Source organism: Eschrichtius robustus, chromosome 2 (assembly GCF_028021215.1).
Source record: "Eschrichtius robustus isolate mEscRob2 chromosome 2, mEscRob2.pri, whole genome shotgun sequence".
Lineage (NCBI taxonomy): Eukaryota > Metazoa > Chordata > Mammalia > Artiodactyla > Eschrichtiidae > Eschrichtius > Eschrichtius robustus.
In genome coordinates, this window is record NC_090825.1 from 170,531,835 (window position 1) to 170,639,273 (window position 107,439).

A 107,439-nucleotide genomic window follows, 5' to 3' on the forward strand; every position below is an offset into this window, starting at 1 on the left:
GCACGCACAAGGCTCCTCGCTGTGTAGGACAGTTGGGGATGGGAAGCAAAAGGGGCCAGACTGAGGGCTGGGGTTTTCCTGTGTCCCACATTCAAGTACAAAACTCCTAGGGATTCAAAATATTTTCAATTGAACCTGGCCTTCTAGGTCATTCTACAAGTATATTTGCCATGATAGGAAGAGGGAAATATATATATATATATGCAGCGCCACACAGCTTGCAGGATCTATTTCCCGACCAGGGATTGAACCTGAGCCTTGGCAGTGAAAGGGCCGAGTCCTAACTACTGGACCGCCAGGAAATTCCCCTGAGAGAACATATTTTTAAAAATTAGTTTTTGGTTTTTTTTTTTTTAAAGATTGATTGATTGATTGATTGATTGCTATGTTGGGTCTTCGTTTCTGTTGGAGGGCTTTCTCTAGTTGCGGCAAGCGGGGGCCACTCTTCATCGCGGTGCGCGGGCCTCTCACTATCGCGGCCTCTCCTGTTGCGGAGCACAAGCTCCAGACGCGCAGGCTCAGTAGTTGTGGCTCACGGGCCTAGTTGCTCCGCGGCATGTGGGATCTTCCCAGACCAGGGCTCGAACCCGTGTCCCCTGCATTAGCAGGCAGATTCTCAACCACTGCGCCACCAGGGAAGCCCTAAAAATTAGTTTTTAATTGCGGTAAAATACACGCAACAAAATTTACCATTGGTGGCATTCGGTACATTCACAGTGTTGCGCAACTTTTGCCACTATCTTGTTCCAGAACCTTTTCATCACCCCAGAAGGAAATCCTGTACCCATTAAGCAGTCACTCCCCATCCCCCCATCCCCCCCTCCCCCCAGCCCCTGGCAACCACCTATCTGCATCTGTCTCTATAGATTTACCTATTTTGGACATTTTCTATCAATGGGATCATACAGTATGTAGCCTTTTGTGTCTGGCTTCTTTCACTGAGCATAATGTTTTTAAGGTTCATCAATATTGTAGCATGTGTCAGTGCTTCATTCCTTTCTATGGTTGAATAATATTCCATTGTATGGATGTATCATATTTTGTTTATCTATTCATCTGTTGATGGACATTTAGGTTGTTCCCACCTTTTGGAGGAGAGAATATATTTTATGTAATTGCTTGTAGTTTGATTTTATAACTGTTAACTATTTGGATGTATAATATATAGGCTTCCCTTTGTACCCTTGTCCTGTGTTCCACGTTGAGGCAAGATTGTTCTGTTTATAATTGTGTCTGTCTCCCAAGCTCAACTGCAACTTCCAAGTCTGGTTTATCTCTTTGTTCCCAGCATTGGGAACATTCTTAAACAAGGGTTATGTGTCAGGCACTGTTTTAGGCATGGGGGAGTTGGGTGAGCATGACAAACAGAAAATGCTGTAATGCAGCTCACTTTCCAGCCTGGGGTGGGGGGAGACAGATAATATACAAATAAAGGAAGAAACAAAGGTAATTGATTATAACTGCAGTATTGGGTGAGTTACAGAAAATAACAGGGATAGGGTTAAAGAAGAGCTGTGTTTGATGTAGGCTGGGTGATCAGAGACCACTTCTCTGAAGAACCAAGACCTGAATAGCAGAAGCCAACCATGTGATGAGTCATTCCAAACAGAGGGAAAGGCAAGTGCAAAGGCCCTGGGGGTGGGAATGCAGCCGGGGGTTTGAGGAAAGCATGAAGGCTGGGATGGAGGAGTGATCAAGGGAGATGTCAGGAGATGAGATCTGAGAAGTGGGAAGGGCCTTCTGAGCCAGGGTAGGGAATTTGGATTTTTCTTCTAAGTTTGGTGGGGAGTCACTGGAGGACAGTGAATGTCTGGGACAAGGGTGGCGAGAAGTGGATGAATTCAGAATATATTTTGGAGGCAGAGCAAACAGCAATCCAATATATGAATGGATTGGGGCAGGGGCTGAGGGAAAAAGAGAAATTGAGGCTGACTTCTACATTTTGGGCATGAAAAACAGAATGAGTGAGTTGCTATACATAGTAGAGAGGAGTAGAGTTGGGGGAAACCAAGAGTTCAGTTTCTAAAGTGTTCATTTTGGCATATCTATTAGACTAGGGACTGTTGGATATGAGTCCAAAACCCAGGGGAGAAGTCAGAGCTAGAGATATAAATTTGGGAGACATCAGCATAGAGATGGTATTTAAAGCATGAGATTGGAGTTTGTCAAGGTCTGAGTGTTGGCAGGAAAGAGATTGTATACTTAAACCAAGTAATTGATGAGAACTCAATAGAAGGAAATAATCAAGGCATAGTGCATACCCTGGGTTCGCCACAGCCAGGAGCTGTTACCACCCCATGGCCCTGGAGGGAGAGAGCTGTGTGGAGCTGCTGCCTGCTGTGGAGGGACACAGCCAACAAAGCTTGGAGGAAGGGGGCATGGGATAAACATCCTGACCTCACTCACGTCTCTCCCATCAGCCAAACCCAATGGAAGCCAGAGGGGAAGGAAGCCCATTGATGCAGGTGAACCAGAAGTCTGAGAAGGGATGCCTGGGAGGTAGGAGGGAAATCAGGAGAGGATGGTGTCCTCCAAGACCAAGGAGCTAATGGAGAGGGAATCAGGGAGGAGCCAGTGATCAGGTCTGGCAAATGGAGGTCACGGAAGTCCTTGGACAGAGAAGGTTCAGTGGCATGGTGGAACCAAGAGCCCAGTAAGCATGGCTAGAAGAGGGACAGGAGGTAATAAAGTAAAGAGTCCACTGTAGAGACAACTCATTCCAGAAGTATAGTTTTCATCCTCATCACCTCCCGAAGGAGTAGGCACTATTATCCCCATTTTACAGACAAGGAAACTGAGCCTTGGAGAAGGCTGACACTTAGGTTCTGAGTGGGCGGGAACCCAGGTGGGCCTGATTCCAATTGGGTCAATAGAGTCAGAGGGAGGAAGGAGGTCAGATGGTCAGAGGGAGGAGGGTAGCAGCTTGAGATTGGGATCAAGGAGAAAGTAGAGTGGGAGGGTGGACAGAAAGGGGAGTCACCAGGGTAGGCAGAGAGTTGGGGGATTATTGGGGCTCCTGAGGCTGTGTAGCCCCGCCCCACTTTCTTTAGGTAACTATATCTTTCTTACTGGTCACCCCAAAATGGTGGGGGGTGGAGGCAGGTTTTGGAGAGAGCCCAGGGGAAGAGAGTGGAAAATGTCCCTGGGGGTAGGTCGCCTGCTCCCGGCATCGATCCTGGCCTTGAACGCTACAATCTGGCCCCAGCTGCAGGGAGCTACTTCCTCCCGCAAGCCTGGATACCTCTCTGAGCCTTCCCAGTCGCCTGGGCTCAAGGTGACCGCCTTTCGAACCTCAGCCGCTCTGCTGAGCCCTGGGCGTTCTGTGTGTGCGTCCCTCCCTCGTCCCTCAATCTGGGAGTGCACTTGGCGGTGGACGCCTCGCGGACTTTTCCTGGAGGGGGTGAGGGGAAGTGCCTTCTGGGCTTGGCGCGGGCGCTGGCTCACCGCTCGGAACCTTGCTGAACCCAGGCACTGGGAGGGAGACTGGGGCGGGCGGTGAGGCGGTTCCTGGCGCCCCCTCCAGCCCGAGCTGTGCGCTGCAGGGGTGGAAGGTGGAAGGACAGCCCAGAGGCCGTGGGCGTTGCTGCTGCGCGGGACAGGCAAGGCCCCGGAAAGATGGCTTCGGGGGACACCCCACCAGAGGACAGTTGTTCAGAGGCCCAGCCAGGCGTGCAGCTAGGGCCAAGCCTCCTGGCAATGCCGGGGACGTGAGGCCGAAAAGGTTCCAGGGTGGCGCCCCCTGAGTGAACACTGCACCCAGACTGGCGTCCCAGGTAGCGGGCTAGGTCTAGGGAAGTCCTCTTCTAAAAGGGCCAATGCCCTGAGCTGACTTGAGGCGTGCTAGTGGAAGAAATCCAGCGCCCAGCTGAGGCGCCCCCATCTCGAGGGCGGGGCCAGGGCGGAGCCCGGAGTCCTGCCTGCAGGTGCAGGGGGCGTTGCCCGGCCCTGCCCACGGGGACAGTTCTTGGAGGCCAGGGGCGGGTCAGAGAAGCGGCCGGTGCAGGCTACGCCTTGGAACTCGCGGACGGCGACTGCAGCCACAGGTGCCGCGCAGGGCAGTGTGTCCCAGCTCTGGGCATCAAAACTCCAGCGCTGGGAGCTAAGGCTTCCGAGCTGCTCCCAACCCTGGACACCGAGGCCCCCGGGCCGGAGAGCGGAGCCCTGGGGTCGTCCGAAGCTCGGGGCCCTGAGCCCCCCGGGTTAGACAGAGAAATTCCCGGGCCTGCCGCAGAGCAGGATACCGAGGTCCCCAGGCCAGGCGGCGAGGTCCCCGTGCCCTCCCCAGACCAGGGCACGGAGACCCCCGAGCAAGAGAGCGAAGTCCTCGGGCCATCAGCGGGGCAGGAGGCAGAGCGCCCTGGACCGACCGCAGCTGAGAGCTTTGAGAGTCCTGGGCGAGGCAGCGACGACGCTGAACCGTGTGAAGCGCGAGGCGCGGGGCTCTTGGAGCAGTGTTCCTCTCAAGGTCCGGAAACTTCCTCTGAGTCAAACTCGGAATCCCCCCAGCTGCGTTTTCTACTGCGCTCCGAGACCCCACAACAGCCCCCAGAGGAGCCGCTCATGGAGACGCCCATCGAGCGCGAAATCCGCCGCAGCTGCGAACGCGAGGAGAGCCTGCGCCGGAGCCGGGGCCTGAGCCCAGGTCGCGCGGGCCGCGAACTCGTCGAACTGCGTGTGCGGCCGGTGCTCACCCTGCCGGGCCCCGGCTCCGCGCTCCCGCGCGCCTTGGAGCGCGCTCGGGCGGGCGCGCAGATGCAGCGAGACATCGAGCGGGAGGCCCATCGGCAGGCGGCGCTAGCGCGCCCCGAGGTCCCAAAGCAGCGCGCCCGGCAGCCGCCTCAGCCGCTGGGCGAGCTCAAGCGCTTCTTCGAGGCTGCTGGCGGGTGCGGCTCCTCGCCGGCGGCGGAGGGCAGCGCGGACCCGCAGCGGCTGCCTGAGCCCGGAGGCCGGCCACGTTCAGTCGTGCAGAGCCGGTGCCCGGTGCTGGCCCGCGCCCCGCCGCCCATCGCACCATCGCTGCTGGAGCAGGAGGTGCGCGAGGTGAATGAGCGCGAGCGGGAACTGCAGCGCCAGCGCCTCAGCGTCTACGGCACCGCCGAGTTCAAGGAGCCCGCGCCCAGCCTAACTGGTAAGCCACTGGCGCCCCTACGCTGGGAATTCCCAGGGCTCCAGCCTCTCTCACCGACTGCCCAACTCCAGTGGCCCTCTGATCCTCAGGGTCCCCCTTCCTGGCTCCCAGACTCCTCGGGCCCCTCTCAACTTACCCCTTCTGGGCTGCCCATCCCTATGCTCCACACCCCCGCCCCCCGTCGGACTCCCAGATCCACCCCCCCTAGGTTCGTGGTGGGGGAAGGGAGGAGGATTCCAGATGTCTTTGTCGGGTTCCAGGGAACCCTCCCTGGGTTCTGGCACACCTGGATCCTCCCTCTGAATTTTCGGGTTCCTACCTCCCCACCCTGGGTTTGTTTGCCTCCCTCCTCCCTCGGGTTCCTCCCTCCTCCCTCATGATGGAGGCCTCCATGGGGAGGAGGGGGGTGAACGCCTGTGTGTGTTTAAGGGGCGCGGCCGCTCTCCTTCGTCCTGGCCGCCTCCAGCTGGTGAGAGGAGGGGCAATCTCGGCTGAGCGCCCCTTCTCCCGCAGCGAGCAGGGGCGACGGAAAGCTGGCGGTGACCTGGCCTCCCCGCAGAAAGGCTTCGGAGAACGGTCTGGAGCAGGTGGGAACCCCTTTCCCCTCCTGCCTCAGGCGTTTGTCGCTGCCCCCCACCCCAACCCTCTGCGTGCGAGAACGCTGGGCTGCGGAAAGGACCCCCTGGGAAGTCACTCTGCGCTAGGACCCAAAGTCCCGAACGTGGCCCAGGGGTGTCGAGGAGGCGGTGGTCCTGGGGCCCAAACTGCCCCACCCGGCGCCTGGGTGTCCCCACTCGCGGTGCGCGGGCCCCCGAGGCATGCCTTCGGTCTGGCCCCTCTCTCCAGGAGGAGCGGAAGCCTTGAGGTTCGAGCCGGCTGGGGTCCCCGGACGAAGGTAACATGCCCGTCAGAGGACCCAGGCAGGGGCGCCCAGGAGTGCCCTCCGGATCGGCGGAAGGCCTGGAGAGGGGCTACAGGTCTGAGACAGGAAAGATGCAATCGATCAGCCCCTCCTCGAACCTGACTTTGTGAAATTGACCAGAATCTTCTGTAAAACTGTTAGTCCCAATTGGGAAACACCACCATCAACCGCCCCGCCAGTAAAACTGCCCCGCTCTTCTCCACCTAACTGCAAACGGAACTATCCTCTCCTTCCGGCCTTGACTGTTAGATAGGGGTCACCTCCTCGGCTGTCCCCACTCCCCAATAAAGCCCCTTCTTTCTGGGCAGTGCAGGCTGTTTTCTTCTGGGTCCTCTTCGTCTGCGGTGGGGTGGGGCGGGAGCGCGGCGAGAGGAGCTAGGCTTGAGAAAGTCGCCGGAGGCGCCGGCTGGAATGCAGAATGTCCCCTGTCTCCCTGTTCCAGGGCCGCATATCTCCCCCTGCCCGGCCGGGGTCCTAGTGCCCCCTGGCGACGCGGGCGCGAACTGCGGCGTTGGGACAAACGAACTCATGCCCACCCTTTCCAGATTTCGTCAACATTTATTGGTGCCAAACGACATGCCCGCGCAGGGTGCTGGCTAGACAGAGGTGATAAGAGGTTGTTCCCGCCCTGGGGACATAAACAATGGCTACAAAAAAAAAAAGGAGTGGTATTGGTTCAAGCTCCTTAGTAGGGCATGCAAGGCCATTTATAATCTGCCTAGCAATTGCAAACCTCACATGCCTACAGACCTTAGGCAGATATTAAGAGAGAGACAGGGTGTGCTGTAAAACAAATGCCTCATTTCAACAGGCAGGTAGGTGTTCTTCCATATCACCAGTGCTATGAGTGAGCTCAGTGGTGTCAAGCTTCTGCTTTCCAAAAGCAACTGGAGGGAATTCCCTGGTGGTCCAGTGGTTAAGATCCTGTGCTTTCACTGCCCAAGGCCTGCGTTCAGTCCCTGGTCTGGGAACCAAGATCCCACAAGCCCCATGGTGCAGCCAAAAAAATAAAAAACAAAAAACAAACAAACAAAAACACCCCCAAAGCAACTGGAAACCCAGCCTTTAAAAGAGAAATCTACCAAACTTTAATTGTGACTATTTAGAAAACTTTAATTGGTGGGGGGCAGGAGGGGACAGCAAGGAACACCTGTTTGCAGTAGGGCTTATGGCTGTCAGTTGGCAAGCCCTCCTTAATTTCCCTCTGTCCCAAGACAAGGGGTCCAAGGCTCCCCTGGATGGGATTCAAGATAAGCTGTAAGACTGCATCTGTGCAGTATATCCTGCGGTTTTAGTGTATCAGCTTCTTAGAGGTGCGCTGAGACCCAGAAAAGACTTTTAGAATCATTGTTTAAACTCCTGGATTTGTCCAATTCTGTATGCCCTGGGTCTAGGTCACACAGCATTGCACCCCAACAGTAGCTCAGCCCAAGGACCCACCCCTGACCCCATCATCAGCACACTGAACACATGGTTGACCGTGACTCTGGGAGGTACGGAGAGAAAAGCAGGAAAGAGCCAGCACTGCCAAAGTGGAAAATGGAAACGCCAAGAACCTGTTCTTAATCCCTAGCAGGGGAGCTAAGAATTAAGTATGTAGAGTTGACAGAACTGCTTAAGGGTAGACCTGGGTTCTCGAACTTTCTTGCATATTAAAATTACCTGAGGCACCCTTATGCCAAATAAATCAGAATCCGATAGAGGCCTTGGCATCAGTAAAGCTCCCCAGGTGCTTCTAACATGGAGCCAAGTTTGAGAGCCATGAGGTCGATGTAGGCTAGCATTTCTCAAAGTGTGGTATCTGGACGAGCAACGTCAGCATCACTTGGGAACTTGTAAGAAACACACATTCTTGGCCTCCATCCCAGACTTAATGACCAAACCCTCCACATGATTCTAAAGTTAGAGAATCATGGGCGTAGACAGGACCCAAGAAATTAAACCTGTTTCCTTCCTCTCCCAGTGTTGTCACCACCCACCAGAAATCTAGTTTTAAGTGGCTTGTGGATTTGTCTTAAGGGAGATAGATTAAATCTGCATGTCGCTAGTCCAAATTGAGATGTGCTTTAAGTGTAAAGTACACAAAAGATTTTAAAAACCTAGTACAAAAAAAGAGGGATATCTCATTAATAATTTCTTACATTGATTATACGCTGGAATAATATCTTGGATATATGAAGTTAAATAAAAATATCACTAAAATTCTGACCTCTTTATTTTTCTAATGTGGCTACTAGAAAATTTGAAATTACATATGTGACTCGCATTTGTGGCTCATTTTAAATTTCTACTGGACTGGGCTAAACAGTGGTGGTGGGGGCGCCTCGAATCCGTGTCAGGGAACTTCAGAACCCCTTTGGACCCGTTCAGACCTGGGTCGTGGACTAAAAAATCCTTAATGCAGTCAGAAACTGTCACCAGAAGCCTCCAATCCCACCCCGAATGAACAAGGGTTTTGGTCCAATCCTGATTTATTTCACCTCTCACGTTCATTTTTGTCATTTGTAAACTGGGATAATCATAATACTTATGATAATACTATGTACCAGGGACTATTAGGTAAGCGAGTGTTTTGCTCCATGAAGCAGGGCTCCAAGTCTCTCCCCCCACTCTGAAAATGCTAGGGGGAACCAAAAGGTGTCCCTTAGTTTAAAGGGGGGTAGCTCGCAGCTGAGTGACAGCCGGGTCAGCAAGGACACCCCTCCCCTCGCAAGTGACCAGTTGCTATCAGAAGAACCCAGCTCAGGTCCAGGCTCCGCCCCTTGGTCGCCGTAGCTCTTGGCAGGAGAGTTCACCTCTCAACCCGTGTCTTCTCTCCAGTCCAAGGTTGGGGTGAGGCTTAGCGACCCTAAGTTGGATTGCCTCCCGGCTCTCCCACCCAGCCCGCGCCCCGGACACCCAGGGGATACAGCGACCTGCACAAGACAAGACCCAAAAGCTGGAAGTAAAGATCTAACCTCGGCTCTTAGGAAACTGATGGCTGGCCCTTTCCCGGGGCACGTTGGGAAATATAGTCTTTTTCGGTACAGGGAAATAATTTCCGGGTCAAAACACAGGAGTGGGCGTGGCTCTGCGTCCCTTCCCACAGTGGGCGTTGAATTTCCCGGCTACCCGAAACTTGCGGTTTTCTGGGTTCCGGTTGTTGACAGGAGCAGCTACTTCCCTTTTTGCTTCATGCGCGCCTCTGCGCATGCTCTGAGCTTCCGTCCGCCAGTCGGTGGACTATGGTTTTGTTTCCAGAGACTACATTTCCCAGAAGGCCGCGCGAGTGGGCGGGGTCCCCCTCTCTCCAAGGGGAGGGGAGCGGCGATCCGAGCGGACGCTGAGCCTGTGACCTCTTTCTTTCTTTTATTTAACATAAAACCGGTGTGTCCACCCACAGGGCCTCGCGGCCGGGCCGGACCCAGTGCGGACGGGCTAGCTCGGCCTGGCCCCTTGGAAGGCGAGGCGGAGCTGCACTAGGAGAACGAGTGAGCCCCTCCACTACTCCCTCTCCTGGAGTTTGGAACTGTCAAGCTCCAACTCCCACCCTCTCTCCAGGTTCAAGACTCCTGCGCGGCCCACGCCGCGGGCCCGGCGGCGCTCGGGGGCCGGGCCGTGCCTGCCTGGCCCGTGAGGATCTGCACCAGCAGGTCGGTGGCCAGCATGTGCGACGGCTCCTCGAAGCCGATGGTCAGCAGCTGCTCGTAGTCCCCAGGAGGCTGCGGGGACAAAATCCTGGGGGCCGGGGAGAGACAGGCCTGGATGTGAGCGCCCCCTGCTACTCGGGAGCCCCTCCCCTTGAGTGAGAGGCTGTGGCTGAGAGAGGCTTTGTTTCAGCTAGGGGTGGGAAAAACCCTGGGGGAAAGTGATTTTCTTGTTGATGAGAAACACAGAGGGTAATGGCTCTGGGAGGCTGAACAACTGTAGCCCTGACCTGGCCAATTACTCAGCTAGCTGTGTGTCCTTGGGCAGGTAATTTATCCTCTCTGAGCACCTGTTTCCTTCTTTGTAACATGGGGCTAGTAGTATAGACCTCAGTGGGTTGTTACACGAGTCTGCATAAAGCGCTTTTCAGGGCACAATAAAATGCTATCATTATTACCAATGGAAACAGTGTTGGAGGAGGTAGATGGTCTTTGTTTGGGTTCTGCCCCTCCCTCCAGACCCCACACCCACCTTGCCATCGCCCTAGCTCCTACCATGAATAAAGGTCATCCTCAGCTGGTCCTAGGGGCACCCATCGGCCGATGGACCACAGCTTCTGAATCTGGGGGCATGAGTTGGTTGGACTCTTGCCTGTGTCTTCCCATGTATCTCTATAGCACAGGAAGTAGCTGGGAGGGGAAGGGGCAGCAATTAAATGCGAGTAGTTTCCTAACTTCTGTTGGAGGGTTTTAATTTTGGAGGTATGGTGGAAACTCATCAGAAGTTGCCTTCAAGTTTTCAGGTAGGGATATGATTCAGTACTGAGGCCTTTTCTCACTGTCAGCCTACTTTTAAGATGAGGGCTTTTATTTTGATGGGGGCATATATATATTTTTAAAGGTGGGGATGACCTTTCAAATGTCCTTGATTTCCTGCTTGGCTTTCCATACTTTGATGGTGGTGGTTCAGTGGCCCAAACTGGCATTCTCCATAGAGAGGGGAGGACTTTGATTCTGATAAGGGGACTCACTAATCCACACGGGAATCTTGCCCCTGGCTGCTGGACTCTGGGGTGGTTTCCAGGTTCCAGCGCATCTTCTTATAGAGGTATCGGGGGAAGCGGCTGGCGGTGTAGGCGGCAGGGGCACAGTATCTAAAGATGGACACCTCGTGGGAAGGACTGATGGAGAACCTCCCGCAGAAGAAACAGGAGATGCTGGCAGGAGATGGGAGAGTGGGGAATGAGGGTATGCCCTGGACCCCTCCACCCCTGACCCCAATCCCAGTCTCCTAACCTTTTACCTGAGGGGGTCAGTCTCCTCCAGGGTCACAAACCCAAATGATGCATACATAAGGACCAGCTGTTCCAGGCGCAGAGTCAGCTGTTGGGAGATCTCCAACAGCTGCATGGAAGAGGGGGCATAATGTGATTAGCTGGCCTGCCAGGAGCGTCCTCCTCATCCCCCAGGCCTGAGGGATGAAGAAAGGGGCAGAGGGTCTAGGAAACCTGCTCCACACACCCCCTTTCGGATCAGCTCCTGCAGGGCTCCATAGATGGGGGGCACACTCCGCGCAGCTGCCTCCAGGTACAGGAAGTAGGGCTCACACATCTGCAAGAAGGTGGGCATGGCCTTCGCCAGCTGTTCCTTCTGCACTCGGTCCCTGTTGAAGGGAGAAGGGGGCCTTTGCCTGAGGTCCCTGGCTCCCCCACCAATTTCTCCCATTCCACTCACTGCCCACCTGTATCCCTGACCTGGACCCCCACTACGAACAAAATCCCCCAGTGTCAGCCCTTTCTCAGAGCATCTTCCAGGACCACCAGCATCAAAAACATTTGAAACACTTGTTAAAATGCAGACACCTGAGTCCCAAGACTGACTTTGACTTACTATTCCCTGGGTGAAGCCCGGAAATCTAGGGTTTAAACAACCTCCCAGGGGATTCCCATGGACATTGATATATGAGAATCACAGCCCCCTTTCCCTTGGCCTGGGAATCATATTATCCTTTGAGGTCTCAAACTGGTAGCCAGTAGGCCAAATCTTGCTCAGATAGGTTTTGTTTTGCCTGCCCAGGGTTCAAAACCTAAGCCAACGGTTAAAAAGTGGGAGAAGAGTTCTAGCGATCTGGCAACCCCAAGGGCCCACATAATAGCCCGCACTCCCTAACCCCAAATTTCTACACAGTCCTCACAACTCTTCGAAATTGGATTGCTAATCACTAGCTTCATTTACCTCCTCTGGCTCCTAATGCTTTTGAGTTTGCAAACCTAGTGTATGTCACCTATTTTGTTATCCCCTCCTCCGTCTCCTTATCCATGGGTAGAACCTAGGACCCCGTCCAACATCACCTGTAGAACAAGTAGCTCTGGAAATCATCTGCCTTCTTGAGCAGGTAACGGAGCTGTTCGCTGATGGGGCTGAACATGGTGTCCAAGGGTAGGCGAGGAGGGGCAGGCCCGGGGCCTGGGGCCAGAGGCTCAGGGAAAGGCGTAGAGGTGGAGGCCTCGGGCAGCTGCCCCTGGATATCCTCGGGCTCCGCCTGGGGTGAGTCCCCAGGTCGGCCAGTGGGAGGCGACCATGAGGGGTCTTCGCAGGGCTGTACCCCAGGTTCCAAGTCGTCCGGGAGCGGCGTTTCCCCAGGGCCCGCGGGGAGCGGCCCCAAGAACCACCGCCTGGTTGCCATCGTGCGGCGGGAGGCGGGGACCAGAGCTCTTTAAGCCTCCGCTGCTCACATTGGCCGCAGGTTCGACCCCGCCCAGGGTACCTCGGACTTGGCTGGGAGCGCGTCCCCCTCTATCTCACCCGGGCCTCGACCTCTCTGCCGGCGCGGCGTGGAGGGAGTTCAGTTCATTTGAATTTCAACACGCAGGAGGGGCGAGCCGCTTCGGCTCGCGCTGCGCGGCCCGGCCGCGGCGCCCCGCGCACACGCGCGCTCCCGGAACCTGGCCGTGGGGTACGCGCCGGGGGAGGAGACCTGGGCCGCTGCTGGAGCGGCAGTGTCCTGGGGCCAGTGCGGCCCGGGGCCAGCGCATTTGACTCTCTGAGGCGGTTTCCTAGGGAGGAGGGGTCTCTACCGAGCGTCCAAACCCCGGGGTTGCAGGTATAGAAAACGAGGATGGCCCCGCCCCACTCGCTGAGTCTCTGACTCCCAGGACACGGAATCTGTATATTTTTTTAAAAAAACTAATGGAGTTGAGAAACCTCATTAGAACTTAGTAGCGCTTGTGATGTAGTGGTTGTTACTAACAATAATAAAAATTTTCACTTGGAAAAATTTTCCCATCCCATGACCTCATCTGATGGCCCAGTCCTTTCTGCCCCTTTTATGGAGAGGACCAGGAGGCCTGGAGACCCTACCATGGGCCCCAAACAGACCCCTGCCCGCAACAATTGTAGGCTGGATTCTTTGCAACATGCAAAGGTTGTCAGATAATAGAGCTATGAAGCCAAACACATTAATTATACTTAAAGGCTCTGGGTAAAGAACTCAGACAGGTGTCGAGCTGCACCCTGCGTGACCCTGAGCAAGCATCTTTGCTGTGATGAGCCAGCTGCCACGTCTGTAAAGTGGATTTTTCACGAGCCCTGCCTCATGGGGCTGTGGTGAGAACTCAGAGAATGCCCGTAAAGCCCAGAGTTAACTGCTAGTCACTTAACAAACATTTGAGCACCTACTGTGTGCCCAGGCGCTGTTCTGGGAATGGGGAGATGGCAGAAGAAGCAAATATTCCTGTCCTCCTGGAGCAGTTAGCTGGCTGTGGGGCAGCCCCATTTACTACCTGTCTCCCTCCTCAAACAATTCTGTCCTAACCCAAGACTCCCAGGAGGCTGGTGTGAATCTTCACCTCCCCGACTACGTTCATAAAGTGGACGCTGTGGCATGTTTTTCTTCTCTCTTTTTTTAAAATTTTATTTAAAAAACCTTCGGTGCAATATTAAAAAGCAATACAGCCAGCTGGAGCGACAATGAACAGAAAGAAATGGGAGGGGTAGGGAAGATCCAGGGACCCCCCTCCCAGCTGCTCCCAGGGGCTGGAGGCCAGGGACAGACTGGGAAGGGGCCTGGGTGGTGGGGGAGGGAGGAACGGCCACCCACCAAAATGAACAGACAGAATAAAACATTTATATAGGAAACATCTGGCTGAACTGAAGAGGATCTAGGGAAGATGGGAAGCCCCCATTTTATTTTTCCAAAAATGTCCTAGACTGGGTGAGGGGGAGGATTGGCCTCCTGGGGTGAAATGAGTCGGCCCTGTCCCACCCCACACTCCTCTATCATGGAGTACAGGATGTGCTGGGGGCCAGAGGTGTGTGTGTTGGGGAGACACAGGGAAAAGATGAGTAGGAATGCCCCCTCACTGGAATCTGTTATGAGGGATGAGGGTGTCCCCGACCAGCTCCCGGACTCTGGGGGTCTTGGGTAAGATGGGACTGGAATGGGTTGGGGCAGGGGTGAGGCTTGGAGCTCAGCCTAGAAAGCCATCGGGGTCGTCATCCTCAAAGTGGCCTTGCTGCAGCACCTTGATGTGGTGCTCGTAGATTTTCAGGGCTGGGCCGAGGCGGATGGACAGGCCGGTCAGCACATCTGTGCGCTGCATGAGCAGCAAAGACTTGCCATCGATTTCCTGGGTGGGACAGAGAGAGAGAGAGAGAGAGAGAGAGAAAGAGAGAGCGAGCGAGCAGGGTCAGAGGACACCCCCCACTAAGGCCTTGGAACGCTGGGGCTAAGCTGAGGGTCAGGAACTCACCTGCTCTTGGAAAGCTGTTGCCTGCTCGGGGAAGCCGGCCTCGGTGAAGTACTCTACCACATCTGTCACCGTCCACTCCACAGGATCAGCCGGCTTCTCCTTGCGCCCAGAACTGTGTTGGAACAGAGGGAACCAGTGAGCAGTGATGCTCCTCTGGTTCTGTTATACACACCTGGGCGGCACCCCTGTGTCTCAAACACCCCAACTTACGGACAGCCAAAGGGGGTCCCATCAGCCCCAGGTAGGGCTGGTTTTCCTGGGGGCAAAGGCACGGGGGATGGGGAGTCTGGCCCAGTGGCAGCAGAGGCTGGGAAATAAAAAGCATATGCCTGTGGTTTTGTCTTGGGGCTCGGTTCCTTCCCACCAGGCACCCTCCCCCACCCAAAGGGGTCCTTACCTGATCCCCCTTCCTTATTCATGGCGGCCATGGAGAACACCTGTCGGGTGCCACTGCCTGGTGCTGGCCCCCGCCCTTCATCCTGGCCCTGGTGGGGTCCACAGGGTGTCCACTCCTTGACCCTCTCCTTGGCACTCTGAGGGCCCCGCTCGCCATTGAGCTGCTGGTGCTGGGCACCTGCAGGACGGTCACCCTCGGGCACCTCGGAGCCCTCAGACACTTCGTCTTCATCATCTTCATCTTCATCATCTTCATCCTCCTCTTCCTTCTCAAGCACTCGCTCTTCTCCACCTCTCTGGTGCAAGGGAGAGAGGCACGCAAGTTTAGTAGCTGTTCTGGCCCTGGGCCCAATTCCTGGGATCCAGGACCAAGTGGTGTGCCTCACTACCACCTTTAATATCAACACGGACTAACTTTTACACATTCACTCCATGCCAAGCTCTGTGTTAATAAAGCCCTCAGTAGCCAAATCTCACTAAACTCGCTCAACAACCCCAAGGAGTCGCTACTGTTATTAAGTCGCGTTTTACAGCAGAGGAAACTGAGGCTGGGGAAGATCAAGTCACTTGCCAAGGTCACCACCCGCCGAGCCCGCAGGGAAGAAGCGCAAAGCCCCGGCCGCCTGCGGCCCGGTTCCTCCCGGGATTCGCGCCCCGCTACCAACTTCGCCCGCACCTGCCCACCGCGCGGCGCCCCCCTCCGCGGCGCGCTCACCTTGCTCCGCGACGCGCGGGCGCTGGCAGCCGATGGTGCCCGCCCGGGCCTGTCCCCGCGGGGCAGCGCGAGCGCTCCGAGGCGGGTGCGCTCCAGGCGGCCCCGCGCCGCCGCCTCCTCCTCTAGCAGCCCCTGCACGCGGCCGCGGGTTAAGCGGCCGCCGGCGCCGCCGCTGCCCCCGAGGTAGCGCACGACTTCCCGCAGGCTCACGGGCCGCGCCGGGCCGCCGGCCCGCGCCGCGCCCCCCTCCGGCGGCTGCTGTGGCTGCGGCGGCGGCGGCTGCTGCTGCTGTGGCGGCGCCGGCGGCTGTGGCGGCGGCGGCAGCGGCGGCTCCCGGGCGGCGACGGCGGGCGGGGGGACGCGGCGCGGGCCGGCCGGGGGCGCCACTGCCGGAGGAGCAGCGGGCGCGGGTGGCGGCGCGGCCAGGGGCGCGGCCCGCTGCGCGCGGGGGCCCGGCTGCGCGGGGCCGGGCGAGGGGGGCGCTGTGGCGGCGGCAGCGGCGGCCGCGCGGGGCGCCCGGGCCGGGGCGGCGGCGGCGACGGGCGCGGGCGGTGGCGGCGGGGCGGGCGTGGGCGGCGGCGCGGCGGCGGCGGCAGCGGGGCCCCCGCGGGGGGCGCGCGGCGGGGCCGGCGGGGTGGCTCCGCGCCGGGGCGGCTGGACGCGCGCCGCGTTGCGGTACGAGATGCTCCCCTTGTAGCTGACCCGGAGCACGGCGCGCTGCTGGATCAGTTTCTCGAGCTCGGCGCGCGTGCGCTCCGGCTCCGGGCCGTGCCGCCGCCGCACCATCCGGCAGATGCGCTCCAGGTCCGGCCGCGCCTTGCGCGAGCGCAGCGAGTCGATGGTGTCCAGGATCCACTCTTGGTAGTGCGGGGAAGCGGCGGACGAGGCAGCGGCCGCCGTGGTGGCGGCCGCCGCCGTCTCCGGCGGGGGTAGGGCCGGGGGCCCCGCCATGCCTCCCGCCCGGCCCGGCTGCACCGTGCGCGCTGCCTCCCTCCCAGCGCGGCGCCCCCCTCCCCGGCTCCCCTCCCTCCGCCGCTGCCCGCCTCCTCCGCCTCCCCCCCCGGGGGGCGCAGCGCCTCGGCGGAGCGGCGGCGGCGCTGCTGTTTCTTTGCAAAAAAAAAAAAAAAAGAACGAGAGAGAGGGAGCGAGAGAGAGAGAAAGAAAAAACAGTGAGAGAGAAAGAAAAGAGAGAAAAATATATGCACACACTCACTCACTCGCACGCACGCACACACAGACCCGCTTCTGCTGGGCGCGCGCGGGGCCGGGGATGCGAGGAGGGAGGAGGGGAGCGCGGCGCGGCCGGCCCCTCCCCGCCGCCGCCGCCGCCGCACGCGCGCCCTGCGCCCGGGACACTCCGGCCCCCCTTCCTTCCCTCCCTCCCTCCTCCCCGCCGCCCGCCTTCCTCCCTCCCACCCCCACGCGCCCGCTTTTAAGGTGGAGCCCGGGCCCCCCGCCCGCCCCCTTTACCCTGCGCTCTCGCTCACTCCGGCTCGCTCCGGCCCCCCCTTACAACTCCCGCGCGCTTTTTAAGGAGGCGCCGCGGAGTTGGCGCCGGGGCGGGGGCGGGGGAAAGCGGCGGGCGGGGGAGGGGGAGGGGAGCGCCTGGGGGAGGGGAGAGGGGGCGGGCGGGGCGGGCGGGCGGTGCTCGGCCGCCCTCCAGCCATTGGGCGCGGGACCCAGACGTCCCCGGCGCCCAGCCCCCCTCTCCACGCCTCCCCGGCGCGCTCCGCTCTCGGGACCGCACTTACCGGGAACTCGCCGCCCGTGGGTCGGGCCACCGCGCTCTGCCGGCGCTGCGGGAATCCTCGGACCACCGACGCCTCCGCGCCCCTTGGGCGCGCTTGGCTCCGCGGGGAGGATGCGGGAAGGGGGGCGCGCACCGTCACCCCCACCCCATACCCCCCTACCAGGGCCGCCCCCGCCGCCGCTCGGCCTCCCGGCGCGCCGGCCCCAGCTTCTCCCTAGAGCGCCCGCCCTTTCGGCCTCTGGTTGGACGCAGAGGGGGCGCGCCTCAGAATGCGGGGACCCCTAATCTGGGGTCAGAGGGCAGTTTGGCGCCCCCTTCTCCTGCGGGGCGGGGAGAGTGGCAGAATTCCAGCTAAACCCGGTCTTACAAGGACTCCAGGCCAGGTGCTGATCAGCCTGGACGCTGGGGTCCGAAATTCCCTTTCCAACCCCCTGGGGGTGTGTGGGTGGGTGACCGAAGTCAGGAACACCAGCGACACTTTTTTTTTAAACAAAACTTTATTGATAATAGTTTTCAAATATGTTTACAACAGCACACTGTTCAAGAGGAAGTTGCGTCCTTCGCAGCACACAGGTTGAATCGCCCCCGCGCCCACCCGGGGCCCCACCCCAGGCCTGAGAGCTCCTCCTGGGATGGGGAGAAATTATGAGAGGGACAAATATGGGGATGAATGGGGTGACTCCCGACTTTTCTATTGAGAGAAAAAAACCACAATGGGGGGGCGGGGAGAACGGGTGATTGACAGCGGACAGCTAAGCAGAGGAGGAGCGCCCAGGATGGGGGGGTGGGGGCGGAGGCTCCTGGGTGAATAAAACAAGCAGCCCCTCCCCAGCAACCTTGGCCTTGAACTCTGGGCCGTCTGGGGGAGGGGGTGGGGGCTTTGCCTCCTTTTGCATGGGTGGCCTTCCCGACTGAGAGGAGGCTGGACATTAAAATCTAGTTGAGAATAAAATTAAGAAGTTTGGGGAGAGTGTTACTGGGAGGAAAGACCCTGGGCTCAGGGCTCCCCCTCTATCTTTTCAGGGGACAACTCCTCTTTGGCAGGGAGAGGGGCAGCTGCTTTGTCTGGGTCCCGAAGCCCAAGGGTGAAGACAGGTCTATTGGGGCAGAAGGGAGTGGGGGCTTCCTAAAGGGGCTGAGACCCTTCCAGGCTTGGCAGGGACCCCGACGGGGCAGGGGGGCGGGGGAGATTAGCAGCTTGGGGGAGAGGTTTGAACCCCAGCTCCTTCCTTTACAGTCTGCTTCCCAGCCTTGTTAAAATGGATTTGGGGAGGAGGGGCATGGGAAGGGGTGGGAGAGGAAGGAGGGAGGGAGGCATTGGTGGAACTTAAATAAGATTGTAAATTGTTTTTTTAAAAAATTCTATTAAGTAGCCCGCTGAACATGTCACTAAAATCTTTCCTTCCCTGGCAAGATTGCTCTGAAGGGAAGGTTAGCCTTTCATTCATTCGCCCTTAGAGAGTGGTGCCTGTGGTTTTTTTTTTTTGGGGGGGGGGCAGGTGGCTGGAGTTAAGTTTGGGCCCCTCTTTCCACACCCTGTCCCTAACACACCCGCAAGACCTGGTCTGACCTGAAGAAGGGAAGAACTGAGAAACTCGTTTAAAACAGGCAGAAGTGGGCTAGGGTTGGGGGCTGTGGGGGAGGAGGGAGGCAAAAGCGGTAGGGGGGGCGGGGGGGGGCAGGAGGGAGAAGGGGGTGAGGGGGAGCAGCTGGTGTTTCCCTCCAAATATCTGGGCTTCCTGCTCCCCCTACCCTGGAGGGTGGGGCGGGGGCGGGTGAAATTAGATGCAAGGAACTCTGGGGCCCTCTGGCTGTTCAATCCAACCCTCCCACCCACCACAAAAAAAAAAAAAAAAAGAAACAAAGAAAGAAAACCCATGGGGGCACAGGCACACCCCTAAAACTCAGAAAACTCCTTGCCACACTTCTCATTGATGGAGACTCGGATCTCTTCCTCCTCATAGTCATCAAAGTTACTCGTGTCCCCAGGGCCTTTAAACTTTGGTATGAAGGGAGCTTCCACCTGGAGAGGGGTCAAGAACCATTCAGACCTCAGCAGTCAACATAATCATCGTTACAACAATAAATGCGAATGGGCTAACATTCGTGAGATCACTTACTCTGACCCAGGTCTGATCTTAGCATTAGGGTGTGGACTCATCTGAACAACCCAAGAATCTTATTATAGCCAACTCACCGATGGGGAAATTACTTTCCAGAGAGGGAAGTCTCCGGTTCAAGGTCACAGAGTGGCCAAATGACCCCACAATTCTGTTTCTATACCCCCAATGCTCTAAGTTGCCTCATCTAAATTGACCCAGAGCCTGCAGCCTATTTTCAAATTCCCCTTCCCTTTTCATCTCTCCATTGGCAATACTCCCTGGCTCTTGCCCACCCCCCTCCAAAACCCTCAGAGCACAAGGGGAAGGGGGGGCCTACCTTCCTCTGGTAGATGGCGATCCAGTCAGTCGTGGCAAACCACTTGTGGTTCTTGATATCATTGACCCCGTTCTTGAGGTTCCCAAAGCGTTTGGTGAGGTCCACCTGCAGGAGGTTCCGCAGCAGGTCCTTCAGGTCGGAGCTGAAGTGGGACGGGAACCGCACCTGGAGAGGGGGTAACACAGACAGATTGGGAAGCTGATCTGGAGCCTGGGGAGCCCAGAACACTGCCTTCACCATCCAATTGTCTTATTGGGTGGAGGACCCCAAACCAGAGTGTGCATCGGAATTCCATTGAAACAGCTTGCTGGGCCCACTAGAGTTTCTGATTCAGGATATCTGATTCAGGTGGGGCCTGAAAGTCTTTATTTCTAGCCAGTTCCTGGGCCATGCTGATGCTGCTGGAGAGGTAAGAGCTATGAGGTTCCCATTTTATTCTTCTGTCTGCACCATGCGGCTTGTGGGATCTTAGTTTCCCAACCAGGGATTGAACCCAGGCCCTCGGCAGTGAATGTCCAGAGTCCTAACCACTGGACTGCCGGGGAATTCCCGAGGTTCCCATTTCTGTTTCCTGAGAAGAGGAAACTGAGGCTCGGAAGGATTAAACAGCTTGCCCAAGATCCCAGAGAGGAGCAGGGCAAGTTGGTTCTATCTGGGGTCTGTTGGGCTCCAGAACTTGCATTCTTAGCCACTGCTTCCTAAGGCAGCTCTGCTGGGGTCTGGGGACTTCAGAAATATTCATGCTTCTGAGAGAAATAATTGTTTGTCTATTTCTCTCTCTCTCTCTGCATAGCTAAGGCTCTTCCATTCTTTAAGACTCAGTTCAACTCTTCCAGAAACTTTCCCCAAATGCTTTGAGTCCACAGCTTTGTATGCAGTCACTGGATTTAGAGTTGCAAGAACCGACTTCCAGCACTGCTCTGCCTCTTCCATGCTGTGTGACCTTGGCCACGGCCCTTAACCTCTCTGGGCCTGTGCCTGCCTCTCTGGCACGGGGCAGATATCCCAGGGTTGCATGAGGGAGATAATCCCGCTAAGGGTGCGTGAGAACTGTGAAATGCTACAAAGAAGGGAGTCGTGCTCATCTTCTCTCCCCTCTCGAAAACGTCTATGGCTTTTTCTTTTTTTTCCCCCCACTCTGGGCCATTTTCTTGGCAATTTCTATTCTGCCTGGTGGCAGACACCTCATCTTTCCCTCTTTTAGTGACCCCACTTTGCAGGTGGTGATTCTCTCAACCTCTCTGAGAGGCAAGTGGCTAGTTCCCCAGTTCTGAGATGGATAAGACTCAGAGAAGCGAAGACATTGGCCTGAGGTTTCAAAGCCGATGGGTGGCAGAGCTGGGACTTAGAGCCAGGTCAGCCCACCTAGGCTGAGCTGGGAGCCACTCCCACCATTTCCTGGGTCAGATGGAGGGATGGTTGGTCCTCCTGGTGAGGTGGGTGAGCTGCAGTCAGAGGTGGGGTCCCCAACCTCTTCTGAGATGCTGCTGCCGTGTGATCTTGAACCAGACATGTCCAATCTCTGCACCTCAGCTTCCTCACTCCCTCAGAGTGCTGGGGTACGACCGAGGGGGTGCATGGGGCAGTGGGTACTCAGTGCACTCCGGGGCTCTAACGGTTCCGCCACCCCTTACCCGCACCCTCCAAGTTAGAAAGTCTGCATTTGGGAAAGGAGGCAGGGCCTTACGTCCACAGTGACTCCCCGGAGGGGTCTGGGGTAGCGCCTGGGAACTGAACATGCTCGCTTTTTTGCTGTGAAACTTGTGAAAATTCACGCTAAGGGGGCCGACTAGAGACGAGATGAGCCTCCTGGCAGGCAGGGCAGGAGTTTGGGTGAGACCTGGGGTGTTGAAAACCCTTAGGATCTCGGCACTGTGGTCCAGAATCAGACAGCGAGGTTGTGTGAAGTGGTGGCCTCAGTTAGCGTAGTGGGTGTGTCTGGCTTCACCACCTGGCCTGACTTGATGAACTTCTTGATTGTTCTTTTTCTGTTTTTCTTTGGCCGCCCCACACAGCACTCGGGATCTTAGTTCCCCAGCTAGGGATCGAACCTGTGCCCCCTGCAGTGGAAGCAAGCTCAGAGTCCGAACCACTGGACTGCCAGGGAATTCCCTAGACTGTTCTGACAATGACGACCAGGGCTCCAGAGTGAGCAGGACAGGCAGGGGAGGGTCAGTCTTAGGGCTGAGCCCCCATATCCGGGCCTCACCTTCCCAGAGACAATCTTCTCATAGATCTGGATGGGCTGGTCAGCGAAGAAGGGCGGGTAGCCAGCGGCCATCTCATAGATGAGAACCCCCAGGGCCCACCAGTCCACAGCTTTGTTGTAGCCCTGGAGCGAGAGGAGGGGCGCAGGTGAGGGGAGAAGGGTGAGGAGGGGGCCGCCGGCAGTGGAGCAGGCCTCAGAGCGGTGGGAGGGGTAGGGAAGTGCCTACTTTACTCAGGATGATCTCGGGGGCCAGGTACTCGGGGGTGCCGCACAAGGTCCAGGTGCGGCCTTTCACACGCTTGGCGAAACCGAAGTCTGTCACCTGTGGGCACAAGAATGGGCAGTTGGCCGGGAGGGTGGGAGGGTTCAGGCTGTGGCCACCTGGGGCTGCCCCTCGCCCAGCCCAGTGGGCACCTGAATGTAGCCCTGCTGGTCGATGAGGAGGTTCTCCGGCTTCAGGTCCCGGTAGATGAGATCGAGCGAGTGCAGGTACTCGAAGGTCAGGACAATCTGGGCTGCGTAGAAGCGGGCATGGGGCTCACTGATGGGGACAAGCAGGGAGAGGATGGGTGAGAGTGGGTGGCCACGCCAGCAGGACCTGCCCACCCCCAAATGGTCCAGCAGGTGGGCCTATCGAGCTGCCTCCAGCCTAGCGATCAAAATGCATCAGCAGAGCAGCCTTATTCATACACAGCCCCAAACTGGAAACAGCCCAAATGTCCATCAACAGAGGAATGGAATCACAGATTGTGATAGATTCCTACAATGGGATCCTACCCAACACCACCACCAGGACAAATGATGAATATACCCAACAATGTGGCTGGATCACAAAACGATTATGTGAAGCAAGAGAAGAAAGGGACAAAAGAATATGAACTGTGTGATTCCATTTATATCAAGTCCAGACCCAGACCAAACACATTTATGGTGTTTGAAGCCAGAAAGGACGTTTGCCTTTGTTGGGGTGGTGATTTGCCAAGAAAGGCATTTGAGGGAATTTTCTGGGGTGGTGGTTACACACGTGAATGCAGCTGTCAAAACTCATGGGACAGGGTATTGAAAACCTGTGCATTTTATTGTATGTAAAGTGAATATCTATATAAATAAGATGGCACAAATTTAAAAACCACATGAAATTGCCCACTTACATGGTGACGCCTAAGTCACCGTGTTTGTTTTGTTTCGTGGTGGCTAAGCCATTGTAGATTCCTCAGCTCAGGGGAACAAGAACCCACAGGGACCTGGAGGGGCCACTTCCACGGACGACACCCGTGCACACCCCTGGGGCTCAGGGCTCACCTGAACCTCCCGATCCGCCGCAGGTGTGAGAACATCTCCCCACCGGGCACGTACTCCATGATCATGTATAAATTTGAGTTGTCCTGTGGGAAGCAGCAGCTGATCAGGGCCCCACTCCCCAAGCCCCAGGCCCCATCTGAAGGCAGGTGTCAGACATAAAGCGACAACAACCATTTTGGTTCCCACGTGAAGCACGTTCCAAGCGCCAGGCACTGTGCTCATTGATTACCTGTCTCATTTCATTCTGCCCATGAGAAGGAAGGGGCAGCCATGATCCTGCTTACGGGGGCCAAAAGTGAGGTACATCAGGGACCTGGCTGGCATGCCTGGGCTGCAGAGAGAACTCTGTGGTGGCTCCTGTCTGTGACTGTCTTGAGCAAGGCTCTTGGGGCCACAGTTTTGTCATCTGTCAAATGGGACCAGGACGGGCTACAGATTTTGTGAGTCCCCTCTCGAAATAAAAGTGAGGCCCCTTGTTAAAAAAATGATTATGAATTTCAAGATGGTGGCAGCAGAGCCTTAAACAAAGCGTGGGGTACCTTGTGACTGCTAGGGTCACAGGCCCTGAGGGGCCCTTCCCAACTCTCACAGTCATGGCTTAGGACGGCACCCAAAATAGCTCACGCAGGGTGCTCGTGATGCGGTTGGAACTGTCATGGCCGGCCCCACCAGGTGGGGCTGGCCATGATCCCCATTTTACAGATGAAGAAACTAAGGCTCATGGGAGTGAAGTTTCTTGCCAGGGTCACACAGCCAGGAAGTGCAAGGCTGGGATTTGAACCCAGGCTGAGCGGCAGTTTGTGGCTGTGTGTCAGGTTCTTGCTATCAGTGGAACAATGATTTTGAGGGATGTTATCCAGGTTGGGGGACTTGCCCAAGTTTATCAAGCTATAAGTTGGCAGAGCCCCAGTTGAACTTGGGGTCTATCAGAGCCCCAGGCTGCCTACCCCCGGGGGTCTTCTTCACAGCTCCCCCATCGGTGGGTCTGCCTTTTCGGGCAACCACTGGTTGTGGTTGGCCGAGCCCCAGCTCTGGGAACCCAGAGGCTGCACCACCCGGCAGTGGCCCTGGTCTGCGGCCGCTGGGACCCCACCTTGAAGGAGAACTCGAGTTTGACAAGGAACGGAAAGTTGACCGCTTGCAGGATGCGCTTTTCGTTCAGGGTGTGCTCAATCTGTTTCAGCTTTACCACCTGCAGGGGTGGGAGGGGAGAGGAGAGAGGAGGGGGTGTGAGACAGCTCTTTTCTTCCCTGCCACCCAAAAGTAGATGTGCCAGGGCCGGGCCGGGTCCTCCATCCAGAATCGTTTGCGTGCCTGGGGCCTGTCAAGCCCTGGGCTGGGTGCCTGTCCCCACATGGCATGCAGTTCAGGGCAATAACACATGAGTCACCAGGCCACAGGGGTCAGAGCTGTGATGGGGAAGCTTGGGGCCTGTGGATGCCCAGATAAGGCATCTGGTGAAACCTGAGGAGTCAGAGAAGGCTTCCTGGAGGAAGGGGCAGCTGAGTTGAAACCAAACAGACAGGTGGGAGTAGCACCCAAGGGATAGGGGATTTAGAAATACCTTCCCTGCATCTAGAGGACACCACGCCCCCCACATCCACTTGAACCCAGGGCTAATTCCTCCTCAGCCCTCAGCTGTCTCCAGCAGCCGTCTCACACTCTCTGACAGGAGCCCTGAGGGGTATGCAATGGGAGCATGCAAGTTTGGAAGCCCAGATGCAGAGAGGGGAAGTGCCGTGCCCAAGTTCACATGCAGCTAGTCAACATCAGACCAGCTTGTCACATGCAGGCAGCCTGGCCCCTTGGTCAGCTCTAAGCCCCACTGCACTGGGGCTTTTTCTGCTTTGCTCACAGCTACATCGTTTGGGTCTATACCTGCACTGTCCAGTAGATTCCACACTAGCCACGTACGGCTGCTGAGTACTTGAAATGTGGTTCGTTGACTGGGGAACCAAGTTTAAAATCTGAAGTATCTAAAATGAAAATTTAGGGCTTCCCTGGTGGCGGAGTGGTTAAGAATCCACCTGCCAACGTAGGGGACACGGGTTTGAGCCCTGGTCTGGGAAGATCCCACATGCCGAGGAGCAACTAAGCCCGTGCACCACAACTACTGAGCCTGCGCTCTAGAGCCCGCGAGCCACAGCTACTGAGCCCACACGCCACAACTACTGAAGCCCTTGTGCCTAGAGCCTGTGCTCCGCAACAAAGAGAAGCCACTGCACTGAGAAGCCTGCGCACCGCAACGAAGAGTAGCCCTTGCTCTCTGCAACTAGAGAAAGCCCGCGCTCAGCAACGAAGACCCAAGGCAGCCAAAAAGAAAAAAATATATATATATAAAATGAAAATTTAGGGACTTCCCTGGCAGCACAGTGGTTAAGAATCCACCTGCCAATGCAGGGGACACAGGTTTGAGCCCTGGTCTGGGAAGATCCCACATGCTGTGGAGCAACTAAGCCCGTGCGCCACAACTACTGAGCCTGCACTATAGAGCCTGCGAGCCACAACTACTGAGCCCATGTGTCACAACTACTGAAGCCCTCGCGCCTAGAGCCCGTGCACCGCAAAGAAGAGTACCCCCCGCTCGCTGCAACTAGAGAAAGTCCATGCACAGCAACAAAGACCCAACTCAGCCAAAAATAAATAAAGAAATAAAGAAATTTGAAAAAAAGAAAATTTAAAAACTGATACCTGACACAGTTACCAGACAACTTTCAAGCCTGTTTGGAACAACCTGGGCTACATGAATCTGCTTTTTCTATTTCTCTACTTTTTCTTGTCTTTCCAGTGAAAATTAACATCTGAATGGAGATGTGTTATATGTGTAAAATACACGCTGGATTTCTAAGACTTAGTATGGAAAAAAATGAATGTAAAATGTCTCATTAAGGATATTTCTACACTGGATACATACGTTGAAATGATAATATTGTAGATATACTGGCTTAATTACAACATATTGTTAAAATGAATTCTGCCTTTTTTAAACTTTTAAAACGAGGATTCTAGGGAATTCCCTGGTGGTTCAGTGGTTAGGACTCCGTGCTCTCACTGCCGAGGGCCCGGGGTTTGATCCCTGGTTGGGGAATTAAGATCCTGCAAGCCACACAGTGCTACCAAATTAAACAAATAAAATAAAATGAGGATTCTAGAAAATTTAAAACCCTATGTGGCTTGTGTGATATGTCTCCTGGATGGTGCTGCTCTAGAGCATTGCCTGCCAAAAAGTAGGGTTTCAAAAATATTTACAAAGGGCGGGGGGCGGTGTGATGAATTGGGAGATTGGGGTTGACATGTATATACTAATATGTATAAAATGGATAACTAATAAGAACCTGCTGTATAAAAAAATAAATTAAATAAAATTCAAAACCAAAATATTTACAGAAAGAAGGTCTGTGTAAACATCACTTCCCCCAGGAAGACTTCTGGCTCCCTCGATACAGGCTAGGTGTCTGAGCCCGTGTGGGCTTTACGTCTTCGGGTACTTTTCCTCCTGCGGAAAGCTTCCTGAAGGCAGCATGGTACCCTTCCCACCTTTGGGTCTGGCACATTATGGAGGCTCAGGAAATAGCTGGTGAGTGGATAGGTGGGAAGTCCACTCCAGGTGGTGGGAACAGCCCAGGCAAAGCCCTGGTGGCTGGGACCAGGGCCTTGTGGCAGGGCTGCGCTCACCTTCTGTTTGTCGAGGATCTTCATGGCAAAGTGGTTCCCGGATTCCTTGTGCTTCACCAGCATCACCCGCCCGAAGGAGCCTGTGCCGAGGGTCTTGATTCGTTCAAACTGATCCAAATGGGCTGTATTCTGTGGGCAGAAGGGTCTGGAGGGTCAGGGACCACCCCCACCCCCCCCCAACCCCGTCTAGCCTGCTAGGCCAAAGTTTGGGGTGTTCCCTCTGCCACCAGCAGAGGGGGCCCTGGGGACCAGGTGGAGCTAGGGGGGTGAGGACAGGGGGTGGAAAAACAAGATGGCGGAGGGTACATTCCTCAAGGCTGGTGGCAGGGGCCAGATCCGGCCCTGGCCTGGGGCCCAGGAGCTGCTGGCAGCTGCCTGGGGGGCAGGGGCCGCCACTTGGACGGGGTTGGTGGGGTGCGGGAGCCTGGCAGTGAGTGATCAGGTGCCCCCATGGGCATCTAGGGAGCAAATGAGGGCAGGTCTGGAGCCCTTCACAGGGCCATAAAATCCTAGCCATGGCACAGGGATGCAGTTGAGGGGCAGGGGGCTGTCAGCTATCCCTCCCAGGGCTCTGTACCCAGCGTGCTTACCTGAGCAGGATTTTCCCATTTTTTAAGAAAATCTTCTTTGGCTTTGGCTAAGAACTCTTTCACTGAAAGGAAAAGAGGAGAGAGTGAGATGGAGACCCCATCTTGTTGGCGTGCGCCTGGGCTATTCCTGGGGAGATGCTGATTTGTGGAAAGCGGGGTGCAGTCATCTCAATCCAGAGCCTGACCTTCTCCCAGTGCCTTCGGGTGTCCTGGCTGAGTCTGAGGGTAGCCTGGCGGCGGGGGGGGGGGGGCCCTGATCTGGGCTGGGGTCTGGGGTCTCCTTTACTACAGAGAGGTGGGGTCCAGCCTCAATTCTGTCCAAAACGGGGGACAGGGCAACTCGGGGGTCACTCTCAGGGGGACAGAGAGCGGTGCCCAGGCCAGCCCACCCCCACTCGCCCCAGTTCTGACCGACATTCCAGGGCCAGGGACGACGCCAGCCGAGGTATTTATAGCCTCGGGATTTGGCTGCTCCTCTGGCCCCTTCTCTGGGGAGGCTGGCCCGGGGTGGAGGCCTCTGGGGCTCGGGTAGCAGGCGCCCTTGGGGGGTTCAGCTGTTGCCTTGGCCCCCAGCTGGCTCCATTCCCACCTTTGCCAATGGAGGGGCCCTCGTTCCAGAGCTCGTTCAAGGGAAGCCTCGCCTGATGCCTGCCCCCTACAGGCCCTTCAGCACCCCAAGGCGAACATCACCATCTGGCTAACATTGAAGACTTCCTGGCGGACCCTGGGCTTGCTGCTTTACGTCCACTATCTCGTTTGGTTCACTTGTCAACTTTCCTTTTATCCATTCTCCCTGTTTACCACCCTAGGAAACTGAGGCCTGAAAACACGCATTCCCGCCCATGTGGAGAGGCAGCCCGGCAAAACAGTTAAGGGCCAGGACTCTGGGATAAGATCAAGTTCAGATCCCAGCCTGGTCCCTGATGAGCTGTGTGACCTTAGGCAACTGATTGCACCTCTGGGCCTTGGTTTTCCTCATCTGTAAAATGGGGATAATAATAGTAATGACCTGGTGGGGTGGCTGTGAAGACTGAATGAGTTAATCTTGGCAAAGGGGGTTTGGATGGTGGCCGGTACAGGGGTTAGTGCCATATAAATGTCAGCTATTAATTTTGCTTTTAAGTAGTTTTTAAAATGGAGGTATAAAATACAGGAGGAGCACTGAGTGCTCAAATCTTAAATGCTCAACCTGATGGATTTTTACCGTATGTCCTTGTAACCGCCCCCTGGGGTCAGGGGCGCTGTTGTTCAGGGACCCTCCCTGTGTGCCAGCTCTGTGCTGAGTGCTTTCCATGCTTAATTCCTACACTGATGGCTCAGAGCTGCTATTACTCTCATTGTACAGATGAGAAGACTGGTCTCAGATCACTTCCCGGACCCCACTGCCCACGAGGTTTAACTGCTTTGCTTCTGACTGGTTGCAGGGCACCAGGATGGCCCATGGACAGAGCTGTCCTCAACCCTGATGTTCCTGGGACGTTGCCACCCTGAGGGGTCCCGCACACTTGCACTTTGGCCTTGCCTGTCATCTGCCTATCTCACCCATGTGCAGTGCCAGGAACCCCCACAGCCTTGTGGGTAGCCATCCCCCTGCCCCCCATCACCCGCAAGGCTCTCCCTCAGCATTTGCAGAGAAGAGCCTTCCATGGAGCTGCAAGCACGGCAGATGGAGGAGAGACTGTGGGCTAGAAAAGCCCTACAAAGAATGACCAGGCAGAGAAGGGGTGGTCAAGGAATGGCCAAGAGTCCTAGGCTGGTGCCTGGCTGAGCCACCAACTGTCTGAGACCTCTCTGAGCCTGGGGGCTGCACCACATCCAGTGCTTTCACTGGCAGACTCTTTTTTGACACACAACACCTTCCTTGGAAACCTCCAAACGTACACACTGAATTCTGGATGAAGGTGGGGGTGAAGGCACCCTCTTGGGATTCTACTGTCACCCACTCAAGAAGGCAGAGAGGAGCGAGTTTAAGAGGAATCCAGGAGAAAGCCTGGTCCTGCTTCCTCTTTTGCTCTCAGCAATCCCTGAGAACTGCCATGTCCCGTTTTTCCCAACTTGGTGGGTCTGTGCCTCTGTCTGTCTGCTGGTACCCCACTAAGAGGCTCCACACGGTGCCTTGATTCTGACACAGCCCTGTTCTGGCCTTTCAAAGTGTTGAAGGGCCCAGGCTGTGTGCTCTCTGGTGCCATCAGCTTGCCAGATTTGGGGATGGGGCACAGGGTGTGGCAGAACCAGGAAGAGTGGGCAGATAAAGAGAGATAATGATGGGGGGAACCCCAGCCAGGAGCCCCCATACTCACCTCTGCTTCCTGCCTCTTCCAGCAGAGGGTAAAATGGGGGGTAGAGTGGGATGGGGTGATCTGGGGCCCATCTACCCCTGGCCAGCGAGGCTCAGGGTGCTGGCTGCGGCTTAGGTGCCCAGAGGGTGCGGCGCAGGTAGCCCAGGAAACGGACAGTCAGATGGCCCCAGAGAAGCAGCTGCAGCCACAGCTGGAAGGTGGTCTCTGAGTCCCCATCCCAGCCTCTACCTGACCCCAGATCCATCCCAGGCCTCCCTGAGCTCTCCCTAGAACCTTCCCTTTGCAGGGAAACCAGGAATACGCAGAGCCTCTGAGCTGGCTTCCCCGGGAGGGCCTCGGGGGACAGGGGAGGAGGAGCTGGTTGCCAGGGAAGCATTTAAAGGTACCTGCTCCCGCTGGCCAAGGTTTGTAAAGGCCCTCCTTGGCAGGAGGTGGTGCGAAGATTCTCCTGAGGGTGTCCCTCCTCTGGCTGGCCTGCCTGCCCTGGGGGCGGGGTGCTAAAGCTAACTTCCCGTTCCAGGGACTCCACTGCTCCCGGGCTGCCAGGCCCTGCCTTTCTCAGTGGGTGCTGGACTACCCTGAGGATGACACCCCATGTGCCCAGGGCAGTGCCCACTGGGCAGAGGGGAAGGAGTTAAGGCTCAGGCCCAGGCAGCAGCTGGGGCCTCCCTGGGGGCCAAAGAGGCCCCAGAGCTCCATTAATTAGCCGAAAGAGCAGCTGGAGAGAAAGGCGGGAGTGGGGGGGGCGCGCAGTGAGAGCTACCCTATCTCCTCCCCCAAGTGCTCTTTGAACCTGGAGCCCCCAAATTCTGCTACTTTGAGAAAGAAATGGGTACATTTGACTTTGTCTTGCTTCTATGCAGGGGCGGAGAGGGGAATGGCATCCTGGGATGTCCTTGGCCTCTATCAAACCTTGCCCTGTGCTTGGCTCTGCTCTCAGCCATGAAAGTCCAAACCGGAAACGAAACGCTAAACCCCGGGGTGGGGGAGGGGGAGGCAGCCTTGACCATCTTCCTCCTTCTTTCCAGATCCCAAAAGAAGTGGAGGGTCAGCTTCTCCTGAGAGTGCCTGGCACCCATGGCCCCTGCTGACAACAGGAAGTGGCAGAGAAGGGAAACCCAGCTGGCTGCTGTCTTTAGAGCCTGTCAGCCGGCCCATGTCTCCCACAGGAGGGGTGCCAGCCTCCACCTTGGTCCGGATTCAATTGGAGCTCACAGAGAGAGCATCCCTCAAAAAGCCAGGGCCCCATCAGGAGGCAGGAGCCCAGCCTCAGACCCCCCCAAGACAACAATCTCAGGACCTGCTGCTCCCCAAAACCTGGTTGTCCTGGAAATTCTGGGGGCAGGAATGCCAAGCCCTGGACTGGACCATCCCCCAGCCTGAGCTGGACCCCAACGCTGGACTGGACCAACCCGCAGTCTGATGGACCCTCATTCTATACTGGACCACTGTCCATTTTGACGTGGAGTCCATCACTGAGCTGGACCAACCCCCAATCTGAGCTGAACCTCAACACTGAGCTGGACTACCCCATTGCCTGGCTCTGAGCTGGACCCCCGCTCTGGGTGGACCATCCTCCCTTGTCTGAACTGAACCACCCATCTCACCCGCTCTTCCCCAGGCCCCCCAGCTCAGGGTTGTTAGTAAGGGAGGGTTTCTAGGGCCAGCCAGGGGACCACAGACTTTTCCTCTTCACCTGTTCCCTAAACTCTACTGCAATCTTTCCCTGACTTGAGTGTCAGAGTGTGCCTGGTAAGTTGCTATAGCAACAGGGCTCAGCCTCACCATCGCTGGGGTTGGAAGCCATCACTCAGTCTTCCTCTCAGGGCACCAGACTATGGTGGCTGGGAAGGCTCATGAGACCTGCTGCAGCAGCTTGGCTGCCCATCCCCAGAGCCCTGCCTATAGGGGGAGCCAGGGAGTTGTGGGGTGGTGTCAGGAAAAGAAACCCAACCTGCGGCCAGTGGGTGCAGGGAAGGGGCAGAGAGGACCCTCAAGCTTCTGTAAGCCTGGTTGGGCTAAAGGAAAAGCTGCCTTGGCAGGACCCTCTTGGGCACCCATACAACTGCCAACGCGCAGACGGTGTTTGGCCCTCTCAGACTTCTGCAGTACGTTAGAGGGCCACAATTCTTCCCATTTAGGGACCTCTTGGGGGCAGTTCTCACTCTCAGAGCCTGGATCTGCTTGTCCCTGGGACCTGGGGGGGGGGGTGGTGGTATCTGGAGGGCTCCTTCTCATCAGACCTGTCCCTTCTCCCATGGACCAGCTCTCAGGGGTGCCTTTGGCCAGGGCAGCCAAGGCCTGAGCCCCACTTGGCCGTCTGTCCCCAGGGCCTCTTGAGGCCACTGCCCTCTCTCAATTCCTCCAGCTTGCTCTGGGCCCAGGGCTTGGTCTTGTTTTTCTCTGCCCTCTTAGCATCTTACCCAGGCCCCTGCCAATGGCTCTGGCAACTTTGGGTACAGATTTCCCCCACCCCAACCCAGGGTTCATTCTGGATCCCTACCCTCTTGGGAAGAGACCAATGCTGTCCTGCCCCGGCATGGAGCCAGTAGTATAGGGGGCTGCAGGATGCTGAACTGGTGCCTACTAAGGTTTGGTCATTTTCCTTACTCCAGTAGGGCTGACATCTGGCAGATGAAATTCAGGTGCCCCCTGCAGGCTGGCCTGGCTACTACTACCCCACCCCCACCCGACCCTAGTTACGAGAAGGCAAATTTTGTCTTAACTCCATCCTCTCAGAATCGGAGATTTGAAGCAAAGAAGGGCTTCTTTCCTCATCCTATTTCCTTCTCTGAGAGCCCCTGCAAGCCTCTGGAAGGAAGTACAGCTTAGGGCATTTCCCAAAGTGTGACATAGGTCCCACTGGCAGGGCATGAAATGATTTTAGGGATGTCTCACTTTTCTAGTTACATTGTATTTTAATGCATATCAGAGAGAATATAACTGGCACAGCAATCCCATGATTTCATTTATAATGTTGCTTAGGACGGATCAAAATTTACATCTGAACAAAAGTGAGTCAAAATTTTTATTTAAGTTAACAAAATAGAAGTGAATATAGTAAAAATCAGGGAGGCGGCTTGAGAATGTTTGAGTTGGGAAATCCTGGGGTCCAGGAAGTTGTCTGGTAGGTGGATCTGGATGTGAATCCTGCCTCTGTGGCATCATCTATGTCAAACTCAGAGAGCTCGTTTGGAAAATTCAGATAACAGCCCATTATGAAAAATCACTCGAGCAGATAGATCTGTGGAGACCATTTAGCCTGGCACATCCTAGATGCCCAATAAACAGTGGCTCTATTTCATCATGACAGTCCATTCCTGGGTGTCCGGCCTGTGCTCTGAATTAGCGGTTCCTTCCGAAGCCTCTGATCTTTTTCTTAGGGCTCCTTTTCCTTGTGTGGCTTTCCACCCCCACTCCCCACTGCATGTGTTTGATACGCCTTGAAAGTTTTCCAGGACTATGTCATCTCCCCAACTTTCAACTGAGCCACTGAAATGTACAGCTGCCTGCCTCCACCTTCCACCTCTCAGCCGGTCTCACCTGCTGGGGGCCTGGCCCCTCCCCCTCTGCCTAGTCCCCTCCAAGCTCATGCCCAGACCTTTTTTGGTCACTACCCACCTGCTCCTCTGTCATCAAGCGCTCAGCTACAGGCACTTGCCTTCCCGTCCCCCACCCATCGGTGACATGTCAGGCCTCTCCATGGTTGCTCGGTGACTCTGAGTTCTGCCATTTGAGTCTGGGTGGGAATAAAGTTCCCTGGCTTTCATGCCTGGGTCTTTCTGGGAGGGAGCATTCAGGGAACTCAGACACTGGGGTTTGAGACCAGTAACTGGGAAGAGCATATTTGGATGTGGCCATTCCTTTTCAACTCTATTTCTGGGTAACTGGAAGGGGATCCTAGCTGAGGTCCAGCCTTAGGCCTGGAGTGATGACAATTTAAGAGCTGGAGGACTTGAGGAAGGGGCTGGAGACCATTTCTGAAGGCATTTCCTGATGAAGACTCTCTTTCCCCGGCTGGCTGGAAAAGGCCAATATATTTGGCAGCTGACGGGGAAATAGTCCCCTCTCTGGCTGAACGCTGGGAATGGTCAGAATCTATTTGTCTCTTGGCAAAGCAAGTCATTAGATGTCAACCACTACTCTTCCCAACTGCCATCCCTTGAGTCCTCCTTCTCACCATCCCAGCTCAAGCTGAATGAACCTTGCTAAACCCAGACCCTCTTCATCCCCTACTTTTCATCCCAAGCCAGGAGCGGGTGAAGAAGCCTGGGGGACTGGGTGAATGACAGAGCCTCAGTTGTGAAACAACCATTTATTGAAGGGCCCTCCAAGGAGCCTAGAGCTCACGGCACAGCAGGAGATGGGAAGGGGCTCTCTGCTGACACCGCCCCCCACCCCGCCGCAACCCCAGAAAGAGGACGCAATGAATTCCAGCAAGATCGGCTCAAACTTGGCTTTTGAAGCACAGAAGTAGTTCTCTAGGTTCATAAACAGTCTGCTACCCCAGCCAGAGACAGACGCTTGCTTGGAGGAGGAAGCACAAGCAGAGAAGCAAAGTGACAGAGAGTGACAGAGTGAGAGAGGGGCAGAGGGACCCAGAAAGATCCTGTCCCCCATGCCAAGTGACACAGAAGAGAAAAACAATGCTGGAGGTGGCTCTGGGAAGTGCTCAAAGGGGACAGAGTGGGTTTGGAGGGGGGCTGTGATAAGGTGAAGAGGGGAAGGGCAGGAGAAAGATGGCGGGGGCTGGAGGGGGGAGGGGTGTGGTCACCAAGTGGCCAAGGTCCCTGCGGGGTGGAGGCATACCCCATAGCACTCCCAGACTGGCAGAGGCCTGGGTCGGGGTTTGGCAGTGGGTCACATCTGTGTAAGAGGTGAGTGAGGAAGTGGAGGAATTAGAATCTGGGGAGAGGGACCAAGAAAGGAGGCAGTGGGGTGGTGACAGGGCCCCATGTGGGGCCCCAGCGGTCATACGTGCCATGGTTGGCAGTGACAGCTGGGGGGGAGCACAGTCTTTGCAGTGGGGGGCGGTCTTTGGCAAGGGGGCTCCTACGGGGCTATTTGCGGGCCTTGGGCCCCAACCTTGGACAGGCAGGGGAAGGGGCGCTGGGGGGCAAGCAGAGAGAAATGGGGGGGGGGGCGCGTGGGGGGAGGGGCCAGGCAGTGATGGATAGGGAGGGGGCTGGCAGCGCGGGGCCGGGATCGGGGTCACGGCCCGGGCACTCACCGCTCTCCTGCTCGCTGCCCTTCTTGGCCGCGGCGGCGTTGCCCATCGCGGCGGCGGCGGCCGGGGCCGGTCCCGGAGCTGCGGCGCGGCGGGTGCTGGAGGCGGCCCGCGGCCCCGGAGCGCGCTGGGCGGCGGCGGCGGCGGCCCCTCGGGTTGGCTGCGCTGGCTGCGGCGCCGCGACCCCCGCCCAGCCCCTGCTTCCCGCGTCTCTCCGCGCCCGCCCGCCCGGGAACCTCAGCCCAAGTCCGCTGCTGCTGTCCGTGACGCCCCCGCAGCCCGCAGCTCATTGGCCTAGGTCGCCCTGACTGACGGTGCTGCGCCGCCGCCCATTGGTCCTCCGTGACCCTCCCGTGCTGCCATAGGCTCTCGGCCCCATGACTCGCCCCTAGGACGCCTGGCCACTCGCGCGCTTGCGAGGCCCCAGCTGGGCGGGCCGACGCGTCTGATTGGCCGAGGCTCGCGACAGGGCCTGGGGTCCGCCCAGCGAGGCCGCCAATTGGCGGAGGCGCGCTGTCCGGCAAGCCCCCGGCAGAACGTTCAGTGTCAATCCGGGGGTGAGAGGGCGAGGCGGAGGTGCAGTCTACTGCCCGGGCCCGCCCGGCGGGGCGGCGGAGGCTGGCGGGCGGCGGCGCAGCGCTCCGAGGCCCAGGAGGCGGTCCAGGCGGGCGCTCGCCCGGGCCCGTGCGCGCCGCAGTCCCCCGCCCCCGCTCAGTGCTGCAGCGGCTGCCGGCCAGCCAAGGTTGGCGCCGCGGCCCCCCCACCCCAACCCCGGCGCAGCCGCTGTCCACCTGCCAGCGGGGGAGGGGCGCGGCAAGCCCCGCGGGTCATAGGTCTCCGGGCCGCCAGCCGTCGTCATTCATAAGGCCTGGCGCAGGACAGCAGCAGCAGGCCCAGGGTCCATGCCGGGGTCCTCCTGGGTCTCCCTCAGCTACAGCCCGAGCTTCAGGAGGATGCTGAGCTCTGGGAGGGGGGCGCTCAGTAGCCATCCCTTTGCTGGGTGCCCACGCTGGGCTCATGCCAGTAGTAAGAGCTGGCACTTGCTAAATACATTACTTCGTACCACACTCCTATCACGTAGGTACTAGTCTCATCACTCCCATTTTACAGATGAGGAATCTAGGGCACAGCCAGACTGAGGATTCCCTCTGTCTGGGCAATGCAAAAGGAACCTCTTCTGGAGCAGAGGAGTGCAAGATGCCCCTTTTTTCAGGGTGCCCTTTAAATACAGCCTGAGGACGGTCAGTTTCCCACTGCCACATGTCTGACATTCAGGGCCAGATCATCCTAGCTGGGGTGGAGGTGGGGGGCTGTCTTGTGCACTATAGGGTGTTTAGCAGTATCTCCAGTCCCTCTACCAACGGCACGCCAGTAGAACTTCCCTCTCTTCCGGCAGCTGTGACAACTAAAACCATCTCTAGACATTGTTAAATGTGCCCTGGGGGGCAAAACTGCCCCCAGTTGAGAACCACTGAAGTAGAGGAAGGCCCAAACAGGAAGTGACACGATGGGCAGGAGACTGGATGAGCCAGCTCTCCTTGGCTTGGGGAGGCTAGCTCGTCTCAGGTCTACAAGCCAATTCACTGCTTTGCCTCTGGACTTGTATACAACCTGCACCCCACCCAGCAGCTGTCTGGACCCATGTTCCTAAGTCCACCATAGTCTCAGGGAGGGAAGAGTCTATGATTTTCTGTGAATTGTGGGGAAATGGCTCATCAGCCAAACCACTCCACCTGGGGCTGTGGAGTTACAAAGTAAGGCTAAGTAAAATTTACTAAAAGTGTTGCCGTGTGTATCCTTGGAGTACAATGTTAACTAATTTCTGTGGGTCAAGGTCAAAGTCTGAACAATCACTGGTTATGCTCTATCTACAGAACAGCTGGGCTGCTTAAGTTTTGACAAAGAAAAACCCCTCCCTGGACCTCAGTCTGGAATACAACTATAACAAGCAAGACTAGAGTAAGAAGCTGAGCAAGGGCACAAGGAGCCGTCATCCTGCTGGCTGGGGACGGAGGCTGCCCAGTCATGAGGAGAGATGGACGAACTGCCTCAGTCTACCCAAGACAAAAGCCGAAACAGTCTAGATGAAGTGCCTTTTATTTTTAGACCAACCAAACATATTTAATATAAAAACACTTTAACAGACAAACTGCAAACACAACAGCATCCATGTAGCAGCGAGGGGATGCGGGCAAGGGTGGGGAGCGTGGTGGAGGGGGGAAGGTTTTCAGGGTCCCTACTGCTTCTCTTGTCTGCACTGTGGCCTCTGAGAGCATGAGGTCTTAGCAGAGGGCAGATCAAGGCAGCCAGAAGCAGAGGGGCCCTGATACCGATACTGAGACAGAGCACAAAAGGCCCCTCCAGCATACCATCTTCTCACAAGGGCAGCCTCCAGGGAAAGCCAGATCCAGTTGGGAGGCAGCAGGAAGGTGGTTGTGACTGAGAGGAGCATCAACCATCTTTTCTCAGCATCCTGCTCATCACCCTTTTGGGAACACAGTTTTCCAGAGGGCTACTGGACTGAAAAGACCTAAAAATCATCCTAGGAGAAGGACAGAAATTGTGTCCGGGTCCACCCGCTACCAAGACTCCTGGCCTGTGACTCCAGAAAGCTGGGTGGATCTGCTCAGATGTTTGGGAAGGAAAATGAATGACAGAGCCTTTGGCCCAACAGGGCTGAAGCCTTGCCAGGCATAGACCAAGAAAGCCTCAAGGCAGGCCAGGGAGGTCTGTGGGAAGAGCTTTGGGTCAACGGTACTATTGGAGTGCGGTGGCACAATGGCCCGCAGGTGGAGTTTATAATGTGTGTGGAAGCGAGAAAGGACACAAGAGAGAAAGAATTAAGAACTGAAGTACCTGCTTCTTTCAGGCCTGGGCAGTAGAGGTGAGATGATCCTCTGGGCTGGGGCTGGGAGAGAGAGACCTGAAGCCCCTTCCTTCCTTGGTGTCAAGTTTGACTGGCCTGGATATAGTTGATGGCCCCAAAGTCCTCCATGTGGCCTCCCTGAGACTCTCTTGTAGGCCCGGCTGCCCCCTCCAGATGTGCCAGGAGACTGGCCGCAGTCCCAGCTGGGCCCAGGTAGGGCGTAGAGTCCCACAGTTAGATGCAGTCCATGGAGTTCTCAGGGAGGAGCCCAGGGATGCAGCCAGGGAGACCTAAGCCCTTGATGGGAGTGCAGCTGAGGGGGAAGCCGCAGCCCAGGGCGGGGTCGTGGTTCTCTATGGCCTCCAGCCTGTCCGTGTTGTTGTCCCAGTTGATGTGGAAGCGGGTCACCCGGGGGTTTGAGGCCAAGATGTTCCGCTGGAGCTGGGGCAGGAAAAGGAACGTCAACCCTCGTTAGCATGCCCTCGCATTACTCCCACAGAGCAGGGCACTCTCAGATCCCGCCCCAAGCCCAGGAAGAGCAGACCTTGTTTATTCCATCACCACCAACAATATGTGTAGAACTCTAAGGAATGCCTGTGCACCATGATTTAGGGCCGGGGCCTATCTAATCTTGATTCTGCGAGGCAAAATTCTGAGAAACAAAGACCTCTCTCTTTCCTGTTTCTAGCCCGGCGCTGCAAGAGCTGAGCACTACTTGAAATCCTTAAGAAGTGACCTTGGCTCCCAATTCCAACGACTCAACTACCCCCAGGTGCAAAGGAGCCAGCCTGTCTGAAGCAGGAAGTGTGGAGAAAGGACCCACCTGAGAGAAGTCTGGCTTTGGGGGTGGGTTCTCCCGCAGCTCAGGGTTAGGGTACTCATTGTTGACGTAGTAGCCCACTCGGATGAACTCCTGTCCGTGGTAGGTGCAGGTGATGAGGACCACAGTCACACCCACGGCGTCAGTCTCAGGGATGAGGGATGGGTTGGGGGCATCGGCCTAGGGGAAACACAGGCTGGGCCTTAGCACTGATTGCCAGTCACACCTTGACCGGTAATACGATTCTCAAGCAACGTATATTTACTGAGCCAAAAGTATGGGTCTCTGCCCTCAGGGGTTTTCAGTCCAGTGGTGAAGACAGAATCAATCACACAAATGTCTGTAAAGTGCCGAATGTGACAGGTGCCATCAAGGAGGAGTATATGGTGTTGAGGAGGAGTGTAGTAAGCAAGGGGGAGAGCGGTATAAAATGAGGCTGAACAGGTGAGCAGGTAGGTACCAGTCAGTTAAGGGCTTGGGAAAGATCGAGAATGTTTAGCAGGAGGTAAGTGTGGCATCACTCCTGCTGTCTGAAAAGACGACCCTGGAGGCCAGTGGAGCTGCGATAGGAAGAGGGCTAAGCGGGAGCACGGAGACTAGGCAGGAGGCTACAGAGGTCATCCTGGAGAGAGGACAGTAGCTTAGATCAGGCAGTAGAGAAGAAGAGAGAGCGGACAGATGTGGGGTGTGTTGTTAGGGACAGGATCGGCTATACGATTGGTGCAAAGTGAGACCAACACAGATGAAAACACGAGGGACTTCCCTGGTGGTTAAGAATCCGCCTGCCAATGCCGGGGACATGGGTTTGAGCCCTGGTCCGGGAAGACCCCACGTGCCGCGGAGCAACTAAGCCCGTGCGCCACAACTACTGAGCCTGCGCTTCGCAACAAGAGAAGCCACTGCAATGAGAAGCCCGTGTGCCGCAAGGAAGAGTAGCACCGCCGCAACTAGAGAAAGCCTGCACACAGCAACAAAGACCCGACACAGCCAAAAAAAAAAAAAAAAAAAAAAGCAACAAACAAATGAAAACACAAGGCCTCATGTTCAAAAATTAGTAAGTTTCAGCCAGTGACAGCAGAACATCATACCAAGAGTGGGGCCCAGTGTGACTGCATGGGTCGCATGCCTAGGAAGCCGGTCCTGGCTGTGGGGTAGGTTAGGTGGATTGGATATGGGTGGGTGAGGGCTTAGGTGATGGGATGAGGTTGCTTAGATTGGGGCGGGAATAGCCAAGATCAGGTAAATGAATGGATTTGAGCAGAGGCTCTCAAACTTTAGTGTGCCTAAGAATCACATGAAGCCTGCATTTCTGACAACAACCCCTGTGATGCTGGATTAGAGCTATTTAGCAGCTACAGTGGGTCCTCATTATTCATGCATTCCGTATTTGCCAATTCGACTACTTGCTACAATGTATTTGTAACCCCCAAATCAATATTCAGGGGCTTTCACGGTCATTTAAGGACATGCACAGAGAGGGGGTGGGATTTGAGTAGTTCAGTGTGCACGTTCCCAGCTGAGGTAGAACAAGGCAGTCTCAGGCTGTAAACACGTGTCTTTTTTGCGGTCTCAGGGCCACGGTTTCTGCATTTTTGTTGGTAATTTTGCTGTTTACAAGGGCCCCAAAGCGTAGTGCTGAGTGCTGCCCTGTTTCTAAAAGCAAGAAGGGATGTACCTCATAGAGAAAACATGTGTGTTAAATAAGCTTTGTTCAGGCATGAGTTCTAGTGATGTGGGCCATGCGGTCAATGTGAATAAATCAACAATACAAAATAAGTTGTCTTTAAACAGAAAAACATAAAACAAGATTATGTATTGACTGGTTGTTAAAAATGTGACTCGCAGGAAAATAACGCTGTATTTCCTCTAGGGGCAATGATGTAGTATTCACTAATTCACTAATTCAGTGTCTGCAGCAACTTTACAGAACATAACTCCCATGATAATGAGAATCAACTGTAAATCAGTGGCTCATGGTAACAGTTATGACATAGCGGTGGAGGAGAGGGAGGTGTCTGAAGTACCTTTGAGAGGTCAGACAGTGCTTGAGAGCAGAGCCAGGATTTGAACCTGAACTTTGACCAATGAACCATTCTGTGTGCTTTTGGGTAGAAGAGGATGTTTCTAGGTGTCAAGGCCTAAAGCCTAGCCTTTCTTACCTGAAAGACGAACATGTGTCTCCCTGCTGGGACAGGGCCGACCAGCACTGAGTCTAGGATTTGATCAAACTCTTCACTCTCGGCTGAGCCTACGTATATGATCTTCCACTCCAGATCTGCAAGGATACAGGGTGTTAAGAACTGAAACAGCTTGACAGCAAGAAGGCTGGGAAAGGGCCTTCTCATGGTAGTTTTGGATAGGTCCTTAATATACTGATAGATTTTTTTAAAAAATTAATTAATTAATTTATTTTTGGCTGTGTTGGGTCTTCGTTTCTGTGCGAGGGCTTTCTCTAGTTGCGGCAAGCGGGGGCCACTCTTCATCGCGGTGCGCGGGCCTCTCACTATCGCGGCCTCTCTTGTGGCGGAGCACAGGCTCCAGACGCGCAGCCTCAGTAGTTGTGGCTCACGGGCCTAGTCGCTCCGCGGCATGTGGGATCTTCCCAGACCAGGGCTCGAACCCGTGTCCCCTGCATTGGCAGGCAGATTCTCAACCGCTGCGCCACCAGGGAAGCCCTATTGATAGATTTTCATTCTCAAGGACACCTGACACCCACTGGGCACTAAGTGCCAGGCACTGCGGTCCCGATCACTGGGGCAGGCGCGAAGCTCTGTTTCCGGTGGGGAAATTTCTCCTGTGGGCCTAGCTTTGCCAGGCGACCTCGACTCTGCACCTCCGGGGAAACTTGGGCCTCTCAGAGCCTGAGGGTGAACCGTATGGCAGAGGTTGAATTAAGAGCCACGTGACAGAGGCATGGAGGCGTGCTGAGGAGGGAAGAGCAGGGAGTTGGGCCATTTGAGGGCCCTGCCCACTGGGTGCTGGGATAGGAAGCAGCAACCTCTTTCACACACAGGGACCGGTGCCACCGAACTGAGTAGATCCCTCGACAACTGGGGCAGGGCAGCAGATTGCAATCCAGTAGGACAGCCAGCCGGCAGGAGGGGAAGATAAGGTCGCTGGGGGAGCCAGCCAGTCCCCGGGTCCTCCAGATCCGGCACCAAGTCATGCCTGCTCTCAGACATAAGGGCAACAGCGACTCAGTCAACAAATATGGCATCATAAGGCCATCCTCTGAACCCCAATTTTCTTGCATCCCATCCAGTAGGGGACTCACATTCCTGGGCATGTTCCGGCAAGATAAAAGGGAAAGTGCTCAATGAGACCCTGCCCGTCAATCACAGGAAATTCCCAGTGACTGCGGCCTCTTGCAGGAGGTCCAAGTGTATCAGGGGCAAGGTCATGCTACTACACGGAAATTTGGCAGGAGACCTGAAACTTATTTTAGGTTCTTTGAAATTACACAACCTGTGGCTCCAGCAGCCAGGGAAAGTTTCACAAGCTGTGATTTTCACAGGAAGCAAACTGTCTTAGAAGCTGCCCTGTTCCTTGGTCTAGTGTCCCACAAGAGCACTCAACTTTGGAAGCACAGCAATGCCGGGCCATGACTATGGAGGTTTGTCACCTGGGCTCCATCCCCTTCTCGATACACTGGCCTCCTGTCCTTTTGCAGCTGACACCCAGGCCTTCTACTCAGGGACCCTAACAGATCTGTAGGAGGTGGTGGCCATTGGGCTCACTGGGGTTCAGTCAAACTCCAGTCTCTTATTATTTGCAGGGAGGAGTTAAGTTTACTGATTTATTTTTGTTACAAGTAGTGACACAACCAGAAATAACATTTTTGGATGAACAGAAAACAAGCTAGCTCTGTTCTCACCTTTCTAACATAGCTCTATCATTTGATATCTTTCCTTCTGGCCTTTTCCCCCATCACCAGGGGAGTCACACATGTGTGCATTAACTAATGTGCTGCAGGGGGAGACAAAAAGGAGATTTTAATAGAGCAGGCCGTGGTGTATGCCGTGGGCTCTCAGCGTTTAGTACTGTCGGCAAGGGAGTTCCCTGGTGTCCTAGTGGTTAGGATTCTGGGCTTTCACTGCTGTGGCCCGGGTTCAAACCCTGGTTGGGGAACTGAGGTCCCACAAGCTGCATGGTGCAGCCAAAAAAAAAAAAAAAAATACTGTTAGCAAAACCTAAACAAAGATTTTGTTTACCAAGAAAGCACGTTGGCTGACCAGAAGAGAGAAATGCAGGTGGACAAGCAAATGGGTCACGATGGCTCCCTCCACACAGGCCAGAAAGAAACCAGAGCATTAACCAAGGACTGCAGAGAAATACTCAAGGGTTAGAGGAGCTGATAAGATCACCTGTGGAAGACAGAAGACGACTGAAATGAGGATCTACAAATTGGAATTGCCTGAAACCTGCTCCAGTGTCTTAAGCAGAAGCATACTGAAGTGACTTCACTTTTGAATGAGATATGGGGCATCAATCACCAACACAGCACAAACTCACTCCTACTGAATATGGGACACAGTCGCACACATGTAACATTGTGTGCCTAACATTCTGAGTAATTTCAAGGGTAAATTGACTACGTTACTTTTTCTTTCTTTTTGGCCATGCCATGTGGCTTGTGGGATTAGTTCCCTGACCAGAGATTGAACCTGGGCCCCCTGCAGTGGAAGTGCAGAGCCCTAACCACTGGACTGCCAGGGAATTCCTTACATTACACTTTGTCTTTATGCCTTAACTTTATAATCTAACCACTGCACAAGATGCTGCTCTACTACGTATGAAAACAAAACCCAAACCAATGATATGATGAAAGACATGTTAAAAATATATATATATATATCGTAGTTGAACTAGCTGGAGAATCTGTTTCCTGCCTTAAAAACGACAGGACTTCCCTGGTGGCGCAGTGGTTAAGAATCCGTCTGCCAATGCAGGGGACACAGGTTCGAGACCTGGTCCGGGAAGATCCCACATGCTGTGGAGCAACTAAGCCTCTGCGCCACAACTACTGAGCCTGCGCTCTAGAGCCCGCGAGCCACAACTTCTGAAGCCCGCACGCCTAGAGCCCGTGCTCTGCAACAAGAGAAGCCACCGCAGTGAGAAGCCCATGCACCACAACAAAGAGTAGCCCCTGTTTGCAGCAACTAGAGAAAGCCTGGGCACAGCAATGAAGACCCGAGGCAGCCAAAAGTAAATAAATAAATAAATTTATAAAAACAACAACTTATCTAGTAGGTCTTTTTCTGTTTATCACTTTCCCTTTGTTCGTAATCATACATATGAACCTTGGCCTGACCTCAGGGTGTTAGGTGTGGGTCAGAACATCTGGCTCCAAGACTTATTCAAGTAGTACCTGTTGAATTTCTCAACTAAACAAGGGAAAAACACACCCAATGTATTGAATGTAGACCCATGCCTTGGAAGCATCTATTTCCAGATGCTGAGGAGAAAAGAGAGCAAAAGGGGTTCAGAACCCTTGAGAAATGGGTCAGACTGGGGATTGGGTGTTCAGCTCTTCAGCTGCCAGTGTCTGAAGTCACCAGGTAACAAGACTGAGATTCCTCCAGAATCTGAGAGACTTCTAGAGCCAGGCCCATTCCATCTGTCTGGGAGGCAGGAAACAAATTCTCTCTGCTCTGTGGGAAGAGGCAGAAAGGAAGTTGGCAGGTTAGAGTGAAGGACAGCTCAACAGGTACAACCAAAGAGTCTAGATTTCTAGCCCAGAGTTGGCTTTCCAACTGGAATTTCTCTGAGCAAAAGCTTTATTGTCCAGGTATAAATAATAATAGCACCCCCTTTCCCTCCTCTGAGTCCTGTTTACGCTCCACTTCTAAAATAGGATGCCTTCTTTCCCAGGTTATAGCAAAGATAAAGAACCCTGGACACAGAACTCAGAGACAAAACCTAGGGCTAATAATTCTACAAACCGGCTGTGTGACCTTGGAGAAGTCATTCCATTTCTTTCTATTAAAAAATAATAACCAGCAGGTTGATTTTAGCCTTTCCTGCTCTGATTCTATAAACAGATTACTAAAGTAATAGAGCAGGAGCTTTGTAGGAATTAAAGTACTAGATAACGACCATGCAACCATTTTTAAATGCAAGGAGCACAAACAGGCTGATTGAAACCCGATCTCCTGCCATCTGGGAACTGTGAATCCCTTAACCTATTAGCTCCTTACATCTCCTCCTGGCTTTAAAATAAAATCTTATTCCACAGGGTCATTCTACACCTTATTTATTTATTTACACCCTGCCTTGTTCCAGAAAGGATTTAACTGGGCTTATTCTATAGTTAGTCACAAGGAGACCCCTTAATTTAAAAAGGAGAGAAACTGGGGAGAGACTGGTGCAATAGCCCAGCCCAAGCACACACACATCAAAACTGTATCAACCCCAGGCTAGTCCACGGGCCGATATGCAGGCAAACCACCCCCCTACCACTGAGAGGTGCTGGTTAGCACACCCTGGCCTCACAGATCTCCACCTCCTCAGCCGCTGCCTCTTCTTTTCTTTTAACCACCAAGTGGAGAAGAGATCTAATGGAGTACTTCCTCCTGAAAGTGGTGCCAAGACTCGCTGAATGACCTCAGATTTTTCGATTTTTATAGACCTTTACTTGAAAGGTCTTTTACTCTTTGTGGCTCCCATCTTCTCATCTGTGAGATGAGAGCCATGTCCACCTTTGTTACACAGATGAGTAAGTACATCTGTGAAAGCACCTTGGAAAAGATGCACAAAATGTTGTGACCTCCCAGATGATTGTTTGAAGCCAGATACCTTCACAGCTCAGCCTGGAACACCCACCCCCCCAGACTAGGTCAGACCATCAAAAATGTTGGGAGCATTGCTGCAATAGGTCAGCAGGAATCTGGCAGGCAAACAGTAGGAACCAGCTAATGCTTGCCTGGCCATGCCACCCCTCAGATTTGAGTATGTTCATTGAAGCCCACAGTCAGAGAGGCGGGAGGAACAGGAGCTGGGGAGATCAGGTTATCCTCCAAGACTGGAGCCAGAAGCCAGGCCATGCCTCCCAGGGTGGAGTAGAGGGTTGGGGCCAGACTAAGGAGGGAAGCCAGGTTCTAGGGTATGTGGTTTGGGGTAGAAAACAAGCAGAAGTAGCTGGGGTTGGGGTTAAGTATCAGCAGGTAGGGGAGGAGATTATGGGGAGACAAATGGGGAGATGGGGACGAGTGAGGTCTTGCCACAGGGGGAGAGGATCTTCACAGGGAAAATGGGGGAGGGGGCTGAGGTTTCCACTGGGGAAATTCGAGGGGCCTGGAGGTTAGAATCGACATAGGAAAAGAGTGGGGTGGGAGTGTCTCACCACAGGGGAGAGGGGATTGGTGGGGAAGACTGGGTGGCTGCAACGGCAGTCTACCCGTACAGAAACAGAAAGTGGGGCGTTTCTTGCTACAGGGAAGACGGGGTGGCTGAGTGTCTCTGCAAGTTAAAGAACGGAGGCTGAGAAGGTTTCTACATAGAACACAGGTGCCCAGGAGGAGCGCCACAGGAGAAAGAGGGGAATGATGAAGTCTCCACGGGGGAAAACGGGAGTAACCGTGGGGGTGGGGGTGGGGTAGTCTCCAAAGGCAGGTTGGGGCTGGGAGGGGGTTTGGTTCACGGGACATCTCGGTTGGGGGAGGGGGGGTGTGTTTCACAGGGTTGGCCTCGGGGCTGTCTCCAAGGGGAGGTGGGGGTTGGCCCAGGGGAGAGGGGGTCTCCACACGGGCGCAGCCTCACCGTCTGCCAGGGCCTCACTGCACTCGAAGCTGATCTCGAACCGGAAGGGGCTGTGGAAAGGGCTCGGATTCTCCAGCACCGCCACGTTCAACACCGACACCTTAGCCATCGCCTCGTCGGGTCGCAGCCGAGGCCAGAGCTGGGGCCGAGCCCGCGTCTGGGTCCTATCGGGTCAGCGGAGCAGCGTTGCGCGAAACCGCTCCCGCCTCCTCCGACCGCGATCTAAAGTCCGTGTCTCCTCCGCGCGCCTCCTTCAAATAGCAGGTCCCACCCTCCGGCTAATCATAGTCAACGCTCCACGACTGAGCGAGCTCCCCCTCAGCCAATCCTGGAGCGTCGGTCTGCGCGCGCCGAGACTCCCGGGACCAATCCGTGGAGCTCCCTCTCCGGGATGCGGGAGGGAGGCGGGACCGTCTCTTGGCTTCTTTGGGTGTCCGCGGAGAACCAATCCCCAGAGTCTCCGACTCGGAAGTCTGGGGTGGGGTGGGCGGGGTCACGGCGCAGGGCTCCTCTTGGCCAATCCTGAGGGTCCCCGCACCAGCGAGGTCAGCGCTTAGCCCCGCCCTTCCGGGAGAAGCATCCAGCTGGGGACAGCGCAGCCAACCGCCGAGCGGTGGCGCGCGGCGCTCACTTAAGAGGGAAAGAAGGGCGGTGCTTGGCCTGCGGTGATTGGCAGGCAGGAGTGGGGAGGGAATAAAGCAGATTCTGTGAGAGGTGATTGGCTGAGCTGGCTGCGGGGGCGGGAGGAGAGAAGAATCGGCCGGGGATTCGTGGGAGTGGAGCGGAAGTCGGCTGCTGGCGCGGTTGAGTCGCGTGTGATGAGGAAGGAGGAGCGTTTGCACCTTTGGCGTCTGTCAGCTGGTGAGCGTTGCCGGAAGTTGCTCGAAGGGGCTCCTGGCTCCTCAGGCCCAGCGGCCTGGGAGAAAGTTGTGAATGTTTAGCTCACCCTTGAGGGGAGACGGTGGGACCGGTACGCGGCGCGCTGAATCCCGGGACCGGGAGTCGGGCCTGGTTCGAATCCAGTTCTTACACCCTCGAGAGCCTCTGGGTAGGTTTCATGTGGACAACGCTGTAAGTGGGAGTTCGAGTCCGGCCTTTGCCACTCACTACCCGAGGCCACGTTTCCCTGCCCATTGAACGGGGTCGTGAAAATTGACTGTCCTGACTTATGATTACATGATACATCTAGAAACTTCACACTCCCAGGCGTAGGCCGGACCACCGTGGCCCCCAGTCTGGAAGACTCGAGGGACCTCCGCACTCACTCACTGTGCTTCCACCAGCGGCAACATACCTAATTTTACACTTTTCTATAGTAACCACGTTAAAAAAAAAAGTTTTAAAAAGGTAAATTAATTTTAATATACTAAAATTAATATAGCCACAATAGCATTTCAACATGTGATCGGTATAAAAACATACAACTGAGGTATCTTACATTTTGTTACTTAGTACTAAGGCTTTGAAATCCTGTGTGTTTTACACTTTATACCACATCTGTGAGATCCGGACGCTGCATTTTCACCGGAAATAGTTTAGGTTTCATAAAATTTACAGTTGAAATGTAGATTCACATGCCCAAGCTGTTCCCAGCATACTTAAAAGTTTCCCATGAGCTCAATCTTCTGTCGGTGTTAAACTGAAATGTTAATTGATGAAAGGTAAGCGACGGGAATGTTCTGTTTCACAGCGGCACTAGCCACATTCAGGAGCTCGTGATCCCCTGTGGCTTCTCTATTGGACAGTGCACATCTGAAACAAATTGGATCAGTCACCCCCCCGCTACTTAAAATGTGAGTGGTTTTCTATTGTTCTCAGTATGAGAATATTGTCTTCAAGACTCTACATGCTTTGTTTACTACCCACCCAGCCCCCAACTTCAGTCCAGCCAAACTGACCCTCTTTTAGTTTCGTAAAAATCTGACATGGCAGCCCCATCTCTTCTTCCAGCTCTTGCCATGACTGGTGCCTTCTTGTTATTCAGGTCTCTGCTCAGATGTCCTCTCCTGGGAGGAACCTTTCCAAGGGTCCCCTGGACAGCGTTCAGACTCAGAGTGTAAGCCTGAACAGTACTGTTTCAAGCCACTAGCATTTTTTTTTTACTTACTAGATTACAGGTTTATTATAGAAGGATCTAACTCAGGAAGAACCAGATGGAAGAGATGTAGAGGGCAAGGTATGGGGAAAGGGGGGTGGTGTGTGGAACTTCCACGGTCTCTGAACTTCCATGCTCTTTGAGCGCGCTCTCTCTCCCCATTCTCCACGTGTTCACCAACCCAGAAGCTCTCTGAACCCTGTCTTTTTGGGTTGTTACGGAGGCTCCATTAGGCATGATTGATTAAATCACTGACCACTGGTGATTGAGCTCACTCTCCAGCCCTTCACCCCTCCCAGAGGTGGGGGTGGGTTGAGCAAGCCACTAGCATTTCTTATCCAGCCTCCTCTGTGGCCTCATGATGCTAGGCATTATTATTATTATTATTTGTATCTCTAGCTCACATTAAGTAAAAAAAAAAAAAAATTTTTTTTTTTTAATCGAAAGGATTTTTTTCCCCCATTGAAACGATTTGGCTGCAAGAAAATTCACATTACAATTGGTTATGATTTCTTGGCAGTCACTGGGCATCCTTGGGAACTTTTGTGACTTGAGAAAATCTAATTTTCAAATTATTTCCAAATGTAATTCGATTGTTTATGAATACAGAATTTGATGAATGAGGTTATGATATGTTTTCTAGACATTTAATTAAACATTTATTCATTACAACTTCGTAGTTTTCTTTTTGCATCGTGGAACTTTTTTTCCTTTATCCACAGCCCCAACCTTTTCATAGCCTCTGAAAAGCTCATCAGCCGTAAGCATTATGTCTGTGGTGCTAATGAAGAAAATGGCCCTGTCTATAATGCCTTCTCCCTACAGCTGGCTGAATAATCTTCAGTTGTAAGCCAGATCATGTCATTACCCTGCTTAAAACCTTCAAAGGCTTATCATACTTAGAATGCAACTTAAGATCTTTACTGTGGCTTAGGAGGCCCTGCACACTGGCTTCAGCTGACCTCTCAAGCCTCAGCTACCAGTCTCCCTCTTGTCACCACTCTCAAGCCCTGCTGACTTCATTTCCCGTCTTTCAACACACCAAACTTATTCCTGCTGCAGGGTTTTGCACTTGCTGTTCCCTCTGCCTGGAATGTGCTTCCTTCAGATAATTGCATGGCTGTCTCATTCTCATCATTTATGGTTCACCTCAAATGTCTCTCCCAAAGAAGCCTTCTTGGACCACCCTAGTTAAAGTAGAACTTCATTAATTACAAAAGCCTGCTTTATTTATTATCTTAGGAGCACTTACCAGAATCTGTAGATATGTTGATTTTAATTGCGCTTTTTTTTTTGGCCACACGGCTTGCGGGATCTCAGTTCCCCTACCAGGGATTGAACCTGGGCCACAGCGGTGGAAGCGCCGAATGCTAACCACTAGACCACCAGGGAACTCCCTAATTGTGCTTTTTATCTCTCATCATCCCTCAGTAGACTGAAAGCTGGTTGAGGACAGAGATCTCACCTGTCTCACACTGAACTCTCAGTGTATTGCCAGAGCTTAGCATAGGAAGTGTTCAATAAATTTTTTTTAAAAGAGTAAATCCATATAAAGGACTTAGCATAGTACCTGGAATGTGAAGAGTACTCCATAAACACCGTAAACATGAACTGTTAGTAGCGCATAGTAATTAGGAGATAAGTCATCATTTTTCTTATGTAGTATTTCAGGTGCACTCACACTCAAAAACAAGCATAAGAAATGCTATGACAAATATGTTTTTACCCATTACCCAGCTTAAGAAGTAAAACATTAATGATGCGATTGAAAGGTCTTATATACCCCTGCCTCAAACCCGTTCCTCTCCCCTTTTTTTGAGATGTAACTACAATCCTGGTTTTGGTGTTTATTTTTCAGTGCACGTTTGTATATCTTTAATATGTGCCTTTAAACTATGTATAGTATTGTATGTCATGTTCTACAACTTTATACAAAAGAGTCAACTATAGCGGGCCTGAGACTGCTCTCCTTAGAAAGGCCTGTTTGCGAGGTTGGCCCTTGGCTGGTGTCTAGGAACTTGGATTTCAGGAGGGTTCACACCATTCCCTAAATAATACAAGGGGCTCATGGTGCCTAAATTGTACAAACAATGTGATTTGTGTTAGACACCTGCTTTCCTTCTGGAGTCTGGAAGTTTGGTACTTGACCAGCTGCCCACCCCCCCAACCCCAATACCTTGGGCACTGTATCTCTAAGGAGCTTTCCTGGTGGACAACATTTCACACGTGTTGTCACAGCTCTGCTGTAGGAACTAAGCACGTCCTTTGTAACTCCACTGGGAGAGGACTCTTGGAAGCTTGTGCCTGGTTTCCTCCAGACTTCGCCCCATGCACCTTTTCCCTTGGCTGATTTTGCTTTGTATCCTTTCACTGTAAGAAATCATACCCTGGGGAATTCCCTGGTGGTCCAGTGGTTAGGTCTCTGAGCTTCCACTTCAGCGGGCACAGGTTCCATCCCTGGTCGGGGAACTAAGATCCCACGTGCCGCATGGTGTGGCCAAAAAAAAAACAAAAGCAAAAAACCAAACCAAAACAAGGAACAACAACAAAAAAGAAATCATACCCTGCGTAGGCTATATGCTAAATCCTGTGAATCCTCCTAGTGAGTCAGGGATGATCTTGGGGACCCCCAACACAGTATCATACCACATATATCCCGACAGGGCTGGAACTAGGATGAGGAAAGCAAGGTCATAACATTTAAGGAGACACCCTCCAAGTCACACAAGTGCCAACCTGTACCTGCATGACTCTGAGGGTGAGTGCCTCCTAAAATTTTCATTCTGGACACCTAGCTTGCTTCACTCTGGTCCCAGCCCTACCTTCATTTTTTTTAAAAAATTAATTAATTAATTAATCTTGGCTGCGTTGGGTCTTCGTTGCTGTGCGCAGGCTTTTTCTCTAGTTGCAGCAAGGGGGGTCTACTTTACAGTGTGCGGGCTTCTCATTGCGGTGGCTTACTCTTGTTGTGGAGCATGGGCTCTAGGCACGCAGGCTTTAGTAGTTGCAGCGCATGGGCTCTAGAGCACAGGCTCAGTAGTTGTGGTGCACAGGCTTAGTTGCTCCGTGGCATGTGGGATCTTCCCGAACCAGGGCTCGAACCTGTGTCCCCTGCATTGGCAGGCGGAGTCTTAACCACTGTGCCATTAGGGAAGCCCCAAACATAATGCTTTTGAGAGGTATACATGTGACACGTGTATAGCTCTAGTCGTTTATTTTCACTGGTGTATGGCTGTGCTGTCTGATGTAGTAACCATTAGCCACATGTGGCTATTTATATTTCAGTTAATCAAAATTAAATGAAAAATTCAATTCCCCAGTCACTTAGCCACATTTCACATGTTTAATAGACACCTGTGGCTAGTGGCTACCACATTAGACAGCTTAGATAAAGAATACTTCTGTGATCACCGAAAGTTTTGTTGGACAGTGTTTACTTATCCATCTACCTCTTGCTTGGTATTTAGCTTGCTTCCAGTTTTCTACTCTTACAAACAGTGCTGTAATGTTCATTGTTGTGCATGGCTCTTTGTGTACACATGCAGGAGTTTCCCTAGGAGTTGAATTGCTGGGTTTGGGGAATATTCACCGTTACTAGATATTGCCAGTTTGTTCTTCAAGATGATTGTTCCAGTTCTCACTCCCACCAGCATTGTTGCTATTGCTCAGTGTCCTTATCCATACTTGCTATTGTCAGACTCTTACATGTTTGTCTTTATGATGGGTGTGAATTATTGGTTTGTTTGCATTACCATGATTAATAGTGAGATTGAGCTTTTTTCACGTTTATTTACCATTTGCCTTTCGTGAATTGCCCGTTCATATCTTTGCCCATTTTCCTGCTGGATTGTCTTCATCTTACTGAGTGCAGGAGTTCTTACATCTGAGGTATGGTGTTTTCTGATGTTCAGAATTTATTATTATCATCATCATCATCATTATTTTAAAGTCATCAGGATTATGAATCTACTTATAGTTTGTGGTTTTTTGTGTCTTGCTTAAGAAATCTTATGGTGTGATCAGTAAGATATCCTACTGTGTTTTCTTCTGGAAGGTCTACTTTTCATATTTAGCTTAAAAAAAAACAATCTGGAATTTATTTTTGTTTATGATGTGGGGTAGGTTTAATTTTTTTCATTTGGATAACCAGATGTCCCATCTCCATTTATTGAGTAGTCCAGTGGTTCTCAAAATGTGATCCCCTGGGGATCCCCAAGAACCTTTTAGGGTATCCATGAGATAAACTATTTTAATAGTAATTCTAAGGCATTATTTGCCTTTCTCATTTGTGCTGTGTTGTCTGTGCACTATTGGTACAAAAACAATGGGTAAAACTGCTGATCCCTTAGCAGGAATCAGTGCAGTGTCACTATATTGTGGTAGTGGTTGTCACTGTATTCCTCACCACCACACACACACTCAATGTTAAAACAGTTTCACTTAAGAATGTCCTTGAAGAAGCAGTGAAAGTAGTAATTGTGTTAAAGCTTAGCCCTACAACAGGTCTTTCTAATATTCTGGGTGGTGAAATGGGACGCTTGCATAGCGCACTTCTGTTGCATGCTGGAGAATGATGGTACTTGAGGTAATGTACAGTTGTTTGAGTGGAGGTGGAACTGCTGACTTTTTTCATGAACACAATTTTTACTTGAATAATTGCTGATTATTAATTATTCAGATTAGGATATATACCATGTATTTTCTCAGAAACAAATGCAGTGAGTGGTCACTTGGAGGAAAATTAACAGTGTGTTGCCAATGATAATATTTGAGCTTTTAAGCAAAACTTAGACATTTAGGAAACTTTTATTCACCACCATGAGCCTGACAACTTTTCAATATTTAAAGGTTTTCCTGATGAGATCAGTGGTGATATTATTAACAGATATATTTAAAAAATACTGTAGAGTGAAATGTAATAACTCAGCATATCAATATTTTCCTAAAGACCAATGCATGATGTTACAAAATCAGTCATAAAAGATCAATTAAAATTTGTAAGATAGACCAATGGGTTTCAGTGTAACAGAGTATGAAAAGTTTATTGATACAGTTTCATATTCAACATTGTAACTAACTTTAATATACCACCACGTGTTGAGTTTTGGTATAGTAACAAAGTAAAATATCCCCAATTAGCTGAAAAGACTATGACACTCCTCCCTTTTCCAACTATGTATCTTTGTGAGTCTGGCTTTTCTTCACATACTTCAACCAAAACAGCATATTGCAACAGATTGATTGCAGAAGCCTGATGTGAGAATACAGCTGTCTTTCATTACACCAGACAGTAGGGGTTTTACAAAAATGTAAAACAATGCCATTCTTTGCACTACTTTGTTTTAAAAATATGCATATAGTTACTTTTTAATAAAATAGGTTATTTATTTTAACATTTAGTAGATTTATTAACCAATTTAATTTAGTTAAATATTTAAAAATTTTGCTCAGTTTTAATTTCCAATTCAGTAAATATAAATAGATATAATCTCTATCCCCATAAACAACAGCTCATTAGGGTCCCCATTAATTTTTTTTAAAAAGATTTAATTTTTTTTAGAGCAGTTTTAGGTTCATGACATAGATTTCTCATATACCCCTCCCCCTCCCACATGCATAGTATCCCCCATCATTAACATCCACCACCAAAGTGGTGAATTTGTGTACAATTGATGAACCTATGTTGACACATCATTATCACCTAAAATCCACAGCTTACGTTAATGTTCACTCTTGGCGTACATTCTATGGGTTTGGAGAAATGTATGACATACATTCATCATTACAGTATCATACAGAGTATTTTCACGGCCCTAAAAATCCTCTGTGCTCCGCCCAGTCATCCCCCTCCCTATCCTCATTAATTTTTAAAAGGGTAAAGGGGTCTCAAGACCAAAAAAATATAAGATCCTCTGGATTAATCCATCCTTTTCCTAGTGATTTGTAATCTCTGCCTAGAGCAAGTTTCCATCTAGTCACAGGTCTCTTCCATTGGACTTTTTGTCTCTTCCTGTGCCAAATACCACATTGACTTAAATATTACCACGCTATAACCAGTCTTGGTAAGGCTAGTTCCCCACCTTGTTCTTTCTGCTTCCATTTGTGCTGGTCATTCTTGGCCTTTGTTCTTCCATAGAAAGTGGGACACACAAATACTTTTTCCTATTACAAAAGTAATATATATTAATGCAAACAATTTTTAAAATAAAGAGTTGCACAAAAGTTAAAATTACCCCGTTAATATTCTGGTGTATGGCTTTATATTCTGCATATATTTTATTTTATTATTATTTTTTAAAAGCAATTAAAAATTTTTTTTTCTTTTTCTAAAATGTTTATTTATTTATTTTTTGGCTGCGTTGGGTCTTCGTTGCTGCACCCGTGCTTTCTCTAGTTGCAGAGAGATGGTGCGCGAGCTTCTCATTGCGGCGGGTTCTCTTGTTGCGGAGCAGGGGCTCTAGGCACGCGGGCTTCAGTAGTTGTGGCACGTGGGCTCAGTAGTTGTGGCACGCGGGCTCTAGAACGCAGGCTCAGTAGTTGTGGTGCACAGGCTTAGTCGCTCCGCGGCATGTGGGATCTTCCTGGACCAGGGCTCAAACCTGTGTCCCTGCATTGGCAGGTGGATTCTTAACCACTGCACCACCAGGGAAGTCCCTGCATATATTTTATATTTATACACACATATACACATACACACATACACTTGTACATATACACAGTTTCATATTTGTATACACACACTTTTTGTATATACATGCCATCAAAGCAAAACAAAAGTAAGGTCATACTTTATCCTGTTTTTTATATCTAGGTTTTTACCCTTAGTATTATTATGAATATATTTCCACGCCCTTTAGTGTTCTTCTGCATTATCATTTTGAATGGCTGCATGGTATTCTGTTTATGGATGTGCATTATTTATGTAACAGTTTTCTATGCTAAAATTTTAGATTCTCTCTTTTGTTTCATTCTTAGAAGCCTTACTACAGCGAACTTTCTTGTCGCTGTCTTCATGCACATGCATGGTCCCTTAGGATCAATTCCCAGGAGAGGACTGGTTGGCTTAAAGTGAGGGCTTCAGTTGTGAGAAGCTGGGATCACTTGGACGGAGGCAAAGGTTGATGGAAGACAGTGGGGCAGGACCGATAGAAAAGAGTAGTGGTTGCAAGGGTTTTGGTCAAGGAGAGTCCCAGTGAAGTAAGAAGGGATATAAATGGGGGAGGGTCCTGTCATCACAGCTCATTGCCATGACTGAGACGTTTGAAGGGGTAAGAGAGAAGCAGAATAAGCCTGAGGATATTGTAGGGATAAAGGAGTATCCTCAGCCTGGCACCCCTAGGCCTTCCCAAGAGTTCACGGGAGAGAGGAGGTTTTCTCAACGGCAGAGGCTCCAGTGCTTTCAAGCCTTTGGGGATCTGAAGCGAATCCTCTGTTGCTCTGCATTAAGACCTTCCCTCTGGCTTAACTCACGTGAGTCCACTCTGGACAGTCCTAACATACTAGCTACGTAGGGACCATCAGGGTGTGGCATGATTAGTGGGCGTCTTCTCTGATGTGGGGCGCCAGATAGCCAGCTTCCCGTAGTGAATGCCAAGTGGGGTTGGTGGGCAGCGATGGGGCCTGGGCAACTGCAGCTGGGTGCAGACAGCCCTCAATGCCGCCCCTGGGATAGGAAGACCAAGAGGGAGGCCTGGTCCACCTTTCTCTTACTAGCTGAGTGAACACGGGTATGTTCTTGAACCGTTCTGGGCTTCAGCTTCTGCAGTTGTATGTTGGAACTAACTAAAACCTGCCTCACTGGGTGGTTGAAAGGATTAAATTGGACAGCATATGTAAAGCATCTACAGGGTGTGGGCACTTTGAACTGCATAGTAATCTTATTTTTTTGAGTAAGTCATTTAATCACCCTAACTTCAGTTTCCTCATCTGATATATGGGGATAATAATATATATCTTGTGATAATTAAATAAGATGAAATGTAGGAAAGAGCTTTGAAATGAATATCAACATAAATGTTATTGTTCCAGGGCACATGCTAATGGTTGCCCCAAGTGTGTACAGGTGCCACTAACAACCACTGAGGGTCACAGGTTGTCAGGCACAGCAGGTTTCACTGTGAGTGTAGAAGAGTCGGATGTGTACAGTGCCGGGAAAGTAAAGGACAAAAAGGTGGAAGAACTGGCTGTGTTGTAGAATCTCATCTTATGCTTAGGGTTAAATTTCAAAGTCAGAGCATGAGGTCAAAATCATAAATAATTAAGTTTATGCTTAAAGCTCCTGAATTTGCTCACAGAGCATCTCTCAGTAAGTCCAGTAGAACCAGTTCCTTTTCAGCATAGGATAGGGTTGGGCACCAGCTAAACTGCTGAACTCAGATTTCAGGGCCATGCTGCATTAACAACAACAGCATCACACAGTGAGAGGTGCATGGGAACTGAGCAGCTGAGGGAATGGTCTTAACTCTCATCTCAGGCCTACTCTGGGTCCTATGCTCCATTCAGCTTTGTGTCCTTTAACAAATATTTATTGAGCACCTAGTGTGTGCCAGACACTGTGCTAAACAGTAGGGAACAGCGGTGAAAAAACAGCCCATTGTACATTATTTTCTGGTGGGGGAGGCAGACAATAAACAAGCAAAAAAGACAGTTTGTGAGATGGGAGCACTATGGGAGACAAAGCAAGACAGGGGTTAGGAAGTTCTGGAGTGGCCAATTGCAGTTTAAATGGAGTAGCCTGGGAAGGCCTGCTGGGAAGCTCTTATTTTCATAAGCCCTGCAGGGAGAATAGGTGAACCCTAGGAACAGCCAGTGTAAAGGCCCTGAGGCAGGCAGGAGGGTGCCTGCATGTTTGTGGACGGTGAGCACCCCAGTGTGGCTGGAGTGGAGGGAAGGAGGAGAGCCGTAGGGATGAGATCTGATGCTGTAGGGCCTTGTGGGCCACTGTGCTGACCTTTGCGTTTCGTCTGGGTGAGAGAGGAGGCCTTTGGAGAGTTTTGAGCAGAGGAGGGACAAAAATATGCTTACTGAGATCACTCTGTTTTGTGCGTTGAGAAAAGCCTGAAGAGGGACAAGGGAGCTAGTTAGGGGACTGTTACAGTGGTGCTGGTGAGAGACAGTGGTGGCTTGAACCAAAGTAGTGAGAACTAGTTAATTCTGGATATTTCAAAGTTAGAGGCACTACTGCATCTACTGTCAGATTAGATATGGGGTATGAAACAATGAGTGAGTTCAAGGGAGGCTCCAAGGGTCTTATCTTGAGTCTCAGGATGGACTTGCCATTAATCAAGGTGGGGAAGCCTGTGGGAGGAACTGGAACAGTGGTGTGTGTATACGTGTGCGTGGAACTGGGTTTAAGTCTGAGATCCTACCAGACACCCAGGGGGAGATGTGGAGTGGGTAGTTGGATGTAAATGAATTTGGATCTCAAGATGGAAGTTCAGGCTGGAGCTCTACATTTGGAAGTCATCAGCATAATAGATAGTACAGCTGACACTTGAAAAATGCAGGGGTTAGGGGTGCTGACCCCTGTGCAATCAAATATCTATGTATAACTTTTTTTTTGGCTACACTGTGGCATGCGGGGATCTTAGTTCCCCGACCCTGTGTCCCCTGCAGTGAAAGCATGGATTCTTAACCACTTGGACCACCAGCGAAGTCCCTCCATGTATAACTTTTGACTCCCCCAAAACTTAACTACTAATAGCCTGCTGTTGACTGGAAGCCTTAACCATAACATAAACAGTCAATTAACACATATTTTGTATATGTATTATATACTGTCTTCTTACATGAAAGTAAGCAATAGAAAAGAAACTGTTATTAAGAAAATTGTAAGGAAGAGAAGGTACATTTACAATACTGTACTGTATTTATCAATACCAAAAGCTTACATCATCTGTTTACAAGATGAATCGTCTGTCAGTACCTACATCAATATTGTCTTATAAAAAACACTGTAGATATTACACATATTACTAACACTAGACATCAAAAATGAAAAGAAAATGTGAAAAAGAGATTCATTTTTATTTACAGGTATAATGATTCATGCACTGATAATGAAGAAGCAGCAATATGATTGCTTTATGGTAGCCTAGTGCAGTCGATGGGGCTGTGTACGGTTTGTCAGTGTGTGCATAAGTTTTGATAAATTTTAACTTTTTATAATAGATATGTATGTATTTTATGGTAGTAAATGATAAAATAGACTAGTATCTACATATATTCTGTGCATTCATGACATACCTCTTTCTTAATTTTTTTGGTATTTCTAGGTTACATGGTTCATTTGCGAGTTTTTTCCAATTGTCGCAAATCTCCAAGAATTTTTCCAATATACTTATTGCAAAAAATCCTCATCTAAGTGGACCTGTGTGGTTCAAACCTGTGTTGCTCAAGGGTCAACTGTATTTAAAAACCATTTAATGGGATGAGATCTCCCAGGGAGTGAGTGTAGGTAAAGGTCCAAGGCTGAGCCCTTGGGCTCGCCAACATTAAGAGGTCAGGAGATGAGAAGGAACCAGTGTGGAGACTGGGAAGGAGTAGCTGGGGAGTGGGGAGGAGGAATGGCTGAGTGCGGCATCCTGGACGCCAGTGTTGAGGGCAGAGGGGCATGGAGAGAGGTGCTTGCACTGCTTGGTCATTCCTCTCTCTGAGCACTGTGAGAATGTGAAATACACATGATGCAATTCCACTGTGCTGTCATGATCAAAAATGCACCATTCCAGTAACGTGTGGGAGTCTAGGAATAGCAGTTGGAATCAGACAGGCACAGCATACGGTTCCTATGCTATGCTCTAATATAGCCTGTGGACCGAAGTCCAGGCTGAGAAGGGCTTGAGGCGCAACATGGCACAGTGGCCTGGCCCACAGAGACTTGTATGTGCATCCAGGTGCTATAAGCCTCAGTTTCCCCATCTGTAAAATGGAGCTCGAATAACCTCCGCCCAGAGCATTTATGAGGATTCAGAGAGAAATTGCACCTGAATTGCCTAGCAGGCCCTTGAACCTACCAAGTTCTATAAACATTAATGATGCTGTGACTCACCAGTCCTCTTCTGTGGGTTCTAAATGCGGCAGTGCAGCTTCCTCACTCGGTCCCAGCCTCACGGGGATGCTCCGTGCAGATCCACTCACCTGTTTCTTGCCTCCCCCCGCAAATGAGTCACGCCACTCTTGTCATTCCAAGAAATCTTAATTTCTTTATTGTTTGATTTTTTTTTTGACTCAACAATTTTTTTAAACTTTTTTTTTTTCTGAAACGTTCTTGTTATGAGCCTTTTGTTTTGTTCTCGTTAAATGCACTCGACCCAAAATTGGTTTGGCATATCGAAAAGGAGACCAAGGAGGGACTGGGGGCATGGGAGAAGAGGGAGGAGGCCCAAATGGACAGAGAGAAATTGAGGGTAAGAGAAGGAGAACACAGAGACAGTGAGAAAGACACAGGGAAAGAGGTGGAGACACAGAGAAAAAGGCAAGGAAAACCAAAACCAAAGCCAAAAAACCCCCACCAAACCCAGAGAAAAATAACAAGATTTGAAAGCAAATGAATTCAGGAGCCCAAGAAAGGGAGTAGGAGAGGAAACCAAGACCCTTCCTTCTTTATACCGTCCCAGCTGGGGTGGGGGCATCAAGGCACCAGGTCTGGTTGGGGTGGGGGGGACACCTGGGCTCTCGGGGTAGCTTTGTGCTGGACTGCAGTGGTTTCCAGCCCTACCAGGGGGCCCTGCCACCCAACTCTGAGGCCTGGGAATCCACCTTGGTGATTCTGGCTGGAATGGGAACCAAGGGACCCGCTGTACCCTCTCTCCCCCTTTGACTGTCGAGAGTCTGGAGAGAGAAAAGGAGGACTGGGCAGGGGAGAGGACGCAGGACTCCTTGCTTGCCCCGCAGTCCCCCTGGGAACTCTCCCACCCACCCTCTCTTCCAGACCTCTTTGCTGGTCAGAGGCATTCTCTGACTCTAGCGGGGCTGATGCCTGGGCCGGGCCCACTCTTCCATCTACCCTTGTCTCCCACCAGCTCTTCACAGGTCTCTAGCCACCCCTCCCCAAAGAGGAGTTCCTGGCTTAGTGAAGCCAAGGAAAGCCACGGAGCTGTCTCCTGCCCTCCTCACAGAGCCATCCGCGCAAGACCGTTCCTATCTTTACTTCACCTCCCCGTCCAGACTCACCCATGGTCTGGTGAAAAGGGTTAAAACTCCCTACCGGAAAACAGATGGAACCCACCTTTACCTTCTCCCCACACCTGTCCCCCAATGTGGGACAAACCACCATCTTTGGTCTGGCCCCTTCTCCCCTGATGGGGACAAGCCAGCCCTAGCTTCTCAGGAGAAGGGAGGGGCTTTCTAGCAGCAAAAAGGGTCCCTCCAGCCACCTATCTGTCCCTTTCCCCCAGTTCCTCCCTGGAGTTCCTCCCCCTTAACCCAAAGTTCATGGCAGCAGCAGACTGAGACCCGAAGATGTTTGAAAACTCATGGCACTTGTGAGAAAAGAGGGAGGGACAAAAGAGATGAGGGGTCAGAGCAGAGGTGGAGGGCCACCCCTGGGGAAATGGCAAATGACAGGGCTGGGCTAGTATGGCAGTGGGACTATGCTACCCCCAAAGAGTTGGGGGTTGTTGCTGGGAAGGCCAGGGTGACAGACTGGAGAGGGGACTGGGAGAGGTACTCAGGAGACATCCCAAGCCTGGAGCTTCCAGCATCTGCAGGTTTGGGGTTGAGCCCTCTGAACATGGGTGTCCTGACCCTAGCCAGGCCCTGGTACCTGGCTTTGCCTCCCCTGCGGGAGTGTGTTGGGTAGGGAAGGCAATCTCTCACCCTTGGCCTCCCCACCCCATGAAGGAGAACCACCTCACCGCTCCCAGGCCTCCCTTCTCAGTCACCTGTCAAACCCTGCTGCCCTCATTTTCCTTCCCCTCTCAACCTCTCTAGGCGGGAAATCAGCCCCTTCCTCCCAGGCCAAGTCCCAGAAGCAATATAGAAGAAGCAGGAACTCAAAGGGACAGCGCAGCCACCTTGGCAAAAGCATCTTTGGGTGTGAGGGTGCCTCCCCTGGGCCAGTGGGGAGGGGACGGGGAGACAGGCCCCAAGTCCTGGGGCAGGCAGTGAGGTACATGCCCCAGGAGGGCTGACTGATGCCAGGGAGAGGCGGATCAGGGAAGGAGGCAACAGAAACGGGTGCCGGGTGCCGGAAAGGAAACGGGTTCTTTGTTTCGATGTTGCTTCTAGATTTTGTTTTCTGTCTCTGGATTGTAAAAAGCTGCTCTGGTGGCCCGCCCACCCGGCTGGGGATGCACACGTACACAGAGAAGTCCTGGCTGCCAGGGCCCAGCGGCGCAGCTCTGCTCCGGAGAAATCCCGGGCTGGCCGGGCCACAGGCTCCTGGTGGCTTCAAGTGATGAGATTTTCTTTCTTTCTTTTTTTGTCTTTTTTTTTTTTTTCCTTTTCCATTTCATTGAAATATTTACAGCAATGGGGACGGAGGAAGAGGAGAGAGGGAAGGGGTAAGAGGGCCCCCTAGGGAAAGATCCAAGCCCAGGACCCACTCCCCAGGGAGATCCAGACCCAAAATCTGCTCCCCAGATAGCCAAGCCCACAGGACTGGGAACTGCTCAAATATGGCCACCCCTGTGGGCTGGGGGCCCTGCGGGGAGTTGTGCTTCATCAGGAGTCGCCCCAAGGGAGGGGGTCATTGGGTGCACTCAAGGAGGGCTGAGGGGGCAGGCTTGCTGGGAAGGCTGGGACGAAGAGCAGAGAGAAGGAGCTTCAGAGAAAGTTCCACCTTTAAACCACCAGCCACAACCACCCATTCCTCTTGCCCTGGGGCTTTCTCCCCGCTAGGGCTCTGTCCCCGGCCAGAGGCCCCAGTCTCTGTGGAGCAGGGAACTGTAGTGCAGAGGAACCTGTCCATCTGTCCCGTCCCGACTGCTCCATCCCGGTGTAACTGGCAGCACTCTGGCTGCAAAGAGAGGAGCAGCTGACGGGTTCCATCCAGCAGGGCCTTTGACCCAGGGAAACCAGAGCCCTCACTTCCCTCCAGGGAGTAGGAAGAGTAGGGGGTGGGAGGGGGAAGTCAAGAGTGGGCTGCACCCTTCCAATTTCTCCTTCCTCACTCCCCTGGGGACCTCCTGATTCCTCACTGCACTTGCCCCAAATTGAGCTGGTGCACATGGCTGGTGGGAAACCCTGTCTGTGAACCCTGCACCTCGGGCCCCCAGAGCAGAGTCCCCGAGGGGCCTGGAGGGCCCATGGCCAAGGGGCACCTGGAGAGAGTGGCCCAGCAGCCACTGTCTCCATCGGTCTCCCTCTCCCATCAGAGCCCTACCCAGGGTTCAATCCCCGGCCTGGGACACCAGCCCCTGGTCCGTGAGGTCCCTCAGAGACTGGTAACCAGTTGCATCTGCCCATCCCCATCGGGCCCTGGCCCCTCGAGGCCTGGGGCCGCCAGGTAGCCCTCGTGGCTGGGCCGCCGCACCTGGTAGTAGCCCTGCAGGGGGTTCCGGGCCACCAGGGCCGGCGGGCGCGAGGTGTAGTAGATTTCGGGGGGGCCAGGGGGTGCAGGTGGGGGTGGGGGCAGGGCCTCACTGGGCCCCTCGGGGCTGCTGTCCGGGTAGGAGGGCGAGTCCCGCAGGTTGGCCCCGCTGGCGTAGAGGGAGTCCCGGCCCGGAGGGGAGGAGAGGGGCCGGCTGGTGGCCCCGTCCTCCGCTGTGCAGCTCTCCGACTCGTCCAGATCGCTCTGGTACAGCACCGACTGGGCCCGGGGCAGCAGCAGTGGCTCCTCCAGGGCCTTGTAGAGAAGTTCGATCTCTGCCCGGTCAGCACCCCCGGGCCCGCCTGCCTCTTCCTCGCCACTGCCCCCTGGCACTGGCGGCACGGGGGGCTCAGGCGGTGGAGGGCCCTTGGCTCCGCTGCTGCCACCCCGAAGGTTGTTGTGCACCAGCTCCGAGATGATCATCTTCTCGAAGGCGGCAGCGTCGGCCAGGTTCCGGCCTCGAGGCGGCTCGGGGGCCCCATCCCCTGGAGGGAAATCCCCGCTTCGCAAGGAGTAACTGTTGTTGAAGTTGCCGTTGAGGGGCAGCGTGTCCATGCCGCAGGCTTCTCGGCCTCCCAAGGGGTGCTCTGCAGGCAGAAGGGAGCTGCTCAGAAGGAGAGCCGGGCAGCGAGAGGGGCGCAGGCCATGTGGAGGGGGGTGCCTGCTTTCACCTGGCTTTCCCTGGCTTCACCCCTGCCCCTGGGGACTTGTATTCCCTCTCTTCCTCACTGGCAGTGGGGACACCAGCTCAGCAGAAGACTAGTGGAGGTACGTGTGGGGACCAATTCCCCCAGGGTCCCCTCCCAGCTGGGGGCATAGAGTCTCAGCAGTATGCGGAGATCTGGGTGACCAGGTCCCTTTCCAACGCTCTGACCCCCCATCACCTTCATTCCCCACCTAACGCAACACCCTCCAGCCAGCTGCCAAGCCAGAGACTGTCTGCATGTGTGTGCGGGGGGGCACTCGAGTTCTTCTAAGTTAGGCCATCTGAGGAGGGCACTGTCACGTTCCCCTCCCGGCCTTGGAAATGTTACCAGGAAATAGTCACACTTACTGGGTTCCCGGTAGCTCCCTGCAGGCGCCGGCCAGGAGGGAAAAGAGAGAAGGTGAGAGCGGGCTCAGGATGCCAAGTCTCGGCTCCAGTTCAGGAGGCACGAGGATGCCCCAAGCGGAGACCCCCCGCCACCTGACCTGGGCTGTCACCCTTTCCTGGCACCAGAGTGCTCTCACCTGGGGAGTTGAAGACGGCGGGTGAGGAAGGATTGAAGCCCACCGACTCGGCAATGAGAGTGTTGTAGGGGCTGGTGCCCCCACGGGGCTGCAGCACAGGGTTGGTCAGCAGATGGTTCCCCATGGTACCTGCCCAGAAGGTCAGAGGTCACAAGGCGGCCAGGAGACCCGGGCTCGGGAATCTTGAGGGACTGAAGCCGGGGGTGAGGGATCCAGTCTCACCTCGGTTCAGGGTGGGTGTGCTGTTGATGTCGCCCGCCATGAAAGAGGATTCCGTCTGTTTCCTCACGGTGTCGTTCCACATCCTCCGGATTCGGCTCTGGGGACACAGCTCAGACGTGAGGGGGCCCTTGGGCCGCCCACCCTCCACGATCTTTCTGAGACCACTTGCCTGATGAGCACCACCAGGGACCTGGGCAGAGAACTGCCCTGCCTCTTGGGCTCTCGGGTCCAACACTCAGCCCCAGGGAGCCCTGCCTGGCGCCCCAGCCCCCGGCCCGGATACCTGGGTCCCCGTGTAGTAGCGGGTGTTGCTCCGCATAGCTGAGGTCTTGAGTGAGCCGTGAGCGCCCCCAGGCGGGGAGCGAATGCAGCAGTAGGAGTGACGCAGGCACTTGCTGTACTCCTTATGCACCTGGGGGCCGAGGAGGACAGGCAGTAGGTGCCCCCGCCTTGGGGGTCCAGCGACCAAGCTCCTGGTGGGCATCAGAAGCCCCACTGTCTCCTGTCTCCCAACAGCCAGCCAAGAAGGCTCTCTTCTCACTCAGGCCCATCCTCCTTGCTCCACCTCCACCAATAATTTCTCATCCATTCATTCACGCAACAGATCTTTAATGAGCATCCTCCATATGCCAGGCGTGCTTTAGGCCCCGAGGACAGACACAAATCAGACCCAAAGCCCTACTTCTCACAGCTGGTATTTTCTAGCAGACAGAGATTGAACATGGGTGAAACATCAGTACGTTATGTGGGGTGTCTGATGGTGTGAGGTGCTGCCGAGAACTATGGCCGGGAGTTAGGCAGTGCTGGCGGTGGGGGTCGGGGGCACGATTTCAAAAAGATCAGGGGAGGCCTCACTAAGGAGACATTTCGGCAAAGACCTAAAAGAAATAAGGCAGTGGGCCCTGTGGATATCTGGGGAGGGGCAGGGGACAAGCCCTAGGGAGGGTCCATGTCTAGGTGTCTGAGGGAGCAGAAGACAGAGCGTGGCTGGAGGGAAAGGAAGAGAAGGGGAAGCCCAGGCTGGACCGTATGGGCCTGGGGGCCTCTGTAAGGATGTCACTGTCACTGTGTCCCCGATGAGGACCATGGGACAGTTTTGAGCAGAACAGTCAACCTTGCATCCAAGACTTGTGATCACTGCCTCCTTCATCCCCTCCTTAGCCTTACCCACCTCACTGTCCCCTAAGACCAATAACAGTCTGACCGGGCCGCCCCACTGCCTTCAGGATGAACCTACAAACGCCTTGGCTCAGTTTCCCTGGCTTTAGTCTTGAGTCTACTGCCCGTACACCCTTCTCCAGATTCTTCTGCTTCTGTTATCTCCTTAATTTTTTTTTTTTTAAGATTCAGACTTTAACACACTTTATTTTAAAAAGAAACTTCCTATCACCACAAAATTCACAGTTTATCCCACAACTATTAAAGTCGGAAATGTTCTGTTTGGGTGGCACCCAGAGTCATCTCCCTCCACATGCTTGACTTGTGCCCTACACCATGGGGAGGGTCCATCAACCACGTCCCTGCCCTGTGCTCTCCCAACTCCCCAAATCTGTCTTGCTTTCTCATTCCTCTAGGCCCCTGTATCTTGCTCTTTTCCAGAACCCTCTTCACCCCTGCCTAAATCCTCCCTGACTGTGAGCCTGTGCTTCCCTCCAGGCAGACACAGGACCCACTACAGAAGGCAGGCACCTGGTCCCTTCCCTGGACCTCACCTTCTTCTGTAAGGCGCAGTGAAAGACGAAGATGAAGACCCCCTGGAAGGCGTTGAAGGTGGTGAAGAGATAGGCCATGACCACCGACTCCTTATTGATGAAGAGGAGGCCGAAAGCCCAGGTGAGGCCCAGCAGGAAGAGCAGCGCAATGGCCCCCAGGGCCCAGGATCTGGGGAGAGGTGGAGAGGGAACAGGGACATCAAAGTCCCCGCCAGCAGAGATGCCTCCCCCAGAGCCCTGCTGCGTGTCCCTCTTTGAGCGGGCCTGGACGCTGCCCTGGGGTGAGCAGGCCTGCCCAGTGACACTTTCACCCAAGCTGAGCCTGAGGGGCAGGCAGAGGTCAGGGGTCAGGGTTCTGTGAATAGCCAGTCATTCTCCTGCAGCCTTCATCCTTTTGGCCATATTTCCAGACCTTTAAACTATCTTTTGCTGCCTATCTGTCTTTAAGTTGCCCTGAAATGGACTTTTTTCTTCTTCTTTTTTTTTTGCCGAGTCGCATGGCTTGTGGGATCTTTAGTTCCCCGACCAGGGATTGAACCTGTGCCCTTGGCAGTGAAAGTGCGGAGTCCTAACCACTGGACCGCCAGGGAATCCCCTGGACTCACTTTTTGAACTCAGTCTCACCCTTAGCAATTATGTGCTTAAAACCACAGCTGGATGTGCTAATACCACGTTTTCTAATACTCGTTAAATAGATACATAACGAACACAGTAAAACACCATCTTTGTCCTTAAAATCCCAGTATGTGACACCAGAGGTGAGAACACCACCTTTTAGGAAACCCTGGGAGAGGCCTGGAAAGTCCCAGGGCATGGGTGGGGCGAGGGGGAGCTCACTTAATGTTGTCGAGGCGACTGGAATCGGGCTTGAGCACGGATGAGCTCCGGATCATCTTGTGCAGAGTCACCATGAGGAACACCAGGTTCACCTGGGGGCGGGACAAGGGGAGGGGCTGGGCCAGGGTCCCTCTGCCCCCTAGCGTCAGCTCCTGGCCAAGTCTCAGCCGCGACCCCCCTTCTTCAGGGTCCCCTCTGCTGGTGTACCTGCCCACAGGTGCCTGCCGATTGGTGTAACTGTTAATGTGGCTCACGGGGCCGGGGGAACAGGGCCCATGGCCTGATACAGAGCAGGGGCTCAAATCACAGCTCCTGGAAGGATGGACCTCAGTGCTGGAGCTCTACAGACCCACTCTGCTCTTGTTTTCTCAGTTGGCTGCTCAGTTCTGATGCTTTTCAAGGGCTTGGGGAGAATGGGGGCCTTGGGGTCAGAGCTAGGCTGGATGAAGGACAGAGACTCAGTACTGGGGGTGCTGCCTTCCAACTTACCACGATAACAAAGGAGACGGGCCCAATGAAGCTCCAAATGAAATAATTGTCCACTCGGAGCCAGCAGCTGTGAAGGAAGCAGGGCCGGGGTACTGAGAGGTGAGGGGGGCAGGCTCTTCCCTCCCTCCGACTCCAGGAGCCCAGGGACTCTGCCGGCTGCGGCCTCGGGGCTCAGGAGGAGGGAGGCCAGTGCCCCGAGGGTCCTGGCCCAAGGGATGCTGCCCAGCAGGGAGCCAGCAAGGAGGAGAGACTCGGGGGGTGAAGGGGGCACTCACGCCTTCTCGGTGCCGTAGCTGCGGTAGTCGATGGCGGCCGCGATGCCCACCACCAGGGCTGGGAAGCAGTACCCGCCCAGGTAGTAGTACTTGGTGCGGGAGTACTCGCTCTCAAACACCTCCACCAGCAGCAGATAGAGGTGCACGCCCTCCAGGCACAGCCAGGAGAAGGCAGCCAGGAAGAAGTAGTGCAGCAAGCCAGCGAAGATGGGGCAGGCAATCTAGAGAGTGGGGAGCACCACAGGTGAGGGGCTGCCCCGGCCGGCCGGTGTCATCGCTCCCCGCATCCGCTCCTGCCCTGGAGTCCTGCTCACCTCATACTGAGTCTTGTCTATCCCGACCAGGAAGAGCAGCTCAGCCAAGAAGAGGTTGATGCACAGGTTCTTGTGGATGGTGTTTCGGTCAGTCTGCAGTCCCCGCAGGAAGCAGAAAGTGGAGATACAGATTGCCAGGCAGACCAGGGAGATGACGATGCCCACCCAGGTGATGACTGACAGCAGTAGCTCGTTGATGCGGCCCTGGTACTGGGGGAAGGAGCAGGGGGTGTACTTAGCGCCTCTGGTCTTGCGCATGGCCAGGGCTCAGCTTAGGTGCCAGCTACGGGCAAGGCCGTGGGCCATGAGCACCACGGGTGCAGCCCACCTGGCCTTCTGCCCCCCTGGCCAACTTGCCGGCCCCCACCCCTCTGCAGGCGGCACGCTCACTTCCTCATGCTCTGGAAGGCTCGTGGAGAGATGACAAAGGTGACACCAACTTGCTTCTCCAGAGTGCCTTGGGAGAAGGTGGGACTGTGACCAAAGAGAGCCAGACGTATGGCCTCATGCCCCAGGCAAGACTCAAGCCCCCCATGCCCACGAAGCTGGCCTTCCCTGGCACCGCCCATGCAGCACTTTCTATGATGCCATGCAAAGCCGGGCCAGCAAGTGGGCCCGCCCGGAGGAGCGGAGCGCTGGCCAGCTTACGATCTCGCGGTGAGCCATGAGCACGGCGAAGTTGGTGAGGTGGCTGCAGGCACACGTGGTATGGGTCTTGTTGGACTCCACCAGGCGGCAGCCCTGGGTTGACCAGTAGCCCAGCATGGAGCGCTCCGAGTAGTTCCAGAAGGAGCAGTTAGCGTTGAAGTGGTTCTTGGCCTGTTGTGTGGTGGTGACCGGGGGGGTCAGATCCGGGGAGTCCCACTCCAGCCCGCACACCCAGCTATGGGGATAGCGACAAGCAGGAGAGAAGTGCCCGGGGCTTTGGGCTCCAGGTGACAGTCTCAGATCTCTGGGGACAAATGGCCCAAGCTGCTGAGGTGGGGGCTGGTGCCCCACGGAGGGGTTGTAACTTGCTCTTGGGGTGGGTGAACACACAGTAGCGGGGGATACACAGCCAGGGACAGTGGAGGATGCTGGGACCCTCACGGAGGGAGGGGGCACCTCAGCTCACCTCCAGGTGGGCCACAGTGAAGATGACAGGGTCCATGAGGAAAACTCGGCTGGACTCCTTGTTGATGGACGCTGCGATGACCTGGGAGTTCACCACCAGGGAGGCGCCCCCCAGGCCCCCCGCGCCCGCTTCTCCTGCCAGCTTCACCGTGGCATTCTCGGTGGACAGGAAGAGGCCCAGGTTGTTGTAGAGGATGAAGACAACTTTGACCACTCCTGGGGAGAACAGGCGCAGCAGGGTGTGCCGTCAGCCCCTGGCTGGTGTGCAGCTCCCCCACGCTGGCCGCCAGGACCTCTGAAGCCAGGCAGGCTGCAGCCCAGGCAAGTGGGGTTCCGGGAGTCCTTCTAGGGGACCACTGCTCAGTTACAGGCAGTTTCCAACGGCAGGGCAGTGGGCCAGGATACACAGGCTGGGTCCCTGGCCCACCTCTCACTTACTGTGTAACCTTGAAAAAATCCCTAACCTCTCTGGACCTTAATCTCAAATGGCACAATCCTCCCTGAACTATGAAGATCAACTGCTACTGCACAGGAGCCCTACAAACTGCAAAGTGTCCTAGGTTCTGTGGGGCTTTCAGGGGGGTTCTCCATGAATCCCCTGAAACGTTAACACTAGCTTGAATGAAAGACATCTCTGTGTATTGCCACGGGTCCCAACCTCCTTTTAGATCCTTCAATCCGATAAAAGTTAAGAACTGCTGTCCTCCATGAGAGGAGCAGGGGTGCCAGCACGGGGCTCGGGCACTGACCGTTGCGGCTGTTCTGCTTGATGGTGTTGGCGGACAGCTGGATCGAGTTCTCGCTCGGGTACTCCTGGGGGAACACCAGCTCTTGCACTTGACCCTCTGTGTTCAGGACTGTGACCTCGAGGACTGTGGGGACAGGGTACGGCAGGGCACACAAGGTTGGGGGTCTGTCCACAGTCCAGAGGCCCGGGCTGTGGCAAGAGGCCCAAGGTCGAGGGCCAGGGTATTCCCCAAGGTCTCCAGGCCGAGTGGGCCCCACTGTTCAAGATTTGCGCCCAAACTTGCCCTAGCACGATCGTAGCACTCACCCACATTCTGCTTGGCGGCCAGGAAGCGGGCAGGCTCCCTGACATTGTCGGCTAGCAGGAAGGCGCCCTCCTCTAGGACGTCCAGGAGCATGGTGGCCGTGTGCACCTGCTCGGTGGCATTCATGTCCTTCCAGGACTCAAGAGCCTCTGGCCGCAGCAGGTTGTCCACCGTCTCCACCACGGCCTGCAACGGTGCGGGGGCAGCGCCCTGATTCCCCCTACATACTCCGGTTCCCCGGGCTGGGCTCTGCGCCCCCTTCTCCGAAACTCCATCCCCAGCGCCACCTGGGGCCTGCCCAGGAGCGACAAGGGCTGCCCCACCCCTCGGTCAGCAGGAGCCCTTGAGCCTCACCTTGATGTAGTCCTTACAGGTTCTCTCTCGCTTGTGCATCTGGGGAAAGAGATGGAGGTGCTCTCAGGGCTGGTCTCCCAGCCCCACTCCTCTAACCCCAACACTCACGTCTGGGCCCCAGGGAGCTTGCCCTTCTGCCTCTGCTACTGACCTGGGGCTAGGCCATGAGCAAGGGCCATTCCTAAGGGAGCCCACACCCCCAGGACCGTGCAGGGCAGTTCAGGAGGGAGCCCCAGTAGGCCTGGGGTCTGTCCTTCTTTCTTCTCTCGTCACCGTGGGTGGCAGCCCAGCTCCGCGGTAACAGGCCGGATATTTCCTAAGTTTCCAGGGCAGTGCCCCCTGCCCTGCTGGCCCTGCCACCAGGCCCTACCTTGTTGTAGTTCTTGCCAGCTGACTCGCGCTCGATGGGCCGCAGGGCCTGCAGCTGGGCATCCAGGATGTCCAGCAGTTGCTCCATCAGCTTCACAGAGGAGGACACATCACCCGCATAGATGGAGCCCCGGGTGTGGCGGGCCAGCTCGCTGGCAATGTTGGCTGCGTTCTCCCCGCTCTTGATCTGTGTGAGGCGGGAGTGGGATGCCCCGGCTCTGTCAGGGACCGTTTTGCTTCCCTCTTCACACGCCCAGCCTGCTCAGCCCCTCTCATCCCTCTCTCTGCTGCCCCTTCTCCCTGTCTGCCTTCTCCCTCCCCATCTGTCTCTGCTCCCTCTGCAGGCCAGGGAGTGGACCCCTGCTTGTCTCCCCAGTTGTTCCATTGCCCCCACTGTGCCGTGCCTGGGCACCCAGGGCCTGCTGCGTGAGCATGTGTGCCTGACTGGGAGGGGCAGCTTCTGCTGGTACCTTCTGGGCCACCTGGTTGACCCAGGGGGAGGTGCAGTTGCTGAGGTCAGGGCCCCGGGGGTTCCAGAGCCCCAGGGCTGGTAGACACTGGAAGGAGGCAATTCCTGTAGGGACAGACACACAGGAACAGAGAAGGGAGCCACAGGGAAGGAGAGAAGGATGGGCCAAGGCAGGGAGAAAGGAGATGACAGAGAGAGGGGGACGAGTGGGTGAGGAGAGAGGTGAGGGGAACACGGAAGACCAGGCATGAAGCAGGCCGGACAGTCAAGAGAGGTGTCACTCTGAGGTGACATAAGCCACTCCTCACCTCCCCTAAACCCTCCCTCTTGGCTCCTCTTCCGTCTTTGCCTACCACAGTTGGAACCTTCTAGCAAAGCTCGTCTTGGAAGCCCCCCCTCCCCAACGAAGCCTCTTCTGACCCTCCCCTCGGGATCCCTAGAGCATGCGGTCCCGGCGCCACCCTCTCTGGCACTTCAGCTGCTGTGCCCTGTCACCAGCTGCTCCCGGGCCTGTTCCATTTCAGTCTGAAGCCAGGACTCAAGTTACCTCCCGTGGGCTCCCTGCAGGGTCCACCCAGCACTTTGCACGTGGCGGGTGCTTAGTATTGCAGCAGGGGACAGGGGACAAGGCGTGGGGCACTAACTGAGCTGCTGCTGGGCTCTGGGGACACAGCTGCAGACATCAGGCGTGACCCCTGCATGAAACCCACACTCAGCCAGGGGAGATGGATAGGTAAGTGCATCTATGCTGAGCTGAGTTAGGGGCATGTCCCCTGGCCCTTCCCTGGCCAGACCCAGCAGTGGCCATTCCCCAAGCCAGCTGCAGTGGAGGTAACCTTGGCTCTGCACTCACCTCGAGTCCCCTTGGGGCAGGGCCTCTCCACCAGCATGCCCTGCTGGGTGGCCGGCCACTGGACCCGCCGCACCTCTCGAGGTTCACAGAAGAGTTCCGGGGACACGTGCAGATTGGGGGCGGGGGGCCGCCGGGTGCTGGGGGCGGGGGCAGTGGCTGGAGGTAGGTCAGGTCCCAGCTGGTTGATGGCACCCACGGGGTGCGTGGTGAGGGGCGCCCGGCGGAGCGGGGTGGTGGCCGCAGGCGAGGCTGTGCTGGTCAGGGGTGTGGGCCGGGCCGTGGTGGTCGTGCTGAGGGGTGGCGAAGTGGCTGGGCCTGGAAGGGAGAGGGGATATGAGACGGGGTTAGCCCCACGCTTCAGGCCTACTGAAAGATATCCTGGTCCCCACTAGGTCTGGGAGAGCTCCCCTGGCCCCTGTCTGCCCGCAGAGGTCCCTCGTACCCCTGGGACCATCTGAAGCATTGGAAGGTGGCAAAAATTCACTCATTTGTACTCTGAAGTCTGGGAGAGCAACCACAGAAGACAGGCCAGGAAGGAGGTGTCTGGAGGCTGCTGTACACGGTCACCTCCCATCCTCAATTTCCTCTTACTCTGGTCTCTCTGACCCGGCCACGTCCCTTCCCTCTGGGGGCCTCAGCTCCTCCTTTTGGATTAGATGGGACTCCCTGGAGCTGTGGGGCTGCTCAGAGCTGGTTCAGGGCAGCTGAGGGGGCAGAATGAGACTGTGGAGGGGCCCCCAATCCTGGCCAACATCAGCAGCACAGCTTTGCTGTTTTACTGATACTGGGCTTCCACCCAACATTTTGGTTAAAGGGGTTCCAGGGCTCAAAATGCACAGGCCTCTAGGAGACATAGTGCAGCTTGGTTAGGAGCCCAGAGTCCTTGGTCCAAATCCTCAAATGAGCAAGCTAATCCCATACTCACCCAGTGCTTGGGTTTCCTCATCTGTAAAACGGGGCAATAATAAGCCCTGTCTCCTAGACTGCGAGGATCAGAGGAGTTAATTGGGTGCTTAGAACAGCCTCTGTCACGTTGCCATGTCACACTGCCAATGCCTCCAGGGCTCCCCCGAACCCACCTCCAGGTCCCCTAAGATGTCACAGAGTGCACCCCCCGACCCTGGGACCTAGGGGGCGTTTGGGAGCGAACTTGAGCTGTCCTCACCAGCACTGGGGTCGGGTGGCCCGAACTCCAAGCTATAGCGCACCACAAAATAGTTGTTCCAGACATACAGCTGGTTGTCACGAGGGTTATAGTCAACGGAAGAGACGAACTGGTAGGGGTTGGGGAAGGCCAGGCTGACGGGCTCCTCGCGGTTGGCGTTGGTGTTGAAGGCGTAGTCCACGCGGTTGCCGGCAGCCTCGCTGTCGTCATCCACGTACACGGAACGCAGCACGTAGAGGACGCCGCACACCATGAAGGCGTTGGACGCCGAGCGCTTGTCGTAGCCGGTCTCCCACGTGCCCTCGAAGCGCAGCGTGTAGGGGTTGAGCTGGCTCACCACCAGCCGCCCGTTGTTGCCCTCGGTGGCGTAGATGACCCACAGCCCGTTCTCGTCCACGGCCAGGTCGATGTCGGTCTTGCCCCCCCAGCGGTAGGGCGAGGTATCGTGGTAATTGGCCGTGTTGATGACCGTCTCCCCGCTCTTGATGCGCGTGCGCAGGTCGTACTTGACGATGTTGCGCGTGCGCTCCTTGTTGTAGAAGACGGCGCCGTCATAGACCACGAAGCCCGTGCCATCCACACGGTTGGGCAGGCGGTAGGTGGTGGTGTGGCGCGCCGCCACGTAGTCCTCCCATGAGGCGTACTCGGTGAGCGTGTCCGTGCGGTAGGGGATCCAGGGCATGACGTAGATGCGGTCACCCGCCTGCAGTGGGTCCTTGCACCATGCGCCAGACTGGTGCTCCGACTCGTGTGTTGAGGTGGGGTCCAGCACCTTCTGCAGAGTCCCTGGGCACACGAAGACTGGGCCAGGTGGGTGGGCGGGGAGGACACGGGGAGGGGAGCAGGGGCAAGGGAGGGGGAGAGAGAGAGGCAAGTTGGTCACGCGGCTAGGGGGGTGCCAGGCTGTCCCCTCCTGCTGCTGCAGTCACGGTTGCTTGGTAGGGCTGGTGATGGGAAGGGGGTTTCCGGGCTGGGACCCCCGCCCCGCCCAGCTGCCCCTCTCCCTGGAGATGTCAACCCTGGAGGCCATTAAGAGCAGGGTTAGTGGTGGGAGGTAGTGCCCCTCTTTCCTCCCCTGGCTGCTAGAGACCCCACAGGCTGGGGATAAGGGGTTTGGCAAGAGCCATCCCAGAGACGATCTCGTGTGCCTTAAGCAGGAGTGGAAAGATTTCCTCACTGCAGCCACTGGTGGCTTTGAGGTTCCAGGGACTCAGGGCCCTGCCCCTTCGCCATCATCTGCGCCCCCTATGGAAGAGCTAGGGTCAAGGGTCCCATCCTTCACCAACCACACCAGGACACAGATTTTTTTTTTTTAAACTCCATTTTCTTCCTCCTGCAAAAACTGCAAGGTAGAGTGATGTTTCCGTACCCACTGTGGGTGGGTGTCAGGAGCGCACTTCTATTCCAGGGTGGGAGAGGCACCCGAGGTTACTGATGCAGCCTGTGGCAGCCCTCACCCCCAGTACCCATGAAATCAGTAGCTGAGGAAGGGTATTTGGAAAAGTCCAGCCCCTCCTGAGGGTGCCCAGCCCTGCCCCCAGCCGGCAGGGTCTCTCATGGGGTTTATTCAGCAGCAGACACTGACACTGGTGCACAGGGTGAGGGGGAGAACTTGGGGAGGGAGAGGACTCCCAGGAGAGTTGGGTGGGGGGGAGGAGAGCTGTGTGGAGGGAAGAGAGACAAGGTGGTGGTGGTGGGGGGCTCGGCGAGGTCCTGGCTCCAAGGGAGGCACACTGGAGAGCACCTGGGAAGAAAGGGTTAGTGCTGGCGAGGAGAGAGGGGGGTGAGCAGAGAATTCACTCCAAGGCCCAGGCCCGACTGAGGGTCCCTTGGGGGGGCAGTCCCAGGTCCAGCTCAGAAGGGGCAAGGGAGGGAACCAGGTGCTAGGATAAAGACCCAGCCCGCCCCCAACAGGCCCCCCCCCCCCAACCTCCCCTGCCCTGACCCCGATTTACCTGCAACCATCCCCGGCTCGGGAGGAGGGACCAAGGCAGCGCTGATGTCAGAAAGGTGGGGGGCCCCGCCCCACCCCCCCATTCCCTGAAAAGGAGGAAAACCTCAACTGCATCTCGTTGGCCACCAATAGCCTGCCCACCCTTGCCCAGTCACGTCCCAGCGCCGCCTACTCCTAGCCTCCCCTTACTGACCCGGTGGAGGTCTGGACTTTCACAGTGTGGCCAGGCTCCCCTCCTCCGCCTATAGAGGGGATGTCCCTCCATCCAGGATGGCTGGGGGCCTCCCTCTCACCTCCCTGCTAGCAGAACCCACGGACAGGCCAGGGTGAGAGTTTGTAGTGAATTCTCTGCTCCTGCTTGGTCTGTCACCAAAGCAGCTGGCCCTGAGGGGACGGGGAGGGCTGAGACTTGGTGCCGGCTTGGGGGCGGGGGGGTTGGCCCCAGTGGTTAGAGGGGTTTGGACACTTCTCATTCCCCCACTTCCAGCCTCATTCTTCAGGAGGCTCAGGTGGGTGGGTGCGGATATCCAGCCCTCCCTTCACAGCAGCAGGGGGACATTTTGACCCAAGGGTCTCCAGGCACAAAGCAGCCAGGTGCATGCCCTGTTTTAGGAGAGGGAGGGGAGCTGGGGGCTCCACCAGCTCCCTGTCCCCAATGCCCTGAGGGGTTGGCCTGCACCTTCTGTCCAGCACACTGGCCTCTGCCCTTTTCCCCTGTGCCTGGGTCTCCCCTCTCCCCAAGCTAGGTCCCCCGCCAGCTTTGTGACAACTGAGCAGATGTGTGTGTGTGTGTGTGTGTGTGTGGGCGGGGGGACAGTGGGAGGTCTCAGAGCCTGGCCTGGTCGGCAGGGCATGGAGGAGGAAAACGTGGTTAGAGGTGACCCCGGGGAAGGGGGAGAAGATGAGGGTCTGCCTGGGGCCTTTGCCAGCAAGGACCCCTCCCCAGCACCAAGCTCCCAATACCTCCTCTGCCCTCCAGCCTCCTCCCACCCGCCCTTCGAAGAGAAAAGCTCCCAGGCTGCCGTATCCAAACCACCACCGGGCCTGCAAGAAGAGTGTCTGGTGCTGGGTGGGAGAGAGACTCCAGGAGAAAGAGAGGGAGAGAGTGGAGGGGTGCAGTGAGGGGCAGGGCGGTGGGCTGGTTGCCCAGGCCTCTATGAGGTGGGGGAAGGGACAAAGGGGAGGGGAGCAGCTCGGAGGGACCCCGCCCCACCTCCCTCAAAGGGGATGCTCCACCGACCACCGTAATTTCAAGGCAAAAGTGATCCTGAAACGTCATCTCTTCCATCCGTGCCCCCTGCTGCCTGCCTCAGAGCTGCAGATTTCCCAAAACTTTCAGGGGAGGAAGTGACCATCCCCAAGAGCCCAGGCCTGCAGCTGCAGCCCTGCCCGGCTCCACTAACAGACAGCTCTTCCCACCATGGAGTTCTACACCCCCCTCTGCTGAAGGTTTCACCCGCAAGAAATTATGGTGCTCGTGGAAGTCCCCAGACCCAGCCTATACCTCCCCCGCCCCCCTCTCCCTGGTCCTCTAACCACAACAGCCCAGAAGAAACCCTGACTGCAGCTTCGCAAGTATCTCAGAACCAGAGAAAATGCTCCCCCGCCCCTCACTCCCCCAACCTTGAGGCCCGCCCCCACCCCCTCGCCCCGATTTGGCAGGCTGCCCTCCCCGGGCTGGGGACAGCTTATACCCCTCCCCAGGGCTGGGCCCCCCGCTGGTGGAGGACAGGGGTTGGGACTGGGGGAAACTGGTACTCCATGCTCCAAAACAGCTCTGGGCCTTGGAAACACCAAACCAGAAGGAACTTAAGCCGCCAGGAGCCAGAGAGAGAGAGAGAGAGAGAAAGAGAGAGGAGGAATCTGCTCCCCAAAAGGAAAACAAAGGTGTCCCCCCTACCCTGCCTCCCCCGAACCCCGACACATGTTACAAAAGTGGGGGCACGAGGAAGAGAGGAGAAAGACGGCTCACCCGGTGCCCTCCACCCCTGGTCGGGAGCCAGGGAAGGGGGTCCCTCCCTCCCCACCCGCCCTGGATGCTTACACACTTCTCCTGAAGGAGGCAAAAGAAGTATGAGAGAAGGCCAGGTCCCCCCCCCCCCCGGCCGGCCCCGCAAGGGCCAGGGACTAGGAAGGTGGGCCGGGGGTGGAGGGGAGGGTTGGGGGGAAAGAGAGAGAGAGAGGGAGGGAGGGGGGGAGAGAGAGAGAGAGAGAGACACGGAAGATCCTGCCCAGGCTCAGAGAGGAGCTTCCTCAGGTGTCTGGAGGGTGGAGTCACCCAGCTGCACCAGGGCTTGCCCCACCAGGGGGACACCGGGGTGGGGAATAGCGACTGGACCAAGTTTGGGGTGGGGGGAGAAGAAGGGGCCGGAGGGGAGGGTGGGTCACATAAGTACGGTACAGGTAAAACAAAGTCTGAGTTAGGGGTTAGCATTGGTAACAGTGCGTTTACCTTTCTGCTCCACTTCTACTTTAAGCATCGGAAGAGAGAGAGAAAACAAATTGAAAAAAAAAATGTGCAAGAAAAAAAGAGAAAAAAAAAGATTAAATTGCTTTCGTTTCTTTTCTGGCAACACGCCCCCTTTTCCTTTCTTTCCTCACTCCTGGTTCCCCAACCCCGAAGGTAGCATCAGCCCCCGCCCCCAAGTCCTTTCCTCTAGGGAGGGTGTCAGGGAGACAGTCACAGGGAGGGGGAAACACATGGGAGGACAGAGACCAAGAGAGACGAGGGGTGGGGGGAGAGGGAGGGGGGTGTACAGGCAGGCAGGGGGACAGAGCCTTCAGATGGGAAGGGGCACCCTCAGTGCAGTGGGGACTGGGGAGGGGAGCCCCAGCTGGGAGGCGGCTCCGCTTAGGGGGGCACCAGGGAGGGATGGTGGGGGGGAGTGAAGGAACCACTTAGATCCCCTTCAGCCCGGCCTGCTGCCCTCCTGCTAGAACCAGGGGCCCAGCGGAGGGGGTTCAGTGCCTCCTGGGGCCTGGTAGCCCCACGAGAGAGAACACACTGGACTCCTTCCGCTTCTGTGCTGGCCTTGCAAGAGTCCAGCTGAGTTTCCCCAAACCCTCAGAACCCCAAACAAGCCAACACAGAGAGAGGGTGGCAGCATCAGACACAGAATGACGGAGAGGCAGACAGGCAGAGCCCCCTGGGCCTCAAAGAGCCCGGTCGGGGAGACAGAGGCAGAGAGGGAAGAGGCTGGGGTGGGGGGACATCACAGATGGGGCAGGACAGCAGGTGGGGCACAGACACGCTCCCACACTCCCCCGGGGCAAGCCCGAGGCTCAGTTTCTCTGCCCAGCTCCCCCCTGGGGGCCCAGGAGCCGGGAGCTCCCCAGCCCGCTGTTGGGATGGGCAGGCGGCACCTGGGGGAGGAAGGGGGCATGGTTAGACTGTGCTCAGCTGCAAGGCAAATCCAGTGTTAGTCGGGCCTGTCCGGTACGTGTGTGTGGCAGGGAGCCCCGCACACCCACTGCTCCCTTCCCACGGTAGCCCCTGCACCCACCCCTGACCAGCACTGGGGTCACCCCAGCCTCTGAAGCCCAGGGCAAGATGGCTGCTCAGGCCGCTCCCCCTCCAGGCTCTGTGTCCCTGACCCCTTAGGAACCTCTGACCAGGGCCTTGCTCTCCTGCCACCTCTCTGGAGGGGCGTGTTTGGCTCCCTTCCCAGCGCCTCATCCAGGGCCCGGTACGCAGGAGGTGCTCAGAGAAACTTTGGGGGACAAGTGAGTGCCCGGCTTCCCTGTTCTGCGGCGTGGCTTCCATCACCCTTGTAACACCAGCCGTCTTCTTCTGGGACCGGGAGTTAGCTCAGCCCCCCAAGACACATCCTTCATGTCTGTGACTATGAGTGCGTGTATGTGTGTGTGCCCCTGCCTCTCCCAGGGCTCAGGCTAGCTCTCTCCCATCAGACTGGGGGCTGCCCATCCCCTGAGCCCTCCTGATCTCTGAGGGGCATGCCCTCCCACCCACACTTGGAGGTTTGGCTCCAGGAGGTCTCTAAGCCCCTCTCCTCCCCACACCCTCTAACTTTTTTCCTGCTCCTTTACCTGCATGGTATCCACTTGCTTTGGATGCCACTTGGATCAGGGGATTTTTTTTTTTTTTTTTTCCTGCCCTTTATCTTACCTGCCTCAGGAGAAATTGGGTTTGTCATCTGTTGTTAGTTTTATTTTTGATTACCAATAGCAATTATAATAATTGGTAAAAATCACGATGAGGAGTCACAAGAAAAGCAACAACTACCAAGTGCCCAGCGCTTACTATGTGCCAGGAACCGTGCTAAGCACCTCTCGGGCAGCCTTTCGAGAACCCTGTCTGTAGAGGGGGAAAGAGGATCAGTGAAGTGAGGCAACACGGCTGAGGCCACATGGCTATCAAAAGCAGGCACCGTTTCCTTCACACCTACGGCTGAGGGTGCACAGGGAGCTTTTACCCACATTCTCTGTGCTCCGGGCAGCACCTCAGGGAAGGTGTTTGATTCCCCTCCCACCATTAAAGAGGAAGATATAGGTTCAGTTGGATCGAAAGGGCACCCGGCACCCAAACCATTACTGAGCACATCCTGAACCAGGCCTGGGTCTGGGCGCTGGGGGGTGAAGATGAGGCCTCCGCCCTGGAGGAGTTTACATCCAGCACTGTGTCACCAGGAGCAGCCTCTGTGGCCAGCCCTGGGTTAGGCGCTTCGCACACACGATCTCCTGGACTTTCGCCTCCTTCTGCAGCGGCCCAGAGAAATTAAGTCATTTGCTCAAGTTTCAGAGCCAGAAAACCCAAGGGCCGGGGCCGAGCCTCGAACCCAGCCCGATTTCCCCACTGTGCTACGCTCCCCAACTCCTGCCCCCTTTCCCTGCTGCCCCAGCCGTGGGGGTGGGCGGTGTCCCCAGTGCTGTGGGGAGGCTTCAAGGATCAGATGGGCATCCCTCTCAGGCAGTGGCTGGAGGCCTTGGTCGCTGAAAGGAAAGGGTGAGGAGTAAAAGAAGAAGGTTATGGAAGCACATAAGCTGTCCCGTCTCCCCCAGCACGTTTGCAGTCAGTCACCTGCGAGGAGAAATCAAAGGTTGGGGGGAGGGGGGGAAGGCTGGGGTGGGAGGGGAGAGGAGGGAGAGTCACGGGGTCTCCTGCTCCCCCGCCCCTACCCCCCCCACACACACTCAGACACCCTGGTGGCCCTGCCTCCTCCCCCCTCTGCCCGGAGGCCCTACCTCCAGGTTGGCTACATGAAGCTGGGGGTGGAGGGGAGGGGATGGATGATGGGGGGAAAGGGAGGGAAGAGTAAGGGCTGGAAAGAAGGGCCACGTTAAGGGTGGGGTGCTGAGGAGGAGAGACCCTGTCATTGTTTGCTCCCCTTGGCCAGGTGCAAGAATGGCAAGCCCCTGGCTCCCCAGATCACCTTTCTCAGGCTTCCTGGTGCCACCCTCAGTCCAACATGGTGGCACTTCCTCTGCAGACAGGAAGTACTATTGTGGTAACGGGCCAACAAACCAAGAGTTAGGAATCTGTGGAAGATGCCCCCAGCCCTTCACACCTGATCTGCCACCAGGCCTCAGAGGGTGGTCTGCCTCTGTGTGAGGACAGAGTCCAGCTTCCAGGACTGGGAAGGAGCAGGAGTGGGCGCATGTGAGGGGTGAGGGGGACAAGAGAAAGGAAAAGGAACTCAGAGAAAGGGGGGTGAGTGAGAGGGAAGAGCAGGTGTGTAAGACGGGGTCACGAAGGGAAGGGGTGAGAGAAGAGGAGGGAGGCAGAGGAATTAGAGGGCAGCGAGGTCAAGGTCCAGGGAGAGGAGAGGAGAGATACAAGTGTGCCAAGTGGAGTACGTGGGTGTGGCCTTGGAGTGTATAAATAAGCCAAGGGCATGTGAAGAAGCAGGGTGAGCAGGCCAGGGTAACAAGAGTTGGAGAAGGTGCCCAGTGGATGGGGACAGAGTCTGTGAGGGTGGGGGTGGGGCAGACACCAGTGTGGACAAGGGTGTCTGGGTGAAGAGAATGTGTGAGGGAGGGAGCAGGCCCAGCTGTCCCCCCGTGTGCCTGGCCCCGACTTGGCCCTGTGTGTGTGTGTGTGTGTGTGTGTGTGTGTGTGTTCAAGGTGTCTCCTCCTCACTCGATTCTGGAAGGGGGAAGGGCCCGTGTCCGCATGAGGAACAAGATGACTCACTGTAGGGGACACAGTCGTACTGCACCTCCAGGTACTTGTAGGTCCCGGGACAGGGGTCGGGAAAGGCGTCGGAGCCAGCGACCACCACGCACTGGGTGCGGTTGTTACACCTGGGGAGGAGAGACAGGGAGCTGGCAAAAGACAGGCCTGGAACCTGGGGGGGGGGCCCAGGGTCAGGAGAGGAATGGACACCCCCAAATTGGGAAGGAACTGTAGAGACCATGCCAGGGACCTTGTGTGGGCGTTGTTTTCTGTTTCCTGCCTGCTCTCTCCTACCAGATAGGATTCTTCTATTTTTAAGCCCTGGCACGGCATGAAGCTCAGGGCTGGGCCAGAGGGGTGGCCCCATAAACTGCTTCCCCAGCCACACTTCATCACTTTCATCCTGAGTGTCACCAGTGCCGTTATGTCCTTGTTTTTTTTTTTTTCCTATATTGACCATAAAGCCCCTCCTTTGTTCACAGAAGAGTAAGATGTGAAGCCATACACACAAGGTGGTGTCTCTGCAAAGATGCTATTAATGAAATGCTCACAGCGTTTGCCTGTGTCCACCTCAGACCATGTCTTGACGTGTCCTACCCTTTGGACAGCCCTGCTGTGAGGCTCTGCAGTCAGGAGAGGGGCAGAGTCTGCACCTCATGCTGAAGCCATCCTTGGTTCCCCATGGGGAACACCCCCGAGTCCCTGTCAACTTCTCAGGAGGCTGGCTACCATGTAACAGGAGGCCTACTTAATGACAACAAAAAGATGTTTCTTGCTGTCTGTTCCCACGGTCAAGGTCTCCGTTTCCCTGGAGCAGGCCAAGTCTTGGCTGGGCAGGACAGCAACTTGACTGTGGGTGTGTTAAAGTGGTTTGGGGGGGGGCTTCCTGACAGGTACAGGGCAGAGGGGGCTCCTGTGTCTTCCCTTCAATCCCGCCCTTAACCAATGAGTGCTTAACTAATGAGGATCTGCTTATACCCACCCACCTCAACCCCCTTCTTTAAAAATATAACACTGACCTCATGAGGTTAAACAGAGACTTAGTTACCGATGACCCAAAGAACTAGTTCTATTCCCCGAAGTGCTTTCATCTGCTGTAACACTGCAGGTGTATTCCTGCACAAATTCTTGTATACGAATGTTCATAGCAGCATCATTTACACAATCACCAAAAGGTGGAGACAACCCTTCGACAAACGAGTGGATAAACAAAACATGGCACATCCATACAACAGAATATTATTCAGCCATAAAAAGGAAGGCAGCTCTAATACACACTACAATGTGGACGAGCCTTGAAAACATCACGCTCAGTCAAAGAAGCCAGCCACAGAAGCCACGTGTTTCACGGTTCTATTTATATGAAATGTCCAAAACAGGCAAATTCAGAGACAGAAAGTAGATTAGTGGTTGCCAGGAACTCGGGGGAGGGCGGGGAATGGAGAGCGACTGCTAAGGGTGACGGAGTTTCCTTTTGAGGTGATGAAAACGTTCTGGAACTAGACAGAGGCAGAGGTTGCACAAGATTGTGAATGTAATCAATGCCACTGAATTGTTCACTTTAAAGTGGTGAATTTTATGTCAATGTGGATTTCACCTCCATATAAAGACGAAAACAAAAAGAAAAACCCCAAAACGCTGGCCTTCCAGCTGGAGACTGCATGTCCCAGCCTCCCGTGCAGCTGGAAGTGCCCGTGACTGAGTTCTGGCCCAGGAGGTGGGAGTGGGGGTGAGGGGAGGACTGGGGCGGGGGGTGGGGTGGGTTGCAGTGCTGAGACAGAGGGAAGCGGGTGCTGAGGGCCTTTCCAATTCTGATCGTGTTCAGGTCACTGTATTTATCCTGGGGTGTCTCCGTCAGAGTAGTGGAGCCGGACCCTCACTAATATAAAGAGCCTCCAGGTGTGAAGACAGTGGGGCAGGTGGGTGGCCTCATCACGATCCCTCAGCCCCAGTGACCACACTGCTCAGTGTGCCCCCCCCAGGACTGAGACCCCCACGAGCGTCGGAACTGGGTCAGTCGCTGTGCTAGGTACTTGGGGACACGGCGGAGAACATCACGGACCCTGAGGCCGGTGCTGAGTGAAGTGGGCAGGGAGGATTTGGAGGCAGGAGGTAGGAGGAAAGAGAGGCTGCACTGGGACTGTCCATGCAGGGGTGTCGGGAGATGGGAAGCGGGGAAGAGGAACAAGATTTCTGGAGGGGGACGGATGTTTGATTTTTTCCTTTTTTTTTTTTCTTTTTCTTTTGCTGCTCTGTGTAGCTTGTGGGATCTTAGTTCCCTGACCAGGGATCGAACCCAGACCCTCGGCAGTGAGAGAGCACATCCTAACCACCGGACCGCCAGAGAATTCCCGGAATGGATGTTTGAGAGAGAAACAGTGGGAGGGAGGGGATGAAGCGGTTGTGGCCTGGCCCACCCACCTGAGCCACCTACCTGATCACGCCTGTCCCCTGCCCAAAACTCTCGGGAGGCTTTCAGTGACCCCACCCAGTGACATACTCTAGAATCCCCAAGGAGCTGTAGAGCTGGCCCCAGGCCTCCTTCCCTTTTCCACTTTTATGCTCAGGATCCTGGAGTGAACCCTGCATTCTCTCAGGCGTTTGGCAAAAATTCAGTGAGCGCCTGTGGTGTATCTGGCTGTGGACACAGTGGTGACAGAAAAAACTCCCTTTCCCCGTGGGGCTGACAGCCTCGTGAGGGAAGACATAAAGACACGATAAAGAGGCAAAATAGCCAATGGGACTGTGCATGGAAGTCAGGACTAGGAGAGCGAGAATGCAGGGAAGGGGCTAGGAAGTGGCAGGGGCGGGGGCCGGATTGCTGTGATTTTAGAGGGTGGTCAGGCAGGCCTCGCTGAGAGGTTAGTTAGGTAAAAAAAAATCTCTGAGTAAGGAGGGGGAGGAGTCATGCGGTTGTTGGGGAACAGCATTCCAGGCAGGGGAACAGCCAGTGCAAAGGCCCTGAGGGAGCCCTTAGTGGAAGATGCCTGATGGGTGTAAGGAGTGGGCCAGGTAACTGAAGCCCAGTGAGTGAGGAGGAGCGTGGAGGAGGTGAGGGCCGGGAGAGGACAGGGCAGAACGTGCAGGGCCTTGGGGGCCTCAGGGGAGGACTTAGGCTTTTGCGCTGAGTGAGGTTGGAGCCAAGGAGAGCTGTGATCTGAGGAGGGACAGGACCTGACTCAGGTGCTCACAAGTGCCCCCTGGCTGCTATGGGGGGGAACAGACTATAGCAGGCAAGGAGAGGGGGCAGAAGATACCGTAGCAGTCCTGTGGGGCTTGGCGGTGGAAGTGGCGGTCACATCAGGGTATAATTCAAAGGAAGAGCTGACCAGCTCTAGGTGGTGTGGGTGTGAGTGTGAAAGGAGGCTTCTGCAGCTTTACACACATGCACCCCATACTCACACACTTACAGACATAAACAGTCTTCACACTCCCTCCCTCACATTCTCACACATGTTCTCTCTGACCCTCACGAGCACATACACTTCTGCCATCTGTGTTCAACTATCACCTCCTCAGGGAAGCCTGACCAGATCTCTGGGCTGTCTCTCAGTTCCCATGACATCTCACTCTGTCCTGCCATGGCTTTTACTCTGCAAGCCCCCACTAATCTTGGGATGAGCTTCTGGAGGCAACGGGCTTGTGGCAGAGGGTACAGGTTGGGGAGGTGACAGGTTGGCAGGGCATGGGCTGGGTCTTATTTGCTGTTTGCATGGGACCCGGCCCCTAGTAATGGCTCAGGAAACATGGGTCGAATGCATAAAAGGAAGACTGAAGGTGAACGGGATGTGCTGGCCAGGGGGCGCATGGAGGACAGGCACCTTACTGACCCCAGGGACTGCTGCCACCCCATCTCCCAGGAGCCCCGCAGGGTGGGGCCCCTCACCTCTGGGACATGATCTTGAAGGCGTCCGGCAGATAGCACTGCACGTTCTCCATCTGGAAAGGGTCAGCGTCGCAGATCTTGTCATCCGTGCGCCCATAGTTGGCGTTCTCCACCATGATGACGTCGCTGCCCGGGCACCGCAGCTCGATGGGGTAGCCTTCACATGCCAGCTCACGGCGCATCAGCCCAAACGGGAGCCCGGCCCGGCTCAGGCCTGCAGGGAGGAGGGGGAGGGAGTCACACCCGGGCCCAGGGAGGGAGGGGAGACCCCCGCCGAAGACGCGCCACCTCCAGCTTGACTGTACTGGGATGCGGACTGTATGAACTTCAGTTTATTCATCTGTGAGATGGGCTTCTCCGTGTGCCCACCTGTGTAGTAAGGCCATTAACCTGGCCCAAGGAGAGTCTGGCCTTTGCCTTGGCTCCTGGGAGGTGCCCTCTAAGCCCTTGAAGTGTCCTGCTTGAGAAGAGTGCCTTTGTTTACCTGGGGGCCTTGAGCCATGCCAGGCAGCTTGTGCTAACTGTTACGGGTTGAACTGGGTCTTCCCCCTCCCCAAATTCAAATGCTGAAATCAAGCCCTAACCCTCAGTACCTGAGAATGTGGTCGAATTTGGAGATAGCTTCTTTACAGAGGTAATCAGGTTAAAATGAGGTCATTAAGGTGGGCCATTAATAGGGCCCTACTGGGTCCTAATCCAATATGAACGGTGTCCTTATAAGAAGAGGAAATTTGGACCTAGAGGCACACACAGAGTGAAGATGATGTGGAGACACAGGGAGGAGATGGCCATCTACAAACCAAGGAGAGGGGCCTGGAACAGATCCTTCCCTTGTGGCCTTCAGAAGGAACCAACCCTGCTGACGCCTTGATCTTGGACGTCTAGCCTCTAGAACTGGGAGGGAATACATTTCTATTGCTTAAGTCTCCCAGTCTGTGGTATTTTGTCACAGCAGCCCTAGCAAACTAGTACACTAACAATGCGGTTCCAGGTAGGCGCTTTGGGTCATGCGGTATCAGCTGACCTCTGGAGGGGCTGGAGGCTGAGGTCAGCCATGTCTACGCGACTGAGCCCCAGTAAAGACTCTGGACACCACGGCTCAGGGGAGCTTCCTGGGTTGGCTGTACAACATGCGTGTTGTCACTTATCATTGCCAGGATAGAGTTCCTGCTGCCCGTGACTGCACTGGGAGCGGACCGCCAGAACCCCGTGCATGGAACTTTCCTGGATACTGTTCCATGCACCGCTTCTCTTGGCTGTTTTTTTTTTTTAAATTATTTATTTATTTATTTATTTTTGGCTGTGTTGGGTCTTCGTTTCTGTGCGAGGGCTTTTCTTTCTAGTTGCGGCGAGCGGGGGCCACTCTTCATCGCGGTGCGCGGGCCTCTCACTATCGCGGCCTCTCTTGTTGCGGAGCACAGGCTCCAGACGCGCAGGCTCAGTGGTTGTGGCACACGGGCTCAGTAGTTGTGGCGCACGGGCTTAGCTGCTCCACGGCACGTGGGATCTTCCTGGAACAGGGCTCGAACCTGTGTCCCCTGCATTGGCAGGCGGTTCTTAACCATGCGCCACCAGGGAAGTCCCCGGCTGGGGTTTGAATCCCGGCTTGGCCACTCCCTGGCTGGTGGCCTCGTCCAGTCACCGACCAGCTCTGTGCCCCGTTCCTTTCCCTAAGGAGCTGATAACGCCTATCTCATAGATCCATGCAGAGGGTTGCAGTGCACAGGGTACACAGTGAGATGGCAAGCCACTAATTATTGTTATCATTAAGATGATTAAGGCAGCGAGTCTCTGTTGGACAGAGTGGCCTCAGTACCGTCCATGCCTGCTGGGGCAGCCACCTTCTTGGACACTGGTCCCAGCCAAGCCTTGCAGGGTGCCAGAGGGAAGTGGGGATGCACAGAGTGGCCCTGGGCTCCAAGGTGGGGACTGTCACTTGTAGATGAAGAGAAGGCACCAGTGCATGATGGCAGCAGAGCCAAATGGGCCCCTTTTTCAAGATCTAGTGCCTCCAATGCCACCTGGGGGCCCAACGGCGTTGGCAGCTAGGCCCTCAGGGTTTTTTGGGGTGAGTTGAGTCCCACTTGCGGGAAAGTTTTACGTGCGTTCCTCTAGCATCATCTGCTTCCGCAGCTAATTTTAGCCCTTCCTGGGCCCGGGAAGGAGGCCGGGGGTGGAGGGCTGGCTTGGATGGGTCTGGGGGGTGGAAGCAGCCCCTCCCAGGCCAGCTGGGGCTGTGGGGCAGGACCTGGATAGGTAGAGAACATGGGTGCTGGGGGACGGGAGGGTGCAAGCTGGCTGGAGCAGTGCCAAGGCCCTGTGGCACGGCTAAACAATGCCCCCTTCACCTCTGTGACTCCCCGGAGGGTGGGGCTGTATGAGGGAGCACTGGGGAGCAGGGTCCACCACGAATGCCCTCCAGACAGGGCTGGGAGGGGCAGGCAGGGGGCACACCCAGGGCGAGGGCGAGGCTAGAGGGCCTCCTCTCGCTGCCTCTCTTCCCGCCCTGCCCTTGCCCCCACCTGGGCCCACCATGGGGATTGTAATTGAGTAATCGGTGAGGGTGGGCGGGCAGGCTCGGGGCGCTAATTGTGGTGTGTGCAGGATCCCGGGAACGGCATAGGGCCGAGCCGGGTAATTAGTTGTTTTTAAATAAACGTCAGCGGGCATGCTTTAATTAAACCTTCTTCCCAGCGAGAGCCTCGGAGACGTAATCACACCGAGAGAGACACACACTAGACAGAAGAGCATCGGCTCACCAGGAAGGCCTGTCCCGGTCCTGGGGGGCCACATCCCGAATCCCAGGCTCTAGGACCCCTGGTGGGATGGACCCTGGTGCTCTGGGTTGGGGGGTGAGGGGCTGATCCGGGGACCCCTTGGTGGTGCTAGGGGGCATAATCACCAAGTCTTCCTCTGGCCTGGTTCTGAGTGGTCTGAAGCGGGTACCGTAACAAGTGGTCGGGAGGTATTTCACTGTTCTATCTGCCCTCCTGGCAGGGTTTTGGAGGCACAGCCCCTCCCCAGCCCCAGCAGCACCTACCTTGGGTGGCCGAGGTGACCAGGACGGCAGTGACGCAGAGACCCCAGAGCACGGCGGCCAGGCGGGCCATGGTGGCGGCTGGGGTGCGTTCGGGGCTCTCAGTGGCCTGTGCAGGCGGCCTCGCCCTGCATCACCAGGTGGGTACCACGGCCTGGCCCACCAGTCTGGGGAGGACAGGGAGAGTGAGGTGGGGGCAGCGGCCGACCCAAAGCGGGCCTAGTAGGAGGGGCGTTTGGGCCGGTCCCCTCTCCTCCTGCTGGCGGCTGAGGGCTTCCATCCTGCAGCCCCAAGAGGGGCTGGGCGATGTAACCCCCTCGAGCCAGCCGTATCTGACAGAAGCTGCGCCCTTGGGCCAGAGGCTGACCCCCTCCAAGGCCTCTGGCTTACACTGCACCCTCCACTCCCACCCCAACAGATGGACCCACCCATCTGGGCATCTTGGACCTCCTGGAAGCACCTCCTGGGGTCTGACAGCCCCCCTCGGGTGGCTGGGGCAACGCTTCAGGCTGTCACAGCTATGAAGGGCCCACCTGTACCCAGGCAGGCCTCAGACCCTCCATCACGGAGGAGGAGAGCCCTCTGGAAGCCTCTTCCCCGACCCGAAATCAAGACTCTGCCTATTTGTCTCCCCCGCCCCAGCTTTCTCACCCAGCACAGCGTCCAGGGTGGGGGACCCAGGCGTCTTGGCCCCAGCTTGCAGCCTCTGGGTCTTGGGCAGGAATCCAGGTCCCCACCCCTGGTCCCCTGCTTCCCGTTTCTCTGGCTCTGGTAGCTAATTAGAATCCAGCTGGCTGGCGCCACAGATCAGGGACCAGGGATGACTGAGTCCCCTCTTTCCTCTCCGGGGGAACCCTCAGGGTAAGCTGGAGACAAGCAGGCAGGGTGAGGGGTGGGTGCAGCCCCTGGGGGGCCAGGGAGGGTGAAGGAGGGGTGGAAGTTGTGTGGCAACCCCTGCAATTCCCCCCAACCCCACCCCGTCTGCCCATCCTCAGGCACAGCGGCTCTGAGGGCACAGAGCCGGGTTCTGACCCACTTCTTCTCCCTCACGGCCTCTCCTCTTCTCACTGCCTCCGTCTCCCCTGGATCCTCTCGAGACTGGACACCCAGATCTTTACTTTTAGTCCTTTGCTTTATCTACACCCTGGTTCTCCAATATGGCCCCAGCCCAGGGGCACCAGCCTGGCCAGGAACTTGCTAGAAATGCACATTCTCTGAGGAGGGTCAGCACCCCATGATTTTTTGTTTGTTTGTTTGTTTTTTGGCCACGCCGCGTGGCATGCAGGATCTTAGTTCCCCAACCAGGGACCGAACCCGTGCCCCCTGAAGTGGAAGTACAGAGTCTTAACCGTTGGACCGACAAGGAATTCCCCAGCACCTGTGTTTTAACCGGCCCTCCAGTGTGCAAACCCCTGGTCTGTCCTCTCCCACCGTCACCCCAGCCTGTCCTACGGTCTCAACACCACCGACCAGCCAATACTTTCCAAATCCCTTATTTCCAGTTTGGAATCTCTCAAAAGAACCCCGACTACTGTTTCCCCCCCAAAATGAAAGCCTATCCACCAGTCGATTTAACTCCCTGTCCCCATCTCTGCTCCAGCCACTCCTGCTATTCCTCAACCACACCAGGTCCTGCCCCAGGGCCTTTGCACTTGTCACTTCCTCTGCATGTATCTTCTGTCCACCATTTATTCACATGGCCTCTTCCTCTGCTGCCTCACCCACTTTGGGCCTTGGTTCAAATGTAACTACTTCTCCCTTTTATGGAAGGGCCCCCGCACCGGCAGGGATCATTGAATTGCTTTGTTTTGCTCCTGCTTCTAGAACAGGCCTGACACACAGCAATGAATGTTTGTTGAATGAATCTCAGAACCCAAACCTAGGATCCTCCTCAATTCCTGACTCCTCTCCTCCCCTCCCCTTTATAAACTCCATCAGCAAGTCCCAAGGGCTCTGCCTCCAAAGTATCTCACCAACCTGCCCACTTCTGGCCGTCAGTGCCACCACCAGGACCAAGCCACCATCCTGCTGCATCTGGATGCTTGTCCCGGCCTCCTCCTCCTCCCAGCCTCCCTGCCTCCGTGCCTGCCCTCCACTCAGTGCTAAGGGACCATTTAATGATGTAAATCCGAGTATTCACCTCCCACTCTGCCCTCCCCTGGGGTCTCTGTTCCTCATCAGGGCCTAGAGGCCGCTGGTGACCCAGCAACACCATGCTCTCCAGCCTACCCACTTCCCGTTCCTAGAAGCTCTAGCTTCCTTCCAGCCCGAGCCCTTGCCTGGGCTGCTCCTCTACCTGGAATGCTCTCCCAGCATCCCCACACGCCTGCTGGAGCTTTTCACCATTCAGAGCTCAAACTCAAGGTCACCCCAGAAGAGTGACCTACCCTGACCACCCTAACCACTCCCGCCGCCCTCGCTTGCCATCCTTCAGCTCCATTTTTGTTTGTTTGTTTGTTTTTTGGCTATGCCGCGCAGCATGCAGGATCTTAGTTCCCCAACCAGGGATCGAATCCTTGCCCCCTGCAATGGAAGCACGGAGTCCTAACCACTGGACCGCCAGGGAATTCCCTAGCCCCATTTTTAATTCATGGCACCTGAAATTACATTCTTGTAAAAATTACCTTCCCCACTAGACCATGAGCAACTTGAGGGCAGGGACTCAGCACAGGTTCTCAAGAAAGATGAGGACAGCTCGCTCATGGCGCAGGACATCCCTCCAGGCCTGTCTCCTCTCATGTGAAACGGGAAGGTAGTTTCACAGGGCAGCCCTGCAGCCCTGCTCCCTGATCCTGACCCGCAGCAGCTCTCTGCACCCTCCCCAGCGCCCAGCCTTCAGGAAACTCCCCCCTCTACTTCCTCAGCCCACAACTGTCTCTTATCCCGCAACCCTGTCCACATACGGCCTTTGATGGTTTTTGGTTCATTTCATAGCACTTTACAATTTTACATGGTGGGGGGGGGGCATTCTTCACCACTTCATTTCTCCTGCACCCCATCTTCCAGCCATGGTCAGATGGTGGGGGGGACTGACCCTAGGCTGATGGATGCTCCCCTCCCTGACCCTCCCCTAGAGAGTTAAACTGGTGAGTATCTCCTCCCTGGCTCTCCCTTAGGGAGTTAAACTGGTTAGCGTCTGGTTAATGCTGGAGAGGCTGCTGGATGCCAGGCTCTGGGGGCAGCCGGCCAATGTGGGTCTGGAGCCCAACCCTGCCATTTCATGGCCCGTGACCCTAAGCGGGTCCTCCCCACTCGTGCCCCCAGTTCCCTCGAAACCTCGAATCTGCAGGGTTCTGGTAAGGACAACAGTCTACATACACAGTAGACCGGCAAGGGACCCATCAGAGGGTGCTGTCACAGCACAGCGAGAGTCAGGGCACGGGCAGCGTCCATCTGAAGGAGGCGGCTCTTCTCCTCCTTCCGGGCTGCACCCCGGGACACCAGGACCCCAGGCCTCTTCCCCGTCCACACCCCACCTCAGGGATCCAACCAGCCTCGTGGCTTTAGACACCATCTGTACCGTGACGACTGCCACATCTGAGTCCCCGCCCCGCTCCCCTCCTCAGGTCTACACCCCCATCTGGGTCTCCGAAGCATCTGGAGACTGACCAGACTGGACACAGTCCCCCATTTCAGTGCCTGGACCCCCCCTCCTCCCAGGTCCTTGGGCCAAAACCCCAGGAGTCAAAATCTTGGGTTCCTCTTTCCCTCACCCCCACAGCCAGTTCAGGAGTAAGTCCTGGGTCTGCACCTCCAGAACACCCCAGCGTCCACTCGTCCATCCTCGGCAGCCCCCCTCCAGACCTGGGCATCACCATCTCTACCAAACGGCCCTGACCTCTTCCCAGCCGCCCTCCAGCCCCTCTCACTCCCGCAGCCCAGGCTCCCCCTGCCTCCCCTCACCCGCCACTGGCAGCCAGAGGGGCCTTTAAAAACATTATGGTATAATATATATATATATATGTAACATAAAACTCGTCATTTAACCATTTTTAAGTATAGAATTCAGTGGCATTAACTGCATTCTCAATGCTGTGCCACAACCACTGCGATCTATTTCCAAAACGTTTGTATCACCCCAAATGGAAACCTGGTACCCGTTAATCAAGAACTCCCTCTCCCCTCTCCCCTCAGGCCCTGGCGACCACTCATCTGCTTTCTGTCTCTACGCATTTGCCTGTTCTGGGCATCTCATATGCATGGAGTCATATCGTGTTGGCCAAAAAGTTCGGTTGGGTTTTTCCATAAGAAGTTATGGAAAAATCCGAACGGACTTTTTGGCTAATCCCAATACAATCTGTGGCCTTTTGTGTGTGACTTCTTTCACTCAGCAAAACGTTTCTGAGGTTCACCCGTGTTGTAGCCTGTGTCAGTTATTCCTCTTTCTGGCTGAGTAATATTCCACTGTACAGCCGGACCACATTTTGTTTACCCATTCATCATTTAAAAAAAAAAAAAATTTGGGGGGGCTGCGTTGGGTCTTCGTTGCTGCACACAGGCCTTCTCTAGTTGCGGTGCATGTGCTTCTCATTGCGGTGGCTTCTCTTGTTGTAGAGCACGGGCTCCAGGTGCCGCGGGCTTCAGTAGTTATGGTGCACGGGCTTAGTTGCTCCGCGGCAATGTGGGATCTTCCCGGACCAGGGATCGGACCTGTGTCCCCTGCATTGGCAGGTGGATTCTTAACCACTGAGCCACCAGGGAAGTCCTAAAAATTTTTTATTGGAGTATAGTTGATTTACAATGTTGTGTTAATTTCAGGTGTACAGCAAAGTGAATCATTTATACCTGCATCCACTCTTTTTTAGATTCTTTTCCCACATTGGCCATTACAGAGTATTGGGTAGAGTTCCCTGTGCTATACAAGGTCCTTATTAGTTATCTATTTTATATGTAGTAGTGTGTAGATGTCAAAGTTTTTGTTTTGGCCGTGCCGGACAGCTTGTGGAATCTTAGTTTCCTCACCAGGGATTGAACCCATGCCCTCGGCAGTGAAAGCAAGCAGTCCTAACCACTGGCCCGCCAGGCAATTCCCTATCCATTCATCATTGATGGACACTCAGGTTGTTTCCACAGAGGGACTTTTTAAAGACCATGTCGGGAATTCCCTGGTGGTCCAGTGGTCAGGACTCGGTGCTTTCACTGCCGAGGGCCCGGGTTCGAGGAACTAAGATCCCACAAGACGCTCGGCACGGCCAAAAAAAAAAAAGTCGACACATTGCTCCCTTGCTTAAATCCCTGCCGAGGCTCCCACTCCACATGCCATGAGGTCACGCACACCCGGCTCCTGCCCCTTTCCCGCTGCTCCAGCCACGCTGGTTCCCACCATGCAGTCTCGGCCTGTGTCCCTTCGATCTCAGCTCATGTCCCCTCCTCAGAGATGCGGGTGGGCCTCCGCCACCCTGCACCATAGCACCTTGCGTTCAGTGCCCGTTTGTCCCGTCCCCACCATCCCATAACCTCCCACGTCTCCATCTTCCGCTCGGTAAAATGGGGCTACCTCATAGCGTAGCTGCACGACAAGATGAATTCATACCCGTGAAACACACAGGGCCATGCCCGGTGCATAGTGAGTACAGAGTGTCCTGGGCCGAACTGTCACCACCATCCCCACCAATCACGTCACTGCTGTGTGACTTGACTTGTCCGCTCGTGGATTTCCTTTGTAGCCCCCGGAGAATGGAAGCTCCCGAGGCCGTCCCTTGGTGCCTAGACGTGCAGTAGGTCCTCAAACAAATATCGACCAGATGAACACAAGGATGGTGGTGGGGGCAGCTGGACGGGGCACGTCTGCCCTGTGACCTGGGGCCCAAGCCTGGCCCACGCAGGCTGGGCACCACTGCCTCAGGGGCACAGAAGGTGTTCCCCATGGGCTGGCTGCTGCTCCCTGAAGCCCCTTCCCTGGAGCAGCTCCTCCAGGAAGCCCCAGGCACCCCCAGAACTGTCCGCACCTCGGGGCTGGAGCAGGGGAACTGGGCACTGCAACTTCTGTTCCCTCTCTTGCTGGCCTGACTGCACGCCCACTCGGCCCCGGGGAGTTTTGCCTGCTGCCTGGGGCTCGCCTAAGCGAGGAGGTGAGGTCAGACGTGGATAGGTGGGAACCACCTGGGAGGCGCAGGCCTGACTACCCCTGAGGCCTTGGGATGCATGGAATTGTGTTCCCCTCCTAAAAAGATACACTGGCATCCTATCCCCCAGCACCTCAGAATGGGATCTTCTTTGGAGATAAAGAGGTAGTCAAGTTAAAATGAACGAGATCATTAGGGTGGACCCTAATTCAATCAGACTGGTGTCCTTATAAAAAGGGGATATTTGGACACAGACACCCCCCCGCCCCACCAAGGAGAACGCCACGTGAAGACGGAGGCAGAGATTGGGGTGATGCGTCTACAAGCCAGGGACTGCTGGCAAACCACCAGAAGCCAGGGGAGAGGAAGGAACCAACGCTGCTGACACTTTGATCTTGGACTCCGGGCCTCTAGAACTGGGAGATAATAAATTTCTGTTGTCAGAGCCCAGTCTGGGGTATGTTGTCACAGCAGCCCTAGCAAACTCGCACAGGGTGTCAGGGCACGTGGTGGGGGAGTTGAGGCAGAGATGGGGGCAGGGCTCTGAACCACACAACTTCAGGGGAGCCTTTCAACTACAGGATGTGGGGACCCAGCTGGGATCTCCAGTTTGCCAGAACCACCCACAATGCCAGGGGCAGCGGCTGACACCTCTGTGCCCCATTCTGAGCACTGCATGCCTGTATCTCCTTTAATCCTCAGAAGAACTTAGTAAGGGGGCGGGGGGTGTATACCCACATTTTACACAAGAGGAAAGTGAGATCCCAGGGGCACCTGACTGGCAAGGGGTCTTTGAACCCCAGGCTGAGCATGGGGAGCTGGGGAGACCTGGGGGCCCTCGAAAGCCCCCTCCTCTGGGCCCCCACTGTATCTGCGTAAGCATCCTCAGAAGTGGACACGCCCACAGGGGTCAGGTGAGCCCCCACCTGTGTCTGTCCCCACCTCGAGCCTCAGAGGGCTTGAGTGACCCCAATTTAACCCATGGGAAACAGGGCCCACCACCCTCTGAGCCCCAGGTGTGTCGGACCCCCAGGTCACGTGGGCCGCCCACTGGTCCCACACCTGCCTCCGGGTTTGCCTGAGCCCCACATCAGTTTCAAGTCAAGGGGCGGGTGCAGTGGGGTCCCAGGGCCGGGTGACACGGCCCAGGCTGTCCTCAGCTGCCCTGGGATGGGGCAGGGGAGGGTGGGTGATAGGAGGAGAACCAGCTGCTGGTGGAGGGGAGGCACTGCTACCTTGCCATCGAGCGAGGTTGCCATGGCAACCCTCAGTGCTTGAGTGGGTGGGAGTCTGAATGCGGGGGTGGGGGTGGGGGCCGGCGCACCAACAGCGGGGTTCCGGGCCCCTCAACACAAGTTTCCTGCCTCTTGCTCCGTCCCCAGCAGCCTTGAGTCTTCCCCAAACCCAGCAGCCCGAGAGCCCAGCTCCACAGGCCCACCTCCTCCAGGAAACCCTCGGGCATGGCAGGGTGGGTAACTAGCAGGCCCTGGGATAGGTCCAAGGACTTGGCTCCTGGATCTCAATCTGCTGTGTGATTTCGGGCCAGGCTCTTGGCCTCTCTGAGCCCATTTCCCCATCCCTACTCTGGGACTAACAGACTTCCCTCACAGAGACGGAGCAAGTGCCCAGAGAGTGTCCGGCACATAACCTCCTTCAGGAAGGGGGCTGTGGGCTCAGGGAGGGCAGGGTCCCCACCAAACCCTCAGCTCCACCCCCTCATCTTCCCATATCTCAGCAGAGGGCAGCCCAGTCCTCCCAGGCGCTCAAGAACCATACAGATATCCTGGACCCCTCTTCTCCTCTCATCCCTGCAGCAGCTCCTGCGTCTCCTTCTTCAGAATCTGCTCACTTTCTCCTGACTCCTTGGTCCCCTCCCTGGTCCAGCCCTGTCGCCTCCTCCCCTGTCTCCCAGCTCTCCACCCTTGCTGCCCCGTCTGTTCCACATACAGCCACCAGAGGGCGCCTGTGAGCACCTGAGTCTGGGCACATCCCTCCTCTGCTCAGAACCTTCCATGGCTCCCACCTCACTCAGAGCAAAAGCCAAAGCCCTTCCTCGGCCCACAAGGCCCTGCACACTCTGCCCTGTCCCCTCCCTACCCTCACCTCTTTACACTTTCCCCCTCACTCACTAACACCAGGCACAGTCCCCTCTCAGGGCCTTTGCACTGGCCGTTCCCTCCTCCCCAGATACCTGCATAGCTTCTCCCTTGCCTCCTTCAGGTCTTCACGCAAATGCTGCCGACTCTGGGAGGCCCTGCTGGCCCCAGCACTCTTGCATCCTGCTCTGGCTTTATTTCTACATGGCACTCATCGCTAGCATGCCAGCCACGCGTTTTACTTATTTGCTTATTATCTCTCTCCCACTAGATGTCGGCGCCACAGGGTGGGGTTTGTCTGTCTTGTAAATTTTAAAAGATCACTCTGGCTGCCAAGTGGTGCTGGACTGCAGGGGGTGGGACCATTCAAAACCTCCCCTTCTCCCTGGATGCCTCCTCCTTGGTCTCCCCCATCTATCTGCTACTCCCACCACTTCCGATCTCTACCCTGCAGCCAGAGTGATCTTTGCAAAATGAAAACCCAATCACATCCCTCCCTGCCTACAGTCCTCCATGGCTCCCTATTGCCTCAGAGGCCTCAACATGGCATTTCAGGCCCTGGTCTCCTGCTACCTTCTCATCACCTTCTCTGCTCTGGCCTATCCTCACCTTCCACATCTCTCTCTCACATACCCAGAGGACTCCTGCCCTCTGTCCCTTCTTCCTCCAAAAGTCTCTGCCTGCCAGGACTGTGTTGGTCCCTCCCGTACCCACACTAGCGGCACACTGGGTCTCCACATTTTACTCCCCTAATTGGACTTGGGCTCTGCAGTTGAAAGTCTATCCCACCAGGGGAAGTTCCATCGTGGCTTGGCCTGGCTCTCTGTTGCATGCCCAGCCCTGGGCAAGGAGAGGGTTCTTGTTAATTTGTTTAATGAACGAAGATGAAACAGACCCATAGAAGAGGTTGTCCATTCAGTGGATAGTTACCTAGCTCCCACCTGGTCACAAGTGCTTTGGAGGAAAATAGGCTTGTAGGGGAGAGAGAGAGTGAAGGGGGTATGCGTGGGTGCAAATGTAGATGGGGTGGTCAGGGAACACCTGGCCAAGAAGGTAACATTTTAGCAAAGGTCTCAAGGAGGGGAGCCATCTAGGTACTGGAGAAAGAGTATCCAGGCAGTGGGAACAGCATATGCAAAGGCCCTGAGGTAGGAATGTGCTGGAGTGTGGCTCTGGCCCAGCGAGTGAGGGGAGAGAGGGAAGAGGTGAGGGCGGGTTTACAGGGCAGAGTGAGCAGGGCCTGTGGGAGTGAGGTGGGAGCCGTGGACGTTCTGAGTGGGGACAAGACGTGCCCTGACTCGGGTACTCACAGACTGCTGCTGGCAAGGGGAGATCAGACTGTGTATGTGAGGAGGGGTGCTGCTGAGAGCAGAGGGTGCGCCCCACCCCCTCCCTCCTTGTTTCTCCAGGTCCACACTGCAGTCAGAACCAGAAACCTGCACTTTCCCCCTCCCCCTCCCCTTCCCTCTGCCTTCCAACCGATCATCTACTAAATCATGTCAACTCTGTCTCGAAAGCCCCACACGGGTCCATCTCTAATGTCTCAAGGCCTCCACCTGGGCCTTCACCTTGACAGCTGTGGCGGCCTCCTACCCACACTGGCCTCTCCACTGCCCCCCCCCGCCCCGCCCACCCGCCCTCTGCAGTTCTCTCCTACAAAGCAAGCCAGAGGGAGCGCATGCTAAACATTCCAACCATGTCTCATGGGCCTTGACCCCTTCACAGGCCTCCCCAGCCCCGTGGACAAGTAGAAACGCAAACCCACAAACAGTCCTTCGGCCCCCAAGACCGGAGTCCTCTCTCCCCGCCTGGCCAGGAAATGTCTTTCCTTCCCCCCCAGCCACCCCCTTCCTTCTGACCTTAGGGCGGGCCCCTCCCTCTCACAAACTCTCCCTCTCCTCCACTTTATCCCTCTTTCCCCTCCAGATCTTAGCTGGGAAGCCCCCTCCACCAGGAAGCTCTCCCTGACTTGCAGGCCAACCGGGCACCTCTTTGACGCTCCTCGCCACAGTGGGTTGGTACCATGGTGGCCTGTGGTCCATTTCCACCCTAAGGTGTTCCCTGACTGGCCACAAGCCTCGCACTCACTCCAGGCATGCAGGGCAGTGCTGAAAACAGTCATGGGAGGCAGGGCCTGAGGCAGAGTGCATGGAAGAAGGCTCTGGGGCCCTCTGCTACCACCAGACTAGCAGCAAAGGGGCAGAGACCAGAGGGATGGGGAGACGGTGCTCGGCAGGGCGAGAGGGAAGAGGCCCTGGGTCTCAGGGTCCTAGGTTCAAATCCCAGCTGTGCCCACTTTAGGCTGTGTGACGAGGCCCTCACTTCCCTCCTCTGCATTCTGTCTCTTCCCCAGGGAAACGGGTTGAAAGTCTCACAACACTGGTTATGGGGCTTAGAAGTGATATCCAGCAATCCTATGCGTCTCTTTTAGAGCACGTACTGTGTACTAGGTGCTGATCTAGGTGCTGGAGAGACAGCCAGGCACGAGCCAGACACAAAGAACACTAAAGAGGTCAATCCCGTGATGTACTAGTGTTGTGTGTATGTGTGTGTGTGTGTGTGTGTGTGTGGGTGTCATGCAATCTTAAATATGGTGATGGGGAAAGGCTGGACACGTCAGCAAAGCTCTGGGAAGCTGAGGGAGGAGCCACAGAGGTGCCCAGGGAGAAGACTCGTGCAAAGGCCCCGGGGCTGGCCGGGGCCTGCATGTTTGAGAACCAGTGAGGGCGCGAGCACAGGGGAGTGGGAGGAGGTGAAGGCAGGGAGGTGAAAGGGACAGACAGCACCAGACTTGCCCCCAGTGGGGCTGTCCCTCTGCTGATGAGGGTGCATCCAAGGATGCCCTGACCTCCACCACCAGGGGCAATGGGGCAGGAAGGGGGTGGTGCTGCAGGGTGGGAGTTGGGCACCTATGGCCTGGACACTGCCCACAGCCAATGGGCTAAAAATGGTTTTGCCACTTTCAAAGGGTTAAGAAGAAGAGGGAGAAGAAGACTAGTAAGCCCGCCAAAGTCTCCAATACTTGCTGTCTGGGTCTTCACAGAGGGACTTTGCCGACCCCTGATCTACAGCAGAGGTACTCACCTGGGAGGGTGCACAATTTTGCTCCTCTTCCCAGGCTGTTTGGCAATGTCTGGAGACATTTTTAGGTGTCACAACTGGCGGAGGAGGGGGGCAGGGGGGCATGCTACCGGTATCTAGAGGGTTGAGGCTAGGGACGTTAAAAAGTCCTGTCATGCACAGGTCACTCCCCCTGCCGAGAATGACACAGCCCCAGTGTCAGGAACGCCACAGCCGGGAGACCCTGCCCTGGGCCCCTCACCTGTCTGCACCACCTCCCCGACCCTGGACAGGAGCACCCACCTGGCTGCCTGGCCTACCGGGTATTTTTAGCCCCTGAGGGAGAGGCCCTGGCTATTTTTAGCTTTTGGAGTGGGGGGGTGGGCAAGGCTATTTTTAGCCTGGGCATCTATTTATTGCAATTTTTATCTTCCCCAAATTTTGGAGTTGGGGGGAGGGTGGCAGGGGGGCTTCTACTTGGCTAATTCCCCAGTGCCGGCACAGACCACTGAAACAAGGGTGGGGCGTGAGAGAGAGCCTGGGCTAGTGCCCCCACGAAGGAGGGGTTGCTCAGTCCTTGACCGTGGCACTCCTACCCCTGGCAAGGGCAGGGGGGGCCCCACATTACCCTCCAGGCTCTAAACCCTATATGCACGCAGCCCTGCAGAGGAGCCGCCTCCCCACGCTGACACCCTCACACACAAGAGCACCCATGAGGCCACCCCAGGGAGAGGCCTCACAGGTGCCTGCATGGGACAGGTGCAGAGCTGGCCTGGTCTGGCCCCTGGCGGGTAGCCCTGGATCCCCCAAAGGGACAGGGGTCGATGGGGAGCCCTCACTGTGCAAAGCCTGGGGGGAGTCGCCTGGGGTCTCCAGTCCTTTGAGAGGCCCCCTCCGACTTAGCTAAGAGTTCTTGAGCATCTACTGTGGGCCAGGCATAAGTCTAGGCACCTGGCATCCGAAAGCTAACCAAGTAACAAATTCCCTGAGCACTTGGATCCTGGTCGGGGAGACAGACAATAAACAAACAGGCACAATAAATCAGGAAATTACAGAGTGTGTGAAAAGCCATCAGCGCTACGGAAAGTCAGGAGGCGGGTGGGAAGCTGCAATTTTAAACAGGTTGCATGGGTAAAGGTTACTGAGGAGGTGACATCTGAAGCGGGTGAGAGAACAAAGTTTTTGCAGATGTCTGGGTGAGGGGTCCACGTGAAGGAGCGGCCAGTGCAAAGGTCCTGGGGTAGGACTGCTTTTAGGAGCAGTGAGGAGAGAGGGGGTGAGGGGGAAGAGGTGATAGGGAAGGTCATGCAGGTTTGGACCACAGGACACCCCACGGGATTGGGATTTGCTGTGGTGCCAAGACGCAGGGGCTGCTGTTTTCCGAGTCGAGGGCTGCCTCTCCCCAGCTGGGACTCTGGCCCTTCTGGATGGGGAGACACAAGCCTTCTCCCCCACTGCTACGATAGGAGCCCCTTGACTGAAATTGCTTTTGTCACTAGACTGTGTGCTCCCTGAGGACAGGACTGGGGCACTGTCCCCACGGCGTCTCCAGCACAGCGCCTAGTGAAAAGACACTTGGCAAATATTCACAGATTTCATGAAAAGGTGTACCCAGCCTCGCTCCAAGGAGCCCCACATACATACACCTGGGAGCACGCCTGCAGGTGCCCACAAGATGCAGAGAGCTGCTCACACATGGAAACACACACACACACACACACCCCCCACACACACACTGCCAGCCCCTCTGCAAAACTCACAAACACTAGCACACAAAAGACCCTTATGAACATAGGACCAGCCTGTCGGACACGTGGCCGGCTGCACACAGGCTCGTCCAGGTCACCATCCAAATCACACAGAACAGGTACACACAGGTGCAGACAGATGTGTAACACAGGACTGGATTCTAGGGGCAGTGGGAGCCACTTCCAGACCTCTGTTCAGCAGCCCCCTCCCACCTGGGACCCCACTTTCTCTTTCATCAGGGTGGCCAAGGCGAGAGCTGGGAGGAGTGCTGGTGCAGTCAGGTCCAGTTCCAGACCCAGGGAACCCCCATCTCAGGAGCATCCCCCCCCCCCCGCCTCCCTGGAGGGTCTGGAGGAGGGGAAATGTCTGGCGTCTGGAAATTGAATCCTCGGGAGGAGCCCACACAGAAACCACAGCCCTCTGTGTGTCCTTGGCCACACGTCTGGCTGGAGAGGTAGGAGGGGGCAGAGACTGAAAACTTCAGCTCCCCGTGGCCAGTGGGTGGGGACATTGGGGATCCCACTCCTCCTGTTCTCCATCACGGGCACCCATTCTGGGGCCAAGCAGCACAGCCTCCTGGGATCGGCACCCCCACCCCCAGATGCCCAGGCTGGGGCTGAAGCGCCACACTCTCTCCTGCCAGCCTGGGCACCCAGGGAGGACGCAGATGCCAGGCGCAGGCAGCAGGCAGCCCCGCACATGCAGGTGGACCCCAGGCCGGGACCAGATCGCTTGATGAGAACAGACTCCGGAGCAGCCAGGGCGCCCGCTGGCCCCTCCCCCACTGGCCGGCAGGGTCCTCCTTGGGCCCCCCAGGAGAAGAGGCTCCCCAGGGCAGGCTGGGAATAGAAACCAGGCTTCGAGTCTCCTGCCTTCCACCTCCTCCCTGCAGGCCCCACAGCCCAGATGCGCTGGTCCCCAGCTACCTGCCCTCCCCCAACCCTGGGCATCGTCTCCACGTCCAAGGGCAGACATAGCACGGGTGATCCTGCCTTAGGCCGGCTCCCCACGAGTGGATGTTGGGATGGGCACCCCCTGGAGTGAGGGAGGGCCTGGTAGGGCATTGGAGAGCAGGAGTAAGAAGCATGGGGTGAGCTAAGGCCCCATGGGAGGTCAATGAGGAAGAGGAGGAAGAAGGTGGCAATGCCGGCAGGAGAGGCAGGCACTCACATGTGAGCACACACGTATGTGCTCGGTGCGTGGGGGCCATTGTTGCCAGCCAGGGATCGAATTAGTTCCCTTTTCTGCTTTCCAGATGATTTTTCATCTCTGTAATTAATGGGCAAGTCAGTTCTGAACAGCATGGCAGGCAAATTACTAGTTAGGAAGATCACGGATAACTTTCTCGATATGATAATGAAGGTTATATTCCTTCTCTTAGTCTCCCTGTTTTCATCCTACTTTTAAGTAATAAATTCGGCATTAGTGGGAGGGGAGTGGGGAGGAAGGAGAAGTCACCTGCCCCCACAGCTGGGGCCTGACCCAGGCCGACCGGGGAGTCCTCAGCCCCTGGCCATGGGGCAGATGGAGAGGATGAGAGACGGGGACCCTCCGTGGGGCACCCTGACACCCCGATGACCGATTCAGGGCATCAGGCCTAGGAGAACACGTGGAGGGCAGGGAGCCCCCAGGCTGCTAGCCAGGGTGAAGGAGTTGGGACTGGGGTCAGGTTACAGGCTTATGCCGGCCCTTTGGGTGCTGGAGAGGGGAGCAGAGATCAACGGCCTCTCCCCAAGGAGAATCGAGATCCACAGGCCCAGAGCAGATATCCACTCTCAAGCGTAGTACCCCACACCTATCCTCACACTGTCCAACCCCCTCTCCTCGATGACTCCTGAAGCAGCTAAGAGAACAGGGCAAGCAGAGAGAGGGAGAGAAAGAGAAAGAGAGAGGCGGAGAGACAACCAGCCATCTTGGCAGCCATTTTGAACCCCTCCCCCTGCTCCCCCCTGCACACCACATGTTTGGAGGTAGGCAGCAGAACCCAGGCCCTGGGTCCTGCAGAAGCCGGGAGGAAAGGGGGCCCTGTTCTCAAGGCTGGGATGGAGGGACACCCACTCAGCTGCCATGACTGTGGGGGGAGAGGTGGGGGAGGGAGGAGTGGACTTCGGGGAAGGTACGGTGAGGTGCTGGATAGGGATGGGGCTGGGTGCTGACCGAGAGTGGAAGACTAGAGACAGGTATGTGCGTGCAGGCTGTGTGCAGGCAGGGGGCTGGCTGTCTTCAGATGGGTGCCAGGGGTGCACTGGAGAAATGCCTGTGGGGCCACTTTTTGGCCAGGGCCGGAGCACACACAGCGCTGCCCACCCTCTTCTGCACGGACTCCTGTCACAGGACCCTCAGATGGAAAGATGACAATTGAAACCCCAGGCTCTACCCAGTGAACACCTGGGAGAGAGGGAGGGCTTGCTCTCAAAGCCCGAATCCGGGTGGCTTAAACCCCACAGCTTCCCACGCTTAACCGGGTACCGCGGAGAGAAGATGCTCTCGGTGGCTACAGCCGGCCAGACACCCAGACAGACCCCTCCCCATCCCCCGCGCCTCTGCCTCCCAGAGAAAAACAACCCCCAGGCCGGCATCCTGCGGTGCCAGCCCCCAACGCGGCTCCTCTGGGGGCCGGGGCCCGCGCGCGGCGCGCACACGCACCCTCTCCGCTCACACCCAAACACCTACACAAACAGAGCGCCAAGCACCCGCGCGCACACGCACCGGGGACACGCAGGCACCGCCGCGCCGCTTCCCCACAAAGGCTGGCGCGCGCGCGGGCACACGCAGCCACGCGCGGGCACAATCGCGGTCCCCTCCCCCCACCGGCACCCCGCGGCCGCGCATCCGCACCCCCCACACTCCATGGGGGATGCCCCTCCCGGTCCCCTGGCCGGTGCGGGTGAGGTGCAGGCCGCCCTCGATTCCCCTCGCGCTCCTGTGCGGTGACCCGCGGCTCCAGTATCCCCTCCCCCTTCCCGGCTAGCACAGGCCCCGGCTCCCATCTTCCCTACCTCGGCCCACACACCTGGCCCAGGTACGGCGTCCCCCTCGTCCTGGGCCCGCAGACACTCACCTGTCCAGCGCCGCTCCGGGGTCGGCTTTGCGCGTCTCTCCTGCGGCTCCGCGAACCCAGGACCCCCGCCCGGCACATCTCCCGGAACCGGGGCTGGGGGGAAACGGGCGAGGGTTGGCGGGGCCCAGCACCGCCGCCACCAACCAAAAATTAAAAAAAAAAAAAAGAAAAAAAAGCGGATTACACAGCTCCAAAGGCGGCCCCCTCGCGGCAGCAGAGACTCGGGGCTGGGGGCGACCGGGTCCGCGCCCCTCCCAGGGAGGGAGGCGGCGGAGGCGGCGGGGCGGGGGCGGTGTCAGAGCTCCGGGGGCTGGGGCGAGGCGGAGCCCCCCGAAGAGGCGCTAGCAGCTGCCCGCATCTCCCCCGCAGCTCCGCGGCCCCGACGGAGGCTGCACGTGTGCGCCCAGGCGACTTCCCAGCCCCCTCCGACGGTGGCAGTCGAGGGGTTAACGGGGCAGCTGGGGCGCCCCTGCAGCCCCCCGCCGCCCGGCGGCGCCGCTCCGGGGCCCGCGGGGCCCCATCCGCCGGGGCCTTCTCGGCAGACGGCGGGGCGGGGGCGCCGCAGCGCCGACAGCTCCCGCGCCGACGGCTCGGGCTCCCCGCAGTGGCCGCAGGGGGCTCGGATAGGGGGCGGGCGCCGCGGAGCTTGAGGGGGGGCGCGGCTGTAGGCGGGCGAGGCGGTGTCGCGCCCCCGGGGTGGCTGGAGGGGGGGCGCTCAGCCGGGCCCGTGGGCACCGCAGGACGCGAGGACAGAGCCGGCGCCGGGCACCAGCAATGACAAGCCGCCTGCTCGCCCCTCTCTCCGGCGCACCAGCTCCAGGAGGGGGGCGCGGGCGCGCATAAAACGCGGCGCGGAGCCGCCGCCCAGGACCGGCCGCAGCAACCTGCCCGAGCGCACCGGAGGCCGGCCCGAAAACCCGGGATGGATTTTCCTCCCCTTCGCCCCCTCTAGCCTCTCTGGAAAAAGGGGAGAGGGAAGGAGACGTGCTGGATCCCGGCGTTGGAACGGGAAGTGGGGGAGGGGAGACAAGCTCAAGGAAGACCCGGAGCGGATTTTGCCCTTAGCGAAGTAAAGGAAAGGCGCGGAGCCCAGCGAGGGGAGAAATGGGAGAGATCTGGAAGGGGTATGCAAAACCCGGGTTGGATTAGATGGAGATGGGAGGAACGAAGGGAGCTGCGACAAGGCCAAATGCACCCGGGGCACGCAAATTTCGGGCCGGATTCTTCCTCGGGAGACGGAGTAATGCGTCATGCCTAATGCAGTGGGAACAAGCAAGACCTGGCCTAGAGTTCCCAGACCTGGCTCGCAGGGGCTCCAGGAGGGGGCTGCTTAGCGGCTGGGGCGCGTGGGCCGTCTTCCTGGGAGCGACGTGCAAGAAGGAGGGGCAAAAGGAGGGATGGACTCGGACACGAAAGGATCCGGAGCGCTGGCTGCACCGAAGCGGGCAGGTAAAAGCGGTTTCAGGATCCAGGGGTGATGCGAAGGGAATGCAATGAGGAGGCCGCTACCCTGGGAGACAAGACCTACAGTAAAAGGCGAGGGAGGGCCGCAAAGCCAGGACTGGAATGTGCGGGATGGGACAAGACCCCCAGCAAAGGATCCCTGGCAACTGGACAAGGGCTTGGAGCTGACCGGGCCGGAGGAGCGGGGAGGGGGGTGTTAGGGGGAGGTTAGTATCTGTATAAACACCTCAAAAGTCTCGCTTTGGGAGGGGGGCGGGGGAAGGGAGGAAAAAAATTGAATTTTAGGTTCTCGGCAAGAGCAAAAACTCGGTACGGATTTCCACAGCCTAGCAACTACACTGCAGCTGGTGGACTTGAAGAAGTAGGGCAAGGAACCAACGGGCTCCTAGGCATCTGGCCGAGTGAGGCGAGGGGCAGGTTTCAGGCTGAGGCTACCGAAGGGAGCCCCGCACCCCCCACCCCCCCGGGGTGGGGAAGGCAGTCCGACTTGGCTTGGATCCCCGGAGCCAGAGCTGTGACTGCCAAGACCCACAGTGGGGACTATAAAACCGGGTCCCGGGCCAAAAATAGGCACTTCGGCAGAATAGACAGCTCAGTGCAGGGTGGGGGCTGAGGAAAAACTGGAGGGGGGCGGGTGGCAAGAATCCTTGAGGGGGGCGGGTACGGGAAGGTCCTGAGAGGTAAGATCCGGTGAGGATCTCGGGAGAGCGAACCTGGAAGCCTGGCATTTTATGAAAGATGGGTGCAACGCGAACACTGATGGATGGGGAGGAGCAAATCCCTGGCTTGGATCCTCGGGGAAGGGAGTCCATCCAAGGGAGGCCTAAATAGTAAACCGGCCAGTTCATACAAAGTCTGGGCTGAATCTTGACAGACACAGAGCGGGCAACAGTGGGGGGAGTAGGGCAGACAAGTCCCGATCTGGATTATAGAGGAAGGGGACTGGCTGAGGATGGGGAGGGGGGCAAACCCTTGTCTCTATCTCCAGGGAAGAGAATGCGTTACCACCCCAACTTGGCTCTGCAGAATGGGTGAGGAATTGGGAAACAGTGTGGAAGTAACAGCGGGGCAGGTGGCATGGTAAATACACAAAACTTGGGGCAGACTAAGATGGGAACTATGAATTTCTAAGAAAGCCTAAAGGGAACATCTGCAAGTGAATTAACCTGTCCTCTAAGAATCCCTTCCCAGAAGCCTGTCTGGTGGCTGTGGCTGAATTTAGGGAAAGGCAGAGACTCCAGACTTCCAGGCTGGCTGGGTAACCCGGGGCTACCTCTAAGGCATCCACCACCCTCCTCCCCCTGCTGTGGGCACCCATCATTTCAGGGCAGGGATTCTTATAGCCTGGAACCTGGGCCAAATCCAGCCCCCAAACTTCAGG

The 107,439-nt window shown here is 55.6% G+C and overlaps 8 protein-coding genes, 1 long non-coding RNA gene and 1 pseudogene across 11 annotated transcripts; 3 read left to right on the forward strand and 7 right to left on the reverse strand.

Annotated features, from left to right (window-relative positions):
* The first annotated feature begins 4,267 nt into the window (after positions 1 to 4,267).
* Positions 4,268 to 6,357, forward strand: MISP3 (MISP family member 3). Of its 2 annotated transcripts, XM_068534829.1 has the most exons (3): positions 4,268 to 5,128; positions 5,642 to 5,715; positions 5,975 to 6,357. In XM_068534829.1, the coding sequence occupies exons 1-3, from the start codon at positions 4,561 to 4,563 to the stop codon at positions 5,990 to 5,992; spliced, it is 660 nt and encodes a 219-aa protein (XP_068390930.1). In that variant the 5' UTR covers positions 4,268 to 4,560; the 3' UTR covers positions 5,993 to 6,357. The 2 variants fall into 2 exon arrangements, with proteins under 2 accessions (XP_068390930.1, XP_068390929.1); XM_068534828.1 differs by lacking the exon at positions 5,975 to 6,357 and having other exon boundaries at positions 5,642 to 5,965.
* Positions 6,358 to 9,592: 3,235 nt separating this feature from the next.
* C2H19orf67 (chromosome 2 C19orf67 homolog) lies at positions 9,593 to 12,362 on the reverse strand. The gene is made up of 6 exons (XM_068534830.1): positions 12,028 to 12,362; positions 11,198 to 11,339; positions 10,980 to 11,080; positions 10,708 to 10,893; positions 10,232 to 10,366; positions 9,593 to 9,767 (listed from the first exon to the last, which is right to left on the reverse strand). Exons 1-6 carry the CDS (start codon positions 12,360 to 12,362, stop codon positions 9,593 to 9,595), a joined length of 1,074 nt encoding a protein of 357 aa, XP_068390931.1.
* Positions 12,363 to 13,572: 1,210 nt separating this feature from the next.
* On the reverse strand, positions 13,573 to 16,854 carry SAMD1 (sterile alpha motif domain containing 1). Its single transcript, XM_068534831.1, has 5 exons — positions 15,539 to 16,854; positions 14,825 to 15,119; positions 14,638 to 14,734; positions 14,428 to 14,539; positions 13,573 to 14,304 (listed from the first exon to the last, which is right to left on the reverse strand). The coding sequence occupies exons 1-5, from the start codon at positions 16,487 to 16,489 to the stop codon at positions 14,146 to 14,148; spliced, it is 1,614 nt and encodes a 537-aa protein (XP_068390932.1). The 5' UTR covers positions 16,490 to 16,854; the 3' UTR covers positions 13,573 to 14,145.
* Positions 16,855 to 17,766: 912 nt separating this feature from the next.
* On the reverse strand, positions 17,767 to 35,288 carry PRKACA (protein kinase cAMP-activated catalytic subunit alpha). Its single transcript, XM_068536897.1, has 10 exons — positions 35,034 to 35,288; positions 27,504 to 27,565; positions 26,914 to 27,042; positions 24,332 to 24,430; positions 23,239 to 23,321; positions 22,351 to 22,477; positions 22,163 to 22,258; positions 21,937 to 22,059; positions 19,728 to 19,892; positions 17,767 to 19,311 (listed from the first exon to the last, which is right to left on the reverse strand). The coding sequence occupies exons 1-10, from the start codon at positions 35,077 to 35,079 to the stop codon at positions 19,186 to 19,188; spliced, it is 1,056 nt and encodes a 351-aa protein (XP_068392998.1). The 5' UTR covers positions 35,080 to 35,288; the 3' UTR covers positions 17,767 to 19,185.
* Positions 29,895 to 30,047, reverse strand: SMIM46 (small integral membrane protein 46). The gene has a single exon (XM_068535087.1). The coding sequence runs from the start codon at positions 30,045 to 30,047 to the stop codon at positions 29,895 to 29,897; it is 153 nt and encodes a 50-aa protein (XP_068391188.1).
* Positions 35,289 to 37,109: 1,821 nt separating the features above from the next.
* Positions 37,110 to 46,827, reverse strand: ASF1B (anti-silencing function 1B histone chaperone). Its single transcript, XM_068534832.1, has 4 exons — positions 46,475 to 46,827; positions 40,876 to 40,991; positions 38,720 to 38,896; positions 37,110 to 38,337 (listed from the first exon to the last, which is right to left on the reverse strand). Exons 1-4 carry the CDS (start codon positions 46,581 to 46,583, stop codon positions 38,131 to 38,133), a joined length of 609 nt encoding a protein of 202 aa, XP_068390933.1. The 5' UTR covers positions 46,584 to 46,827; the 3' UTR covers positions 37,110 to 38,130.
* A 507-nt stretch (positions 46,828 to 47,334) lies between these two features.
* On the forward strand, positions 47,335 to 68,385 carry LOC137760029 (uncharacterized). The gene is made up of 4 exons (XR_011073227.1): positions 47,335 to 47,522; positions 48,165 to 48,267; positions 66,208 to 66,384; positions 68,209 to 68,385. It is a non-coding gene; the product is annotated as an uncharacterized lncRNA (long non-coding RNA).
* Positions 60,915 to 62,817, reverse strand: LOC137755452 (uncharacterized; annotated as a pseudogene).
* ADGRL1 (adhesion G protein-coupled receptor L1) lies at positions 61,299 to 105,085 on the reverse strand. 2 transcript variants are annotated; one of them, XM_068536898.1, is made up of 23 exons: positions 104,595 to 105,085; positions 88,567 to 88,730; positions 85,527 to 85,740; positions 81,659 to 81,768; positions 73,554 to 74,354; positions 72,389 to 72,703; positions 71,537 to 71,640; positions 71,068 to 71,253; positions 70,698 to 70,736; positions 70,346 to 70,529; positions 70,041 to 70,163; positions 69,293 to 69,507; positions 68,827 to 68,997; positions 68,179 to 68,388; positions 67,865 to 68,085; positions 67,590 to 67,656; positions 67,101 to 67,192; positions 66,264 to 66,432; positions 64,835 to 64,963; positions 64,552 to 64,648; positions 64,330 to 64,458; positions 64,154 to 64,171; positions 61,299 to 63,686 (listed from the first exon to the last, which is right to left on the reverse strand). In XM_068536898.1, the coding sequence occupies exons 2-23, from the start codon at positions 88,634 to 88,636 to the stop codon at positions 62,944 to 62,946; spliced, it is 4,407 nt and encodes a 1,468-aa protein (XP_068392999.1). In that variant the 5' UTR covers positions 88,637 to 88,730; positions 104,595 to 105,085; the 3' UTR covers positions 61,299 to 62,943. The 2 variants fall into 2 exon arrangements, with proteins under 2 accessions (XP_068392999.1, XP_068393000.1); XM_068536899.1 differs by lacking the exon at positions 64,154 to 64,171.
* On the forward strand, positions 103,673 to 105,244 carry LOC137759059 (uncharacterized). The gene is made up of 4 exons (XM_068534977.1): positions 103,673 to 103,713; positions 103,981 to 104,420; positions 104,505 to 104,555; positions 104,853 to 105,244. The coding sequence occupies exons 1-4, from the start codon at positions 103,673 to 103,675 to the stop codon at positions 105,242 to 105,244; spliced, it is 924 nt and encodes a 307-aa protein (XP_068391078.1).
* Positions 105,245 to 107,439: the final 2,195 nt, after the last annotated feature.

Coding starts and splice junctions, on each gene's coding strand:
- PRKACA (XM_068536897.1), bottom strand. CDS start 35,079: ATGGGCAACGCCGCCGCGGCCAAGAAGGGCAGCGAGCAGGAGAGCG. Junction 27,043..27,503: donor AATGGGAAAATCCTGCTCAG/GTAAGCACGCTG, acceptor TTCTGCCCACAG/AATACAGCCCATTTGGATCA. Junction 24,431..26,913: donor AGATCCTCGACAAACAGAAG/GTGAGCGCAGCC, acceptor CCACCCCTGCAG/GTGGTAAAGCTGAAACAGAT.
- SMIM46 (XM_068535087.1), bottom strand. CDS start 30,047: ATGGATCTGGGGTCAGGTAGAGGCTGGGATGGGGACTCAGAGACCACC.
- C2H19orf67 (XM_068534830.1), bottom strand. CDS start 12,362: ATGGCAACCAGGCGGTGGTTCTTGGGGCCGCTCCCCGCGGGCCCTGGG. Junction 11,340..12,027: donor CAGAGCTACTTGTTCTACAG/GTGATGTTGGAC, acceptor TCCCTTCAACAG/GGACCGAGTGCAGAAGGAAC. Junction 9,768..10,231: donor GAGGATGACCTTTATTCATG/GTAGGAGCTAGG, acceptor CCCGGCCCCCAG/GATTTTGTCCCCGCAGCCTC.
- SAMD1 (XM_068534831.1), bottom strand. CDS start 16,489: ATGGCGGGGCCCCCGGCCCTACCCCCGCCGGAGACGGCGGCGGCCGCC. Junction 14,735..14,824: donor GAATAAGGAAGGGGGATCAG/GTAAGGACCCCT, acceptor TTTATTTCCCAG/CCTCTGCTGCCACTGGGCCA. Junction 14,540..14,637: donor GGGACCCCCTTTGGCTGTCC/GTAAGTTGGGGT, acceptor GTTCCAACACAG/TTCTGGGCGCAAGGAGAAGC.
- ADGRL1 (XM_068536898.1), bottom strand. CDS start 88,636: ATGGCCCGCCTGGCCGCCGTGCTCTGGGGTCTCTGCGTCACTGCCGTC. Junction 68,389..68,826: donor TCATGGCTCACCGCGAGATC/GTAAGCTGGCCA, acceptor TCCTTCCCCCAG/TACCAGGGCCGCATCAACGA. Junction 66,433..67,100: donor AGTCGCCTCGACAACATTAA/GTGAGCTCCCCC, acceptor ACCTCTCCCCAG/ATCCTGGGCCCTGGGGGCCA.
- LOC137759059 (XM_068534977.1), top strand. CDS start 103,673: ATGGGGCTGGGTGCTGACCGAGAGTGGAAGACTAGAGACAG. Junction 104,421..104,504: donor CGGTCCCCTGGCCGGTGCGG/GTGAGGTGCAGG, acceptor CTTCCCGGCTAG/CACAGGCCCCGGCTCCCATC. Junction 104,556..104,852: donor GGCCCACACACCTGGCCCAG/GTACGGCGTCCC, acceptor CGCCCCTCCCAG/GGAGGGAGGCGGCGGAGGCG.
- MISP3 (XM_068534828.1), top strand. CDS start 4,561: ATGGAGACGCCCATCGAGCGCGAAATCCGCCGCAGCTGCGAACGCGAG. Junction 5,129..5,641: donor GCCCGCGCCCAGCCTAACTG/GTAAGCCACTGG, acceptor CTTCTCCCGCAG/CGAGCAGGGGCGACGGAAAG.
- ASF1B (XM_068534832.1), bottom strand. CDS start 46,583: ATGGCTAAGGTGTCGGTGTTGAACGTGGCGGTGCTGGAGAATCCGAGC. Junction 38,897..40,875: donor GACACATGTTCGTCTTTCAG/GTAAGAAAGGCT, acceptor TGTTTCCCCTAG/GCCGATGCCCCCAACCCATC. Junction 38,338..38,719: donor CAAAGCCAGACTTCTCTCAG/GTGGGTCCTTTC, acceptor TTCCTGCCCCAG/CTCCAGCGGAACATCTTGGC.